This window comes from Saccopteryx bilineata, chromosome 2 (assembly GCF_036850765.1).
Source record: "Saccopteryx bilineata isolate mSacBil1 chromosome 2, mSacBil1_pri_phased_curated, whole genome shotgun sequence".
Taxonomy (NCBI): domain Eukaryota; kingdom Metazoa; phylum Chordata; class Mammalia; order Chiroptera; family Emballonuridae; genus Saccopteryx; species Saccopteryx bilineata.
Window position 1 is genome coordinate 357,844,651 of NC_089491.1, and position 143,732 is coordinate 357,988,382.

The 143,732-nt window shown below is 45.5% G+C and overlaps 4 protein-coding genes across 8 annotated transcripts; 2 read left to right on the top strand and 2 right to left on the bottom strand.

The window, feature by feature from the left end:
• Window positions 1–9,342: 9,342 nt before the first annotated feature.
• Window positions 9,343–23,872, top strand: XAF1 (XIAP associated factor 1). The gene is made up of 8 exons (XM_066262963.1): window positions 9,343–9,560; window positions 11,795–11,930; window positions 12,579–12,635; window positions 13,028–13,223; window positions 14,085–14,170; window positions 17,649–17,990; window positions 23,584–23,656; window positions 23,808–23,872. The coding sequence occupies exons 1-7, from the start codon at window positions 9,529–9,531 to the stop codon at window positions 23,638–23,640; spliced, it is 906 nt and encodes a 301-aa protein (XP_066119060.1). The 5' UTR covers window positions 9,343–9,528; the 3' UTR covers window positions 23,641–23,656; window positions 23,808–23,872.
• A 1,335-nt stretch (window positions 23,873–25,207) lies between these two features.
• On the top strand, window positions 25,208–31,831 carry FBXO39 (F-box protein 39). Its single transcript, XM_066262957.1, has 4 exons — window positions 25,208–25,330; window positions 28,347–29,452; window positions 31,204–31,380; window positions 31,679–31,831. The coding sequence occupies exons 2-4, from the start codon at window positions 28,427–28,429 to the stop codon at window positions 31,805–31,807; spliced, it is 1,332 nt and encodes a 443-aa protein (XP_066119054.1). The 5' UTR covers window positions 25,208–25,330; window positions 28,347–28,426; the 3' UTR covers window positions 31,808–31,831.
• Window positions 31,832–36,882: 5,051 nt separating this feature from the next.
• TEKT1 (tektin 1) lies at window positions 36,883–74,411 on the bottom strand. 5 transcript variants are annotated; one of them, XM_066262961.1, is made up of 8 exons: window positions 74,289–74,411; window positions 72,886–73,092; window positions 67,722–67,887; window positions 65,519–65,647; window positions 64,624–64,767; window positions 62,020–62,242; window positions 55,177–55,373; window positions 36,883–36,979 (listed from the first exon to the last, which is right to left on the bottom strand). In XM_066262961.1, exons 2-8 carry the CDS (start codon window positions 73,073–73,075, stop codon window positions 36,970–36,972), a joined length of 1,059 nt encoding a protein of 352 aa, XP_066119058.1. In that variant the 5' UTR covers window positions 73,076–73,092; window positions 74,289–74,411; the 3' UTR covers window positions 36,883–36,969. The 5 variants fall into 5 exon arrangements, with proteins under 5 accessions (XP_066119058.1, XP_066119057.1, XP_066119055.1 ...); XM_066262960.1 differs by lacking the exon at window positions 36,883–36,979 and adding an exon at window positions 49,853–50,101 and having other exon boundaries at window positions 67,737–67,887; XM_066262958.1 differs by lacking the exon at window positions 36,883–36,979 and adding an exon at window positions 49,853–50,101.
• Window positions 74,412–106,725: 32,314 nt separating this feature from the next.
• SMTNL2 (smoothelin like 2) lies at window positions 106,726–128,839 on the bottom strand. Its single transcript, XM_066262965.1, has 8 exons — window positions 128,362–128,839; window positions 120,742–120,832; window positions 119,984–120,226; window positions 119,248–119,323; window positions 117,696–117,875; window positions 116,619–116,736; window positions 115,992–116,143; window positions 106,726–107,257 (listed from the first exon to the last, which is right to left on the bottom strand). The coding sequence occupies exons 1-8, from the start codon at window positions 128,758–128,760 to the stop codon at window positions 107,131–107,133; spliced, it is 1,386 nt and encodes a 461-aa protein (XP_066119062.1). The 5' UTR covers window positions 128,761–128,839; the 3' UTR covers window positions 106,726–107,130.
• Window positions 128,840–143,732: the final 14,893 nt, after the last annotated feature.

The window sequence follows — 143,732 nt, forward strand, 5'->3', positions numbered from 1 at the left end:
TAGGGAAACCTGCTGTATTTTTTTTCCTCTTGGGAAATTCACAGGATCTCCTGTTCCCAATGTTCTGAAATTTCATATCAAGTGCCTTTTTATAAAGATCTGGAATTTTCTCATGCTAAGAACTTGGAAGGCTCAGCAAACAGATATTCTTTAGTTCTGGAAACTTTTATTACATTATTTATTTGACCATTTCTTCCTTTCCATTTTCTCTATTCCTTTTCTGCAACTCCTATTATTTGGATATTGGGTCTCCTGAATTGGCAGCCTAATTTCCTTACTATTTCCCACCTATATTTCCTTTCTGTTTGTCTTTCGCTTTATTTGGGGGATGTTTTTCTCACCTCTACCTTTCAAGATTTCTATTGCGTTTTTTTAAATTTCTTCTAAGAGTACCTTTTTGTTATTAAAGAGTCTTTTTATAGCATTTTCTTGTTTCAGAAAGTATCTTTTAAAAATCTTTCTGAGTATATTAATGTCAGTTATTTTGAAGACTTTTTTCATTATAATATTGTTTCCAATGACAAAAAATAGAAAATCATAAATCTTAATTTACGGGTGAGTGACTTGACAACTTGGAGCATAGTCATACAATTAGACACCATTCAGCAATTCAAATAAATAAACTAGAGCTACATGTTGAATGTGAATAAATTTCAAAAACATAAGGCTGTGTGGGGTAAGTAAGCTGTAGAAATACATACATACCATACATACATAGACACATTTCACTACATTTATACAAAGTTTAACAATATGCAAAACCAATGTTATATATTGTTTATGGGTTCATACATATATAGTAAATTTTAAAAGCCATGCCAGGGAATAATAAACTCCAAATTTAGGAGAATAATTATATATGGGGAGACAGAAAAACAGAATTTGGGTTTACATGACATTTCAACTGTTATTTCTAATATTTTCTTTTTTAAGCTGAATAGTGAGTGAACAGATATTCTTTGGTGATATTTTAAAATATTCATAATAATGTTTTTATTTATATAAAATAAATGACAGTATTAGTTTAAAATATGAACTTCAAGTTTATAGAAAGATTAAATTTTATTTAAAATAAAAAAGAAAACCTGGAAAGTCAGGTCTAAGCTTTAAAATATTACCCCCCCAAAAAAATAAAAAATAAATACCAGGACAGCAGAGAAGCTATAAACAAAGCCCCAGCCATCATTTACAAGATGTGAGTAAGTAATAATTTAGTTTCGTTTAATTTCCACCAAAAAGGGACAGTGCCCAGAACATGAATGTACAATAATCAAGAAAGAATTGCAACAGAATGAACATTGTGCAAGCAGACAGGAAGAGAAAGAGCTCTTCACATGCTAAAATGACTTTCCTTATTATAATTCTAAAAGAGTGAATACACAAATTTACTTTGGAATTGATATGTGCAGTACTTTTCATCTGCCCTGGGAATGGTTCAGACGACCCGGTAAGTCTGGATGAAGGAAGGAGATAAAGAGATGGAGCTTTAGATTATATATAAATGACTGAAATTTCCCCCAAATTTGGCAAAGGACATAAATTTAAAAATATAAGAAACTCAGTAAACTCCAAGCAGAACAAATATAAAGAAAATCAAACCTAGGAAAGTCATTATCAAATTTCTGAAAATTGCTTGACCAGGTGGTGGTGCAGTGGATAGAACATCAGACTGAAACACAGAGGACTCAGGTTTGAAGCCCCAGGGTTGCTGGCTTGAATGTGGGCTCATCAGCTTGAGCGCAGGGTTGCTGGCTTGAGCATGGGATCATAGACATGACTCCATGGTCACTGGCTTAAGCCCAAAGGTTTCTGGCTTGAAACCCAAGGTTGCTGGCTTGAGCCCAAGGTCACTGGCTTGAGTAAGGGGTCACTCGCTCTACTGTAGCCCCCCAGTCAAAGCACAGATGAAAAAGTAATCAATGAACAACTAAGATGCCGTGACAAAAAATTGATGCTTCTCATCTCTCTCCCTTCCTGTTTGCATGTCCCTATCTGTCCCTCTCTCTCTCTCTCCGTCTTTGTCACCAAAAAACAAACAAACCAAATTTCTGAAAAAAAAAAAAATTTAAATTGCTGAACACCAAAGAGAAAACCTTAACAACAGCCAGAGAAAAATGACAAATTACACACAGGGGAACCATAAACTTCCCATCAGATAATTTGGAGAGCAGGTGACATTTTCAGTGTTCTGAAAGAAAAAAATCTGGCAACGTAGAATTCCGTGTTCAATGAAAAGAGTCCTCAAGAATTGAGACAAAATAATGACACTTTCAGATTTAGAACAGAAACAAACTAAAATATTTCATTGCCAGACGACCTACACTATAAAATAAATAATGTGCTTTGGGCTGAAGGGAAATGATAACAGATAGAAACTTGGATATTCAATTAAAAACTCTAGGCACCTAGCCTGACCAGGCGGTAGCACAGTGGATAGAGCGTCGGACTGGGATGTGGAGGACCCAGGTTTGAGACCCCGAGGTCACCAGCTTGAGCATGGGCTCATCTGGTTTGAGCAAAAAGCTCACCAGCTTGGACTCAAGGTCGCTGGCTCGAGCAAGGGTTTACTTGGTCTGCTGAAGGCCTGCAGTCAAGGCACATATGAGAGAGCAATCTATGAACAACTAAGGTGTCACACAAAAAACTGATGATTGATGCTTCTCGTCTCTCTCTGTTCTGTGTGTCCGTTTCTATCTATCCCTCTCTCTGACTTTTTGTAAAAAAAAAAAAAAAAAAGACAAAAAAAACCCCCCAAAACAAAACAAAACAAAACCTCTAGACATCGAGTCTCCGGTGCACTTTCTGGCTGGTGAGCATCCATGTATGTGGTGGGAGAGTGGCACATCTCTGAGGATGCGGAAGCTTCACATTCGGGAACCTGCCAGACCTCACTTGGTGCATTTCTGCTTGGCTGGGCCTGGTTTATATCCTTTATGATAAATTGTAATCCTAAGTATAACACTTTTCTGAGTTCTGTGAGTCATTCTAGTAAATTTGTTCCTGAGGGGGTTATGGGATCTACCACATTTTTTTCAGGCTAATCAGAAGGAAGGATAACCTGGGTGTCCCCAAGCTTGTGACTGGTATTTTAAGGGGTAGTGAGAACCCCCATTAAATTTTTAACCAGTCAGAACTGTGGTGGTTTGGGAGTCCCTGAACTTGTAGCTGGTGAATGAAGTGAGGTCAGTAAATACATTTTTTTTCTTGATTTCTTTAGAATTCATATGGCTATTTAAAGCAAAATTTACAACATTGTCAGGTGGAGCTATGGACTGAGTTGTGTCCTCCCAAGTGCACGTTTTGAAACCTTAACTGTTTCTGTATTTGTGACTGTATTTGGAGATAAGCCTTTTAGGAGATAAAATGAAGTTGTAAGGGTGGGGTCCTAATCCAATAAATTGGTGGCCTTATAAGAAGAAGATCTCTCTCTCTCTCTCTCTCTCTCTCTCTCTCTCTCTCTCTCGGTACTCCCTCAGGTCTCACCTTTCCATGCAGGTAATCTGACCTGACCATTCCCACTATGCCAGGTGAAATAGATCAAATCCCTCCACTCAACTCCATCGGTGAGATTATATCTTGGTGTTTATCATGTTCAATTACATTCACTTCTTTGTAGGCCAGTTTCACTTCTACAGACTACAAATTTGGTAGTCTGAATTCTCTAAGAGCAGAGAGTTAATTTTATTTGTAATTGTGGTCCTTGAGACAAGTGTATCCAGGCCATTTAGTTGTTAAATAAATTAATTAATATACAAAATAAAGTGGAACATAAGGTGAGCTATACCTTACCTACTATATCTTGTAATAACAAACATGGATAGAGAATAAGTCAACCCAGCTCATGGCCTCTACATTGTAAAAAACCAAAACAAAACAAAACAGAAACCTGCCAACTTGGCATAGTACCTTATTTTTTTCCTAACCATATTGGCTCAAACATATTACTATTCCTTCTTTGATTCATTTTTTGGAAGAAATAAGTTAACATGTCAATGAAAAGGTTGATGACTGTACCTCTCCTCCAAATGAATTTTTACATTTTCATGATACACGTCAAGGATTAATAAACTTTTATTTAACTTCATCTTTTTTTGTTTTCAATGGTCTATCCTGTTCTTCTGTATGGAGCCCATTTCACATCGCTGAGATAGAAAGTGGTTGATGAGCAACTAAAGGTTTAACAACCAGCTCTCTGGGGTTTGGGGAAGAATTCTCCGATTTGTAGTGTTTGCCAATCTCTGTGGTGTAAATACTCCCACAGTGGCCAATTTCAAGCTACCCACATGACCTCATGAATGGAAAACTTGGAGGAAAGCTCCAGCATACCATTGTAAGAAAGACCGCATGATGTCAAGAAAAAGGTTAAAAGAAACATTCACAGACTCAAAAAGGATGCTTTCATTTAAGGCATGAATATGTTTCCATTTTTTAAAATTAAAAGGTACTTAATTATTCCCTAAAATGAAGTCTGAGTGGCTGCTCATCACCATGACCAAATCATGCAAGTTAAGCTCACCTCCATTTCTAATAATGAACAGATGCTCAGAATCTGAATTTTTTCCTCTTTTACTCCTCCCCGCCCCCCCAGTAACAACAAAAGACTGGATGTTGTGTTCCAGGATGTATGTATAATTTGTCCTGTGTCCCAGGAGACTTGGCAGCAACGAAGGTGGCTGTTCCATGACTGAAGTCTAAAAAATCACCTGAGAGAGAGAGAAGGCCCCCTGAACACTGTCCCTGAAATGTCCCTTTTGAGGACAAAGATCGCTGATTGGATGGGAATGGGTTGGGAAAGTGGGTGAGGTGGGTTTTTAACGGGAAAAAGAAGACCTGAGAATGTGTGGAAACCGGCCTCTGACAGAAGAAAGGGAAGGGAAGAGTACTTGGGACCACAAACACAGACAGAAAGCCATGGAGCTGCGGCTTCTTGCCCAGGAGTTTAATGACAAGGTTCCTCCCCTTTGCATGCCAACTAAGCAGGAGCCAGCAGGGCATCCCCTGACTTTGCCACCCAGCCAGGCCTGGAGTCCGCCGCAAACGCAAGCACAGATATCCCCCGGCTTGAATTCCATCCGGAGACTAGTCATTTGATGCAAGTGCCTGTGGTCTGAAAAACAAACTCCCACCCAAACATGTTGTACTTGGGAGACTGCAAACTCAATGATCATGTCTCCCAGGGCTCAGACCCACTCTGACCACAGGATCCTTCTAAAGGCACAGCCAACCAACCGACAGAAGTGGGCACAAATCCACCATGTAATTTTTGTCTGGGAAGTGCAATTCCTCTGTCATTACATCATTTTTCTTAGCACAGCAACCCCTTGAAAGAATAAGCCTAAGATCACTTTTTAAAAGTCAACCATTGAAATAACCTTCTTTTAATATTCTCTCCTACCTTCCATGACCTTGCATAGCTGTCGAACACACTGTCTCGTTTCGTCTTCAAAACAATGTGTGGAGGTGTGTGTTATTATTCCTTCTTCCTTGTCTAGCCCAGAGTTTCTGCTACCTTGCAGTGAAAGGTAGCATTGGGCAGCCCTGTCAAATCAGTCTGGGGGACTTGTTCCCTCACCCCACTCCCCGACCCACAGGCATGACACAAAGAGACTGCCAGAAACTCCGGACAGCTGCCAAGCGGGTAGCCGCGGCATTCTGGAGAAGAACTATAAGCTCATAACAGAGCATTTCTTGTCAAGTTTTTTATGGGGTTGGGGTTGGGGAAGGTTTGGCAACTGGCCATAAAACGGGCAGCAGAATGATGAAATCATGTAAGCCTACAGCATGGATTCATACGGTAGTGGGAATGGGGACAGGCTTTTGTGCCCACTAGAATGGGCCTGATTACACACTCCAGTCAGAAGTAGTGAGGACTCAGAAATTTTACTTTATCTTTAATATTCTAATTTTTTTTAAAGAAAGCATATTCATGCTTTAGTTGTAAAATTATGTTATCTTTAAAATGCAAAAGAAAATGGTTATCGTTGCTGCTCTGACAGTCCCCGGGTTCTGGGATGGGTGGGGTGCAGGAAGATTGCTAACTTCTGCTCTAATTTTCTCAGACAGGCATCCCTCATATTCATTCAGGCCAGCCAACGTTCGATGGCCCATTTCTGCACAGCACAGCGCCTCACGGCCTGTTGGCACAGAGCCTGTGGGCCCCTGTGGCAGAAGGTGATGAATCTCAAACCACCTACACCTGTGGTTGGCTGGGGGTCAGCTGGGCCAACAGACAGACAAGCAACTCATCCTAACCAGAGACAGAGGCGGTAGGTCCTATGTCAGTGATAACAGTGATCCCTAACCCCTGGGCCATGGACCGGTAACCGGTCCGTGGGATATTTGGTACCAGTGCGCAGAGAAAGAATAAATAACTTACATTATTTCCATTTTATTTATATTTAAGTCTAAACGATGTTTTATTTTTAAAAAATAACCAGATTCCTTCTGTTACATCCGTCTAAGACTCACTCTTGACACTTGTCTCGGTCACATGATACATTTATCTGTCCCACCCTAAAGGCCGGTCCGTGAAAATATTTTCTAACATTAAACCAGTCCGTGGCCCAAAAAAGGTTGGGGACCACTGAGTGATAACATCAGAGTTGACCCTAAGAAAACAGTGAAACTTATGTAAGAGAAAGGGTGGGACAGTCTAGAAAGAGGAAGCATCTTGTAAAAAAAAAATTAAGATGTAGGTGAAAAAATTCATGGTCATTTTCAATCCCACCCTCATGGTCTCCATCACTGGTTTCTGTCCTCCAGGATGTCTCCCCTTTGCACCTCTCTTTACATCTCTGCCCACCCACTCCACTCTGGGGGATCTCAGCTGCAGACAAAGTATGTGAAAGCTCAGGTTTCTTTCATTATTGCTGATATTCTCAAGACTGCCCAGAGGTAGACAAGAGTGGGAGGCAAAGGTCAAGAGATTAAGGAATTTGTCCCACTAAGTAGCAGGGGTCAGGATGCTAACCCAGTCTCCCCACCACCACCACCACCAGCAGCTGTCAAATAAGGTGGATGGTGTCTTGCTTAGGTACATAGGTCCCCATGAGTCAGATCACCCTGGTCTGAATCCCAGCTCTGACATTCACTATGTGACCTTCATTTCTATTGGAGTGGAAAGGGGTTAATAACTCTTATACCAGAATTGTTGGACAGATTTAAAAAGATAATGCTTGTAAAATGCTTAGTATAATGCCTGGAACATAGAAAATGTTTAAGCATTCATTCACTATTATCCACTATCACTTTGATCATTATTATTACTGCACACTGTCTGTCATTCAGTACCTGAATGAATTTTAGAATCCGGTTGGAGGCTGGAGTCCATGTCTGAGCCTTCTCCTTAATCTCATTATTCTCCTCAGAAAAGCTGCTCCCACCCCATTTGCAGACTTCACAGGAATTCTCTCAGCCTGCTTATACTACTGTTCAACATATGGTTTGAGCTCCTTCTGTTAGCACAGCTGTGTCCGGGCTCTGGGAGAGTTCTGAGGTCTCCAGGGGGCGTGGATACACACCAGAGTGGGTCTGTTGAGCAGGTGAAGTTGTGTGTGTGTGGGGATACGTAAGCAGCTTCTGCATCCTGTTTCCACATCCCCAAAACATCTCACCTGGCAGTCACCACCGCTTCTCTTCCTGGGTGCTACCCTGAGCTGGCCTAGATGAAAAACTTATCTGCACCTTGGCTTGGATGGGCTTTCTATGGCGCTCACCCACAGGAGTATAGGAGAGTTGGGAGCTCAGTGACTCCTAGACCCTCGCAGCCTCACTCTTGGGGCCAGGTCCCCTTTGTCCCTTCCCTCCACTTCTGGAATCTTCAGTGAAGCTCCTCTGTCCCTTTCTTAGTGCTTTAACTAAGTATCACCTATCCTTGCTTTATTGATCTCTTTTTGATTTCTGACATTCTGAGCATCAGGAAGAACTTCTTCATGTACTAGACTAGTGAAAATCTGCTGTGTAGTTCTCAGCTATTGTAAAGTTATGCGGACAGTGTGCTTGCTGAAGTTGAAATAAATCCAAATGCATAGACAAATGTGCAAAACCGCAGAGTTCTCTAACTACACATTAATATCTTCACTGTGTTTATAAACAATAAAAAAATGCATGTTCAAACTAATTATAAATGGGCTTGATTTTTTTATGAATAAAATTCTGAGGGACAGAAATATACATTAAACCCCCTCTAAAAATTTCAACATAAAGTATATAATGTCCAAATGTTTCTAATGGAGTTGCAATTATTTGTAAATTGTTCAATTCCCTGAGCAATTAGATATCCTGTTTTGTCACTGTCAGTTATTTAACTAGTTGCGCCCTGCTTCTCCCTGTGAAAAGAACCCAAGTAGACAAAACAAAAGTTCTCTATTCACTAGGGTCAATGATGCATACATAATTTGGACATATGTTGCTTTGAACAGAACTTGATTTCTTTGACTCTCAGATCTCTGAGTCAATGACTCCAGTCATTTATAATTGTCTAGGTCGGGACTCCTTTTGAGTGTCTGCTCTGAATGTCGACTGTTTCTGGGGAACAGGCACATGCTCACATGTGAAGGCAATTTTGCATACAAGTTTTAGGAGCACCTTGTGTCTTGAAGTCCTCCAGGTCCCCAGTTGAGTCCAAAACATAAAGAAACAAAAGTCCCAAAGGCTACGGTGACTCAAGCTGACAGGTAATCACACTATCAGGATTCAAACTCAGATCTCCCAACCCTATGAATGTTCCAGGAGAGACAAACCTCGGATCATTTGCCCAAGTTCAATCCTGATTCTGCCGCCTATTGGCTGTGCAAAGTGTCAGTTACATCACCCCTCAGAGCTTTGGCTTCTTAATCTGAAGACGGGGATGATAAAAATAGAAACTTCCTCACTGCCTGTCACCCTGTTGGAGTTATAGTCATGTTTTCTATAATTGTATACAAGTAAAGAAAGAGACACTCAGGGAACCAGCCTGTCGTCCTAAGTCACCAAGCTGCTGCGTCTTGGTGCACACCACCTTGCATCGCCGATTCTCCCCAGACTCTGTCTTCAAAGTCGTCGCCCACCAGGACCAGAGTAGGATCCCAGAGCTGCTCTCAGGGAACAGCCTTTAAGTTCAATATAGCAGACCATCTCCATCCTGCAGAGGAAAGACCAGCAACAAGAGCAGAGAAAGGGGGGAAGTCAGTGTTTGTGGAAGGGCATCGAGGGACGCTGATAAAGAGAAGTCGACCTGGGAGAGGGAAGGGGCTGCTGCCCGAGGGGGAGGCCTGGCCTCTGGTCTCCACCCTCAGGACTGCAGAAACAGCCTGTGACAGCAGCAGGGGTGACAACACAGGCTGAGGGAGGCAACAGGGGCAGCCTGGACTGGCCGCGCCACCGAGGAGCTTGCTGGGAGCACCCAGCTACGGGAACCTGGAGCAGCCCTTGGCTGAGAATTCTGAAAATCCCCTCCCTCCCTGGAACTGTGGGCCGGGCTGTTGGAACACTTTCAGTTTTGTTTCTGCAAGAAACGAAACTCAACAGGAAGACTCCGGAGACCAGAACATGGAGGGAGCCTGCCAGGTGTGCAGGAACTGGTAAGGAATTGCTCCTCCAGCGGCGACCTGAGGCTGTCTAGTGAGAGGGCAGACAGAATAGTCTGTTTCTGAACTGAGGAGGAAAAGGTTTGAGCATAAAATACCAGAGAGGGGCAGGCTGGGTCTGGTGGCCCCCTAGGGAAGGAAGGCTTTTAAGCTCCGTAGGTCTCTGAGATAATGGGATGGTGAAAAGTGGTCAGCATTACCTTATGTCACTCAACCGCACTGCCTCTCCACCCCTTAAGATAGTCTAGACTTTCCAGGACAATCCTAAAGCCAAATAGCCAGGCTAATTCTCCCTGCTGAGCTACTCATAGTCCTAATTTGGGGTTCTGATCACATGGTCTGCACACCAGCCCGGGACCAAGCCCTGCTCACCTTGAGAAGGAGCTATGGAGCAGGTAAAGAAGACTGAGCAGAGGTCCAGGACCTCCCCCCAGCTCGGGGGACCTGGTGCATTGAAGGGCCTCACTCTCAAAGCTGCCTACATTGGCAGGAACGAGGAGGGAACCTTCCTACAGAACTTTGCTCCAGCCAGACCCTCCTGATTCTTGGGTGTCTGAACCAGGTCAGCAGGAAGAGCTGACAGGACAGGGCAAGGAGAGCAGAGAGGGAAAGGGGCCAGGAAGGGGCAGAGGAGCAAGAATAGAGGAAGGGAGAGTGAAGCAGCCTTTGTGCCATCTGTCTGGGCAGCGCAGAACCAAAAGCTCATTCAGAAAAAGAGGAGTGAGGCTCTGGCTATGCTGGCACCTCCCACACGCCAGGGACTTGAGTGTACAACTCTCGTCAGCATTTGGGCCTCTAGGGGTAACACAGGCACAGACTTTCCTTCCGCCCAAGCTACCACAAGCAATTGATTGAGGTGAAGGAGGCATTTCTTGGTGATGAGGAGTGTTAAGAAACACCCTGCCCAGGCACTGGGTGGCTCAGAAGCTTGTGCTCTTTGGAATCTCCAGGAAAGGACTCAGGGTCTCTCTGGGGATTTGCATAGGTGAGCCTGGAGGTAAGGGACAGGTGGATGGCCTCCCAGTCATGGAGGGGTATTTTTTGTTTTGTTTTGTGCGTTTTTTTGTTGTTTCGTTTTTTTTCTGAAGTTGGAAATGGGGAGGCAGTCAGACAGACTCCCGCATGCGCCCCAGCAGATCCACCCGGCATGCCCACCCGGGGGCGATGCTCTGCCCATCTGGGGTGTTGCTCTGTTGCAACCAGGGCCATTCTAGCGCCTGAGGCAGAGGCCACAGAGCCATCCTCAGCGCCCGGGCCAACTTTGTTCCAATGGAGCCTTGGCTGCGGGAGGGGAAGAGAGAGACAGAGAGGAAGGCGAGGGGGAGGGGTGGAGAAGCAGATTGGGCGCTTCTCCTGTGTGCCCTGGCCGGGAATCGAACCTGGGACTCCTGCACGCCAGGCTGATGCTCTACCTCTGAGCCAACCGGCCAGGGCCGACATGGAGGTTTTGAAAGTGACATTGCTCCTGCAGCAAGTATGGGGGTGCCAGAGTTGGATTCTCAGTCGGCTGCGGGCCAGGCAGGGGAACAGTTGAAAACAAGACAAAATCTTTGAAGGAATTTGATATTAGTTATTTCATTTTTTAAAGCAGCTTTATCGAGATATAAGTGATATACACTGCACTTATGGTACATTTTTAAAGTGCACATTTGATGCATTTGACATATGCATGTGCCCCTGAAACCATCTCCACAGTCCTGATAATGAGCTTCCGTCATCCCCAAAGCTTTTCTGGGCCTTTATAACCACCCCTTCTAGCTCCTTTTCACTCAGCAGCACTAGCCTCAGGCAATATGAGAAATTTATAGAGTATTCTTACACTTATTTCATGATTTTGCATTGTTCTGATTTGGGACCAACATGGGAAAGGGGGACAAATGGCATCATAATCATATTTTCTGTGCTTGCGGCCCTGACATTTCTTAACCCAGCAGCCCTGGGAGTACAATATGGCTCCATAGGCTTTTTGTTTGTTTGTTTGTTTTTAGATTTTATTTATTGATTTTTGGAGAGAGCGGGGAGAGAAAGAAAGAAAAGGGAGAAGCAAGAAGCATCTACTTATAGTAGTTGCTTCCTGTATGTACCTTCATCAGGCAAGCCTGGGGATTTGAAGCAGCAACCTCAGCGTTCCAGGTCGATGCTTTATCCACTGTGTCGCCACAGGTCAGGCTGGCTCCATGTTTTATACCACGAGATAAGCCCGATTTTCTTTCCCCTTGATCTTGCAGCAAAAGAAGCGTGGCCACTGCCCACCTGGCCCTCCATGAGGCGCACTGCCTGCTGTTCCTAGCCCTCTGCCCAGAGTGCAATGAGCCTGTCTGTCAGGAGAAGATGGATGAGCACCGTAAGAACGGTCACCAGGAGGTGAGTCGGCCGAAGCCAGGAGAGAGGTGGCAGAGCTGGGTGGCGAGGCAGAGTGTGGTCCTTGCAGCAGCAAGTGGCTTAGCTGCCGTGGGTAAGACATTTTGCCCTGCGTCCCTTTGCTCCCATCTGCAAAGTGGACACGGTTGTTCTGTCTTCCTGATCCTAATCTGTACTTACTCCTGGCTTTTCCATTCCCAGCCTTTTCCCTTCAGGCTTATGGGTTTGGCCGAGACAAGGGTGGTCCCTGTTTTAAGAAAGCCTGCACATTCTCTTGAAATTTGTGAAGAGGGGAAGTGGGGAAGGAAAGCTGTAAAAAGCAGTCACAGCAAAGGTCAGTCCAAGGCTGACTTTTCTTTCCTGCTCATTCATGTCAATTCTTCCTGGGGCCCCTCATCTGTATTTCTGGAGATCTTCAAGTTCAGACATCCCTTTCAAGTCAACAGGTCCCCCCAACACTTCCTGATTACAAGGCTGGTGCCACAGGGAGACTGAGGTAACCACACCTGATTCTGCCCCTAAGAACTCACAGACCCAAAGCTGCAGCACGTGAAGCACAGGTAGATGTGGAGGAAGTTCCACAGATGCCAATGGGGCCAGCGTCTCTCTCTCTCTCTCTCTCTCTCTCTCTCTCTCTCTCTCTCTGTTCAGGTCGGGTGTGCAATGTGCCAGCAGACCGTGCAGAAGCACTTGCTGGAGTTCCATGAGGTGAGAATCAAGTGTGACTCATCTTTTACAGCCAAGCAGGCAATCTGGGAGGAGCAGGCAATCTGGGAGGAGGGGGATGGGAAGCAGGGGCCAAGGATAAAGACTTCCTTCCACATGACCTTTCTCCTCACCCAGGCAGGCTTGAGGAACTGGGGAGCACTGATTCAACACAGGAACACAGAGACTCCTGTTCCCCAGTTGCTGGTCAGAGGGGCTTTCCATGGTCCATGAGCCCAGGAGAGCTCAGATTCCCTGAAGAGAGTCCCCCCACTCTGGCCCTTCCCATTTGCTTTCTTACTGGCTTCAATTTTCTAGGGAAATAAGCTCATATCCCCAACTGGGCTGCAGTCACTGCAGCCAGTGACTGTGCCCACACTGCCTGCCTCCCGCAGACCACGGAATGCCAGGAGCGCCCCAGTGAGTGTAAGTTCTGTGAGGCCGCCGTGCGCCTCAGCAAACTGGAGATCCACGAGCACCACTGCGGCAGCCGGACAGAGCTCTGCCTGCACTGCGGCCAGCTCATCGTGCGGCACACACTGGCCCAGCACAGAGACGTGTGTCAGAGTGAGCAGGCCCAGCTCCACAGAGGTGAGCAGTGCAGGCTGGGGTGGGGTCGGGGGGAGCTTCAAGGAAAGGGAGCCTCTCCTGGATGGGACGCAAGCAATGCAGGCATCAATAGGACCGATGACACGTGTGTATGACAAATGTGTAGGTCTCAAAATCATCTGGCTATTCAAGTTCTCTAGACCATATCCTAGAGTGGACTCCTCATGTGTCTGCTGTGTTCTTCAAATGACTGTCACAGGAAGACCAAGAGGCAGATGCTGGGGTCTGGGAGTCACACTGATGGATGCTGAGGCAATGGGGACCCTGTAAGAAGGGAGGCCTTCCAGGGAACCCCTCTAGCACAACCCTAACCTGGCAGAGACCCACCTGCTTCCTCTTACCAGTGACAAACTCACGATCAGAATAAAGTAGGAACTTGCTAGAGGCAGAAATAAAATGGCTGGACTTTAACGCAACCCATACTGCTTCGATACAACTTCAGCAACTCCACACACCTTCAACAAGAGAACAACATGATCAAGGAAATGTACAATCACAGTCTGATGTCAGAGCTCAGAAACTGCCGAAATGAAAGAGAGGCCAGATTGGACAGGACTGGCATCTGGGGTGACAGCTCCTTCCGTCTCCTTAGAAACCAGTCAGCTTCAGGAAAATGGCTCTTCATCAGGGTCCTGTGCTTTGCTGAGTGAACCTCTGTGGCCATAAAGGAAATGATGTGGGGGATTTGGCCCAGAGTTGCCTGTGTGTCCGACGACATTGGTCATGCAGGACAGGCAGGCAGGCCCGGGACAGTGACTACAGCCCATGTCCGAAGGTGTAGGACAGCTGGGCTAACTGTTGTCAAGGGCAATCATTTGTGGTGTTGTTTCTGTGTTTATTCAGGGAAGAGAATTCCAGCTCCTGAAAGCAATATCTGCTGTCATTATTGCAACCAGATGATCCCAAGAAATAAGTTTTTACACCATATGGTGAGTAGCAATTAGTCATTTTCTAAGGCACCCATAGCTTGTCTATATTCCAAAAAGTAGAGTGGGAAAGGTAGAATCTGGGTCCGATGTTACATAGGATACTAGAGGGTCTCATTTTTCTTTTTGTTTTGCTCAAAAAGGGGTGCTGTGTGTATGGTATTTTTCCCCACCGAGAAGGAAGGAAGGGGCAGGAGCCACAAAGTGTGGAATAATAAAAGACTTTACTGAGTACAGAGCGCTCCCGTCCCACGAGGTTCCCTAGCCCCGGGGACAAAGGCTAGGGAAGTCGCAAGGGGTGACCCGCCTGAAAGATATTTAAAGGGTCCTAGGGTGGTCGAGCTAATATGACGTGGTGAAATCTCACTGGCTGACGGAGGTGTTGCTCTTTTCCAAAGGGCTTCTGGAAAGTTTCTTTTGGTGCGCTTGGTTGTGGGTGGTCCTGGCCAAAATGCCCAGGTCTGGGTTCCCCACGTGACCATCCCCCATTATCCACCGACCTTACACTGTGAATTGCTTTAGGCTAACTTACCATACATAACTGATCTTTTGTGCCAGCTCTCAAGGAGCCTCCCTGACCAGTCTAGCAATCCGTGATCACCTCTGTTGTTTGTTTTATTTTGTTTTTTAATTGAGAGGAGGGGAAATAGAAGACAGACTCCCCCATGTGCCCTGACCAGGATCAACCAGGCAACCCCTGTCTGGGGCTGATGCTCAATCAACTGAGCTATCCTAAGCTCCTGAGGCTGACACAGCACAACTGAGCCATTCTCAGCGCTCGGGCCAAAGCTTGAACCAATCAAGTCACTGGTTGCAAAAGGGGAAGGGAGAGAGAAGGAGAAAGGGAAGAAAAGCAGATGGTAGCGTCTCATGTGTGCCCTGACCGGGTATTGAACCCAGGATTCCACACACCAGGCCAGTGCTCTACCTACTGAGCCACTAGCCAGGGCCACACCCATCATTTTTAATATACATCTTAAAAATAGTCATTTTCTTACTTAAAACAATGTCTTTATCATTCTCAAAATATTAACAATAATTCTTTGCTACCATCATTTCTGGGCTTCCACTGACTGTGCTTGTTCACCATTGCTGCTGTTGCTTTTTCTTCTCTGTCCTCCTTTAGACTGAGCAAATTGTCTGTCATTTCCTTCCTCCCTCCCTCCCTCCCTCCCTCCCTTCCTTTCCTTCTTTCTTTCCTTTTCATTCTTTCTATTTTCTCTCTTTCTACTATTTTAGCAATTTTGCATGCTATTTTTATCATTTTTGTAGTTATCTGTAACATTTTAACATGAGTACTTGACTTAAAGTCTAAAATTAATCATATTCTCTAGCCTCCTAACAAGCAATATATGGACTGGAGAATGTATTAACTCTGATGCTCTACTCTCACCCTTTACACAAACGCTGCTAGAATAATTGAGTTCTACCTTGTTTTCATACTATCCGTCTTTAGTCATCATTGCTGTTGTGTTATACAATTCGTGCCTATTTGGATATACTCACACATTCCCTTTTTTCTTTGCTCACATTCTTTTTTGAATTCCAAGCTTTCTTACTGGGGAAGAATTCCAAGCTTTCTTACTCTCTACCTGAAATACACTTCTCAGTAGTTCTTCCAGCAAGAAACTCTTAGTAGGAAATCTTTAGTTGCCTGAAAATATTTCTTTTTTTCCTGAATTCTTTAATGGTAGTTTAGCTGGATATCAAATAGTAAGTTAACAGTTCTCTTTTAGCATTTTGAAGATTATTCCACCATCTTTCATTTCAACCTCTTTTGATTGCCATTGATAATCTTTGTGTGTCATCTGTTTTCCATGTAATTGTCTCCTCTGTAGATAATCTTTTTCTTTGGTTGATTTCAAGACCCCTTTGCCTTTTGATCTTCTGTGATTTTACAGCAAGGTATCTAAGAGAGGATTTCTTTTTACATATACTGCTCAGAACAGTGTGCTCAAATGTATTTTTTTCTCTCTTACTCAATGTTTCTTCTGCCTGAATCTAAATATATGTCTTTAATCAGTTAAGGAAAGTCTCAGCTCTAATCTCTTTGGGTCCCCAATATTCCTTAACTCTCCCATGTTCTCCCCACTCTTACTGTGGAACATAACAGATGTATATCAGGCCTTCTTATTCTAGCTTCATGTCTCTTAACCTTTCACATTTTCTATTTCTCCCTCCTATATTCTGGAAAATTTACTCAAAGCTATCTTCAAATCTAATCTGCTGTTTTAGCCCATCCAGTGAAGTTCAATGTCTATATTTTTTACTTCTAGTTCTATTTATCTCTCATGCAAATTTGCCTACTTTTTTTTTTTTTTTTTTTTTTTTGCTTTTTTGAGAGAGAGACAGGAAGGGAGAGAGACGAGAAGCATCAATTTGTAGTTCTGTCACTTTAGTTGTTCATTGATTGCTTCTCATACATGCCTTGAGCAGGGAGCTCACGCCAAGCCAGTGACCCCTTGTTCAAGCTAGTGATCTTGGGATCTTGTTGATGATCCCATACTCAAGCTTGCGACCACATACTCAAGCTGGTGAACCTGCTCAAGCTGTTTTAACCCCACACTCATGCTGGCAATCTTGGGGTTTTGAACCTGGGACCTCAGCATCCTGGGTTGATGATCCACACTGCACCACCAATAGTCAGGCTTGCCTACTTTTTTTTTTTTATAGGTTCTTATTCTTTTTTCTTGTTCTATTCATTTTTATTAATTTATTTTATAGTTTCTATCCAAGAGTTCTATTATCTGAATTTCTTGGAAACTAATACTGCTATTACTCGTGTCAATGACTCTTGCTCAAGTAGATTTCTTCCTTGTGTGTTTGTAAATTTGAACTGTGAGTTTCTATTTGGTGAGACTCCAGCTGTGAGGATCCTGTATGACCTACTTTGAATTTATATACCTTGCAGTGGAATGTTTTGCTTGCTCCTGCCATACATTCCAACTTTTAGGTTAATTCTTCTGCTTGGGTATTCCCACACCATGACACTAATGTAAATCTGAGCCCCCAAACACAAGAATGCCATGGACCTGTGACTCTGACTTTTCAGGAGCATCAGTTTTTCTTCCCCAGATTCCAACTCAAGGTAGACACGCTTCCTTGCCACTTTTGTTTTCCAAATAACCAATTTCTTTCCTCTTCCCCTTCAATCTTCCCAGCTTTATGCCGGAATGGGGGAGTCTTACTCTCAATTCCCTCACCTTGTGCAGATGGAACTTATCTCTCATCTAAGCTCATTGTTACGAGATTGACCCCACATCTCCCTGTGCTTTAACAGGTCAGGTCTTCATTCCTGGAACATGGGACAGACTTTCTTTCTTACAAAGACAGCGATCAACTTTAATGAGTGTTTGTCATATTTTATTTAGCCTTTTTAACTGTTCATGGTGGAAAGTTTTCAGGTTATCTAGTCTATTGTATTGTCCAACCATTAAAGCTAAAGTCATTCTTAAATTTGATATATTGCTCACAATTGCAGGATAAATGCCATACAACCCCAGAGTCTGAAAAATATTCTCCAATTGTGGAGCCAAGAATTTCTCCTCCATCCCTTCCAAGTCAGGCTGCTGAAGACCAAACTTCCACAAAAGAAAAAGATGTTCGTCCAAAGACAAAAAATATCAACAGCCTTCCTCTTCTTTATAAAAAGTCAACAAGGCAAGCACCAAGTAGCACAAATGGAACCATGGATCTGCCTTTGAAGTCTGAGCACAAGCCCTGGGTCACCTCCCCTGTCACAGACGAGGCAGCCTATGACATTCTGAGGAGGTGTCCTCAGTGCGATATCCTACTTCCCCTGCCGACCCTAAACCAGCATCAGGTACCCGGGCTCTGCTCTCTCCTTACCTGGCTGTAGCCCATCTGGACATGGTTTAGAGCAGGGGTAGTCAACCTTTTTATACCTACCGCCCACTTTTGTATCTCTGTTAGTAGTAAAAATTTCTAACCGCCCACCGGTTCCACAGTAATGGTGATTTATAAAGTAGGGAAGTAACTTTACTTTATAAAATTTATAAAACAGAGTTACAGCAAGTTAAAGCATATAATAATAATTACTTACCAAGGACTTTATGTCGGATTTTCGCTAAGTTTGGCAGAATAAATCTTTATAGAACAACTTACTATAGTTAAAGTTATCTTTTTATTTATACTTTGGTTGCTCCACTACCGCCCACCATGAAAGCTGGAACGCCCACTAATGGTCAGTAGGGACCAGGTTGACTACCGCTGGTTTAGAGAAACCAGAACCTGCAGATGTATGCAGACGTTGCCACTGGAAAGGCCCTTCCCTATCTCCTTCTCTGTGTGCCCAAATCCGCTCTCTCCTAGCACTTACCCCCTGGCTTATTTGTATAATCCCTCAGAGACTTGGCCACCTTGGAAGGTAGAGCCAGCTCTATCATCTCTGTGGCTCCAGTTCCTGGCCAGAGGCTGCCCGCAGCAAATGCTTTAAACAGTTGAGTAAATAAATGAAGTGGAGGGAATCCACTCTACCTCCATCCTGGTGTAAAAGGCACTGAAGGCCCCGGGGATTGGAGCTTTGGTCAGGATCCTAAGTCAGTTGGTATCTTGCCTCCAGTAGTTTAAGGTTTACCCCCAACAGATCAGGATTTGCAGCTTCAATATCCTGAGTTTTACCTCCTAGATTATTTTCTAGTAATAATTAGAATTAACATTAGAGGTAATTAACCATTATGTGCCAGTTACAACGCAAAGTTCTTTACAGATGATTAATCTTCATTATACATAATAGGCAGGTATTTTATCTCTATTTTACAAATAAGGAAACTAGACAGAAAGGTCGAGTAGCTTCCCTAGGATCATATGATTAGAGACTGGGCGAAGCAAGCCTGGGATTCATGTGTATATAATTCCAAAGCTTATGCTCTTAAGCTCCAGACTGGATGCTTCACTTAAAAACAAAACAAAACAGAGCCTTTATTATTATTATTTATGACATAATACCACACAAAGAAATATGCAGACAAAGCTAATCCTCCCCATTCCCACCACACCTCCCAGCCCCATGCCCTGAGATACCAATTTTCACAGCCTGGTGTACATCCTTTCCAAGCTTTACCTTTGCTTACACAAACCTGAACAAACCGATACGGGGTTTGAATTCTTTCTTTCCCTCGTGTATTATCTTTCTATACTTATTACATCATTTGCCTTTTTCACTTAATATGATGCACACTCCTTACAAAAAGGCAGACCTAAATCTTTGTTTTCTAACTTCTTTAAACATCTATATATATTTATGCACATAATCATATGATTTTTACAAAGATGGGTAAGTTTTATACTTGCTGGAGGTGTTGTTAGGGCCATATTCTCTTTTTAAAAAAATTTGTAGTTACCGTGAACATTCAATGTTATTTTGTATTAGTCTCAGATGTACTGCATAGTGGTTAGACAATTATATACTTTACTAAGTGATCCCTCAATATTTCAAATACCCACCTGGCACCATACAGTTATCAACTATATTCCTTGTGCTCTATTTTATATCCCTGTAACTATTTTCTGACTACCAATTTGTGCTTCTTAATCCCTTCACCTTTTCCGCCCGATTCCCAAATGCTTTCCCTCTGGCACCCATCAGTCTGTTGTCTCTCTGTAGATATGAGTCAGCTTCTATTTTATCTTTTCACTTGTTCTGTTCTTTAGAGTCCACATGTAAGTGAAATCACACAGTATTTTTCTTTATCTGTCTCACTTATTTCACTTAACATAATATTCTCTAGATCCATCCATGCTGTCACAAGTGGTAAAATTTTATTCTTTTTATGTCTGAGTAATATTCTGTTGCATATATGCACCACCTCTTTTTATCCACTCGTCTGTTGATGGGCACTTGGATCGCTTCCATATCTTGGCTATTGTAAATAACAATGCAATGAACATAGCAGTGCATATAGTCTTTCAAATTAATGTTTGGGTATCCTCAAATGTATACTCAGAAGCAGAATCACTGGGCCATTAAGGCATTTCCATTTTTTTAAAATTTATTCATTATAGAGAGGGAAGAGAGAGAGAGAGAGAGAGAGAGAGAGAGAGAGAAAAGGGGGGAGGAGCAGGAAGCATCAATTCCCATATGTGCCTTGACCAGGCAAGCCCAGGGTTTTGAACTGGCAACCTCAGCGTTTCTGGGTTGACGCTTTATCCACTGCGCCACCACAGGTCAGGCAAGGCATTTCCATTTTTTTTTTCTTCATTTTTCTGAAGCTGGAAACAGGGAGAGACAGTCAGACAGACTCCCGCATGCGCCCCACCAGGATCCACCCGGCACGCCCACCATGGGGCGAGGCTCTGCCCACCAGGGGGCGATGCTCTGCCCATCCTGGGCGTCGCCATGTTGCGACCAGAGCCACTCTAGCGCCTGAGGCAGAGGCCACAGAGCCCTCCCCAGCGCCCGGGCCATCTTTGCTCCAATGGAGCCTTGGCTGTGGGAGGGGAAGAGAGAGACAGAGAGGAAAGCCTGGTGAAGGGGTGGAGAAGCAAATGGGCGCTTCTCCTGTGTGCCCTGGCCGGAATCGAACCCGGGTCCTCCGCACGCTAGGCCAACGCTCTACCGCTGAGCCAACCGGCCAGGGCAAGGCATTTCCATTTTTAACTTTTATTTAGGAACCTCCATTTTGTTTTCCACAGTGGCTGCACCAATCTGCATTCCCACCAATAGTGCATGAGTGTTCCCTTTTCTCCACATCCTCACCAATGCATTGTTTGCTAATTTATTGATGAAAGCCATTCTAACAAGTATAAAGTAGTAACTCACTGTGGTTTTAACTCACATTTTGCTGATGATTAGTGACATTGAACATCTTTTCATATGTCTATTGGTCATCTGTATGTCCTCTTTGGAGAAGTGTTTATTCAGGTCCTCTGCCCATTTTTTAATTGGACTGGGTTTGGTTTGGTTTGGATTTTTTGATGTTGAATTGTACGAGTTATTTATGAATTTTGGATATTAACCCCTTATCAGGTGTATCATTGACAAATATCTTCACCCATTCTGTAGGTTGTCTTTTAGTTTTATTGATGGTTTCATTGCTGTGCAAAAACACTTTAATATGATGTAGTCACATTTGTTTACTTTTCTCTTTAGTTTCCTTGCCTGAAGAGCTGTATCAGAAAAAATATTGCTAAGAGAAATGCCAGAGATTTTACTGCATATGTTTTCTTCCAAGAGTTTTACGGTTTTGAGTCTTACATTTAAATCTTCAATCCATTTGGAGTTTATTTTTTCATATGGCATAAGAAGGTGACTTATTTTGGGAATTTTTTGCATTTATCTTTCTAATTTTCTCAGCACCATTTATTCAATAGACTGTCTTTACCCCATTGTATGTTCTTGCTTCCTTTGTCATAAACTAATTGACCATATAAATGTAGACTTATATCTGGGCTCTCTATTCTGATCCATTGATCGATGTGTCTGTTTTAATGCCAGAACCATGTTGTTTTGATTACCATAGTTTTATGGTCTAGTTTAGTATCAGGTAGCATGAAACCTCTGACTTTATTCTTTTTTCTCTAGATGGCTGAGGCTATTTGGTATCTTTCATGGTTCCACATAAATTTTTGGATTATTTATTCTAGTTCTGTGAAAACTGCCATTGGCATTTTGATAGGAATTGTATTGAATCTATAGAATGGTGTTAATTCTTCCTATCTATAAGCATGGTATATGCTTTCATATATTTGTATCTTCAATTTCTTTCTTCAGTTTCTTTTTTTTTTTCCAGAGACACAGAGAGAGTCAGAGAGAGGGAGAGACAGATAGAACGGAGAGAGATGAGAAGCATCAATCATTAGTTTTCGTTGCAACACCTTAGTTTATTGATTGCTTTCTCATATGTGCCTTGACCATGGGCCTTCAGCAGACTGAGTAACCCCTTGCTCAAGCCAGCGACCTTGGGTCCAAGCTAGTGAGCTTTTGCTCAAACCAGGTGAGCCCGCACTCAAGCTGGCAACCTTGGAGTCTAGAACCTGGGTCTTCTGCATCCCAGTCCAACGCTCTATCCACTGTGCCACCACCTGGTCAGGCTCTTTCCTCAGTTTCTTATAATTTTTTTAGTACAAGTCTTTTACCTACTTGGTTAAATTTATTCTTAGGTATTTTTTTATGCAATTGTAAATGGGATTGTTTTCTTAGATTCCTTTTCTGATAGTTTATTATTGGTGTATAAAAATTCAACAAATTTCTGAATATTAATTTTGTATCTTGCTACTTTACTGAATTCACTAATCAGTTCTAATAGTTTTGTGGTGAAATCCTTACAGTTCTCTATGTATATTGAAATGTCATCTGCAAATAATGACAGTTTTACTTCTTTCTTTTCAATTTGTTCTTCTTGTCTGACTGCTGTGGCTAGGACTTCCACTATTATGTTGAATACAAGCAGTGAAAGTAGACATCCCTGTTTTGTTCTTGGTCTTAAAGGAAACACTTTTACTATTTCCTGGTTGAGTATGATGTTAGCTATATGTTAGACATATATGGCCTTTACTATGTATGTTGCAGTAATATCATATTCTCTTACCTCCCACAATTTGTTGTTTCCTTCCATGCTTTCCTTCATCATTCTATAATAAGGTTGCCAAATTTAGCAAATAAAATTATATTACTTGGGACAAAAGTAATTATAGTCATACCATGGGTCACATTTATACTAAAAATATTATTTGTTTCTCTGAAATTAACATTTAAATAGACATTCTATATTTTATCTGGTAACATAGATATAGATATATACCTGGCAATATAGATATTTAATCTATATTTTATTGTAGGTATATAACCACATACAAACATATACTTTGGGAGTCTGATTATATATATAATATTTCCTTGCATCTTAATGTTACAGTTTAGCCATATCCAAGGACACCCCTCCAACTCAATAATGAACAATGTGGCTATTTTTTAAATTGATTTTAGAGGGAAAGGAAGGTAAAGAGAGAGAAAGAGAGAAACATTGATTTGCTGTTTTACTTATTGATGCATTCATTGGTTGATTCTTGTATGTTCCTGGATCAGGGATCAAACCACAATTTGGGGAATATCAGGACAATGCTCTGACCAACTGAGCTACTTGGCCAGGGCTGGCATTGTTTTTTTTTCTTTTGGTTTTTTTGTTTGTTTGTTTTTGAAGAGCTGCATAAAAGTCCCTGGTGTGATGTTCTCTAATCTGTCCATCCACCCCACTAATGATGACAGGCTTCTAGTAAACACTGCCCCAAGCCACCCACAGGCTGCTCCTGGCTCACCGGGCACCATGCCTTTTCTTTGCCATCTGTAGTTCTGGGTCTGTGCTCTAGGAACTAAAGATAGCAATATCCAGAGATAGCCCAGGAAGTAGCATTTCCCACTTGAAACACTTCAAACTTTTTTATATTCTTTTCTTTAGGAGAAATGCTGGTGGTTAGCTTCATCAAAAGGAAAACAAGTGAGAAACTCCAGCTAGACTTGGAAAAGAAAAGGTACTACAGATATAGAAGATTTTCTGGTCTCCCCACTTACTTTCTGTGGTAGCCTTTACTTGTGAAAGGAGGTGGGTTTTTTTCCTTGCGAGGGTTTTCTGCCTATGGAAGAAAAGGTTTAGATTTTAACTATTTTCTTTCTTTTGAACAGAGATGTTGGTTTGCCCATGAGCTACAGATAAACCAGAAGAAAAAAGCCTCCAACCCTTCTGCCTGAGAATTCTGACCAAGCATCTGAACCCCATAGCCTAGATTCTGTGGGACCCAAACTGTCCATTTCACATTCCCACCAGCAATGTACGAGAGATCAGATTTCCCCACACTTTCTGGCCAGTGTTTGGAATGTCATTATCATTTTTCCTAATTTTAGCTCTTCTTATAAGTCACATCTTACCGTGGTTTCAAATTGCATTTTCCTAATGTTTAGTGATGTTGAACATCTTTTCATTTGCTTATTTGCCATCTGAAATGTCTATTCATGTCTCTGGCCCATTTTCTAAATGGACTTTTTGGGTTTTTACTATTCAGTATATAGATAGATATAGATATAGACAGATATAGATATAGATATAATATATATTCGATATATACTCTAAAGAATAAAAACACTCTCCCTGAAAGCTTCTCGTTCACCTTTCCTTAAATTCCTCACTGGTTCTGGGATAAGGGATGGCAGCAGCTTGGGCAGCAGGGCAAGGCAGTACACAAGGAGAGGAGAGGGCCAGAAAGCAAGAAAGGGAGGGAGAGAGAGAAGTGAGGCTGGGTGGTAGGCAAAGGCTGCCTAAGAGACCCGGATGTGGGTGTTCTCTGATTTGTCTATCCACACCCTAATGCTGACTAGCCTCTATTAAACAATGTTTCAGTCCTCCATGTACCTTTGAAGGCTGTTGGGAGGGAAAGTGGTTGCGAGAAGCCTAGCAATGCAACAGGGCAAAGAGTGTACCTCTGCCTTTCTTCCTGGCCTTTGGGGTGACTCATTAGGACACCAGCCCCTGCCTGAAGGGGAAGGGCCAAGGAAAGAAAGTGGGTGGGTTAGGTTCTCATCCTCCCCCACCTGGAAAGATGGGGCGGTTCTCTTCTCAAGCTTTGTCAGCGGCGTGGGTCAGGTTTGCTTCAGGCTCTCCTTTGGGGCTCTATCTAAGGAGCGGAAAGTGGAACCCCTGGCAGAGCATGTGGTAATGGATTCTGAAGAAGTGCCTAAGCTGTGTCTTTCCAGACCTGAAGGACCCTGGGGCTGGGTCAGGACAGGAAAGGAGGTAGACTGAGCCCCAAGTTCGGGGCAGAACCTATTCCTTGCCGGAAGAGGGAAGGCAGGGGACATGCCCATTCTCACCAGTGAACCGGCTGAGTCTCCTGCTTCCCAGCCCCTCCCCCCACCCGGAACCTTCCTGGACAGTTTGCTCAAGGACATGGCTTTCCTTCTATGCGCATGCTCTACTGACCATGCTCTACTGAAGCTGTAACTCCAGTTTTGGGTGCACAGCAGGGATGAACAAAGCTCCGCAGAGGCCGCACGTCACAATGGCGTCCCGCAGCTAGAGTTTTAGCCAGGTCAGGAGGTGGCCAAAAAGGTTGTGGAGTTGGCATCAGACGGCATCAGACGAAGCAGGCAGATGCGCTCAAGGTCCCTGCAGCCCTAGCAGGGCGGGACACAGCCCGGAGAGCCAGTAAGAGGTGGGCATGGACGCGGAGAGGGCGGAGGTGGGGACGACCTGGAGGTGGGGACAACCTGCGGACGCTTCTGGAGCACGCAGAGAGGGGTGGGCTGCCCTCTTCACCCGCCTCCTCCTGGAAGCTTCCCTGTCACCTCCCCTAGCTGGGGTGATCGGACACACTAATGTTTTCTTCCTGGATGGACAGCCCGGTGATAAGGTAGACTGAAGCTAAATTTGAGAGTCCTTAGGGTGGGTTCGAATCCCACCTCTCCACTTACTACTGCATCTCACTGAGAGACTTCTTAACCTTTTCACACCTCTGTTTTCCCATTGGAAAAATAGGCGTGTGCACCCCTTCCATACAGAGATGTTGTAAAATTACCTTGACACCAGCATTTACTTCCCACCAGACACTGTTCTGGCGCTTTCCATGTATCAACTTATTTAATCCTTTCAACACTGAGAGAAAAGTACTGCTATTACTGCTGTTTACATATGTGGAGACAGAGGCACAAAGAAATGAATTAGGCGAAGGTCACACGTAGCAACAGACAGAACCAGGATCCAACCCCAGAAGCTACCTTGCCTCTCATTGGTGAAGAGGTCTTGGGTCAATGGAGGGTGGTTCCAGTAATTATACTAGACATTTGGACCACTTGCAACTGCTTTCCTAGCCCACTACACATGTCCTTCCAAACTCACCCTCTGGCCTAAAGTGTCTGCAATTCTTCTGACAAGTGACACTTACTAGGGCAAGGGTTTCATATTAGCCTTCTAATTGGTTTAGCTTTCTTGAAGCACCTTTTAGGTGCCTTACTCCAGGCTAAGTGCTGTGGAGGCCCCTCGCCTTGGGCAGTCTATACATGATTGAAGGGACAATCCCATTTCTTCATTTGTTAAATGTTGATGTACCTACTCAAAAACAGAATGAGGCTGCCCCTAGTATCCTGAACTGTGTGGGTTCTGTGGAACAAAAAGGCTTGGATGCAGATCACACTAAGGGATGGACAGGAATGGGAGGGGAAAGAGAGAGGGCAGGATGAAAACAGAGGCAGACACTCTGGGAACCCACTGGAGCCTTTTGTCCTGGGTGGGGGCAGACTGCTGACAAATCCCGTGTGGAAGTTTGTCTGAATCTGGAGATGGGAGGGCCAGGTGGAGGCAGGATCCCACTTGTCCCATAGGCAGTGATGGAGTAATGAGGACAAGGGCATGGGAGAAGATCCCAAATAAAGTCCTCCATAGGAGCTCACTTGACAACATTCATGGTCACTGTGGTGTTGGTGGGTGCTGGAGGAGGCTGGCATTCATCTAAGGAGAATGGATAGGAAACAGGGCCATGGGTCATTTCTGTTCAGATGATGTATGTATTGGGTGAGATGTACATAGAGTGACATGAATAATTCTTACAAACATTAAATATACATTTGGAAACCACACACACACAAAGATGCACATCAAACTCATTGGAAAAGTTGCCTACAGGGGGCAATGGAGTGGGACACAGTTAAAAAGGAATGGATGAATAAATAAAACCGAAGTGATATCTTGGGCAGACGAATGTCTGTCCTGAATTGAAATATATGATTAACTTGTCTTTCAGCACCTGAGGGCTACCACTTGTGGAGGTAAAAAAAAAAAAAAAAAAAAAAAAGTAGAGAAGAAAGACTCAGAAAGCCCAGGTTCCAGTCTGGGCCCTGTTACTAACTAGCTGTATGACCGCAGGCAAGGCCTTTCACCTCTCTGGGTCTCAGTTTCTGTCTGTAAGTAAATCAGTTATCGATCTCTTCAGCTCTCAGTTTTTATGGCCATTATCAATAATCTTGGGCCACTTCGTAGAGTAACCAATAAAAGCCTTATGGAGTAATGAGGCTTGAAGCTTGAAGCATAGTGGGTTAGGGAGAGTTAAAGAAAGTGAGGGGAGTTTTTCAGGCAGGAGAAACACTGAAAGCAAAAAGTCATGAAGATATCAACATACGGCTATAAAAAGTCTGCGGACTCTGTTTCAGGCAGGCCTTAGCCCAGCTGTTCCCTGGGCCTCTCTGGCTTGGCTGCGGGTGATACCTGCAACCCAACAGCCAAGGCAGAGACTGCTGGTCCTACCCACTTCTGCATTCCCCAGTTATCAAATCATGTCCTCCAAAGAACTCACGACCCACCCCATTCCCACTGTGATGCTGCCCGAGGTTTGAGTTCAGGTTTGAGCCTGAACTCTGATCTAGGCCATCCTTCCTCATTCCCCAAGTGTCCTTCCAATACCTCAACACTGACCACTTCTGATATATGACCCTTTGACCTTCCCTGGCCCCCTGTGACCTCAGCAGAAGTTCTCCACCCTTGTTCTGCTGCTAAACCTTTTGAATGTCAACAGAGCCATCAGCAATATAGCTCAACACAGTGATTCTCATCCAGAGGAGGCGGCCAGCCATGTCTGGATTCCAAAGTCTTGGGGAGAGGGGAAAGTGGGAACCCTCCATCTCTGGAACACAGTCTTTATCACATCATTCAGGGCCCCTTAATCCAGCACTTCCCACTGCTTCAGCTCCAGTGCCATATAATCCATAGTTCCCTGAATGTGAACACATCCTGTACATTCAGTTCTGTGGCTTTGCACATTCTGTTCCCTGTGCCTGGAAAACTTCAGTTCTTCCAACACTACCACTAGGTCAACCTGGTTTGCCTTGCAAATCCCACTTCCCCTACAAAACCCAGCTCAGACACACCTCCTCTGAGCAGCCTTCTTTTATTTCCTCCTTATCCAGACAGAATTAACCACCCCGTTTGTGCTACCCTGCAACATGACTATGCCTAAACCTAGACACTTCTCTGACCCTGTTGTAATCAAGTGCTGGCCTGTGTCCTTGATAGAACCTAATGGACTTTGAGTCTTTGCAGGTGTGGACTGTGGTAAATTTCTTATTGTACCACCTGCACCAGCACAGTGCCTACTACGCATGGGGCCACAGCGCAAACTTGTTCAATTATGTTTAATTTCTGTTTGACAGGCAATGGCTCTTCCTTTTTACTCCCCACAGGAAACAAGTAATTGCTTTCCTTTCCTCGTTTTTGGAAGCCGTGCCTACCACAGAGCTATCCTGGATATCCTGAGTGTCCGATGGATGAAGAAAGCCAACTGAATCAACCCCAGGACCAGAGTTGCTGGGCCACTCTCCCCGATGTGTGCCTACAACGTGTTTTCTGGTGGCTGGGAGACAGGGACAGGTCCAGGGCAGCCCTTGTCTGCAGAAAGTGGAACCAGATGATGTATTCGGCTGACCTCTGGCGATACAGGGCCATCTCATTCAGTGGGAGACCTTCCAGGTTACACGCATCTGAATTTGTGTCAGCTCTTTGGTATGTTAAGAAATTTGGTCGTTATCTTGAGCACCTGGAGATCAAATTCCTGAATCCTTACAATGCTGTCTTGACTAAGAAGTTCCAGGTCACCATGCGAGGCCTTCTTTCGAGCCTGGGCAAGAGTAACAACCGTCTAAAATCTCTCTCCATTCAGCACCTGGAGCTGGACCGCCTGGTCTGGAAGAACAGCATCAGGAGCTCATTCATCAAAAGCTTAAGCTTCTTCTTAAAAAAAATGGGCAAGCACTTGGATTATCTCAACCTGAAAGGGGCCAGGCTGACCGTGGAGCAAGGCTGCCATGTTCTCAACTCCCTGAGCTACCTAAGGAATGAGAGTATGGCATCGGAGCTCAACATTGAGGACTTCTTCAGCCACCACCTCGCTGTTTACAGCAGCCCACAGTTCAACAAGACCATGGCCACATTCCACAACCTGGCGTCCCTGACCCTGAACTACAACTGCATCTCCGACGAGCTGCTCGAGAACCTGTGTGAGAACAACGCCAGTACCCTCTGGAACATAAACATCAAATGCCACATTCATGACCCTCATGGGCAGGTCATCTGGGGCATGTCCTGGTCCAAGCTGGCTAGGCACACCACCAACCTGAAGGTGAACTTCTTCTTTGAGCGGATCATGAAGTACGAACGCTTGGCCCGGATCCTCTTACAGGAGATCCCGGTCAGGAGCGTCAGTCTGAGGAGCTGCTATTTCAGTGACCCAGACTGGTCCATGCGGCCCACTCTGCTGGATCTCCTGCCTACCTTCCGGCACACTCTGCAGGTAGGTCTAACCTGAGGGTGGGGCAGCTTTCAAGGAGTGACTGCACCCAGGTTCCTGGATTTCCCAGAGGAAAGGCTACTGCTGCCTGCTCTTGACTGGGCTCACTCAATCAATCTTAAAGTGAGATTCTGGGAACTGTGAGCAAACTAAAGCCTCATAAAACCATGGCAGTCAACATAAGGGGCTGCTCACTTCCTACACATGGAACACAGGAATTTTCTGGTTGAGTGTTAACCAAAGAAAACCCCTGTATCCCTGGCTCAGAGATGCAAGCCCTGATCGAGAAGGTGCGGGTACAGGTGAGTAGCAGGTCTGCAGTCCTTTCCTACCTTCCCACAAGGTCACAACAGGCAGGAAACAGTGTGTCTTCAAACCAAACAAAAAGCCAAATTTGACCCCAGGTCCCTGAAAGGCTCAGGGGTGTGGGCTGTTCTGTACTCTGACAGCTCCCCATCTATAAAATCAAGATTATTTTGTCCTACCTAAGGACCTCACTTACAGAAGGTTGTGATGATTGACATTAATAAGTATAAATATCACTACTAACAGTGAGGGACTACGGCAGGCATGGCCAACATACGGTTCGCAGGCCAGATCCAGCCCGTGTAATGATTTTATGCGGCCCGCAATTAAATTTTTGATATTCTCCGCTACTTTAAAATCGCAGCTACTCAGAAGCGGAAGCGTCTTTGATTATTGGAAATTGAGATATTTAAGAAGATAGTGATACACGGAAAAGAATTCCGCGTGTGACTAATCTAAGGTTAACTTCCAATAATTGTCAAATGGATTCGCAATTCTTCTTTATTTTTTAAAAAAATTCCATTATAAAGATTTACAACTGTTGTACTCTTCTGTACTTGATATGAACTGTTTGCCGTTTAGCGGTGATGTGAAACCCACATTCTTTTAGGTGAAGTTTGCCAGTGCGCACCCAAGGTCAAACAATTCATTATTTTTGTGGTCAAGTGTGCTGAATCAAGTGGCATTGTAGCATAGACAATAGCTGCAGTTGATAACTGAAAATATGTCCAGGCTGTTTGTAAATTGAAATAATTGTTTTATTTGTGATAGATATAACCACTTCAAGCTCATTCTATTAATTAAATGTTTTAATTGATTGTGATACAGTTTGGATATTTATACGGTATATAATTATATTTTTATTAAAATAATATTGTATATTAAAATTTTTTTCACTCACATTTATTCATAAACAAATTACATAATAAAATTTTGTTTACATAAATGAATCCTTTTTGTATTTAACATTTTTTCATTTTAATATTTCGTCCAGCCCGTGAAAAAAAGTTTTCTTTCTAATCCGGCCGGGGGGCAAAAACTGTTGGCCACTCCTGGACTATGGAGTGCTAATAGCTCATCTGATACTCACATAGCGCTCCAGTGGGCAGGCAGGCAGCATTATTATTCTTTACGCTACAGAAGAACTTGAGGTTTGGTGGCCCGTACACAGTCACCTGGCCAGTCCATCAAAGGGCAGGGACCAGGACCTTGGTCTCTGGACTCCAAAAAAAGTTGCTTCCAAACTCCAAGTTTTATAAATTTGGATGAGATCAACTTCATCTCCAAATCTCTTCCTCTGTAACCTATGGGTCCAGGGCATCTTATCTAAAGCCCTCGAACCACCATGGCTATCGGGCCCAATGTTGGGTCATGGAAATGTAACAGAATGATCCAGCCAGTCCCTGCCACTTTGCCCACGTATGTCCTCCCATTTGATGCTTTTCCAGAAGTTAACTTTTGAGTTCAACAACAACCACGAGTCACTTGACGAGGAGCTGTACCTCCTCATCTTAGCCTGCAGAAAGTTGTTTTACTTCAAAATCTGGGCTTTCCTTGATGTGCAGTTTGTGGAGCGAATCCTCAAGAGTCAAAGGGAAGGGCAGTGTGCCCTGTGCACACTCAAGGTAAGAACCCCTGGGGCGGTCACAGGGGACAGAAAGGGGCGTCCAGGCCCCATGGCCCGGGCACTCAGTCCTGATGTTTCTGCCCTGCCACGAAAGTCAGAGATGGGGCAGTCTTATCACCTGAGTCTGCCCATTAGAAATTAACAATCACCAAAGGGAACCTAGATTCTGCCGAGTGGCTAGGTTTGGGCTTTTCCCGATTCTGCCAACAAGCGTATGTGTACATTCAGCTTGTTTTTAATGCCTGAATGATGCAGTCATGGTGTGTGTGCATGGCTGTGTTTCTCTGTTGGCACAGGTGAGAATTTACACAAACAGATACGAGACAAATGAAGAGGACAGGATGCTACGGGAAATTTACCGGAAGTACAGAAAGCTGATCGATTCAGAGCTGAACTATTTTGTCATCGCCTACCCCATGATGTAATGAGCGCTCTCCAGAGGAAGAAAGCTAGGAGCACTTTGAAGTTGAAAACCTGGTTCTCATAGGAGGACACTTGGGGCATCCCTTCCCCTACCTCTTTTTCTTCTCTTTTTTTTTGCCAGTTTCACACCAACATGAAGACACCAGCAAAGGTTTGCACTGCTGGTGATATAGAGGTCTCAAGTGACTTTAAAGTGCTATATTTACCAGCTCTCCAGGGGTGATTTCTTGTTTTGTCATTTGATCTTGATTTCTGACACCCTCACTCAACCACAGAAGTAAGAGCTCAAAGCCACTCCAAGTAGTTTCTTACCCTGACTCCTGCTAACCTGTGTACTTGAAAACCATGTGATTAGCCATGGTGCACATAGAATCGTGTTTTCACTGACATTTTCAGTTCAGAAACGCTCTGTGTCCTGACTGGACTTCTTGTCAGAGCCTCCTCACACTGACCTTGGCCGGGTCTGGTCTAATGTCAGATGAATGGAAATCCACCAGCATGTCCTCCAACAAAGCAGGGAAATTCCCACTGTTAGAAGAAGCCTGCTCAGAGCAGGAGCTCCCTGGTACAGAAGGAACTCAGCCCTGATTTGTCAGTGTTGTAGACTCATAGGTCCAGCATCTCCTTTTCTCATGTCTCCTCCTTCTCCCATCTAGGCAGCAAGGTGCCCAGTCAGCCCTCAGGTTTAGGCAGAACCAGAGGGTGGCCATAACATGCATATTTACAAAGAATCTGTCATATCATGGGGACATGTTACAAAAGTGATGTTGAGTGGAAGAAAAGGCAGGACCTAAAAATGTATATTTATATCAATCATATAAAGCACATAGTGGGGTTTGTTTGTTTGTTTTTTAAAGCATAGCAGAAATACACTAAAAATGTTAATAGTTGTATCTGGTTGGTAGAATTACAGGTGGTTTTAATTTTCTTTTTTATGCTTTCCCATAGTTCTCAAATCTTCTACAATAGCCATGTTATTTTTTATAATCAGGAGACAATCTAGTGTGTTTTAAACAGGGAGTAGTTATAAATTCCTGAGCCCATGGTATAGGATATATTGTTTCTGGTTTTCTTGTGATTTTTGTGCAGATAGTTGCGTATAGGGTTTTTTTAAAAAAATAGATGTAAATTAATAAAATCTCAGAATAATTTTGACAAGTGTCTCAACTCAAATTTTGTCTCCTCTTTTGTATGTTGTATTCATATTTGTGCTCAGCTTTTTAGGCCTTTGTTAAAGTTCATATAGATACAGTGTGGATAAGTTTCAACTTCCACATTTACTGTCTCATCTGAAAGTCCCTGCAGTGCTTCTGGGTAGGTATGGTTCCAGTAAGGCCAGTGCCCACGGTCAGGCAGGTCCACATCGGATTAGCGCAGACTGCAGAGAAACTGTGGAGCCAGAAAGCGTTGGGCCATTCCCATTTAATAGAGTCTCACAACAGCGGACAAGCAAACAGGCAGGGGAAACCACTTCTCAAACAAAATGGCCCTTCACCATGGCCGGCAGGCAATCCGCAAGCCGCCGTCTGCACTGAGTGCAAGCATCTATCACCTTACATACACTATACACACATGGTGCTGCCACGTGCTCATGCACTAATCAGGCAAAGTACAAGCCAGCAAGCCTACCACAGCTGTTTTCCCAACATTCTACCCCTTTAGGTTGCTCACTTCATAATCTACATGAGAGTATTTTCTGCGATGGTCCCTGTGCAAGGAATGAGGTACATTACATAAACAGAGACTACAGCAACAGCATAAGTTATACAATAATTACAAAGGTGCCCTTTATCATGTCTCCCTGAACACTCTGCCCAGGGAGTTAACTGGAGGCCCACCTCTATCCCCCTACCCCACTGCAGATGGGAGGGCCTGTACAGTCCAGGGCTATGTCCATTGAAACCATAAAGTGTCCTTGGTGCATCCCTGAAACAGATGGGAGCAGCTTCCCAGTGTAAGAGGGCCTCCACAGGTGCTGCGCCCCCCCCCCATCAAAGCCTCTTATAGTACTGTTTATCGAGCAAGGGACCAGTGGCCCCCTATGGTTGCAGTCCAAGAGTCCATTATACCACTCGATGATCAGTCCACGATAGCCCAGCTATCTGTGCAAATCGCTAAGGTAATTGTTTATTACAGGCAACTAGCCATATAGCTCTTTATTAATAGGTCTCAGCGCCTTTCCATAAGCGCTCTGTCCATTGCCACAAGCCCCATCCAAACCCCTCAGAGGTCCAAGCTCACAGGGCCTGGCGGAGTCAAATGCATTGAAGGCCTGTGCCACCCTGACAGTTCTTTAGCTGCTGCTGCTGCTGCTGCTGCACTTATTATCTTCTAAGGCCAACACCTGCTGCACATTAAATCAATTTCACATGGGGCCTCCACCCCCACCCCACCCCCACCTTCCATCCTTGTTAGGCGGGCCCCTCAGCCTTCCTCCTATTCAAATTGGGACAAGGGTCTTGGGGATCCTCCTCTCCCTCAGCTGTCTCCATCATATAATCGTGTAACCTGAACGCCAGCCATTTTCTTGGCAGCTGCCGGGGCTGCCTCGCTTCCCTCACTTTTTCAGCAGCTGGAACTTCCGCTGCGGCTCAAGCAGCCACCAAAGCTCTAACAGGACTTTATTAGACCTGCCATCTAATTTCTCCCTATCTGCCCCAGCTGCAATCAGATCTACCCACATCTGTGTTTGGGTAACCTTTACAGGACTTTTTCTCTTGTTAGTTGGGGGGGTCAGCACAGGCAGCAGCCCTTACAGCTTTATGATTCCGTGCTGCCTCCTCCTCACCCAAATCTTCTACCATCTGTGTAACTACATTGATGGGCTGCCCCATATGGGGGCCCAAGATAGCCATTAGTGACCCAAAAAGGGCTGACAGGGGGCGCTACAGAGAATGAGGTACCTCATCCCTGCTAAAACACTTCATCTGATCCATGGGACCTTGGGTTGAAAGCAGCATTCTTCATACCGAGTTCCCAGAGGACATGCTGCAGCTCTGAATATGACTGCCACCAACTCACTGCCCCCGGCAAGTCTCCAGCATTCTGCCAGACAGTATGAATGGCAGCCATCACCCATTCTAATAAGGCATGGTTCCTGGGTTGTCATGACAGTTCTGAAGATGCTGCCTCAAGGAGGAGTACATAGCACTGGCAGCCAATTTCTCCATCTCTGTTCAGGAGAGCATGATGCCATCTACCCCCCTATGTCCCACAACCACAGCAACCAGGCTGCCAGGGGCTAGGTGGGTTTCTGCCTGAATTGCACCCCCAACTTCATCAGCTCTGCCTGGGTGTAGGGCCAGACCACAGAGTGCTCCACAACCTGTGGAGGGAGGTGAAGCTGCCCCTCAGTCATTCATGGCTGCCAGGTTTTTACCTTTTGGGTGACCACTGGCCAGGCTCTCAGTCTGTGGATGGCAGTTTCAGCCCAAATCTCCTCAGAAGAGTCAGAAATGACTACAACTGCCAACTCAGAGCCACTCCACCAGCATGGATGCAGTTCTGTCTTCAGCACCCACTTCAGCTCCTGCGGCTGCCAGCTCTCAGCCTGAAGCTGAGACTCAAGCTCTTGAACCCACAGTTATTTTTCTAACAACTGCCACTACCAACGTTCAGCTTCCAGGGCAAATTACAGCTCATGAACCCATAATTCCTTCTCCAGAGACCATCCAGTTCCAGGTGCTGTTGGTGCTGTGCCTTCATCTCACACTGCAGCTCTTATAGCAGTCAGCCTCCTTCTCCAGCACTCATTCCAGTTCAAGCCATCACTGGTTCTCAGCCTATAGCCTGACCTGAAGGTCTTGAATCTACAGCTCTTTCTTCAGTGACCATTCCAGCTCATACTGTTGTTGGTGCTGAGTCTTCACCTCATCCCGGAGCTTTTGATCTTGGCCAGCCTCTCGCACAGAGCTATCAATTTTTTCTCACAGGGCTTTAGAAAACACCCAGCACACAGCACCCAAAAGGACAGCCATGGGGAACCATATGCTAGAGAACAACAACCACTCCTCTACCCCATCCTTCAATGGTGTTGGCAGCTCCGTACCAATCTGACCCAAATCCTGCCCACTCCCCCAGATGTAATGCTGGTGGCCAAGGCCAGGCAGATCTACACTGGATTCGGGCAGACAGTAGAGAAACCGAGGAACCAGAAAGCACTGGAATATTCACATTTAATAGAGTCTTGCAATGATAGATGAGCAAACAGGCAGGAGAAAATTGCTTTTCAAGCTACCAAACCGCAAAATGGACCCTCACAGTGGTGGGCAGGCAATCCGCAAACTGCCATCCACCCTGAGTGCAAGCATCTGTAGCCTTACATAGACTATACACATGTGGGCACTGCCACATGCTCATGCACTAATCAGGCAAAGTACAAACGAGCAAGCCGAACACAACTGTTTTAGAAATAGTTTCTGTTCCACAAATGTTCAGAAAAGATGGGTACTGGTGAGGGAAATAGGGTCCCCCTGTGAGGAACTCCCAGGTATCATGGGAGAAGACACTTTAAAGTGTCAGCTGACACCAGAGGGGCGCTTGGGAACCATCTGGTTCATGTGGACCAGAGAGGAGGGAGCTCACTCGATATGAGAGGGAACTGCTGCTGGCATCCAGACCACCTGGGAGATGGAGTGATTGATTGGTATAATGATTTATTCATAATGTGGGCCAGTTCTGGTGAGTTTCTTTTCATCCTCAAGCATAGAATCTACAGGTAGAGGATCTTTTATGAAAAACGTGTTCATTAAAATGTTACTTATGTTAATACGTTCTCATAAGAGAGTCGATTTGTTTCACAATTTGCAAATCTCTTTCATGTCTGGCTTAACAGTAGATAGCTGAGCTCTCATCACTGCCTCTGCAGTCTGTAGCAATATCACAAACCATGTAGCCTCTGGAAAACTCTGGAATGTGAGGAGAAAAGGCACATAATGTCTTGGTATTAGTGTTAAAATAGTTTTGACCTAATGTAAGTTGGAGCCCCGGAAAGCACCCCACAGGGGCGATGGCTTCAGCGGTGCCCACAGTTCAGGTTTGAGCATCATCTGCAGCAGGTTGCACTCTTGCCTCGTAGCCCATGAATCAGCCTCTTGGCCCAGGCCACTTGCAGCAGCTGCCCATCCAGGGGATTCTGGAAAAATTCCTCCACCTTCCTCTGTCATTAAATGTTGCTATGGAGAAACAGGAGGTCAGACTAAACCCATGCTTTATTTCTCAGCCTTAGAAGATGACTCTATTTTTCTGCCTTAAAATTACCTGCCCAATGAGGTGGGTTTTTTTTTTTTATTATCCTACTCCAGGAGACAACTTTCTGTTGATTATTCTACATAATTATTTTTCTGGAAAATATTATACAGATTTAATCAGCAAATTCAAATTTTCATTTATTAAATGAGAAACCTGCTGAGAGTAATGGTGGCATGAGAGATACTCCTGATCTCTCCCCTTGAAATTGCAACAAATTGAACAACTATAATGCAGTGAAGGAACTCCAGCTGGGCTTGCAGGGGCATGCCTGAAAGATCCACATGCCAAATAGACTAAAGGTGGGATGGGGTGAAAAAGAGGGTGGAAGATAAAATACAGTCATGGTAGGTTTTGGTGAGGAGAGGAGACAAACCTGGACTGACTTTTTTTTTCTCTGCTGGACTATGGGGAGGAGGGAAGCTTGAGCTCTCTAGATTTTGTCTTAAGGGTACAGAGAGGGAAACTCAGAGTGACTGGTTCTCCTTCTGCTGAGAGGAGCAGTGAGACAGAGGGGCAGAGGGAGGAGATAAACCAAAGTGGCCAGAGCGTGGGTTCACAGCCAGTGTTCCTGTGGTCTACCTGCAGCTCGCACTTGGCAGAGACAGAGAAAGCTAAAGTGCTGCTCCCTAGCCTCCCAAATCCCGCCTCCCTCATCTCACAGTACCAAGAGTGGCAGACACAAATCCCAGAGCTAGCTCTCCAGAGCCAATCTCCCCTGAAGAACAGAGGTGCTCTACATCCAGTCCCCACATCTGTTGAGATGTGGAATGGAGTGCCCAGAAGCCTGAGATCATCATTGTTAGAGCTGTAAAACCAGAAAACTGAAGCCATAAAGCTAAAGCTGTAAAACCCTCACAACACACACCACCCGACAATGTGACTGCAGCTCAACCTACATCATCGATTGCCCCATTAACATCTCAGCAGAGGACAGCCCAGGAACTTCCCTGAGCTAAAACTTGTAATACAGTGACACTTACTGGAAGAAACCTATCAAAGCCAAAATTTATTTTTCCTTTCTTTTTCTTATTCTTTTTATCTTCTGAATTTCATTTTTTAAAAATTTTTGTATTTTTTATTCTTATTTTTTGTAGGTGTTTTGTTTTTGATTTTTTGTCTGCTTTTGATCATTTTTTTCTGTGGTTTTTCTTCTGTCATAATTTTTTTAATTTTTATACTTTTATTGTATGTTTTAATTTTAATTTATCTTTTTTAATTGTTTTTTCTTAGGATTCTTAACAATACCACTCAAATGTCATCAAGGAAGAAGAGAGCAAATGCCATGGCTTCACAAAACAGAGATGTGGTTTAGAAAGATAATGAAAAATCTCCAGAAAACTATCTCAATCACATGAAAATCTTGGAGTTAAATGATAAAGAATTCAAAATTGAAGCTCTGGAAATACTCAACGAGATAAGAAAAGACACCAACAGTCAACTTAATGAGCTCAGAAAACAAATTAATGAACAAAAAGAACACCTCATCAAGGAGATTGAACTTTTTTTTTTTAATTTTTTTTAAGAGAATATTTTTTTCTTTTTTTCTTTTTTTTTCTTTATTCATTTTTAGAGAGGAGAGAGAGAGACAGAGAGAGAGAAGGGGGAGGAGCTGGAAGCATCAACTCCCATATGTGCCTTGACCAGGCAAACCCAGGGTTTCGAACCGGCGACCTCAGCATTTCCAGGTCGACGCTTTATCCACTGCGCCACCACAGGTCAGGCGAGATTGAACTTTTAAAAACAGAGATGAAGAACTCAATACTTGAATTGAAGACTGAGATAGCAAGTTTAGCTAATAGAACAAGCCAGATAGAGGAGAGAATCAGTATCATCGAAGACAGGCAACTAGAGATGCTACAGAGAGACAAGTTAAAAAAAAAACTAAGAGAGCTCTACAAGAATTCTCTGACTCCATCAGAAAGAGCAATATAAGAATAATGGGTATATCAGAAGAAAAAGAGAGAGAGAAGGGAATGGAAAGATTATTCGAACAAATAATTGATGAGAGTTTCCCAAGCCTATGAAAAGAGTTAGAACCTCGAATCCAAGAAGCAAACAGAACATTGAATTACCACAACCCAAACAGACCTACTACAAAGCACATCATAATGAAATTGTCACAAATCAGTGACAAAGAAAGAATCCTTGGCCCTGGCCGGTTGGCTCAGTGGTAGAGTGTCGGCCTGGCGTGCGGGGGACCCGGGTTTGATTCCCGGCCAGGGCACATAGGAGAAGCACCCATTTGCTTCTCCGCCCCCTCCTCCTTCCTCTCTGTCTCTCTCTTCCCCTCCCGCAGCCAAGGCTCCATTGGAGCAAAGATGGCCCGGGCGCTGGGGATGGCTCCTTGGCCTCTGCCCCAGGCGCTAGAGTGGCTCTGGTGGCGGCATAGTGACGCCCCGGAGAGGCAGAGCATCGCCCCCTGGTGGGCAGAGCATTGCCCCTGGTGGGCATGCCGGGTGGATCCCGGTCAGGCGCATGTGGGAGTCTGTCTGACTGTCTCTCCCCGTTTCTGGCTTCAGAGAAATACAAAAAAAAAAAAAAAAAAAAGAAAGAATCCTCAAGGCAACTAGGGAAAAGAAGAACATTAACATATAAAGGAAAGCCCATTAGGTTATCATCAGACTTCTCAGCAGAAACTCTACAAGCTGGAAGAGAGTGGACCCAAACATTCAAAGTACTGAAAGAGAAGAATTACCAGCCAAGAATACTATATCCATCAAAGTTATCCTTCAAATATGAAGGAGAAATAAAAACTTTTACAGACATACAGAAGCTAAGGGAATTTTATCACCAAAAAACTCCCACTGCAGGTAATACTCGGGGCAGGGGGGTATTCAACCAGATACAAAGAACAAAACAAATCAAAACTGTAAGTAAAAGCTCCAATAAGGTCACAATAAAAACAACGATACTCTGTGACAACAATAACATAAAAGGGAAGAGGATAAAGATCTGCAGTAGCAAAAAAGGATGGAAGCACTCATAAGACAAAGGACTCTTGTACATATGAAACACCCACCAAGAAAGGCACTACTGAAACACACAGCTTAAAAAAAGAAGAAACAGGGGAAAAAGTGTGGAATACCATCCAACAAAAACAACTGACAGAAACAAAAAAGAGAAGAACCAAACAAGACACAGAGCTACCAGAAAACAAAACATAAAATGGCTGTAGGAAATCTTCAAAAGTGTCAATAATTACCCTAAATGTAAATATACTAAACTCACCAATAAAGAGGCACAGAATAGCAGATTGGATCAAAAAACAAAATCCAACTGCATGCTGCCTTCCAGAGATACATCTAAGCTGCAAGGACAAAAGCAGATTCAAAGTGAAAGGTTGGAAAATGATTCTCCAAGCAAATACTATCCAAAGAAAAGCAGGTGTTGCCATCCTCATATCTGACAATGCTGACTTCAAGACAACAAAGGTAACCAGAGACAAAGATGGACATTTCATAATGATAAAGGGGACACTGTATCAAGAAGATATAACACCTCTTAATATATATATATATGCACCGAACCAGGGAGCACCAAAATATATAAGACATCTATTAACAGATCTAAAAATAGAACCAAACAAAATACACAATCATACTTGGAGATTTCAACACACCATTGTTGGCTGTAGATAGATCATCCAAACAGAAAATAAATAAAGAAATATGGGCCTTAAACGACACTCTGGACCAATTAGACATAATAAACACTTACAGGACATTTCATCCCAAAACATCAGACTATACATTCTTCTCCAGTGTGCATGGAACATTCTCAAGGATAAACCATCTATTGGACCACAAAACTAACATCAACAAATTCAGGAATATTTAAATCATACCAAGCATTTTTCTGATCATAAGGCTTTGAAATTAGAATTCAACTGTAAAAGGAAGTAAAGAAACTCACAAAAACATGGAAATTAAACAACATACTTCTAAAAAATGACTGGGTCAAAGAATAAATAAAAGCAGAGCCACCAAATTCAACAATCTAGAGAAAATGAATAAATTCCTAGAACTATACAATCTTCCTAGACTGAGTCACAAAAAAGTGGAAAACCTAAATAGACCTATAATCAGGGAGGAAGTAGAAACAACTATCAAAAACCTCCCCCCCAAAAAAGACCAGGACCAGATGGCTGAGCTGGTGAATTCTACCAAAGATTTAAAGAAAATTTGGTACCTATCCTTCTCAAAGCCTTTCAAAAAATAGAAGAGGCCCTGGCCAGTTAGCTCAATAGTAGAGCATTGGCCCGGCATGTGGATGGCCCAGGTTTGACGCACCCATCTGCTTCTCCACCCTTCTCCCTCTCCTTTCTCTTTATCTCTCTCTTCCCCCTCCCACATTCAAGGCTCCATTGAAGCTAAGTTGGCCCAAGTGCTGAGGATGGCTCCATGGCCTCTGCCTCAGGCACTAGAATGGCTCCAGCTGCAATGAAGCAATGCCCCAGATGGGCAGAGCATCACCCCCTAGTTGGCATGCCGAGTGGATCCTGGTCAGGCACATGCCGGAGTCTGTCTCTTTGCCTCCCCACTTCTCACTTCAGAAAAATACAAAAAAAAATAATAATAGAAGAAGAAGAAGCAATAATCCCCAACACATTTTATGAGGCCAACATAACCTTCATACCAAAACCTGGCAAGGACAACACAAAAACAGAAAACTACAGACCAATCTCTCATGAATACAGATGCAAAAATCCTAAACAAATTACTAGCAAATCGAATACAACACATTAAAGAAATAATACATCACGATCAAGTGAGATTCAGTCCAGGAGCACAAGAATAGTTCAACATACAGAAATCAATCAACATAATATACCACATCAACAAAACAAAGAACAAAAATCATATGATTTTATCAATAGATGCAGAAAAGGCATTCAATAAGATATAACATTCCCTTATGTTTAAAACCCTCAATAAAATCGGAATAGAAGGAAAGTACCATATTTCCCCAGGTATAAGACCATGATGGTGAACCTTTTTATAAAAACCGCCCACTTTTGCAGTGCTGGTCAACCTGGTCCCTCCCGCCCACTAGTGGGCCCACCATGAAAGCTGGAATGCCCAGTAGTGGGTGGGAGGGATCAGGTTGACCAGCACTGCAAAAGTGGGAGGTTTTTATAAAAAGGTTCGCCATCACGGATATAAGATGAACATTAATTTTAGGGCCTGAATTTTTTTTTAAATGTATTACATAAAGTTATTGAACTCAAGTTTTATTCATCATAAAATTCATGCAACTCCTCCTCACTGTCAAAACTCTCTTTCATTAGCTTGTCCCCATCTGTGTCTGATGACAAATCACTGTCTTCATATATTGCCTCGTCCTCAGTTCCATCTATGGCATTTGAAATGCCACAACCACTGTATAAGATGCACCCAGTTTTTAGACCCCAAATTTTTTGAAAAAGGGTGGCTCTAATACATGGGGAAATACAGTACCTCAACATAATAAAAGCCATATATGATAAACCATCAGCTAATAACACACTAAAAGGTGAAAAATGAAGGCTTTTTTCCTTTAAAATCAGGAACAAGACAAGGTTGCCCGCTCTCTCCACTCTTATTCAACATAGTTCTATAAGTTTTAGCCAAAGCAATCAGGCAAGAGAAAGAAATAAAAGGCATTCATATGAGAAAAGAAGAAGTAAAGGTATCACTTTTTGCAGATAACATGATCCTGTATACAGAAAACCCCAAAGACTCCACCAAAAAACTACTAGAACACAATAAACCAATACAGTAAGGTCACAGGACACAAAATCAATATACAAAAGTCTATTGCTTTTATATACTCCACCAATGAAACATCGGAAAATAAACTAAAAAAAAAATTCTTTTACAATTGCAACAAAAAAAGTGAAATATCTAGGAATAAACTTAACAAAGGATGTGGAGAACCTATGTACTGAAAACTATAAAACATTATTGAAAGAAATCGAAAAGAGGATGACGTCAGAGTAATGGCACTGTAGGAAGCGATACTGATAAATCTCCCCCAAAACTCAACAAGATCTTCAACCAGAAACAGAAAAACCTATCCTTGGAGCCTCCAGATGTTTCGCAATACACCCGAAGGTATGGTCGAGCGAAAAATTGGCTAAATATATAACCAAACCCCAAAGGAAATAGGGAGTAAGAAATGCTCCACCTTCCTCACTAACCTAAACAGGGCGGCTTTCACGGGGAACTGAGAATATAGAAACTGAGGCAGGCAAAGGGGGTGAATAGATCCAGGCCGCGGCACAAACAGCTGAACCAGGCTGTGGCACAGAGATCCAGGCCGAGGAAAAACTGTTCCTGTGGCAACCCCAGGCAATACAAGCTAACACTCGCGCCAAACCCAGACAAAGAAAGAAATTGAAAAAGACACAATGAAATGGAAAAATATTCCATGTTCATTGATTGGAAGAATCAACATAGTTAAAATGGCCATATTACCCAAAGCAATATATAAATTTAATGAAATCCTCATCAAAATCCCAATGTCATTTTTTAATAGAAATAGAACAAAAAATTACCAGGTTTGTATGGAACCATAAAAAAACCAGAATAACCTGACCAGGCAGTGGCACAGTGGATAGAGTGTCGGACTGGGATGCGGAAGACCCAAGTTCGAGACCCCAACATGAGTGCAGGCTCATGTGGTTTGAGCAAAGCTCACCAGCTCGAACCCAAGGTCGCTGGCTCGAGCAAGGGGTTACTCGGTCTGCTGAAGGCCCATGGTCAAGGCACATATGAGAAAGCAATCAATGAACTAAGGTGTCGCAACAAAAAACTGATGATTGATGCTTCTCATCTCTCTCCATTCCTGTCTGTCTGTCTCTGTCTCTGTTAAAAAAAACCAAACAAACAAACAAAAAAAACAGAATAGCCAAAGCAATCCTGAGGATAAAGAATAAAGCTGAAAAAAAAAAAGAAAGAATAAAGCTGGAGGTATCACACTACCTGATTTAAAACGATCTATAGAGCCACAATAATCAAGACAGCATGGTATTGGCAGAACAGACATACAAGCCAATGTAATAGAATTGAGAGCCCAGAAATAAAACCACATATACTGTATATGGCAAATCACCTTCAATAGAGGAGCCAAAAACATACAATGGAGAAAAGAAAGCCTCTTTAATAAATGGTGCTGGGAAAACTGGGAAGCCACATGCAAAAGAACAAAACTTGATGACAGTTTGTTTCTCTGCACAAAAGTTAATTCAAAATGGATCAAAAACCTAAATATAAGATCCAAAACAACAAATTATATAGAAGAAAACATAGGTGCTAAGCTCATGGACCTTGACCATAGAGGAACAATTTATGAATTTGACCAAAAGGAAAGGGAAGTAAAGGCAAGAATAAATGAATGAGACTATATCAAACTAAAAAGCTTCTGCACAGCAAAAGAAACTGACAACAAAACAAATAGGCAGCCAACTAAATGAGAGATGAAATTTGCAAACAACAGCTCCAATAAGAGGTTAATATATAAAATATATAAAGAACTCACAAAGCTCAACAACAAGAAAACAATCCAATAAAAACAGGGAGTGGACCTGAACAGACACTTCTCCCAAGAGGACATACAAATGGCCAACAGATATATAAAAAGATGTTCATCTTCACTAGCTATTCGAGAAATGCAAGTCAAAACTATAATGAGATACCATTTCACCCCTGTTAGATTGGCTATTATCAATAAGACAGGTAATAACAAGTGTTAGAGGAGCTGTGGAGAAAAAGGAACCCTTGTTCACTGCTGGTAGGAATGCAGATTAATACAACCATTATGGAAGAAAGTATAGTGGTTTCTCAAAAAATTAAGACTAGAATTACCATATGAGCCAGCAATCTCTCTACTGGGTATTTACCCCCCAAAATTGAAAAACATTGGCATGTAAAGACACATGCACCATCATGTTCATCACAGCATTATTTACAGTGGCCAAGACATGAAAACAACCAAAGTGTTCCTAGATAGAGGATTGGATAAAGATGTGGTACATTTATACAATGGAATACTATTTAGCCATAAGAAATGATGACATAGTGACATTTACAGCAACACAGATGGACCTTGAGAACATTCTACTGAGTGAAATAAGTAAATCAGAAAAAGCTAAGAAGTGCATGATTTTACAGATAGATGGGATATAAAACTGAGACTCATGGACATAGATAAAAGTAAAGTGGATACCAGGGGGAAGGGATGAGGAAGAGGGGATGGGGGAGTGAGTGGGGGAAAGGGTGTTAAGAGGGACAAATATAAGGTGACAAAAAAGGCTTTGACTTCACATGATGTGTATACAACATAACCAACAGTTCAAATGCTATAGAAATGTTTACCTAAAACCTATGTACTCTTATTGATCAATATCACCTTGTTAGAGTTAATTTTTAAATAAAATTAAAAAATTAAAAAATAATAATAATTTTGACCCTGTGAACTCCTTGAAAACAATATCAAGTATCCTCAGCAATTGCCCAAACTACACAGAGAACTAGTGGAACACTCAGGTCCCAGAGGAACTGAAACAGGTTCAAGACCCAAAGACTACTTGTGGGAAAACACAGAGGACACGAGTTTTCCAAACCCACAGATTTTTAAATGTGTCCATTTTTTTCAATTACCACATTAAGAGGCCCAGTGGTAGATGGAGACAGCCAGACTTGTGACCACTTCTTTTCCTTGCCTGTCCTCCTTCTCCAGCACAGAGCAGGATGATGGGGCCGCTGTCTCCCACATGCCCGCTGAGGGTCTGCAAAGAGCACCTGATTCTTGGGAGAAACACAGCATGGGAGAACTGCAGCATGTCAATATCAATATGAGCTGGAAATGCAATCTGGCTCCCTGGTGCCTCCTCTCAGATCTTGATTGAATTGATGAATCCCTGGCAACAGTGAATTTCCAAGTGTGTAAGGAAAGCAGGGCTGTGATCAAACTAAGGTATAAGCCAGGGGTCGGGAACCTATGGCCTGCGAGCCAGATGTGGCTCTTTTGATGACTGCATCTGGCTCACAGACAAATCTTTGATAAAAAAAAAATACATTAAAAATATAAAACATTCTCATGTATTACAATCCATTCATTTCCTACCTCTCATGTTCATGATTGCAGGTGGCTGGAGCCAATCACAGCTGTCCTTCAGGACAACACCAAATTTTTATTGGATAATGTGTAACGTACACAGGTCATTGTATGGCTCTCACAGAATTACATTTTAAAATATGTGGCATTCATGGCTCTCTTAGCCAAAAAGGTTCCTGACTCCTGGTATAAGCCATTAAACACAGGTGGATAATTACTCCTTTATACACATTACCCAAACAGCTGTTCCGGGAAGGGACCTACAAAAATTCTTATTTCCAATTTGAAGCCACAGAAACTTATTTTCATGGCTTCCCTGGGTGGTGTTTAGAAAATTAACCTAACTCCTATTCCTCTACATTTGCTAAATGGCAGATTTAAAAAAAACACACACAATCTAGTCACATGCACACCCACACAAAAAATCTGAAGTGCTCAAGGGGGATGTAAGTCCGTTGACAGCATACATTTTTGCTGTTTTTCTGTATCCCCAGTGCCTAGAACCATGCCAAGCACAGAAGAGGCACTCAATCATTGTTAAATGACTTAAAGTAAGATCTTGTTGAGGTGTGATTCTATATTTGTTTACAGTGAACAATTAAAAATAATATTTTATTTGTTCTGACCCATTTTACTGTCGTAAGACAAATAACGTCTTTTTTTTTTAAGCAGTCAGTAAGAATGTCTCTATGACACTAGTGAGTGAATTTAGTCAACTCTAAGATCACATATTTTTAGATCACGGCTAGTAATATAAAAACTTTTTCAGCAGGAAGAAAACTTAGAAATCTCCTCACCACCCTCCTTACCACCACCCCAATGCCCTTTCTTCACAGATAAAATAAAGCCCAGGGAAGGAAGGGGACTCTCCTACCATTCCTAGGTTAGTAGCAAAACTGGGGCCAAAAGCATATCTAACCCCAAAGCCTTCATGCTTTGTCAAAGCCTTTCTTAGAGAATTTATTCAATCCCCTTCCCTCCAATCTGTCCCCAGTGGAAGCCTTCTGTCCCTGCCTAACCTTGTCACTCACCTATGTAGTCGATGACCTCACGACTGAAGATTAAGACCGCTCTAATATAGGGAGTAGTAGGTGAACTGGAGAGGTCGCTGACCTGCTGCCGGGCCCTTGCCCCGCCCCCAGTCTATGACTGGCTAAAGCAAAAGCCACGGGCCACGCCCCTTACCAGTAGTGTATTTCAAGGAATGGGCTCTAGTACCAGCTCTCTCGCTGTTTCCTGGAAATGCCCCTATATTGCCGTTCTTCAAAAACTTGTTTGAACGTGACCGTGGTCTACAAGGTTTTACATGATTTGATCCCTGTCCACCTCACTGAGTTCAGCTTGTATCACCTTCCCCTTTCCTCCCGCCACCTGGCCTTTTCACTGTTCATTAAAAAAGGACAAGTGAGAGTGTTTCCCCAGATGCTCACACATGACCGCTGCCTTCTTGTTCACCGTTATCTCATCAGAAAGGCCTCCCACCACTCAACTTAAAGTGGCGCCAGTCCTGTCATCCATCTCAGGTCACCCTGTGTGTTTCCATCACAACACTTTCCGCTATCTGAAATGACTTTGTTGTTCACGTGGACTGCCTGCCCCTGGATTGAGCTCCAAGAGGACAAGGAGCTCTAATTCACCTCTACTCTCAGTGGTTAGCAGTTCCTGGTACTGTAAATTGGATCATAGCAAGTATTTGTCATATGAATGAATGAATGACCACACACACACACACACACACACACACACAGGTTTCAATGCCACAGCCCTGATGTGCAGTAGATGTGATTATACCCTTGCTGACTGCCTGAAGAAGCAAGTGGGTTCTCTGTGCAGGGGGCATTGCTGGAGGCAGTGCGATCTGAATTAACTTCCCCATAAAAAAACGTAATCCAGCTTCAGAACAAACAAATCCTGCCCATTTCAAGAGAGTAGCTGATTTTTTACATTTTTAAAAAGGCTTCCCAAAATCCATGGATGAATTTTCAGGTAAAAATACTTTGAGGCAACAGATCCTGACTTCAGGAGCTGAGATCCAATTAAGCATCAGCAACTCATTAGCCATGTGTCCTCTGGTAAGTCAGTCTGAATCCTAGCCGTGTGACCCTTCTGAGCCTCAATTTCCCCACCTGTAAAATGAGGATCACTGTTTGCATAAATAACTCATTAGAAGCACTTAACATGTTAACAGTTATCATAATTGTTGGGATTATCCATGCTATACATGTCTTACAAGGCTATATAACAAGTTCTTCTTGGTTTTGATTTGAGATTGTAACATCCTTTATAGGGAAGCACAGCCAATTCCCCTGGAAACAGATCTGACTGTTCGAGACCACTTGCCTTGTGTACGCCACACCACTCCCCGGAATGTCCCCCTGTCTATGCAGCAAGCGTCGAGACCCCTTGCCTTGTGTACGCCACACCACTCCCCAGAATGTCCCCCTGTCTATGCAGCGAGTGTCTATTTTTCTACCAAGATCCCTCTCAGGGATCACCCCTACTCCCACTTCCCTCTCAGCCCACTCATCCGGTCAAGTGACATGGCCTATGAGTTACAACTCTCTTGAGTGGCAGCCACAGAAAACCCACTGGGAGTCAGTAAGCATGAGGATGTTTGAGTGTCTCACAGAACCCAGGGGCCTCAGAAACCAACCAAAGCCAAGAAAGGGAGATCTGTGGGAAGTTCTTTCTTTTTTCTTTTGCTGCCTCAGCCTTTACTTTCTCTCTTGCTGCAAAATGGCTTTCTGTTTCCCTTCCACATGACAGACAGCAGCTGTCATCCACACTCCAAAGCCCACATTAGTTCTATTCAAGAGAGCAGCCAGGTGGAACTAAAATCTCCTAGTCCCAAGTCCAAATGCTTGTCTTCTTCGTCCAATATTCTACTGAAATTGCTTTTGGCCTCCCATCCAAGTACTAACCAGGCCCAAACATGCTTAGCTTCTGAAATCAGATGAGATCGGGCATGTTCAGAGTGGAGAGGTGTTAGGAGGAACACTTTGCAAAGTATATGGTTGTCAGACCACTATGCTGATACAAAATAATGTTGAAGGTAGACTGTGCTGGAAAATAAATAAATAAAATAAAAATAACAATAAAGAAATTGCATTTGGCAAAGTGTCACTGGTGATGGTCAAACTGTCAAATCTAAAGGATGTATTTCCTTTCTTAGCTGATGCTCTGGAGCATTTGACTCACTGACCTACCCCACCCCCCACCAGTGCCTTGTAACATTCTTCCTCTTTGTCATCCGTGACACCAGGCTCTCCTGATTCCTCCAGCCCCTTGGATGTTCCTTCTTAGTCTGTTTGTGCGACTCTTCCTCACTCAGCCTGGAAGTAGTGATGTTTCCCAGGGCTCGAGCCTCACCCCTTCTTCATGCACTTTAAAGTCTCATACATGCCTTGGCTCTACCACAGCCTCTCTGCATTTCTCCCAGCTTTCTGGATACCAACAGACCTTTCTCCCACCACAGGGCCCTCACCCTCAATGAGACTGCTGGGCCCCAAGTCTTATGATATTATCAGAATGGCCTGTGCTAACACATGGAATTTAACTGTTAAACCACCACCACACCAACAGCACCAGCAGCAGAGACCCTTGTACCCAAACCTTAGCCTCCGAGCAGTTAGAATCCTGGCCAAGAGGTCGTGCTGCACTGAAAGTACTGCCTACCTGAAATGAGAGCTCAGTACTACTGTTTCATTATATAGTTTAATGAGCAGCTGAACTGTCCCTAACTTTAGCAGACAGCGTCTGGGGGTTGGACCCTGGCCCACTCCCCATGGTCATCCCCTTCCCACAGGGGGATGGACTTCCTCATGTGCACGCACAACACTTCATCGATGTAGATGGTGTTCTCTTTGACCTGGATTTCCTCCTGCAGGGCGAGTTGTCTGCGATTCAGCCCCTTCAGCTCCATGTGGGCTTGGGCTAATGTCTCCTTTAATCTAGAAGAGGACACAAAAAAATAAAATCAGAAATGAAAGAGGAGAATAACAACTGACACCACAGAAATATGAAGAACTGTAAGAAAATATTACGAACAACTTTATGCCAATAAATTGAACAATTTGGAAGAAAAGAATAAATTCTTAGAAACATCAGTCTCCCAAACTGAATGAGGAAGAATCAGATAATCTGAATAGACAGATTACAATTAGTAAAATTGAAGTAGTAATCAAAAACTCCCAACAAACAAAAGTCCTGGACTGGATGGCTTCACAACTGAATTTTACCAAACATGTGAAAAACTAACACCTATCCTCCTCAAAATATTCTAAAAATTTCAAGAGGAGGGAAGACACCCAAGTTCATTTTAAGAGGCCAGCATTATTCTAATTCTAAAACCAAATAGAGACACTATAAAGAAAGAAAATTACAGGCCAATATTTCTGATGAATATAGATGCTAAAATCCTCAAAGAAATATCAGCAAACTGGATCCAGCAATATATTAAAAAGATCATATATCATGATCAAGTGGGATTTATTCCAGGATGCAAGGCTGATACAATACCTGCAAATCAATAAACGTGATACACTATACATATAAACAAAATGAAGGGGAAAGTGATCATGTCAAAAGATGCGGAAAAAGCATTTGATAAAATCCAGCACCCACATATGATAAAAACTTTCAGCAAAGTGGGGATAGAGGAGCACCCACATATGATAAAAACTTTCAGCAAAGTGGGGATAGAGGGAACATACCACAACATAATAAAAGCCATACATGACAAACCCACAGCCAACATCATATTTAATGGGCAAAAACTACAAATGTTTTCCTTAAGATCAGAAACAAGACAGGGGTGCTGCTTTCACCACTATTATCAACATAGTACTGGAAGTCCTAGCCACAGCAGTCAGACAAGATGGGGTAAAAAAGCATCCAAATTGGAAAGGAGGTAGTAAAACTGTCATTTTTTTGCAGATGACATGATATGGTATCTAGAGAACCCTAAAGATTCCACTCAAAACTACTAGAACTGACCAATGAATTGCTTGAAAAAGAATAAAATATCTAGAAATAAATTTAACCAAGGATGTTAAATACTTGTACTGAGAAAATTATAACACACTGAAGAAAAAAATTGAACAAGATACAAATAAGTAGAAGCATTTACCATGTTCATATATAGAAGGAATTACCTTCATTAAAATATCCATACTTCCGGCCCTGGCCGGTTGGCTCAGCGGTAGAGCGTCAGCCTGGCGTCTGGGGGACCCGGGTTCGATTCCCGGCCAGGGCACATAGGAGAAGCACCCATTTGCTTCTCCACCCCCACCCCCTCCTTCCTCTCTGTCTCTCTCTTCCCCGCCCGCAGCCAAGGCTCCATTGGAGCAAAGATGGCCTGGGCGCTGGGGATGGCTCCTTGGCCTCTGCCCCAGGCGCTAGAGTGGCTCTGGTCGCAGCAGAGCGATGCCCCGGAAGGGCAGAGCGTCGCCCCTGGTGGGCGTGCCGGGTGGATCCCGGTCGGGCGCATGCGGGAGTCTGTCTGACTGTCTCTCCCCATTTCCTGCTTCAGAAAAATACAAAAAAAAAAAAAAATATATATATATATATATATCCATACTTCCCTAAAGCAATCTATTGAGTCAAGACAATCTCTATCAAGATACCAACGGCATAGTTCACAGAAGTACAACAAATATTCCAAAAATCTACATGGAACTACAAAGGAACTACAAAAGCCTTGAAGAGCCATAGCTGTGGGAACATGCTGTGAAAACAGGCAGAGTTAGGACAACAATCAGAGGTGGCAAGGTGCCCTAGGGCAGTGGTCAGCAAACCGCAGCTCGTGAGCCACATGAGGTTCTTTGGCCCCTTGAGTGCAGCTCTTTGGCCAGCTTAGGAGTACCCTAATTAACAATGTACCTGCCTATATAGTTTAAGTTTTAAAAATTTGGCTCTCAAAAGAAATTTCAATCATTGTACTGTTGATATTTGACTCTGTTTGTCTAATGAGTTTGCTGACCACAGCCCTAGGGTGAAAGCCCTAAGCAGACAAAGGTCCAGGGACCTCTCTGACCCTGTACTGGAGACAGTGCATGATGGAAACAGCAAAACAGCAGGATAAGATTTAGCAACAAAAAATGTTTAGGCTCTCAGAACAGAGATTAGGAGTACACATGTTCCCTGTCCTTTACTTCACCCCCTGAAAACTTGTTCTTTCTGCTCCCTTGAGTTATTTGTACTTGATAATAAATATCTGAGTAAGGCTGGGGACGGGGCTTCAGTTCCTTCAATCTGCTGACCGGGACTATTGCCTCCCCTCAGCTCCTCGGTGCATTTCATCTGGTCTCTGAGTAGTTTTTGTTGTCATGACACATAGCAATCTTAAGAAATAACAATGTTGGAAGAATCATATTATCTGATATAAAAGTATATTACAAGCCTATAGTAATCAAAATAGCATGGTACTGGCATATTATGTATGTATATATAGATCAATGGAGTGAACAGAGAGCCCAGAAACAACCCCAACACCTTTATAGTCAATTAATATTTGACAAAGGAGGCAAAACATACAATGAGGTAAAGACAGTCTATTAATAAAATGATGTTGAGTCCTGGTGGATAGCTCAGATGTTCAGAGCATTGTCCCAATACACCAACATGTTGGGTTTGATCCAGGTCAAGGCACATATAAGAATCAATCAATGAATGCATAAATAAGTGGAACAACAGGTTGATGTCTCTCTCTCTCTCCACCCCTTCCTCTCTGTCTCAAAAATCAATAACTTAAAAAATTGTTTTAAAATAAATAGTGTTAGGAAAATTGGACAGCTATGTAAAACAAACAAACAAACAAACAAACCAGCCTCTCTTATACCATACACAAGAATAAACTCAAAATGGATTAAAGACTTAAATATTAAACTCAAAACCATAAAAATCCTAGAGGAAAAGGTAGGAAGTAAAATCTCTGACATTTCTTATAGCAATATATTTTTCTGATATATCTCCTCAGGCAAGGGAAACAAAAGAAAAACAAATGGGACTACATCAAACTAAAAAAGTTTTTGCACAGCAAAGGAAACCATAACAAAATGAAAAGACAACCCACTGAATGGGAGAACATATTCACCAATGATATATCTGATAAGGGGTTAATATTTAAAATTTATAAAGAACTTATAAAACTCAACACCAAAACAAACAAACAAATAAACAATCCAATTTAAAAATGGGCAAAGGACCTGAATAGACACTTCTCCAAAGAGGACATACAGATGACCAAAAGACATGAAAAAAAATGTTCAATGTTGCTAATCATCAGAGAAATGCAAATTATAACCACAATGAAACACTACCTCATACCTGTCAGAATGGCTATCTTCAATAAATCAACAAACAAGTGTTGGCAAGGGTGTGGAGAAAAGGGAACCCTCATGCATTCTTGATAGGAATGCAGACTGGTGCAGCCACTGTGCAAAGCAGTATGGAGTTATCTAAAAAAAAAAAAAAAAAAAAGAACTGCCTTACGACCCAGTGATTCCACTTCTAGGATTTATCCAAAGAAACCCAAAACACTGATTCAAAAGAATATATGCACTCCTATGTTCACTGCAGCATTATTTAAAATAGCCAAGCTTTAGAAGGATCTCAAATGTCCATTAGTAGATAAGTGGGTAAAAAGCTGTGGTACTTATATACAATGAAATACTACTTGGCCATAAAAAAAGAAGAAAATCAGTACTTATATACAATGAAATACTACTTGGCCATAAAAAAAGAAGGAAATCTTCCCCTTTGCAACAGCATGGATAACCAGGAGATTATTATGCTAAGTGAAATAAACCAGTAGAGAAAGATAAGTACCATATAATTTCACTCATGTGGAATCTAATGAACAAAATGAACCAGCAAGCAAAATAGAGACTCATATAGAGCAGGCTGACAGTTGTTGGGGGGTAGGGGGTTTGGGGGCTTGATGGGGGGGAGGATTGAGCAAAAAAATAAAAAAGAGAGACACGAACAATTTGGTGATTGCTGGGGGAGGTAGAGTAAGAGGCTTGGTGAGGGGTGTAGTGGAATTGAGCAGAGGGGAACAATAGTGTGGTGACTGTAGGTAGAAGAGGGTATAGATGGGATACATGGTGATGGAAGGAGATTTGACTTGGGGTGGTGAACAATTATCCACTTGGGGTGGATAATTTTGTTATAATATTGTCACCACAATAAATTCAATAAGTAGGGGGGGAAACTTTACTTCTCTTTCTCTCTCTCTCTCTCTCTCTCTCTCTCTCTCTCTGTATTTTTCTGAAGTGAGAGGCAGGGAGGCAGAGAGACAGACTCTAGCATGCACCCAACCAGGATCCACCCGGCAAGCCCACTAGGGGGTGATACTCTGCCCATCTGGGGCATTGCTCTGTTGCAACCGGAACCATAATAGCACCAGAGGTGGAGGCCATGGAGCCATTCTCAGCACCCAGGCCAACTTTGCTCCAGTGGAGCCCTGGCTGCAGGAGGGGAAGAGAGAGATAGAGTGAAAGGGGAGGAGGAAGGGTAGAGAAGCAGATGCGCACTTCTCCTGTGTGCCCTGGCCGGGAATCAAACCCGGCACTTCCACATGCCAGGCAAACGCTCTACCGCTGAGCCAACTGGCCAGGGCCAAAACTGTACATTTTATCTAGACATCTGGATTTGAACGTCTTTAAAAAAAATTAATCACCGGTATCCATTTCCTACAGCAACTGGCTGGAGTTAGCAAGGAACCCCTCAATCATTATAGATGCAAAAGTGCTCGTGCCAGGCAGGCTTTACCCATCATGGCATTCTCTAGCCCAGGGGTCTCAAACTCGTGGCCCGCGGGCCGCATGCGGCCCGCCCACCAATTTTGTGCGGCCCGCAGACTGGCCCGCAGATTAATCCACGAAGTTTGATTAGTCTGCGGGCCGCACAAAATTGGTGGGCAGGCCGCACGGCTGCGAGTTTGAGACCCCTGCTCTAGCCCCTTTTCACAATCCGAATTTAAATGGATCCCCAGTGGTCCTCCACCTCCCAGCTGCCAGCCTACCTTGCATTGTTGTAGGTGATCTCATCAACCTCCTTGATCAGCCTATACTGGGCCACATCGCGACACAGCTCCACATTAGGCCGATGTGTCCTGGTCTCCAGGCGTGTATGAGCCAACTTGGCAGGTCCTTCTTGGTCAAGGATGGCTTTTTCAAGAACTGTAATATTTTTCTCCTGGGAAGCAATCTCTTCCATGACCTTACAAAAACCATTAGAGTAAATCAGGCCAGATTGTTCACAAAACAACAGCTAATACTTCTAGTTGGTCTCTTCAGATCATGTAAGCTAGGAAGTGGGACCTCAGATTTCTACCCACACAGGGCTCCAGAATAAGGCTGATCTCTTTTCCCTGCAGCAGTGATTGCTGGTGGGCAAGGCAACTCACCCAACCTTAGAACCTCACAGATGGACCCAAAATGGACATGACCAGCCATTGTTTCTTTAAAAAGGGAATTCCCTTAATAAGAGGAATTCCCAAAAAGGGGAATTCCTGGAGAATGTGCTCAGCAAAGTCTGGAAGCTGCCCAGTTACTTTGGTACTAAGTACCTTTGTAGCATGCGCAGAAATCTGCCTATTTCCTTATGAATCCACTCACTAGCACCCAGTCTTCTACCTAGAAGCCCGAAGAAAGAGTGTGAGCAGTTCGATCTGAGTTTTGTTGGTTTCTTTAAAAGTGGCTTTGTGCACAGAAAAGATTACTTAGAAGTTACTTCATTTTTAGATTAATATTTAACTAGTTTAAATTTTTATTTCTTCCTTAAGCTTTTAAAAAAACAAACCCTTTACATCATGGTAATTTCTAAACATACACAAAATTAGCTAGTACATTGACCCTCAGGTACTCATCATGAATTTAAGTAATAATCAATACATGGCCAATCTTTTTTTTTTTTTTTCTGAAGCTGGAAACAGGGAGAGACAGTCAGACAGACTCCCGCATGCGCCCGACCGCGATCCACCCGGCACACCCACCAGGGGGCGACGCTCTGCCCACCAGGGGGCGATGCTCTGCCCATCGGGGCGTCGCTCTGTTGCGACCAGAGCCACTCTAGCGCCTGGGGCAGAGGACAAGGAGCCATCCCCAGCGCCCGGGCCATCTTTGCTCCAATGGAGCCTCGGCTGCGGGAGGGGAAGAGAGAGACAGAGAGGAAGGAGAGGGGGAGGGGTGGAGAAGCAGATGGGCGCTTCTCCTATGTGCCCTGGCCGAGAATCGAACCCGGGACTTCTGCACACCAGGACGACGCTCTACCACTGAGCCAATCGGCCAGGGCCTACATGGCCAATCTTGTTTCATTTATATCACCCTCTCTCACTCCTGCCTGTCAGCTTATTTTAAAGCAAATCCCAGCTATTATATCATTTCAGTCTTAAATACTTGAGTATGTATTTGTAAGATATAAGGACTCTTTGTCTTTTAACATAACTATAATAACTTTGTCTCTCTTTCTCTCTCTCTCTCTCACACACACACAAATGACTCTAATATTATCTAATATCTCGTGTTCAAATTTCCCTGATTGTACAATATTTCTTTGGTAAGAGTTAGTTTATTCAAATTAGAATACAAATGAGGTCCACACATTGCATTGGTTTTCTTAAGCCTTTTCTTAACATTTCTCAAGCATTTCTTAAGTTCAATTAAAAGATATTATACTGTTTTTAAATTTAGCAAATGTTAATAATCACTTTAAACTGATTTTGATTAATAGTTGCTCCCACCCCAAGCTTAGTTAAAATCCTTTGAACATTTATTTAAAGCAGCATTTATAAATCTGATGTATAACAGATAGTACTTATAAATTTGATATCAAACTTTTAAAAACTATCTGAGTTGTCTTACAAACAAGTTTTTCTGAAGTTCTTAAAAGATCTCTTCAATCTAGTAAACTTGTAAAAATGATTAATCTCAAATTCTCAAATATTTTAAGTCTTTAAATTTAAATTTTCAACTAAAATCACAAAGCTAAATCATTTAATTCCCTATTTTGTTATACTTTGTTTAAAAAAAAAGCCAAGTTCTCTTAAATTTTACAAATACTTAAAATATTCTAAATGCAGAGATTGCTTAAAACAAAACTACTAATACTATGGGTGAGGTCATGAATCAGCAAGCTATGCCCTATGGGCCAAATCCAGTGTGTTTTTGTACAGACTGTTTTTGTATGAACTGTAATAATTTTTTTAATTAATGGACTTTAGTTTTTAGAGTCGTTTTATATTTACAGCAGAATTGAACAGGAACTATAGAGTTCCCATATATCCTCTCTCCCCCAACAGTTTCCCCTATTATGAACATCTTCCATTAATGTGGTACCTTTGATACAACTGATGAACCAATATTGAATACATTATTGTTAACTAAAGTTCATAGTTTACATCAGGGTTCACTCTTTGTGTTGTACTTTCTATGGATTTTGACAAATGTATGACATGTATCCATTATTACATATCATACAGAATAGGTTTCATTGCCCTAAAAAACCCATGTTTTTCTCCTCATCCCTCCTCTCACCTTCCCCCACCATCTAAAGCCCTAAAAATCACTGACCTTTTTACTATTTTTAGAATGTCATATAGTTAGAATCATGAAGTATGATTCATAAAGAATGAATTTCAGATTAGCTTCTTTCATTTAGTGATACGTACGTAGGATTTCTCCAGGTCTTTTTGTGGCTTGATAGCTACTTCTTCATCACTGAATAATATTTCGTCGTATGAATGTAGCAGCTTGTTTATCCACTCATCTGTCAAAGGACATCTTGGTTGCTCCCAAGCTTTGGCAATTATGAATAAAGCTGCTAAACATTCATACGTAGATTTTTGTGGGACATAAGTTTTCAACACATTTGAGTAAATACCAAGGAGTAAGTTATTTGTATATGTTTAGTTTTGTAAGAAATTGCCAAACTGTCTTCCAACATGGCTGTACCATTTTGCATTCCCACCAACAATGAATGAGAACTCTTGTTGCTCCACATCGTTGCCAGCGTTTGGCATTGTCAATAGTTTGGATTTTCTATAAGTGTGTAGTGGTATCTTGCTGTCTTCATTTGCAATCCCTAATGACATATGATGTTATGCATCTTCTCATATGCTTAATAACCATCTGTAAATCTTCTTTGGTGAGGTGTCTGTTTAGATCTTTTGTCTATCATTTCATTGGGCTATTTGTTACCTTAAGGTTAAATTTTGAGAGTTCTTTGTATATTTTGTATAACAGTGCTTTATCTGTGGCTTGTCTTTATATTCTCATTTAAAAGAAATGGTTTTACATTTTTAAATACTTGAAAAAGTCAAAAGAAGAATAATACTGTGGATCCCGGTCGGGCACATGCGGGAGTCTGTCTGACTGTCTCTCCCTGTTTCCAGCTTCAGAAAAATGAAAAAAAAAAAAAAAAAGAATACTGTATGTCATCTTAAAATTATATAAAATTGAAATAGTAGTGTCCATAACACAGTTTCATTGTAATACAGCCACGCTCATTCATTTAAATATGGCTCCTTTTTCTTCATTGGAGAGGGGAGGGAGAGAAGGAGAGAGAGAGAGAGAGAGATGGAGAGAGAAGCATCAACTCATTGTTCCATTTAGTTGCGCGTTCACCAATTGCTTCTGATAGGTGCCCTCACCAGGGACCGAACTCACAACCTCGGTGTCCCAGGATAACACTATCCACTGAGCTACCAGGCCAGGGCCTATATATATATATATATATATATATATATATATATATATATATATGGCTGCTTTTAAACTACAACATCAAGATTAAGAAGTTGCAACAGACTGTGTAACAAAATGTTACACTCTCACTACTTTGCATTGCTGTCTGGAGTACTACAAGTCCCAATTACACAGTTCTAAGTTGACAGCTTTCCCAAGTGTCCCATGTATCACTAAGCAGTGACATCTTATTTTATTTTTTACTACCAGTATATACCCATCATGCTAAAACAAGAAAAGTGGGCTTCGTGTGTTGCACTTTTAAGGCACAGTGAAGTGTAGATTGTGGTAAAATTAGGTAGCGAAGCACTGTGTTTATTCTGCTCTGACACCATAGCTGTGCTGAAAGAACAGGACATACGCCGTAACCAGACTGTGTATCATCGTGACAGTCTCAACTCCCAGGGGAGCAAGGATCAGAAAAATTAGAAATTTTAAACAGAATATCTCACCACTACAGAATTTCTTCACAGAATTGAAAACAAGGCTGCAATCAAAGTAAGGTTCCAAGTGTCTCATTTGTTAGCCAAGCGATCAAAAAGCCATTTACCAATAGTGAGTTAGTTAAAACATGTTTGATGTGGCAGCTGAGGAAGGGTGTCCAGAGAACAAAATTGTTCGACTCCTCATCTTCCTTCAAGAATAGCTGCTTGAAGAGTTAAGGGCACTGGGAACAACATCAATAGTCAATTAAAAACACAAGGCACATGATTGTGGATGGTTTTCCTTTGCTCTTCGTGAGTTGGCAGGTGGTGTGATGCTGCTCAGCTGTTCATTCAAGAAATCAGGGCTGGGTTTGAAGTGACTAAAGAATCAGTCTCTAGGACTGGTCACGTGACATAACCACAGGCAAGGATGTTTTCAAAAAGTTGAGAAAACACTAATTCAATACAACTTAAAGTGGAAAACGCCAGGAAGTGTTACAGCTGATGACGGTGCATATATGTATAGAGCAGAAAACAGCTTAGTTGAACATATTTACAGAAGTTGAGGAAATGTAAGCTATTTAAAGCCTCTGGTTATTCACTGTATTAGTCATCAGAAAGTACTTCACAGAAAATAACTGAATCCATCGTGTGTCATTGAACCAGTATCGTCAACAGTGAACTTCATTAGTTCTCATGAATTTGATCATCATCAGTTCTGTGAATTTTTGTCGGAAATAAAAGCTGAATATCCTGACTTGCACTACTACTTAGCAGTTCAATGGTTTATCAGTGGTAAAATTTTCTTGTTTTTTTTAATTGATTTTAATTTACTGTGTTTACATAGATTCTAGTGTTGCCCCGAATGCATCCCCCTCCCCCATATTCCCCTCAACATCTCCCTTGCCCCCCGTCCCATAGTGCCCTTGTGACTTATTATATTTTTAGCTCAGGGCCAAGGCTGAATTTTTCTGAACAAGAACCACCACCCCCAACACCTGCTATCAAATACTCAATAGCTTTGCAAATTAATTTTTTGCTGCTGACTTAATATGTAATAATATATCTTAATGAATCCAACCTCAAATCACAAGGGAAGAGAGCACTTATATGCAAAGCTTAAACTGCAGTAAAGTCATTTCGACAACTAATGTGGTTAGAATCACAAGTCATATCAAGCTGCTTTGTGTACTTCCTGTGCTGTCAAAAGTTAAAACAAAAAGCAAGACCTCCACTCTCACACAGATGTGCAGCAGATAAATTTTCCAAGTCCCAGCAGTGGTTCTTTCTTTCTTTCTTTTTTTTTTTTTTGGAGTGGGGAAGAGACCTCAAAGTGAGTGCAAAGGAGTTTTCCATATTTCAAAATTCACTTAATTGTGCAATTGAAGAGCCTCTACCTAACCTTCAACAGCAAGTGATTAATGTGAAATATAAAGGCATGCTAAAAGGCCAGTATCAGGAGAAGGATCTACACAGGATTCTATAAATGCCTTCCAAGTGATGAATATGTTCAGTGAAAATCATGTGCTCGCAGACTGTTATCAGTACTTGGCAGTACCTATTTGAATGAAAGACATTTTCAAAGATGAAATATATATAATCTCATTACAGATCAGCATTCACAGATGAACATTTGCCACAGTATAACTTTGATTACATTCTGACTTGCCCTGCTCATTACTTAAATGAATCTTGTCTGACGATTACACTCTGGGTTCCAGGAGGGCGAGATAAGAATGCAGAGGAGGATAAGGCTTCGGGAGTCAAGCAGCCCTGGGCTCTAGCTCCAGGCTGCCAGCACGCACCTTGCCACCTGGGGTCTCTTCCGCTCTCTGTGCCTCACTTCCACCATCAGGAAAATGCAAGCGTTGGGTTACTGTTGCCATGTTCAAGATGAGACACAGGCTCAGAGAGCTCGAGGGGTCTGCATGAGTCACTCAGTCTGTCACTGGACTGGACTTGGGCCCACATATCTTCAGTCCAAATCCAACTTCTTGGATCTAAGTTCCATTAGACTCAACTTCTCAGTGTCCCTGAGTTTAGCCTGTGGGATGTTCAGATATGCTCAGGACCCGGGGTCCTTGCAGGTAAGGGAGGTATACTGGAGCAGGCTCACGTGGGCTCTGATGGTTAACTATTCAGGAACTTTGCCAGACCATTGTTAAATGGGTAGCTTGAAGTCAATTGTAATCAAAGTATTGACATCATGGAAACCTGCAAATTCTACAAATCAGGGACTTTTACTTATTTATGTATTTATTTACTTTTCCGAGAGCCAGCTTACCAGCACACCACTGGATAACTGAGCAGAACAACCAGCCAGCATCCCGAAGTTGCAGCTGGGTTTGGAGAAATAGGTTACATTCAACTCACAGAACTTCAGTCATAAACAATATTTGAGACCATATAGTCCATCTCCATATTTCACATCGGAGAAGGTGAGGCCCAGAGTAAGCAGATAGCCTGTTCTTTACAGCCAGGAGTGACAAAGGAGGCCCAGAGTGGAGCCTAGTCCCACTCCAGTCCCCCAAAACTCTAAGCCTGCTGCTAAGAAGGAGAGATGGGAATGAGGCCTACTTCTCAGTTAACCCAAAATGACAGGCGCAGAAGGCCAGCAGGCTGGCCCAGAGGACACTCCAGGTTTCCAGGATGAAACATTCTTAGCACACTCTCCCATGTTCCCCGCAGGGGCCTTACCTTGGCCAAATGAACAGCCAGCTTGTCCCTGGCATCCTTGGTCTCCTTCAGCCCGTTCTTGAACGCTGTGTCCACCACGTCGCATTGCTTGCGCAGGTCGTTGGCCGTCTGGGCCAGAACTCGGTCTACCAGGGTCTTCAGCATCAGGGAGTTGTTCCTCTGCTTGTCAGCCCTCTCCACGTTGGTGTTGGAGAAGTCCAACCAGTCTTCCAGACTCACAGAACTGAAACAGAGTCAGAGTCTGTGCATGTGTCCACAGAACATCTGGACTGGGAAGGAGGAGAAAGGGCGGGGACGAGCTCCCGGAAATGCACTGGAAGCTACCTTTCCCACCAGAAGCACCTAGAACATTTCCTATCTCCGGGCAGAGCGAGCAGTGGTCTGTCAGCGGCAAAAGCCATCGCTGTGAGGAAACCTACCTGCTCTGTGCCAAGCGCTGGGCTGGCACTTTACAGACATTATCTCACTTAAGCCTCATGATGGTCTAGTAAGCTAACTTTCATAACCCCCATTTTACAGATGAGGAAAACAGAGATTCAGAAAGCAGGAGTACCTTGGTCAAGATCACACACACAGGTAGAGTCAATTTGAGAATCCAAATAAATGATAATAGTAACAGATTATAACACACTGAATAAAATAGGAAACCACAAGTTCATACTGATATAAACTGCTAGTTTGATAAGGAACTGCTTTTATGTAACAGCACTCATGAATCTCAAAATAATGTTGACTGGAAGAAAACTGACACATAAAAATAGAGGGTATATGATGCTATTTCATACTCGTAAAAGCAGACACACCTCTGGGAAGTCAGGAATGTAGTGACCTCTGGGTGGAAAAGAGGGAGTAACGATTGAGAGGAAGCAGGCTGGGGTTTATATGGTGGTGGTAATACGTCATCTCTCTTGACCTGCTTGGCGGTTTCTGGGGACTGTTCACTGTGAGTAGCAGCCGCCTCTGAGATGGTCCAAGGACCCCCACCTCCTGACATTCACACCCTTGTGCAAATCCCTCTCCTTCAGTTGTGGGATGACCTCATCGACTCGTTTCTCACAAATAGAAATGATAAGATCCCTTTCTGGGATTAGGTTAAAAGGAGACTGTAGCCTGACCTGTGGTGGCGCAGTGGATAAAGCATCGACCTGGAAACGCTGAGGTCGCCGGTTCAAAACCCTGGGCTTGCCTGGTCAAGGCACATATGGGAGTTGATGCTTCCAGCTCCTCCCCTCCTTCTTTCTCTCTCTCTCTCTCTCCCTTTCTCTCTCCTCTCTAAAATGAATAATAAAAAAATTTAAAAACAAAAGGAGACTGTGGTTGTGTCTTGGTGCACTCTCTTCCTTGCTTCCCCTTAGATCATTCACTGTGGGGGAAGCCAGCCAACATGTCCCTAGAGAGCCAGTGGGGGGTAGGGGGAAAGGCTCACGTGGCATCGTCTGCCATAATCACAGCAGTCAGCCTGGAAGTGGGCCCCACTCCCAACTACTTAAGACCTCCTATAAGACCACAGCTCAGCAGATGGTGTGACTACAGCCTCATGTGACAGAAGCCCAAGGCATCAACTAAGCAACACGCCTGGGTTCCTGACCCACAGAAACTGGGAGATATTACAGGTTTCTCATTTTAAGCTGCTAAGTTTTGGGGTAACTGGTTATACAGCAAAAGATACACAAGATAATTAAATTGTGTTTATTATTTGTGTATTTTTCTATATGTATGGTTCACCTCAAAAAGGTTTAAAAAAATTTTTTTTTGTTTTTTTAGCACTTTAATTTTATTTATTTATTTATTTATTTATTTTGTGACAGAGAGAGGGACAGACAGGAAGGGAGAGAGATGAGAAGCATCAATTCTTCATTGTGACACCTTAGTTGTTCGTTGTTTTCTCATATGTGCCTTGACTGGGGGGCTACAGCAGACCAAGTGACCCTTTGCTCAAGCCAGCGACCTTGGGCCCTAGCTGGTGAGCCTTGCTCAAACCAGATAAGCCCGCGCTCAAGCTGGCGACTTCGGGGTCTCGTACCTGGGTCCTCCACATCCCAATCCGACGCTTTATCCACTGCGCCACCGCCTGGTCAGGTAGTTTAAAAATTTTGAGGTGAGTCTGTGCTACAATATTAACTGGAAAACGTAAGTCAGATATTATAGAAAAGGTACATAGTATTATCCCATTTTTTGTAAACAAAGCAAAATTTGTGTGTGTGAGTGTGTATATATGTTTGTATGAAAAGACAGATAACAGTGATTATCCCTGGGGTAAGAATATAAGGGGATAAAGGAAGATTATTAACATGCTCTTTGTACAGTTTTAGATTCTTTTACTTGTTGAAAACACAAATAGGTAAAAGAACACATTTTAAATGTTTAAAAATTTTATATCAGACTTTCTTAAAGTGGGGCCCAACCTGGAGGACGAAGGAGCCCCTGGCCCTGCTCTCAGGGTAGTCACCGCTCAGCATCCCCCTCTGCCCCAGGATCGCCCGCCCAGCTCCCGGCCTGCTGCCAGGACAGCGTGCGGTCCGGCCTGCCTGTGGGGGGCACTGGGCGCTACACCGCAGGGAGGAAGACAGCAGGGCCAGGCCGGCAGTCAGGGACCCCACTCACTTTGGTTCAACCCTCACGACGTTCTCAGAATATCTGATGTTTGGCGAGTTGTTGTTGAGTGAGAAGCAGGTATCATCAATGGTCAGGGCCACAAACTTGTCTTTCAAATCCTTTTCAAGATTGTACTTTGCAGAGCGGTTCAGCCTGAAGGGAGAAGGTAAAGATTTCTCCCTCTGGAATGCCCAGGTGCCACTTACAGTTTCTTGGGAGACCCTGGAAAATGAAGCTACAGCCAGGACTAGTACAGGACGGCAGCACTGCCTCCCTACCTCCCATCATCAAACCACCCTCCCCCACACACATATCAATTAAATGCTTAGTGACCAATTAATGTAACCAAGCCTCCCTCCAAGTGTGACATTTTCTGTTGTCGCCATTGTGGCACACACTATGAGAGAGGTCAGTTCTGGCAAAAAACAGCTCCAGTGCCCCTCCAGTTTATAATCAGAGCTGAAATCCCACCCCGTCCCCACCTGCCACCAGAGGATGACTGTCAGGTACGAGAGGTTGTCAAGCCCAGTGGTTTACAGCTTTTTCTACTTTAGGGACCAGTGAAAACAGGAGAATGATTTCAGGGACCACTGAGGCAGAAATCACCCTGAGCATAAGCAAATTCCACCAAGATCATTCAGTCTGTAATCTTCCTACAATATCACGGTGGTTCAACTCTTTCACGGACTGGCATGAAATTTCTGGTGGACCAGCACTGCCCTACAGACTGGCAGTTGAAAAACAGGCCTCATTCTCAATGTTCCCAAGCCACCTCAGGTCATGGAAAGTGCTTGTAGGAATATTAAACTCCATTCTTTCTATGCCCTGGAGCCCAGACTTTGTGGGTATTGTCTTTTCTAGATACGCCCAGTGAAGATGTGAAGGTGGCCCCAAACGGTCACACCTGATCTGCTCTGTCGTCTCCTCCAGGCTGCGAGTCAACAGGGCCATCACCCCCCGGATGATCTCAGCCTCCTTTAGTAGCTCCTGCTCCACTTCATCATGCACCAGGTCAATGCCGACTCGCTTCTCCCTGACCAGAGAAAGGCAGCACGTCATCCAACTTGTGGAGGTAGGCAACTCGGTATTTGCTAACATCTGGACATTTAATCTGGACATCTGATTTGAGAAGCACCCAAACTGTCTAGATGACATGGTTGGGGATGTACACTAGTTGGTGTCTTTGAGCCTTGAAAAAAAAATCTAAAGTGCAATGAAGAAAAATTGATCAATGACTGGCCACTTAGTCTGAAAAATGCCCCCTCAATTTAAACATCAGTTCTTACCCATTTAGTGAAAACATTTATTTTGGCTTAGAGTTTCAAACAATTATGTTTCCTTCCTTCCTTGATCCTAGTTCCGTTTCTTGACAAGGATTTGGATCTAGAAAGATGCTTCATAATAATAATAATAATTCCAACAGTAATATTACCCCCACCACTGAGCACTAGCTATGTGACAGGCCTTATGCTGAGCTTCTCATATGAATGTTCTCCATCAGCCCTTTCAAGTACAGGTGAGGAAATTGCGTGTCAGGGAGGTTAAGTCACAGAATTGGGTGTTCCAGATGTTTTTAACCACTATGCTGTTACTCCCAAAACTGACCAGCACTGCCTGATGTTTTGTTCTTTTCTCCCCTGCATGATAGTGCTTGGGAGAAAGGCCCCACCACTCACCAGCTGTGTGGCCTTAGGCACGCTGTATTATTTGTCTGTGCCTTGGTTTCCTCTCCTGTGAAATGTGTATAAAATTAGTACTTCATAAGGTGTGGTAAGGAACCGATGAGATATAAAAGCAGAAAGCAGTACTAGGCACATGATAGCACGTACTCAATCAATTCAGCAACATCGCCTTCTAATTGCCCTGAGGTGCAGACTTGAACTGACTGGATGTTGGCCTCTTCAATGACGATCTTGTCTTTGCTTCACAAATGCTCTAAATCTGGCTGGGGAGATTGCTGCCTAGCTGCTGCAGAGGGAACGAGGCTTTCCAGGAAGAGGGCACAGTGTGGACAGAGCCATGGTGTGTTTGGAAAACTGCAAGTAGCTCAGCGCACCTAAGCACATCCCACCGCTGAGGCTGAGGAACGGGCCTGGAGAGGTCAGGGTGGGCCCAGTCACGCTGAACCTTGTTTGCCAGGCTAAGAACTTTGAACTTTATCTTGAATATTTTAGGGTATGTATGGGGTTACAATTTTTAAGAAAGTTTTTAATGCATGAGGGTGACCTATAAAAATGCACATTCAGAAAGGTTCACTCAACAGCCAATGTGGAGGATGCACTGGATTGGAGGGGGCTAAGCTGGTAGGGAGGAGACCTGTTCAGATGCGTCATCTAGGACTGTGACAGGGAACAGGTCTGGAAATCACCATTAGCCCACAGTAGAGATAATCATCCTACTCACAGGACTCATGGAAAAGAAATTATAATAAAAAGTTATGTTTGTTTGCACAGTGCTCTCTGGACTAAGTGCTTCTTTGTGACTCTTTGTATAGGAGCAATTTTTTGTCTTCTAGTAACTGTAGTATCTGCTGTGCCTGCCTAAACTAAAGACTACCATCCCCTAGTTTCTAGTGTTGTGGCATGTGACTAAGTTCTGGTCAACAGGACGCAAGCAGACATGGTGAATGCCAGACCCTAATTATTCCTTCTCGCTGGAATGTAGACATAAAGGCTGACATCTTGAATCACCAGGTAACCTTAGGAGTGAAAGCCATGCACCGTGGAGCAACAAGATAGAAAAAACCCGGAGCCCTGACACTGTGGCACACCATGCCAACCCTGAACTATCTCCAGACTTCTTAAATATGAGAGAGAAAGAAACCATCTTATTTCAGTTCCGTGTTATTTTGCGGTTTTCTGATTACCCACAGCCAAACCTAGTCCTAACTTATACTTAAATTAGTCAAGAGCAGAGTTTAGACATGAAGCCAGTCTAGTGCTCCTTCCACTTCCCAGCACCACGGGCATGCCGAGATAATTTCAGGCTCTAAAACAACACATGCTCGTTTGCCTCCTCCTAAGCCGCCACCTAGCACAGTCAGCTTTCACCACCCAGCATTTCACTCCTCACAACAGATGATTCACAGAAGGAGCCTTCCCTTCTACCTGTATTCCAGGCACCTCTGAGTGATGTGCAAGGGCTCCTTCAAACTCTCCAGGGCTCTCTCCAGTCTGGTCTGATATGTGAGTAGATCTTCGGTCAAATACACAAGCTGCTCGAGTTTGTCGTCTAACTCTTTCTTCCAGAATCTGACTTCCTCAAGCCTCTGTTCTGAGCACACAGAGAAGTTATGGCAGGGTTAATCTAATCCCAATGCAACCAACTTCTGGATTAGAAACTTGAAGACTATTGCAAAAACTACATGAGATATGTTATTTTCTTCTTAGAGCTTCTTAGGGAGGGAAGGAGGGAGGGTGGGAAGGAAAATCTTTCTTCTTACATTCAATATCAAATTAACCCAAAGATCATTCTATACTCATTGACTCTTAATTCTTCAATGTCCACCGTTCTTAATAACTTGTTTTTTTTTTATCAAAGATATAAATGTATATTGCTTGAAAAGTCAATTCGTATTACAAGTATTACAATTCTCTGACAGATCCCTACTCACAACCACTTTCTGGAAGAAAACAGTAATCACTTTGAGTATTTCTTCTGACATTTGCTTACACTGCTGTATATTCATTATCAGTTTGAATATTATCTATCGATTTCCTATGATGAAAGGTATGGATTTATTTGCTCTTACACAACTTTCACAACATACTTCTACTCTTTCCATCTCCCCAATATAGTTGTATCATCATTTTGTTAAGTAATAAGCTAATGCTTGTTGGTATTATTGTAAACATGCAAATGTTATATATACCTGAACCATATAGTATGCTGTGATAAATTTCTTTCCTTGTACAACTTTTTGTTTTGAGGGAATTAATAACTGTATTTTTGCTTTACTTTCTATATATTTATTACTAATTTTTCTTCAAACTTTCTAACAGAACTAGCAGTTCTCCTTATCTGCAGTTATGCTTTCTATGGTGTTAGTTACCTGTGGTCCACTGAGGTCTGAAAATAAATGGAAAATTCCAGAAAAAAATAATTCATAAGTTTGAAATTGTGCACTGTTCTGAAATCTCGTACCTTCTCACTCTGTCCCACCTGGAACATGAATCATACCTTTTTCCAGCATATCCAAACCATATACACTACAGCCTGACCAGGCGGTGGCACAGTGGATAGAGCATTGGACTAGGATGTGAAGGACCCAGGTTCGAAACCCCGAGGTCACTGGCTTGAGCACGGGCTCATCGGTCTGGGCAAGGCTCATTAGCTTGAGCCCAAGGTCGCTGGCTTGAGCAAGGGGTCACTCGCTCTGCTTTAGCCCCCCAGTCAAGGCACATATGAGAAAGCAATCAATAAACAACTAAGGTGCCACGATTAAGAATTGATGCTTCTCATCTCTCTCCCTTCCTGTCTGTCGTCCCTCTCTGTCCCTCTCTCTGTCAAAAAAAACAACAACAACAACAAAAAAAAAAACCAAACAAACTTGTATATACTACACTACAGTTAGTTACTGAGGAGCCATCTTCGTTATCAGATTGACTGTTGCAGTATCACAGTGCTATGTTCAAGTTACTCTTATTTGACTTAATAATGGCCCAATACACAAGAGTAGTGATACTGGCCATTTGGATATGCCAAGAAAAAGTCTTAAAGTGCTTCCTTTTGGTGAAAAGGTATGTATGGCCCTGGCTGGATGGCTCAGTTGGTTAAAGCATCCTCTAACCAGAAGTTGCCAGTTCGATCCCCAGTCAGGGCACATACAGGAATTAATTGATGTTCCTGTTTTTCTCTCTCTCTCCCTTCCTCTGTCACTAAAATCAATAAATAAAAGTTTTTAAAAAAAGGTATGTATGTATGGGATAAACAAAGCATATGTGTAGTGTTAAGTACCATTCACAGTTTTAAGCATCCACTGGGAGTGTAGGGACATATAACTATCCTCTCAATATTCAAACCCATCAAGTACATATTAATTTTGTCTCCGTAATAGAGACCTCTCTCCAATAGTGTTCTCTCCTCCTGCTCCAATCTCTAGTTGGATGTACAGCTATCATCACCATCATTTCAGGAATTCCATTCACTTTCTCATGTGTTGGAGCCCACTGTCCCAGATTTCATTTCTTCCTTTTTCTTGGTTTCCTTCTTCAATATGCTGAAACACATCCTTTAGAAACTTCCTAAGAAGTGGATAATGTGAAGTAAAATTATTGAAACCTTGGAAGTCCAAAATGCCTTTATTCTACCTTCATTTGATTATATTTGTCCATGTATAGATTTATAAGTTGTAAATAATAATCATGTAGAATTTTGATGGCATTACTTCATTTCCTTCTAGTTTCCAAAGTTTCTGTTGAGGAGTCTGATTCCAGATTCTTTATATGTGACCTGAAAAGCTTTCAGAAATTTCTTCTCTATGTTCCTAGTGCCCTAAAATTTCACACTGGTATCAACCTTATTCATTTATTATGCCAGATACGAGGCATGGCCTTTTCATCTGTAAACCTAGATCCTTTGGTTTTAGAAATGTTTTTGTATTCTCTCATGAATGATTTCTTTTTCATTTTCTCTGTGTTCTTTCTTGAACTCCTATTAGATATGTAGCCTCCCAGATGGATCCTCTCATTTTCTTACCATCTCTATCCTGTTACCTATCTGTCTTTTTTATTCTATTGATACTTCCTAGAGATTCTTCAACTTTATCTTTCGAACATTCCTTTGATTTTTAAAAATGGTCTGCTCTCTGCTTGACTGGTGGTGGCACAGTGAATAGAGCATAGACCTGGGACACTAAGGTTCCAGGTTTGAAACCCCAAGGTCACGAGCTTGAGTACAGGCTCACCAGCTTGAGCACGGGGTCATGGACACGCTCAAAGGTCGCTAGCTTGAGCCCAAGATTGCTAGCTTGAGAAGAGGTCACTGGCTTGGCTGGAGCCCCCAGCAAGGCACATAAGAGAAGCAATCAATAACAACTATAGTGAAGCAGCTATAAGTCCATACTTATCTCTCTCTCTCTCTCTCTCGCCTCCCTTCCCCCCTCAAAATCAATTTTAAAAATGGGTCTTTTGGCCCTGGCCGGTTGGCTCAGCGGTAGAGCGTTGGCCTAGCGTCCGGAGGACCCGGTTCGATTCCCGGCCAGGGCACACAGGAGAAGCGCCCATTTGCTTCTCCACCCCTCCTCCGCGCCTTCCTCTCTGTCTCTCTCTTCCCCTCCCGCAGCCAAGGCTCCATTGGAGCAAAGATGGCCCGGGCGCTGGGGATGGCTCTGTGGCCTCTGCCTCAGGCGCTAAAGTGGCTCTGGTCGCAACATGGCGAAGCCCAGGATGGGCAGAGCATCGCCCCCTGGTGGGCAGAGCGTCGCCCCCTGGTGGGCGTGCCGGGTGGATCCCGGTCGGGCGCATGTGGGAGTCTGTCTGACTGTCTCTGCCTGTTTCCAGCTTCAGAAAAATGCAAAAAAAAAAAAAAAAAAAAAGTCTTTTAATCTACAGTAAATGTCTTCCAGCTTTGTTCTTCAAGATAGCCACGTCTATAGATAGCATTTCTATATGAATTTTAGAAGCAGTTTGCCAATTTATTAAAAAAAAATAAAAACTCTGCTGATATTTTCATTGGCATTGCATTGAATCTACATAATTTCTTCAACTTCTTCCAATAAGTTTGTATTTTTTCAGTGTAGAACTCTTGCACATCTTTTATTAGGTTAATTCCTAGATGGCTAATGTTTTATAATGTCATGCTAAGTGGCTGATTTTTAAAATCAGTTAATGAATCGATGAAGTTTCAGACCTCGAAAATTTTGTTCTCATGCCTACTGAAACACAATTATTGTGAAAAATGAATGATATATCCTCATTTTTTTTAAGTGAGAGGAGGGGAGATAGAGAGACAGACTCCTGCATGTGCCCCAACTGAAATCCACCCGGCAACCCGGTCTAGGCTGATTTTGGAATCAACCAAGCTATTTTTAGCACCTGAGACTGATGTGCTGGGCCCAACTGGAGCTATCCTCAGCACCCAGGCCGATACTTGAACCAATCCAGCCACTAGCTGTGGGAGGTGGGGAGGGGGAGAAGCAGATTGTCATCACTTCCCAGTATGCTCTGACTCAGATTGAACCCAGGACATCTGCATACCAGACTCATGCTCTATCCACTGAGCCAACCAGCCAGGGCAGATGGATCCTCATTTTTAACACCTATTTCTTTGTACAATTATTTAGAACAGGCCTGCCTATAGGCTGGTAGGGGTAAGGATCAATGCATCAGGAGAAGCCTAATATCTAACATTACTGAACTGAAGAAGCTTTGGCTTATTGAAACACTAGCTACCCTTAGACCAGGTTTTATTCACAGGTGTTTTTATATCCTGCCCAATGTTAGAAATATATTAAATTAGTTGCCAACATTTTTAAAGTGGGTAAATTTTCAGCTTTCCAGATTTTTGTTTTTAAAAAGTCAGAGAATTTGGCAACACTGGGCCAATAACCTCCTGGGGAAAAAATGGTTGAAATTGAGTAGCAGCTACCTCCTTAGTTGGAGCACATGTTCTCCACGTCACCATCCCCGCCATTTCCTATTATCTCAAGGGGTCTTATTCAACTCCCTATGCTACCTGCCCAATCCTTATAGACACTTGAGTATGTAAATTCTGGTACGTATATCATTTTTTGGCATGTGGGAAGTTTTATGTTTATATTTGTTTATTTATTTAAGGGCATTGCCCTTTAAATAGTGTCTTTTAAGAATGGAATTGCCAAAAGAAAATTACCCTTCTTTTAAGAATCAGCTCAAATATTTCTCTAGAAAGTCTTTCCCATTCTTCTACATTTTTACCCCTCAACCCAGCACCTACCTGGTTATAGTCTCATTATTAATGTTTGTATCTTTTGCCTTCTTGAACCAGGGACCCCTAAAAGTAGACTCTGATCATACCATATGATATTCCCAGTACTTAGTTCATAGATGCTCTTAGATGCTTAATGTATATCAAATCAATAAGTGAATAAATCAAAGATGACGGATGGGTTAAAATCATCTATCTTGGGGCTGTGAACTTAGACATAGAACCTAGAGAATATACATGTTTTTCCCCAATAGTTCAAGGTAATATATTGCTACTCCTGCAGATGCATAATGCAAATGACAGTATAGCTAAACCTTAACAGTTCATCAGAACATGTTCACACGTACACTAAGTACATTGTCTTACCTAGTTTCTTGTTCACATCACTCTGGGATTTCCTGGTGCTCTTTTCAATTTCATCCACAAGCCTCTGGCTTTCTGCCACCAGGCATTCAGACCGGGACCTTTGGGCCTCCGCTCTGTGGTACTGGTTCTTGTTAGCAATGTGCCACTCCGAGGGCAGGAATTTGGGTGGAGGTTGTAGTAGTTTGGCCATTTGAGGTTTCCAAAGTCCTGATTAAAGGCAGACTTCCTTTAGATGAACTGAAAGCAATTTGTCCTTTCTTTAAATGTCAATTTTTATTATGTGATGTCCATACCAAAATAGTGCATAACCAGTACTCTGTACACAGAGTGAACATATCTGTGTAGCCAGCATGCAGATCAAGAAATAGCATTACCAGCACCTCAAACCTCTTTCCAGTCATATTCTGCATTCCCACCCCCACAGGGTAACCACTATCCTGATTTTTTAACACTATAAATTAGTTCCGTTGTTTTTGAACTTTATATAAATGGAATCATACAGTATGTACTCTTCTGTCTCTGACTTCTTTCACTCAGCATTACGTTGGTAAAATTCATCCACACTGTGTAGTTTGTTCGTTCTCATTACTGTGTAGTATATCATTGTATAAATACACCAAAATTTATCCCTCTTTTCTACTGTTTATGGATATTTGGATTGTTTCCAGTTTGGGGCCTATCAGGAGAATGCTATGAAGATTCTCATGCATGTCTTTTGGTGAATACATTCATGCATTTTTATGACTTTTTAGAATTGCTGTGTCATAAAGGCAGTGGTTCACTGGACACTGACAGATGGCTCCAGACATGTTTTCTTTCAAAAATAAACGGATTATTTGTAAACTGGCTACTGGGTATTAGGCCTATTTAGGAGATAAAAGAATCTAAAAACTTACCGTGACAAAGGAGAACCAGGAGGGGGACGCATGAGAAGGCAGCAGGCAAGAAGCCAGCAGCAACAGCAAAACTAAAATTTCCCCACCTCATCTGCACACAGCTCTGGTTGGCAGTGAGAACAGTCTTCCTCAGACAGGCAGAAAATCTGCCCCACCGCATCCCTTCCCAAACATCTGAGCTGCTGACCTTAGGGATCTCTGAAGCCCTTCATACACGCAAGGATGGAACCTGGCCAGATCTTGACCAGGCTGAGCACCCCAGGGGACTCAGCCCCAGTAGACAACATGGAGACTCCCCATTTCTTCCTAGTCCAAGCCCTCCTACAGCCTCTCCCAAGTCTGAGTATGGCATTCAAATTTAACACAAGATTCCTGAATAAAGCTGAGTAGCCTCCAGAGAAATCAAAATTAGATCTAAATTAGGGCTGAATACCACGGGAACAAAGCTTTGAGTAGGGCTGAGGGCTGCAGTTAGAGTTTGATGGAGTGGGGCTGAGATGTACTTACCTCAGCGCCACAAAGAACAACTAAACCAGCTCAAGATGGGAGCCTCCTAATCCCACTGGAACTGCCGGCTCTTGCAGAACAGGAATGTAAACAATGCAGTCTCCATGGCAACCAGTGACGCGTCACCAGAGAGAACGGGGCGGGGTCCGCCACGAAGCCGCGCCTCTGGAAGGCTCTGCGCAGGCGTGAATTCTACAGGCCCCAGTGCTGGAGATACAGGGGTGTGGCCTGGGAGCCGCAGCGCCAGGTGCTTGGCCATCTCAATTTATTACGAAGACTCGGGACACCAAGCAGGAGACAGCGGCCAAAAGTTCAAGCAGGGAGTCAGGAGGCCTAACTAGCCACCGCCCGGCCGCGGGCTGGGTTACCTCGGGCAGCGCTGCTCCCGTGGGTCTCGGACTCCCCAAGTGCACAATGGGGTTGGGCTGGATGATGCCTCAAGTGTCCTCTCAAGGGCGTGCAGACACGAGACCACTAAGCCCCAGAGCTGGAGCTGCAGGGAGTAGACGAGGGAGATTTCTAGAGTTGCCACGACGGGGAGGGGAAAAGGAGAAGGTGGGAGGAGGTGCTGGGTCCCAGGGCCCCAGCCTGGCCCCTCGGAGAACGGCTGTGTCCCACTCGGGTTGATGATCAGACCCAGAGCTAGGAGTTAGAAGTAGATTCTCCATCTATAAAATTAGGGATGTGCACGTAAAGCAACGTCCAATCTTATAAATATGAGTTTATTTGAGCCAAACTTTTGACAATTGCCGGGAAGCAAAGTGTCAACGAATTGAGAAAGTGCCCTGGAAAATGGCGGTTTCACCATTTATTTTATACATCAGAGTCAAAGGGGAAGACACAAGGGAGTTACATGAAATTGGTGATAGATTAGATCAGGAGTCGAGAACCTCTGGCTTGCGAGCCAGATGTGGCTTTTTTGATGGCTGCATCTGGCTTGCAGACAACTCTTTAATAAATAAAAATAAAAATAAAATAAAAAAAGTTAAAAATGTAAAACATTCTCAAGTATTACAATCCATTCATTTCCTACTGCTCATGTTCATGGTTGCGGGTGGCTGGAGCCAATCACAGCTGTCCTCTGGGACAACACCAAATTTTTATTGGATAATGCGGAGGTACACGGGTCGTTGTATGGCTCTCACGGAATTACATTTTAAAATATGTGGCGTTCATGGCTATCTCAGCCAAAAAGGTTCCCGACCCCTGAATTAGGGAGGCAGGAGAAGGCCTCTGGGATTGGATAAAAGTGAAAACGTAAATGTTGTTGAAATGTTTACATAGGAACAGGACAGTTAACAGTTAATGGTTCACATAACAATAACAATGAGGGGTCTGTGACTTCTGCTCTGGTAGGATGTCTGGCCTGAAGGAGAAGGAAGATGATCTTTACATTCCAAAGGCATGTTATCAGGTGCATTATCGTAGATGCAAAAGACAGCAGACAGGCTTGAGTAAAAGCAAACATTGACCTTTGTTTAGAGAAAGTTCTTCCCTAGGACAGGGCTACCTACCATAAACCGCTTTTAGTTAAAAAGGTTTGATTTAGACTATCCTGTGTTTACCTTAGTTCCCTGAGTTCACAAGGCCATTGACTGAGCTTGTCAGGTTCAGTTTGGGCCACATCTTGATTTATTTAAAAAAAATTTTTTTTCATCCACAGCGAACAGAAGCTCCCACAATAACAGCATCATGCTCGAATATGTTCTTTATGGTTGTAGTACTGGTAAAGTACTAATGTGTAAAAACTAAAGGAAATACCCAGTGAGAAGGAGGGGGATTGGGAACGCTTACCTGGGTCCCCGTCCACACAAAAAGCGTGTATTCAAACTTCCCGCGCATATAGTGGCTACGTCACCAGACACCAGCCAGTGGAAAGCAAGTTTGCTCCGAAGTCGACCAATTGGAGGAGGGTTTGCTCCTAAAGGCCCGCCCCCTGCGTCTGGCAGGCAGTTAAAAGCGTCTTGGAGCATCGCCGTGCTTCGTGAATATTAAACACTACGGCCGTCCAATAGCGTTAGGAGGAGCTTGTATTGTATAATCATATACCCCGCCCCTGAGAGGAGTAGCTACTTAAGGAGCGCGGTTAGGCTGACTCCCACCGCGCGGAGTAGTACCCAGTCCTGGCTCTCTAGTCGGGCTTTAGCTGTCCCTGCCGGGATTTCCCGTCTTGGGCGTCTTGCCTCAGTAATGATTTAGCACGGACGCCTAAAGAAAGTGATCCAGCTCCCGTGTGTGCGGAGCCAGCGGGCTCAGTCAATGGTCAGTGCCTGCGAGCCGGCCGGCGGGGGACGTCCTGTTCTACTTAGGAGATTAGGGGTGGCAGGCTGCTGGCGCGAGCCAACCCAAAATGACCTCGGTAGTTTCCTGAGCAGGACCTGCCTTGGAAGCCAGACCAAGGGTTCGCCTCCCAGTTTAAAGAAGGGGAAATTTCTTGGAACTGTTGGAAGCATGATGGGATTAGCAAAAGTACATTAAATTAGCTATGTGATAGTCATAGGTCACCACTGTATTTTGTATCAGTATGCGAATTTAATCTTCCCTCACCGCTATAGGGGGGGGGGGGTAAGAAGAGGATAGAAAACCTTGAGACCCTCCACTCAAGAGCTAAGGCTGACAGCTGAGTCAAACCACTTCTCCTAGGCCAGAGTGCTGCCCTCTGAAAGCTCTAAACTTGGATGGTGTTGCTTCTCTTTCTTGGTATGCTTTAAAAATAAACCAACAAACAAAAACAACTCTTCCTTCAGCTATTTATTCTGGAGTTTAGGTGTTGTTGAAAGTATTTTCAAAAGAAAAACCTTATTTTGCACATAAACACACACAGGTCCGCAAAGGAATGTGTCCAATAGAGGAAATGTAGAACAACCTATCAATACTCAGTGGCTATCTGGCACCAGTATAGGGGTGAGTGGAATGTAAAGCAGTTATTCAACACAAGAGTTTAGAATTTGCTGTATTAGGAAGTAAAACCAAAGCTTATATTCAAAGTAGAAATACTCAAGCAAGGCACACTGAAGTTTGTGTGTGACTTTGAGATTTTTTTTGTTTGTTTAGAATGAAGCTTTATTTTCCAAACTTCAGTCATTCTACCAATTCTTAATTTTTGAAATATCCATGCACTACCTGTAAAATTATTTTGGTGTTTTTCTTCAGATACACTCATTTATACATGTAAACGTAATTATTTTAAAAGGAGACTTTACATCACTATCAATGGAAAACTAGCATCACTTGCATGATTAATAGTAACCATAAAAATAAAATGAAACAAAACAAAATTTAATACTGTAAAAACAAAGAAATAAAAGTAATGATAAATTGAACCTTTTGTTTTTTAAAAATCACATCTAAAAGCAAGGTTCTCAATAAGAAAAATGAGCCTAGAGATGTTTGACTTAAGAGGATGTACTTGTTTATTATTTTTGGTGTTTATCAGAGTAGGAATCTCAACTCAGTAGTAAACATTAAAGTAGAAAGATTAAAAGATGCAATTACCCCTCAAAATTGCTTACTTTTGTCCAGCAGGGAGCTAGGAAGTATAATCGTCCTGTGGGCCAGGAAGGAGAGGAGACCCAGATATTGTGAAGCCCAGAAGCCTCCCTTCATTATCTGACCTCACCTCCGGACACTTTCTCCCTGGAATTGAAGGATTTTAATCAGGAAACCAAGTTGATTTTAAATAGCTACAATGAAAATAGGTCTTTTTCTACAATTGGCTTCTTCCTGTGTGAGAGGCCTGACTAGGCAGGCAACCCTGTGTGCAGGTGTGGGGAGGAGGCTTTCCGGCAAACACCCCAAGTCACTCTGTGTCCCCTGAGAGATGGAACATACCAGATGGAACATAGTCAGAAGGATAGATCCAGGAGATTTAATATTTATCAAGTGGAACTTCCAGAATGGGGAGAAAATAAGAATGGCAAACAAAGATGGAGAGAGAATGTCCTTGAGCTGAAGCCTCAAGTCTTTGGATTGAAACACCCACTTGAAATAATCGTTTTACACACACATAGTCTGGTGAAATCTCTTAATTCAAAGAATAAGGAGGAAAGAAATGAGTAGGTGTCTTTTCACCTCTAACACGGTTGCTAAAATAATGTCTTCAAAATTCTAGAGAAAATAATTTAAAATCTAGAATTCTATAACCATTTTTTAAAAATCACCTCATGAGCCCTGGCCGGTTGGCTCAGCGGTAGAGCATCGGCCTGGCGTGGGGGGGACCCAGGTTCGATTCCCGGCCAGGGCACATAGGAGAAGCGCCCATCTGCTTCTCCACCGCCCCCCTCCTTCCTCTCTGTCTCTCTCTTCCCCTCCCACAGCCAAGGCTCTATTGGAGCAAAGATGGCCCGGGTGCTGGGGATGGCTCCTTGGCCTCTGCCCCAGGCACTAGAGTGGCTCTGGTCGCAACAGAGCGATGCCCCGGAGGGGCAGAGCATCGCCCCCTGGTGGGCAGAGCGTCGCCCCTGGTGGGCGTGCCGGGTGGATCCCGATCGGGCGCATGCGGGAGTCTGTCTGACTGTCTCTCCCTGTTTCCAGCTTCAGAAAAATACAAAAAAAAAAAAGAAAGAAAGAAAGAATCACAGAAACTACCTGACCAGGTGGTGGAGCAGTGGATAGAGCATCAGCCTGGGAATTCAAAACCCTGAGGGCGCTGACTTGAGCGCAGGCTCACCAGCTTGAGCACAGAGTCGCTGGCTTTCGCGTGGGAACATAGACATGGCCCCATACTCACTGGCTTGAAGCCAAGGGTCACTGGCTTGAGTCCAAGGTCTCTGACTTGAGCAAGTGGTCACTGGCTCCACTGGAGCCCCCTGGTCAATGCAAATATGAGAAAGCGATCAGTGAACTACTAAGGTGCCACAACTATGAGTTGATGCTTCTCATCTCTTTCCCTTCCTGTCTGTCCCTGTCTCTTTCTCACAAAAAAGAGAGAGAGAGAGAGAGAGAGAGAGAGAGAGAGAGAGGGAAAGAAAGAAAGGAAAGAAAGAAAGAAAGAAAGAAAGAAAGAAAGAAAGAAAGAAAGAAAGAAAACTATATGATTCATAACCCAGAATTATAACCACATATTCCTGGGGAGGTGAAATTATATCCCTCCTGATCAATAAAAAGAAAGACAAATAGAAATTCTGAGAAAATTAAAAAGCTGTATAAGAAATTATAACTATGAAGAGACTTAAAATTTGATGTGATTTTTTTAAGGATATTATATGAAACGTAAAAAGGGTTTGGTGCCAAGTGTTACCACCCCTTTCATGAAGGCATTACTCATCACCTCAGCTGAACTAATTCGCTCTCTCAATCATTCACTGATTCATTCAACAGAGACTTCATCACTCTCTGAACTCATTCTCTGAATCTACCAACACATTCATTAATTTGTCTGAATATTTATTGAACATTTACTAAGTTCTGGGACCTGTGCTTGTCACTGAGGATAAAAAAATCACAAGACACAGTCCCTGCCTTTTTATGAAATTTATAATCTAGCTCTATTTTGCTCTGACTCAAATGACACCATCTATCTTGTAAATTAGTTATTTTTACATCTCAGCTTTTCCTGGATAGAAGAGTTGAAGTCTTACTTATCTTTGTATTAACCTAAAAGTAACCTGTACAAAACTGTTTCATAGTGACAGCTCCATAAATAGTTTATTGTTATTATTAAGTCCTATATCTATCAAATTTATAAGTGTGCATACTATGTGACATGGCAATTCAATCCCACATCTAGGCCTGTATCCCGTAGATACATTGCACCTGTGAAAAATGATGTTTGTAAAAGGTTATTCAAATGCAACATTGTAATAGAAAAGGAATGTTTTTAACCTAACTGTCCACAGAGAGAAGACTGATTAAGTAATTATGGAATAGAGAGTGGGATACCTTTCACCTGTAAAATGTATAATTAGGAATCCTTTTTTATATTTCAATACAGAATAACACCAAGATATGTAAAATGAAAAAAAAGGATGTTCAGATGAGTATATATAATATTCTATTATTATGATGATAGAAAAAAGTAAATTGTAATTCTTTGTATATACACAGAGTTTTTCTAGAAATATACACAAGAACCTGGTAACATTGGCTGCCTCTGCTAAGGGCTCTAAGGCTGAGGGTCTAGAGGGGCAAGATTTCACTGAATACTTTTCTACCATTTCAGAAGTGTACAATATATTACCTCTTTTTAAAAATCTAAAAGTTCCTTATAATTATAAAATATTTAAGTCAACAGATAACACAAACAGGGCATCCAAGAGAAGAGCAGGCATGAAAGAGTTGGAGCAGGGATACACTGTTGTTTTGAAACTGGAAGACTTCTGAGGGAAAGTAACGGAGCCAGTCTGGTGTACTGGAGAACGCAACTGGCCAGAGCCCGGACGCCTGGCTTCCAGCCTGGATCTTACTACTTACAGCCTCAGTTTTCTTATCTGTATTAATACCTATCCTTCCCAGCTATGACAATGGTAGGAGAGTATGTTATGGGTTCAAAAATGCTACCAAAGCATCAGATATTATTAAATTCTTGTAACTCACACAGTGCTACCATGATCCTTGAACTCTGTTTTGGTAGCATTGCCAGTGGTATTAGGATCTGCATCAGCTTCCCTAACCAAATGCACCTGGATAAGAGGAAAAAATCTTCCTCCACATAAAGGTATTGGTAGGCCCTTGCCAGTTGGTCAGTGGTAGAGTGTAGGCCCAGCATGTGGATATCCTGGTTTGATTCCCAGTCAGAGCACACAGGAGAAGCAAGCACCCATTTGCTTCTCTCTCTCTCTCTCTCTCTCTCTCTCTCTCTCTCTCTCTCTCTCTCTCTTCTCCTCTCCTCCTGCAGCCATTACTCAATTGGAGCAAGTTAGCCCGGGGCGCTGAGGATGGCTCCATGGCCTCCCCCTCAGGTGCTAAAAAATAGCTGTGGCTGCTGAGCAACAGAGCAAGGGCCCCAGATGGGCAGAGCATCGCCTCCTAGTGGGCCTGCCAGTGGATCCTGGTCAGGGCTCATGCAGAAGTCTGTCTCTGCCTCCCTCCTCTCACTAAAATAAATAAATAGATAAATAATGGTATTGGTAAGATGTGAATTGTTTTCTATCTTGGGTTTCACTGTAGAACAGCAATTCATTGATAAGAAACCAGCAACATTTATTCTCCACATTTTTTATATTAAGTCTCAATAGCATAGACCAGTGGTTTTCAACCTTTTTCATTACATAGTAACATAAACTAATAATAAAATTCTGCAAAAAAAAAGAATAACCCCAAAAAAGGTATAATTTTGATTCATTCACACCAGATGGCTATTGCTATGTTGGCTGTTGTCATTTTTTTATTTGACAATCTAAGGGAAAAGAGGTCAGTGCCCCTGACTAAATAGTGAGGCATTGCATGTTTTTAAAGTTCTTGCGGCACACTGGTTGAAAATCATTGTCACAGGCCACTGTGTGCAGCTGACTATTCAAGACCCCAGTGCTCTGGGTCTTTACCAGGAATTTACTCCTCTGCTGCAGAGCTCCATCTTTTTAAATGTACTACCATCAAGAACTACTAGTCTCACAAATTTGTTTAGATTTGAAATTTGGATTACAAATTCTCCAAATTGTTAAAAAGTGGCAAAAATTAAAGCTGCATACAACACTATAATTTTTGTGCTGGAGGGAATATTCTTATAACCTTTCACCATGGGTTTCCAAGAACTTCTGCTTCCAAACACTCTTCTGCATATAGGAATACTTATTTCTTAAAGTTTATCTTAAATATGATCAGAGAAGTCTAATTACTTTTTTCAATGTTAAATGGATTCTTTAATTACTAAAGATTCAAAATGGCAAATACTGTGCTTCTAAAAACATACAAATGAGAAATCATCCTTAACAAATACATTTTTTTAAAAAGGAGAAAAAAAAACAAGAAACACGATAACTTAAGAGCTCTCAATGGAATTTTCAACTTCCACTGACTCACCAAATAAGAGAAGTAAGAGTGGTGTGCTTTTAAGAGGTCCTTAGAAAATGAAGAGGCTGTAAAGCATATGTTTCTCTTATGAAATAGCATGTTCCCACTGCCAGTAAGGGCTAAGAGATACTCTCAGCCATCTTCCTTTCATGTGGTCACAGCAAACCAACAAGTCCAGCAGTATTTTCTCAATGTCCACTATACAGCGTGAACTCCACCAGTTCTCCTCACTATTCATAGCATGCATGTGTCTGCAAGATGGCTCATTATGAAGCTAACTGGCCTTCACAGGGAGTGAAGCCAAGATCTGGCACTTCTCTTCACTGGAGAGTGAATTCCGTGAGAGCTAGGACTAAGTCTTATGCCCACAGTATCTAAACTCACCACATGTAATGTGTGCCTATTAATGCATATTGAATAAATGTGCTCTAATCAATTGAGTTCTCTAGACATAATGAAAATAAGCAGCATTGACATACTACCCAATTCTTCTAAGTGGCAGTGAGATGTCGGAAAATGTCCTATTGCCTAAATTAACATTAATATCAGGAAACAAACTCCTCAGTAGAAGAAATCAATGTGACAGCGCTTTTTAACTTTCACCCAATCACTGTTAACTCACTTTTTGCTGAGCACAATTTTATTCCACATAATAAAGGCTGTGAGAAACAAATTCTCTTTTTAAGTTTGCTTTTGCTGTCCTACCAAGAGTCAATTTAATTGTGAAGGTTTTTTAAAAAGAATATGATATGTCTATGAATTCCAATTATAAAAAAGCTAAAATACTTCAAGATCTCAGAAAGCACACAATTTGAGTATAATTTTTAAATTTCTTTATTTAGAGATTAAATTTAATGGGGTGACATTGATCAATAAGAATACATAGGTTTCAGATAAAATCTCCATAGCATTTGAACAGTTGATTGTGTTGTGTGCCCATCACCCCAAGTCAAATTATTTTGTCACCATATATTTGTCCCTCTCTACTCCTCTTTCCCCACCCCTATCCCTCTCATAACCACTTCACTTTTATTTATGTTCATGACTCTCAGTTTATATCCCACCTATGTGTGAAATCATACAGTTCTTAGCTTTTTCTGATTTACTTATTTCACTTGGTATAATGTTCTCAATTTTTTTTATTGCTTTTCCTGATTGCCATTTTAGGATTGTGAAAAAATAAGTAAAGGATGCTATTACTGCATTATTTTTCATCCTAATACACTTTTTATTCTGATGTACATTTCTGATAGCCTAGGTGTATTTTATAGTTCTATTCCTTAACAACCTTGTAAGGTCCTGGCTGGGTGGCTAAGTGGACAGAGCATCTGGGTGTGCTGAGGTCAGGGGTTCATTGTCCAGTCAGGGCACGTGTGAGAGGCAGACAAGAGGATACAACTGAATGGAGTTACTAAGTGGAACCATGAGTTGATACTTCTCTCTTTCTTCTTTCCTCTCTCTCTCAAATCAATGGAAAAAACTTTTTAAGCATTTGGTGTATATGGTACTGGAATACTCACCTACCGTTCTGCTCATCTTTATTTCATTTTGCATGAAAGAACATTTGGTAGATTTTAAACCTATACTTACTTTGGGAATTTTGAGATATCTTTTTAGAGAATCTGGTTCTTGGAATTGCAAAAAACTTGTTGAAAGCTTATCTCATCCAATCTGAGATTGAAATACCCTCTATAACAGTCCTGCCAAATAGTTGTCCAATGTTTGAGCACTCCCAATGATGGGAAACTCATCATCTTCCAAAGCAGTCCTTCTTTGGGCTGCTGAGCTGGAAAACACCTTTCTTTAATTTCCATCCATAGATATTGGTTTACATCTTGGGCCATATAGAATAAATCTGCCTTTTCCTATATATGAGCCACCTTAAGTTATTTTAAAACATCTGCCCTTTCACTTCTAAAAATTCACTTTTAGGATCCTTCAACTCTTCTTCATATGACTGTTGTAGAACCAAACTAAAATGGAGTCACTTCTGTTGGGACAAAATGGAGACAGTCAACACAGGCACATAAAAGAAACTTAACCTAGGCTCTGGCCGGTTGGCTCAGCGGTAGAGCGTCGGCCTGGCGTCCGGGGGACCCGGGTTCGATTCTCGGCCCAGGCACACCGGAGAAGCGCCCATTTGCTTCTCCACACCCGCACCCTCTTTCCTCTCTGTCTCTCTCTTCCCCTCCCGCAGCCAAGGCTCCATTGGAGCAAAGATGGCCCGGGCGCTGGGGATGGCTCCTTGGCCTCTGCCCCAGGCACTAGAGTGGCTCTGGTCTCTGCAGAGCGACGCCACGGAGGGGCAGAGCATCGCCCCCTGGTGGGCAGAGCGTTGCCCCTGGTGGGCGTGCCGGGTGGATCCCCGTTGGGCGCATGCGGGAGTCTGTCTGACTGTCTCTCCCCGTTTCCAGCTTCAGAAAAATACAAAAATAATAATAATAATAAATAAATAAATAATTAACAAAAGAAACTTAACCTAACCTTACAGGAATCTACTCTTTTCAGAAATCGTCACAGGACTCCAGCCAGTCCTCAATTGCCATGTCTGTTCATGTCATATCTGGACTTCCTTGTTCCCCTGATTCAGATACCCTGTACAAATAAGGAAGAAGACCACTAAGCAACCAATTAGCTGAAAAAGTCAAACAACTTTGTATTTATCCCATAAAGACCCTTTAGTCTGTGAACAACTCAGAACTCATTACTCCTGTAGCCCTGAATTCCCCAGCTTGCAGGTCAAAAGCCTTACAGCTTTGTTTTATTCAGTGTGCAGAGTTTGTTTGTTTGGTTTTTTGTTGTTGTTGTTATTTTATTCATTTGAGAGAGAGAGAGAGAGAGAGAGAGAGAGAGAGAGAAAGAGAAGGTGGGTAGGAGCAGGAAGTATCAACTCCAATATGTGCCCTGACCAGGCAAACCCAGGGTTTTGAATGGGTGACCTCAGCGTTCCAGGTCGATGCTTTATCCACTGTGCCATCACAAGTCAGGCCAGAGTATTTTTTGACATAATATCCCTAACCTTCCATCATATCCTGTCTCCTTTCAATTTGTTTCACTTTACTTCTAGTCAAAAACTATATATAATACTCCTGTACCAGAAGGGGGCAATTATTTTAATGGAGTACATTTTATAGGATGACTTTTCGGCATCAAAGTACCTTGAACGAGCTTTTGATTGTAGCAGCACAATTAACTATGGCCCTTAGCAGAGCCTGAAATGAACGGCCTCGGAGGGGTGGAGCGGCAGGAGCCCTGGGTCAGCGGTGTGGAGGCGGGGCTTCTAATTCCCACTGTGCTCTGACTCCCTGAGCAAGTCACTTCCCCGCTCTGGACCTCATTTCCTCCTTTGCAAAATGAGAAGCGCGCCGTGTAACCCAGAATTCCAAGGCTCTGCAGAGATGTCTCAGTGGTGTCATAGATGTTAGACTTTTATTTTAAACTCTTTATTTTTAAAACTGTAATAATAAATATGTACAGTCAAGTGTCTCATGTATTTAAAATGTTATGTACCTATTTAGCTCAATGGAGACAACCAACATTTTGTCGACCTCAGACTAAAACTAGTTTTGTCATCTTTTTATATTTTTCAACTACATCTAAAAGTGTCTTTGGTTAGAAAGAGTTTATTCAGTAGAGCTTTTTTTTTTTTTTTTTTAGAGCTTATTTTAAATTCAGGCCTGTGTGTGTTTATTCATATAAAATTGTCCTAGTGAGGACATTTATGCCACTTTTAACCAATGCCAAACAAGGCTCAGGCCACCTGTGGGGATACATTCTCTTGTCATAATACAATAGTGAGGCGTACAATCACAAGAGAGCCAGTACTAGCTTCAGTGCTCATGAAGTTTAGGATTTTATTTGGCTGACATTTATAATTATGACAACAGATGAGAGATATCAATTGTCTACTTTGACACCAAAATGTCCCACTAATTCTTATGAGCTTTAGAATCAGCTTTTGGCTGGAGAATATATTGAGTTTGCAAGTCTGGAAAGTGTCATTTGCTACTACTTATCTGCAGGATTTTCTCATTATTATGCAGATAACTTTCTAAAATAAAGAAAAATAATAGATAATTGGAGCTGATACTGTACTATACATGGAATCCCAGCTCCACTTCTTATTAGTTGAGTCGTTTTGGGCAAAATACTGGGATTTTAAGGACCTGGACTGTAGAACCTGTAATCTAGGCTCTGTGCCCATTATCTGAGCACTACAAAGCGCTCACAAGAGACAGGCTGGTCATTTTCAAAGTAGTCCAAAGAGACCTTTTCAATGTAGAATGTCAGAGGCTTGACTGAGACTTTCTCTGAATCTGACAAGACATCTAACCCATATTTGCCTTCCAAAGTCTAGCTCAGACTATATTATGGCCATAGCATGTCCTGCACCATGTTCTGTATCAGGAAAAGCGGCTACCTGGGTGATCCTACCTCTGGGGGCTCTCCTGTAAGCTGCTTCACCCAGCCCACCTCTTGGGCAGGAGCCTCGCTTCCAGGCTGTCTCGCCTCCAGCAGTATGGACTCCTGGACCACAACAGAACCCTGATGCTGCTTTGGCAATTTGACTTGAGGACGATAAACAGTCTCTCTCCTTCAAGATTGCTTCACAGGGCACTCTATGGGTTACAGGACATAATATGTGCAAAGTGCTGTCACATGGTAGATGCTCATACATATTTTTATGTCTTTTTTTTTAATTGATTTCAATGAGAAAGAAAGTGGTTGGGGGACAGGAGCATCGAGCTGTTCCTGTGTGTGCCCGGACCAGGGATTGAACCAAGCAACCTCTGCACTACGGGATGATGCTCTTAACTAACCAACTGAGCTATCCGGCCAGGACACGTTTTGTTTTTTTTCTTTTTGGCGTTTTGACATGCTCAGAGGAACATTCATTTACAAGGCAGTATACTGTACTAAAATAGTGACATAAACAGTGTATTTCATAGGACAGTAGTCCCTAACAAACAATTCATATCAACACCAGCTGAAAACCTTTTTAAAAATTTCTTAAGACTGGCCTTGGCTGTGTAGCTCAGTTGGTTCAAGTGTCATCCCGATATGGCAAGGTTGTAGGTTTGATCCCTCGTCAGGACACATAAGGAGCAACCAATGTGTGCATAAATAAGTGGAATAACAAACTAAAAAAAATTTTTTTAATCACATTTTTTTTTTAAATTTCTTAGACCTACTCAGTCAGAATCACCAGGGAAGGACTGGGGCATATGAATATAGTATGTACTTATTTTATATTTAAATAGTATGTGCTGATAATTAAAAATGTAAAAGTATAAAAGGGTATGCAATGCGAATTAAATCTCCATCCCACTCCCCTTTCTCCAGCCCCTCCCTGTCCTTCTCCCATGGGCCATTCAGTTTTTCCAAAGATAGGCCTTATATTTTTACAATATCATTTCTCTGTGCAATTCAGATTGGATCGTTTCTATTCTATCTTTTCTTTTCTGACTTTTCTTTATCATTTCCATTCTGCTGTAAGCCCATCCAGTGATTTTACATTTCTAATGTGTTTTTTTGTTTTTGTTTGTTTTGTGTGTTTTTTTAGTTCTAGAATTCAACCATTTGGTTATTTTCAATAATTTCTTGCCCTGGCTGGGTAGCTCAGTTGGTTAAAACATTGTCCCGAAATACCACCACTGTGGGTTTGATCCCCAGTCAGGGCACGTACAAGAATCAACCAGTGAATGCATAAATAAATAGAACAACAAATCGATGTTTCTCTGTCTTTCTCTTTCCTCTCTCTCTGAAACTCAATCAATCAATAAAATTTAGAAAAAAATCATTTGCTTCCCTGATGAAATTTCCTATTTGTTCATTCATTATGAACAACCAGTTCTTATCCTATAATATTTTCCCCCTTAATGACAAAAACTTTTTTCCACTTATATTTAATTTGCAGATGGAGTCCCTATTTATCTAAAGAATGAAGAATTAGACCCATGGTATTCAAAGAAAAAGGATTATTATGATATCTTAAAATCCTTTTATTTACCTTGCAAGCAATTTTGAATGTCTTCACTAAAAGAAATTTAATGTTTCATTTGAACTGTATCATGCATCTAATGGAATTGAAAACAGCATCTTCTGGTAAGTGAGTAAGAACACACCAAACCCACTGCCTTTTACATAGTTTTTAATTGGAGGTATTTTCACTCCCTCCCCATGGCCTCATTGTATAAGGGGGACAGCTCTCAAGGTATGATCTCAGGGAACTCCTGACCTTTCAGTGGCAGCAATGAGGACACAAAAACATTTCTGCCACCTGCCCTACCTACTCTTGCTAGAATAATATCCCCCCCTAACTCCACTTGGTAAGAGAAAGCAGTTCTGTCCAGGCCACTCACTGAATTCAGGGAAAACACATTTCTGCTGCAAGAGGGAAAAGGAAGCAGAACTTCTGCTAACATGATGCCCAAGGAAACAATTTCTTTAAACACGAACTATTCCATCTTAGATTAGTCATAAGAAAGTGCATGACGTATAATTAGTAGAGTATATTATAGTCTCTGAAAATTGCCTTAGAGATGACGTTAGGCCAATAACCTGAAACAAAATAACCATTCAGTAATCTTTGTTTTTTTAAGTAAACAAATGCCAAAAATATTTAGAAATATGATTAAACTGAATTGTATTTCCTAGTGAAAATATCAGAATCTTGAAAGAAAGAGAGAGAGAGAGAGAGAGAGAGAGAGAAGAGCTTTTTTTCTTAAAGGGCATTTTTTTCTCATATGAATTTTGTATTTAACAGAGTTTATATATGGCAGAGTATGTCTGAATACAGCAGTTGCCTTTGTTCCTTTTTTATTTATTATTTAAGTGAGAGGAGAGGGGATGGACTCCTGCATGCATCCCGACCGGGATCCACCTGGTGACCCCCGTCTAGGGGGTAGATGGCTGATGCTCTACCCATCTGGGGCTGATGCTTGCAACTAGTTGTTTTTAGCGCCTGAGACGGAGGCTCTGTGGAGCCATCCTTAGCACCCAGGGCCAACACACTGAAGCAATTGAGCCATGACTGCTAAAGAAAGAGAGAGAGAGAGAAAGAGAGAGAGAGAAGGGGGGGAGGGGGAAGGGGAGAAGCAGATGGTCGCTTCTCCTGTGTGCTCTGACTGGGAATCAAACCCAAGACTTCCAACTGCCTGGTTGATGCTCTATCACTGAGCCAACTGGCCAGGGCTTCCTTTGTTCTTCATGATGAAACACATCATCAACAAGACCTGAAGATCCAGTTTCCAAGAAAAGGGGTTGGTAATGGATCAGGTACAAGTCAGGCTTCTGCAGAAGTCTGAACAACCACCTGATCCTGTGAGTTGTGAAAGACTTTGTGAAATTACTACTGCATAATAAAAATTATGTTAATTATTAATTGTTAATTGCATTAAATGTTAATTGCAAACTTACTAATTGCATACATAATGACTATTTCCTAATGTTCCATTTTGAAATACAGTCTAGGATGCTCAACATATGTTTCTAGCTTATAAATACCTATCTGCTGGCATTTATGTGGGCCAAGGAAGATCAGATTAGGGCAAACCCTGGAAAATGTCAACATACTTATTCTCCTTTTACTATATTGTCATGGCCTTGTGCTCCTAACAGTGTGAACAGCATCTGCTATTAAACCTTGGTAGACACCATCATGTGCTTCTCAGAATGTGAGTAGGCCTCCACTAACCTGCATCAGAACCCCCAGGGAGTTAAAAGTATGGGTTCCGAGGCCCCATCACAAACCTGCTGAATCAGAACTTTAGGAAACACTGTGCCTCCAGAGGTGCCCGCTCTGTCTTTCCAGCATTCCTCCTTAGGTTTCACTCTTCCACAGGAAACAGAACATAAATCTCAAATTGTCTTAGCACTTGGACCAGTTCCCTTTGTTGATCTGATACAAGAATAGCTTTTTGTGCTGCGACAGTGAGTTTGTTGAATAGATCCCTTGTATTTTAGGAGAACTTTAGTGCCTCCTTGCTCACCATCACTACTGGCCCTGGTAGCTCTGAGGATAAACCAGCTTGGATTTCACCCTGGAGGATTAACATTTCATAGAGTACATAAAGCCACTTGAAAGTCAAGATGAGGCAGAGCGAAGTGTGCACTGGGCTTTTTTGTGGTTGGTTTCTTGTCTTTGGCCATTTGTCAGGCCCAGCAGCTGAGGCTGCTGAATTGGATGAGGTAGGAACAATCCAGAGTCAAACCCGCTGTAAGATGTTTTCCTAGAGGGAGGAGCAAAGGCTGCTGCCCCGCCTCCTGCCCCTATCATGATTAACTCCACACCTGGGATTGTAGGAGAGAGAAAATGGATCTTCTATTCCCTCACGTTCAGTACCTGGAGACCTACAAATTAAACCTGACACAAGAGTAGCTGGAGTAAAGGCATACAATTTTCTGGATGTTAATTTTTTTATGCATGGGAGCTTCACCAAAAAGAAGTGGAAATTCAAAGAAGCAACTAGACTTGGGGGCTTAAATACCATTTTAAGAAAGGGCAATACATAGTGGGAAAGGACAAAGGAAAGGGGATTTGAGCTACCAGGGTGGTGTACTGTGGGGACGTAACTAAGATATAAATATATGGGTAAATGAATGGGAGATGAGGGTTATTTTAGTAAGGTCTGTTTCTACAGGCTCATCATGGTGTGACCCTCATCCCCCTGCCAACCTCTAGTGATAAGAGTCAATTTCCTCCTCCTGGTGCAGCCGGGCACCTTCCTCAAAGGAGAAATTGTGCGCTGCTTTTAGGCAGGTAAGGGGAAGGTAGAGAAATTTTCCTGCATCTGTTTATTCTCAATTACCAGTTCAAAATAATCCTTATGTCAAAGTGGCATATTTTGGCACGGCATATTCTGATCGTCTTGGGATCATTAGTATTATATATGCAGCTGGGGAGAAGCTATACAGCAGCTGGCATGGAAAGGTGAGTTCAAGCAGTTTCTTTGAGTTCTGACTGCAACCCCTGGGCAGAACACATGGCCTGTGCCCCGGTCAGGTCTGCTTTCCCCACCGCACGACGGCTGCTGTGGACAAATCGAGAATAAGCCCTTTGACCCTGGAGGAACTTATAGGAGCAGGATTAATGTGCCCACCAGACAGAACAGCTCTGCAGGAAGACAGAATCTTAGATGGTGAAAACCAAGCTTCATTGTTCAAAGGGTTGAAAATGAAATAAGTGATTTTTTAAAAAGAGTTTTGCAAAATACGCAGCTATGCCATATCTGCAAATGATCGTAGTAGCATGAATAAATAGTAAATAACAAATGGGGTCCTATTTAAAATCTAAGCAAGGACCTAAATTCAAGGAAATTATGTTCCACTAGAGGGCACTGTCGTAGCAATCTAGCAACTAGTTTATAAAATATACTAGCAAGAAGGGAATTCGTGATTCATTTATAAATTTGAGATGACAATTATTGGAACAAAAATAAAAATCAAATACCACTTTTAATAAGGGGTTTGTCTATATGACATAAAAACTACTCAGGCAGAGATTTTTAAGTCAGAATGACATTTTAAAAAATGCAAGTTGACTGACTTGATCAAAATGGAATGGCTTTCAATTAGTTGCTATGTTGTTCTGTTGCTATGTGGTCTAGTAGAGGCTACCAACAAAATCAAGGAGATCACATTTCCACTGCCTCAGCCATTTGAAAAGTCTCATACCCCTAAGAGTCCTCATCTGCAGAGTGACAACGCTTGTGTGTGTCTTTAACCTGGGAAAGACAATAATGTTATAGCTTGTTGCTTCTTGTTGTTTTTTAAATTCTGAGTGCCAGATTAGGTGCTTCACATGTGTGATATCTTTAATCCCCATGGCAACCCTATGAGTTAGGTCCTATTACTATTGATTATCCTGATGGGACAGGTGAGGAAACTAGAACCCATAAAGGATTACATGCTTGCCCATGAAATGGACATGGCTAATCGGTGGCAGAGTTTGGATTCATACTCAGGCAGATCGAATCTAGATCACAAGTTTGAGTTATTTCTAGGCAATTAGTAGCAAAGACAGAACCAGAACCCAGGTCTCTTTGTTACAAATTAAAATGTGACTTTAGCCTGACCAGGCGGTGGCGCAGTGGATAGAGCGTCCGACTGGGATGCGGAGGACCCAGGTTCGAGACCCCAAGGTCGCCAGCTTGAGCGTGGGCTCATCTGGTTTGAGCAAAAAAAAGAAAAAAAAAGCTCACCAGCTTGGACCCAAAGTCGCTTGCTTGAGCAAGGGGTTTCTTGGTCTGCTGAAAGCCCACAGTCAAGGCACATATGAGAAAGCAATCAATGAACAACTAAGGTTTCACAATGAAAAACTGATGATTGATGCTTCTCATCTCTCTCCGTTCCTGTCTGTCTGTCCCTGTCTATCTCTCTAACTCTCTCTGTGTCTCTGTAAAAAAATAAAAATAAAATAAAATTAAAAAAAAAAAAGATTAAAATGTGACTTTAATGTTGAAAAAGATGTGTATGAGCAGGAATGGGTACAAGAAAACTTTAGAAGAAGGCTGAAGGGAAAGACACAAAATGACTGTGTTTGCAAGGAGACAGATTCATGCCAAGAAATAAGAACATTCCAGGCTGAGCTGGGGTGTCCCATCTATGCCAATTATGCACAGTGCCAGGGCAGCCAAGACCAGGGGGGCTTCCCCGCTGCCTCCTCAAATCCTGAGCGCTGAGGCGCATGTGGGGGACTTCTCAGGAGAAGCTTCAGAAGACTGCTTCTTGCTTCATGGCACAGAACAGGGTAGTTAGAAGTCCAGCTTAATCCCCAGAGCCCTTGGTCAAGTGCATTCCAAAAGTATAAGAGTAATTATAATTGCTACCACGTGAGCAATCAAATGCCAGGCACTGCACTAAGCATTTTCCTTTTCTTAGCTCATGGGCTCTTCATCTCAACTCTGTGAGGTGACTACCATGTCCCCCGCCCGGGAATCCGGTGTGCCGGCACCTCATGGAAGGCATGTGTGGGTTATGAATGAAAATGTATGTCCTGCACACAGACAGGATATTTTATCCAACCTCTCTTTCTTTGAGCAATATGGCCAATTCTGTTACTAAAATACAACCCACTTCTGAGGAAAGAGAACAGATTGCTTACTTCCCCCCTCCAAAATCCCACTCAAATGTCAGGAAAATGGGAAGAGAGACAACATGGATAAGAAAGTTCCAGAAATATTTAGATGATAGAAAGAATGCTAACTGATTTGGACCACCACCTAGGTCCTGCAGACAAGAAGACCAACAAGCAGATAGGGACTAACAAGTTCTGAGCACTCAGAGGCACAAAACCTATAGAAGTGGAAATGAGGCGTGGCACTAAAATGGGGGGGGGAGAGGTGGCTGGCCCCCCCTTCCTTCTGCTTTTGAGAGGCAGCAGGCATCACAGGCAGCTTACCCCAGCCCTCTCCATATACTCATCATGCTCCACCCACCCCCACTGCCATCAGATCTGAGTTCTCCATGGATAACTGAATGGCTCCAAAGAACCTTGTAGTCTGACATTTTAGAGCCCCGCCCTAATTAAAAAGTCAAATTGCTGTCCAGTCATCCTACAGTAAGTCCTTCCCATTGACAAGCCTCACCTACTCCCTCACAGCTTCCATTCATCTTTTTAGTGAATCAGGCTGAGACAAGAATGAACAGCCCCAGGGCCTGGCCTGTGGGGGTGCAGTGCGTAAGAACGCTGAGGTCGCCAGTTCAAAACCCTGGGCTTGCCTGGTCAAGGCACGTGTGGGAGTTGATGCTTCCTGTCCCTTTCTCTCTCTCTGTCTCTTTCTCTCTAAAATGAATAAATAAAAATCTAAATATATATATATATATATATATATATATATATTCCTAATCTAGTAAAAAAAAAAAAAAAAGAATGAGCAGCCTAGTATCACCAAATATTTAAAGAAAGCCTTCAACTTGAAAACCAGCGACCCAAACACACAGGGGAAAAAGAATCTAGAGGAAACAGATGATTCAGGGAGCAGGGAAAAAAAATGTGAAAAGAAAAATCCTTGAAGTAATTCCTTCACAGAAGTAAAAAAAAATATTATGTTCATTAAATAAGAGTTGGATGTTATTTTTAAAGGGGTTAACTCTTTGAGAGTACGAACATTCATGTACGTCCTCGTGCCTTCTGACTATCCAGAGTCCAATTGTAACAAAAAGTTTTATTTTAAAAATGTGTAATCGATTCCCGGCCAGGGCACACAGGAGAAGCGCTCATTTGCTTCTCCACCCCTCCGGCGCGCCTTCCTCTCTGTCTCTCTCTTCCCCTCCCGCAGCTGAGGCTCCATTGGAGCAAAGATGGCCCAGGCGCTGGGGATGGCTCTGTGGCCTCTGCCCCAGGCGCTAGAGTGGCTCTGGTCGCAACATGGCGACGCCCAGGATGGGCCGAGCATCGCCCCCTGGTGGGCAGAGCTTCGCCCCCTGGTGGGCGTGCCGGGTGGATCCCGGTCGGGCGCATGCGGGAGTCTGTCTGACTGTCTCTCCCTGTTTCCAGCTTCAGAAAAGAAAAAAAAAAATGGAAAAAAAAAAAAAAATGTGTAAAAGCAACATTTAAAAAAAGGCAAATGTATGTTCTTCTTGTTTCCATAAATTGGTTATCAAACGTGATTTTAAGTTAATAAAACTGGAACTGGAACTAATTTCATTTTTTGGAAAAAAAAAAAAAACTCACTCCCAGGGGTCAGCGAGCATTAAAAAAAACTCACTATTCCGCCTGACCAGGCGGTGGCGCAGTGGATAGAGCGTCGGACTGGGACACAGAGGACCCAGGTTCGAGACCCCGAGTTTGCCAGCTTGAGCACGGGCTCATCTGGTTTGAGCAAAGCTCACCAACTTGAGTGCTAGGTCTCTGGCTTGAGCAAGGGGTCACTCAGTCTGCTGTAGCTCCCCAGCCAAGGCACATATGAGAAAGCAATCAATGAACAACTGAAGTGCCACAACAAAAAACCGATGATTGATGCTTCTCATTTCTTTTCGTTCCTGTCTGTCTGTCCCTATCTATCCCTCTCTCTGACTCTCTGTCTCTGTAAAAAAAAAACAAAAAACAAAAAAAACACCTCACTATTCCAAGGGTTAATGAGAAAACAAGAATGAGATTTTGGAAATATTTTTAAAAGGAAAGTATAAATAAAATACTTAAAAGACAGTTTGGAAGATAAAGTCGAATGAACAAAGAAATTTAAAAGTAATAATAATTGAGGAAAAATGAGAATGAGGCCTAGTCCAGGGAATCCAATTTCCAGATAATAGGAAATATAAAGAGAAAACAGGGGAAAAGAGAAATGGAAGAAAGAAAATTCTAATAAAAAAAAAAAAAACTGTTTCCCAGAACTGAAGGACAAGAGTCTCCAGATTGAAAGGTCCTGCTAAATATCCAACACAATGAATAGACTCCCACCAAGATTTGTCATCATAAATTTCAGAATAACCTAAATAAAGAAAAGATTTTCAAAGCCTCAAGAGAGAAAAAAGACAAAAAATATCAGAACAGCATTAGAAATCTAAATAGCCACATACAGAAGTTAGAAAATAATAGAGAATGCCTTTAAACTTCTGAGGATGATGTCCAGCCTAGAATATGTGTAACCAGATGAACTCAGATGATTAACAATGTATGAAAATGTAGTAAAACATTTCACACAGGAAAGCACTTATCATCCAGCTTGAGTGCAGGCTCACCAGTTTGAGCGCAGGGTCGCCAGCTTGAGCATCGGATCCTAGACATGACCCCAAGTTACTGGCTTGAGATCAAGGTTACTGACTTGAGCAAGGGGTCACTGGCTCTGCTGGAGCCCCCAGGTCAAGGTACATATGAGAAAGCAATCAATGAACAACTAAAGTGCCACAACTACAAATTGATGCTTCTCATCTCTCTCCTGTCCTCTCTTTCTCTCTCTCTCTCTTTAAAAATAAATAAATAAATAAACACTGACCACTACTTTAACCAAAAATTGTGAGGTGACCACATTAGGGGGAGTTGTGGAAAATGAAGTGATGGGGTCACCGTGTGAAAGAGTCAAGTTCTCATCCCTCATGGTGAGAAACAAATGAATATAAACAGGAAAAATCAGGAAAGAAGAGTAAAACAATGTTAATTAGAGAGACAGGAAAATACATAGGAGGACTCATAACGATAGTTCCTTCTAGGGAGCAAGATGGGGGGAGGGGGGGAGAGGGCTAGTGATTTCAACATGTCTTCCAGTACCAGTCAACTGTTTGACCTACATCCATGTATTACTTTGATTAAAGAGCAAGTTTTAAAAGGATGTTAATTTTGTTTCAATAAAACTGATGTTTTAAATGTGTAGAATACTGGATCCATACGGCAAGGGCAATTTTAGAAAATACCCCGACCCAGACCCCCTTCCATTTTGCACCTTCTCTTTCAGATCTCTGCCCAGAGAGGGCTGAGACCTGCAGGGTGCTCCACACAGCCCGGGGCACCAAACACACTGCTGCTGCTGCACGGACCACTGCATACTTCCAAGTCTCCGATCGGCTCCCTAATCCTCCTCCCCCAGCCTTGGAGGCTGGTGGGGCAGGGCTGATGCCCAATTGAGGAAAAAACTATGGCTTCGTGAGTTCACGTACTCATTAAAAGATAGAGTAGAGACTAGAGTCAGGTCTCCTGGTTCATGGTTTAACGATCTCTCCACATTGAACTTGGGGGCAGACATCGCTGTAGAGCAGGGGTCCCCAAACTATGGCCTGCGGGCTGCATGCGGCCCCCTGAGGCCATTTATCCGGCCCCTGCCACATTTCTGGAAGGGGCACCTCTTTCATTGGTGGTCAGTGAGAGGAGCACATTGACCATCTCATTAGCCAAAAGGAGGCCCATAGTTCCCATTGAAATACTGGTCAGTTTGTTGATTTAAATTTACTTGTTCATTTTAAATATTGTATTTGTTCCTGTTTTGTTTTGTTTTGTTTTTACTTTAAAATAAGATATGTGCAGTGTGCATAGGGATTTGTTCATAGTTTTTTTTTTATAGTCTGGCCCTCCAACGGTCTGAGGGGACAGTAAACTGGCCCCCTGTGTAAAAAGTTTGGGGACCCCTGCTGTAGAGTATGCTGCAGGATGGAATAGGGCGAGGGGAGAGAGAAAAGGGATGTTCTTGGAAGGAAAGTCCATCCCTCTAAGTTAAGTGCATTATTTTTCTGGAATAAAAACACACCTGTTATGAAATCCACTGTCCTAAAAGATACCTGATACAGCAACTGCAGTGGCCCCTGGCTGAAAATACTCCATTTCCCCTTAGTCACCACCTCAGGTCAGTGTGAGCCTGGTGGATAAAGTAACAGAAAGAAACAAGCAGATCTCCTTTGGGATGAAATTCCCTGGCCCAGAGGAAAACTGCAGCAGGGGCAAAGGGCACCATTCTGGGCAAAACCTTGGGGTTTTTCTTCAAAATAAGCCCTGATCAGGGGTGGGCTGGCCTACCCAGAGTTGGGGAGCCGAGGAAAATCCAGCAGTGTGAGGCAGGACCATTGTAAATCAGACCGTGACCCACCAGCAGAGCTAATGGAGCCACCGGTTTGTAGTTAGTTATGCCAATAACCCTGCTCCAATGATGTCGAAGCCCTTATTAGAGTGATAAAGTGGCCTGGCAAAACGTATCCCCCAAATTTGCCAACGCACAAGGCAGTAGCAACCACGATGGTGGAGCAGTGTCAACAAGTGGGCAGATGACCTTTGTCATGGTCAGGTCAACAGAACCTACTCTGTGCAAACTCTGTCTGAAACCTGAAATGGCAGCAGAAATTGACAGGAGCAAAGCTCCATGTCTGTCCCTGGGTCACTCACAGTGGACAAACGCTAAGTGGCTCGGGAAGCCGTCCCTTTTCTGGGCAGCAGTTTGTGCTGTGGTTCTACAGTGCGGGGAAGGCAGCTTGCTGACCTCCTCTAGGACCGGTGGTTATCTCCTCTGCCTGCCGCAGGCAGGGTTTCAGTCTTTGGGAAAGTGCTGCCCTGTTGATCACTGGGTCTCTGAGCCACACTGGCACGGTTTCCACATTGAGTGCAGATTCCCCGCAGGGTCTCTGGCTGGGTTCTCGGCACTTCTCTGCTCTAATCCAACTAACTTGATTTCTTTTTTTTTGCAATCTCATGATAATGACTAGGAGAAGGAGACCAGTGGTCTCCCTGTGACACTAATTACTGCCCTTCATCCGGGGCAGTGACAGTGACACTGCATTCTGGAGGCTGAAATCTGAGCCTTTCAGCCAAGGGTGGTTCCAGTCAAACGCGGAGACGCTGAGCCACAGCTTGTTACCTCCAGCCTCATTTATCAGCCTCTGCTGAACAAGCAAGTGCCGGCTGGAGCATGACTGCAATGCCAGAGCTGCCTCCCATTGCTGCCCAAACGTGCCTGGCAGTTGGAATTGAAGCAATCCTACCTAAGAATGTCCCACTGAATAGAAACACAGTGGCACCTGATTAATTCTGAAAGTAAGCACTTAACCTTCAGAAACTTGGTCTGGGTCCATGAAGCCCAGAACAACGGATTCATTCAGCCAGTTCTTCTTGTATTCACCTGGCACTGGTGACTTGGCCATACAGGCCATCTATTCAAAAAACACTAATGGAGAACCTACTACGCGTCAGGCATGTGTTAAGCCCAAGGGACCAAGGAGGGAGCCAGGTCCCCTCTCGGCCTTTCTACAGCATATGGTTTAGTGATAAAATAAGAGAGGTGAGTGACAGGACAAAGTGAGTTCATGAGGCTCTGGGAACTGAGATGAAGGAGGGCTGTCAATAAAGGCTTCTCTGAGGAAGTGCTGTTTAGAGTGAACTGTGAGCACAAAGTAGGAGAGATGCAGGTCAGCAGAGTGGAGGGAACAAGGGAAGGATAAGGGTAAAGGTGAGATGAGAGGTGGGACTGGAGACACAAAGCTAGGTTAAGAGGTCTCCAAAGCCCCTGGAGGACCTGCTAATCTTAAAGACAATGGGAATCCATTCAATGGAGGTGGTGACGTGATGAGATTTAAAATTTAAGATCATTCTGGTTGCAGTATAGAGAATGGATGAGAGAATGCCAGGAGTAAAGGCCCAGAAACTAGTTTTGGGGGTTAATTGTTCTAATCCAAATGAGAAGTAATATGAGCTAGATTGGGTGATAAGGCAGAGCAGATAGAGGAAACTAGAATCAAGAGATACAGAAATCTTACTCCTAAATAAAGAGCTCTTAAAAATCAAGAGGAGCCTGACCAGGCGGTGGCTCAGTGGATAGAGCGTCGGACTGGGATACGGAAGACCCAGGTTCGAGACCCCGAGGTTGCCAGCTTGAGCGTGGGCTCATCTGGTTTAAGCAAGGCTCACCAGCTTGGACCCAAGGTCGCTGGCTCGAGCAAGGGGTTAATAGGTCTGCTGAAGGCCCACGGTCAAGGCACATATGAGAAAGCAATCAATGAACAACTAAGGTCTCGCAACGAAAAACTAATGATTGATGCTTCTCATCTCTCTCCGTTCCTGTCTGTCTGTCCCTGTCTATCCCTCTCTCTGACTCTGTCTCTGAAAAAAAAAAAAAATCAAGAGGAATCAAAGATAGAAAAATGCCCTGACCTGTGGTGGCACAATGAATAAAGCATCGACCTAGAACACTGAGGTCGCCAATTCGAAACCCCGGGCTTACCTGGTCAAGGCACATACAAGAAGCGACTATGAGCTGATGCTTCTCACTCCTCCCCCACTCTTTCTCTCCCTCTCCTTTCTTAAAAGTCAAAAGAGAGAGAGAGAGAGAGAGAGAGGAAGGAAGGAAGGAAGGAGGGAGGGAGGGAGGGAGGGAGGGAGGGAGGGAGGAAGGAAGGAAGGAAGGAAGGAAGGAAGGAAGGAAGGAAGGAAGGAAGGAAGGAAGGGAGAAAGAGAAAGAAGGGCAAAAGAAATGGCCCATACATATGAAAATATGTTCATTTTCACCTATAAGGGAAAAATACAAATTGAACCTACACTGGTACCATCTGTCACCTATGAAACTAACAGAAGTTCAAATGTCTGACAGTTCTCAGAGGGAAAAGGTTGCATTGGAGAAAAAACGTATTCTCATACGTCACTGGTGAGAGTGTAAAATGATGCAACCCTGTAGAGGAGAATTTGAACATCTAACAAAATAGGTGTCTAACCTTTAACCTAGCAACCCTATTTCTGGGATGTAACCCTGATAATAGGCCTCGCAAATGTGAAATAGTATATGACCAAGGCTGTCCACCGCAGCATGGTTTGCCACAGCAAAATATTAGAAACAATCTATATGCCCTTATATAGGAAACTGGTTGAAAAAACTGAACTATCCACACAGTGGTGGATCATGCAGCCATTTTTGAAAGATGAGGAAGATCTCTTTACAGTGACTTCACTTGTCAATGAAAATAAAAGTCAAGGTATATAGAAATGTATGCTCTGCTCTCTTTTATGTAAGGGAGGAAGGAAAATGAAAACATAAGTATGCATTCCTTAATGTTGTGGAAGAAAGGAAAGGAGAAAGGGAAGGAGAGAAAGAGAGTAAAAAAGAAGGAAAGAAAGGCAGGCACAGAGGGAGGGTGACCCGAAGACTAAATAGATGGAGGACTAGGAATGGGAGTACTCCTTTTATATATAGTAGTTTTGACTTATGAACTAGGTAAAGAATTTACAGTTCAGGCCTGACCAGGCAGTGGTGCAGTGGATAGAGGATCAGCCTGGGACGCTGAGGACCCAGGTTCGAAACCCTGAGGTCGATGGCTTGAGCACAGGCTCCTCAACTTGAGCACAGGGTTGCCGGCTTGAGTATGGGATCATAGACATGACCCCATGCTTGCTTGCTTGAACCCAGAGGTCACTGGCTTGAGCTCAAGGTTGTTGGCTTGAGCCTAAGGTCACTGGCTTGAGCAAGGGGTCACTGGCTTGACCGTAGCCCCCATCAAGGCACGTATGAAAAAGCAATCAATGAACAACTAAGGTGCCACAACTATGAGTTGATACTTCTCATCTCTCTCCCTTCCTGTCTCTCTCTCTCTCTCTAAGGAAAAAAATTAATTTACATATTCAAAAATAAAATAAACCCTTAATCAAATATAAATATAAGGTCTACCGGAAAGTTCTGTCCGTTTCTATCACAACAAGTTTCAACATGTAAGCACGTTTATTTGGCGCATGTGTGCCTCTCTATTTTGATTCACGTTAGTCTTATGTGTGAAGCGATAGTGTACCCATGGCTACTGATAAAGTTCATTTACACCACTGTAATTTTTACGAATTTCAACAAGGAAGAAATGCTACAGAAGCATGTCTGTTATATCCACCATATTCCCCAGACTTAGCACCCTCCGACTATCACTTGTTTTTGTCTTACAAAATTTTTTGAAGGGTAAAAAATTCAAAAATGAAGAAGATATCAAACAAGCACTGGTTCAATTTTTCGCATCAAAGATAAAACATTTTTCAAAAATGGGATATACAAATTGCCCTCACGCTGGCAAGAAATCATTAATAATAATGGCAATTATATTATTTCATAAACTTTATTGACGGTAAGAAAAATTTGTATTTTGTTTTATTCCAAAAACGGACAGAACTTTCCAGTAGACCTTAAGAAACAAATTCACAGAGTGACTTCAAAGAGAAAAAAACAAGGCAAGAAACTTTTGAAACCAGTACTCTGTGTACCCTAAAAGGGTGTGTTCCTACGGGAGGGGCTGCAAAGAAACCTGAACTTTACTTAGTGAGTTTGTTATTAGCAGTGGCATCCATTTGAAAATGATAACACTGTTGTCCATGTACTTACTGTAGCAGAGAAGGAACATGTAAATACAGAATAGCAAAAGTAGGTTTACTATGTCTTTTGTGGCATTGAGTTAATAAAGCTATTGTAATGATCATAACCGGCATGTCTTCTTCCACACGAACAACCGTAAACCTACTTCTGCCCACCCCGGTATACTGAAATAGTTGGAAACCAGGAAATGTTAGAGAAACAGATATATAAATAGGAGATAAAGGAAAAGTACAAATGCATTCTGCAGTCTCGGATTCATGTTGACAGTATTGGTATTCTTGGAGACATCTATGAATAAAGGTTCTTAGTTCTGTCCATTGAAAGGGGCTCTAAGCATGATACCCAGTAGCAATGAACACACCTACTTACTGGCTCTTGCTTGATAAATACAGTTCCCTACTGAAAGAGGCAAGAACTCCTTGAAGAAATGGCTGATTCCAGGGTTAGGGCAAACCTGGAACATTTTATGCCAGAAAGCAAGAGTGCTCAGTGGACAGTGGAGATTTTTCAGAAGGACACAGAGCAGTCTTCTCCCACTGGACAGACTTTGCACAATTTGAGTAACAAAAAGAATAATGACAGTAAGGAATTATAACACATTGAATTATAAATAAAAAGAATCTATGAGTCCATAGTAATACTCAAAAAATAACGTAGAAAGAAAGATCTTCTTTGCAAAGGAATGCCAGCCAATAAATACAGAAAAACATGACAGAATATGAACAATCACCATTTTCAGTTCCCAATATAATTACAGATTCAGGCAGCAATCATCAATTGATACCCCTAAAGGTGTTACGGAACAGAATACTCACATGGTCTCAAGACTTCCTCACCCACACTAGTTACATGGGAAGAGAGAGCCATAAAGAGCTGGGGTGGACAGCCCCTCCCACCCAGCCAAACCTCCATGTCCAACAGTGGGCTAACCCGCATCACGTACTCCGTGTGGTGCCATGGAGACATCTCTCGCTTGGGTTGTACTCCTGCCAAACATGCTTCCCTCAAATCTAACTGGGGGGAAACGAACCAAAGCAGAGCAGGGGGAAGTCTTTGAGGAAACTAGCCCAGGTTCCTCAAAAGAGTCAAATAAAAAAGAGACGGTCAACAAGAAGTTGGGGGTATTGTTCTAGATTCAAAAAGATTAAAGAGATGCCTGACCGGGTGGTGGCGCAGTGGATAGAACGTCGGACTGGGATGCAGAGGACCCAGATTCGAGACCCCCAAGGTCACCAGCTTGAGCACGGGCTCATCTGGTTTGAGCAAAGCTCACTGGCTTGGACCCAAGGTCGCTGGCTCGAGCAAGGGGTTACTCGGTCTGCTGTAGCCCCATGGTCAAGGCACATATGAGAAAGCAATCAATGAACAACTAAGGTGTCGCAATGAAAAACTTATGATTGATGCTTCTCATCTCTCTCCGTTCCTATCTGTCTATCCCTCTCTCTGACTCTCTCTCTGTCCCTGTAAAGAACAAAACAAAAACAAAACAAACAAAGATTAAAGAGATACAACAACCAACTGTAATGTGTATAAACTCTGACTGGATACTGGACTTCTAAAAATTTTTAGTAACCTTAAAAGACAGGTGGAAACAATCAGGGGAAACTTAAATAAAGACTGTACATTAGATGAGTAAATGTTCCATTTCTTAGGTATGCTAACATATCGTGCTTATGTAGGAGAATGTCCTTACAGTTGGGAGACAACTGCTGAAGTATTCAGGGTGAGTGTCATGAGATCTGTACCTTAATCCAAATTGCTCAGGAAAATGGAGACAGAACACAAATATGGCAGGATGGTTAACAACCAAAGCAAAAGAATTATACATGTTTACTGGACTCTTCTCCCAACTTTCTGTAAATTTGTGAATTTTCCAAAAATAAAACCTTGGGGAAAACTAAAAGCTCTGATGCTTCAGAACTTAACAGAAGAAATGTTTTGAAAGTCCTCCATTGGCAAGGATTTTGCAAATGCCTAGTTCACCATGCATGAAAGGAAGCGAGTGGCTTTGGCAGTAGGTCCACAGTGTCCAGGTGCAGGGTGACTTCCAGGTCTCCAGCATGGGTAACAGGTAGTGACCGTACTGCCATGTGCCGAGGTAGCAAACACAGGAGAAGGAGCCAGTGTTAGAGGGGAAAGGGAGTAAAACATTCAATTCGGGCATCCACAGACTCCCGAAGCCCACACCAGCCCTGGGTTATGAACCCCTGATGCAGAAGATAAACTAGAGACTGTAAGACACAGCTAACACAGAGGAGCGATGGACAGAGGAAAAGAAGGCCATAAAAGAGACAGGAAAGAAACAGCTAGAGAGCGTAGGTGGAGTCATGGACACCAGTAAGAGGGGTCTAACAATGCAAATGCCACCAAGACAGCAAACATACCAAGGACACTTGCAATGGATAAGAATCATATCAAGTACATGTACCATTCAGCAGAAGCCCCAGTGATCAACGACGATCAATGATCATGTAGACATGAAAGCAGGGCTAGGAGAAGGAAAAAAAAAATCCAGTTGGCCATCTCACCAGGCACAATCAAGTCATTGGAATGAGTGAGTCGCCTGTCACCAGTTTGAGAAACTGACCAACTTAATCAACATTTTCAGTCTGCCATCCAATTGCCTGGAGTTGGACAGACCTGGTATGGCAGAAAATAAAATAGTTGTTCATGCGTCTCCTCCAATTACAGAGTACTGACCACTCAACCTGGCAAAGCTGAGAACTTTCTCATCATCTAACACATTTGTGAAATTCATTGGCTTTAACAAATTCTTCCCCAAACACCTGGCCTGTGCGTTCTCCTCTAACCAGCATGTGCTGTGTCATATTCAGCAAGTGCTTATAAGCTCTCACTTGCCCTGAGAAATCCATCAGCTGTCAGAAAAGCTAAAGCCCATCTTGGCTCTGGTGAAACATTCATTTCAGGGAAACACACAAGCCAACATGGTCAGACTTAACAGGTTTTAACACAATCCAGGTGAAGAAATCTATCTGGAAAAAGCAGAAGACTCTTACAAGCAGCCCTGAGAAATGATTCTCTCAGGGGGGGGGGGGCAGGGGGGAAGACGTGAAAGCATTTATATCATGGCAGAAGGCAACCTGAAATTGAATTTCACAAATGGGAACTTTAGTGTAACCCTGATCTAACACAGTGGTTTCCAGATGTCCTGAGATTGTGTGGCCTTCTTGAATGTTTCCTCCATGTCTTAGAACCCTCAGGCTCTGTCCTAAAGGTAATCAAGTTTAAAACCCATCAAATCTGAGCCTTCCCCAAAGACCACAGACAACATCATAGAACCTACTTTAAACATTTCTAGTCTGTATCATTCTGATTGGGAGACATGAGGAACACTATCCCTCAAGTGTAAGAGAAATTGTTGCTTATTCTGGCAGGACCTGCTCTGTTTTATGTGCAGAGTGTACAGCCGTACAGCCACATCTGCTGTTCAGAGAGCTCCACTGAGCACCTGGCAGTACTTAGGGACATACAGTCGTGCTTCTTGGAGCCCTCGTGTTTCCACATTGGCTTTAGGTTTGAAACCCTAAGCTTCAGTATGACAAAAGAACAGGCGCTAGATATTTGCTAATAGGAACCACTTTCTTGAGGTTAGAGCTAGAGAGGGAGTGGTTTCTACTGCGCAAGTATCCAAAGAATGGAACAGGCCTGCAGCCTGATCAAACCTGCTGACCCGCTGCTTACCCATCCAGAAAGTCCTGCCACGCTCTTCCTGCTACCCTAAAAGAGCTTCATCCCAACACACAACACAGCAGACACACATATGACTCTGAGAAGGCACTCAGGTGCTGCTGTTTAGAGCCCACTGCATGAGCTGAAGACACATATTAGTTCCTAAAAGGCAAATTCTAGAAGTTCAGTGCTAAAAATCCAACCTAATTGGAAAACAGTCCTCGAATAAGAGTAAGCTAATGGCTGCAGCTTTAAAGAATCTAAAGATGTTCTATTAAAAGCCTACCACCCAACAGCTGTGAAAATAACCAGCATTCCTGGATGGGTTTCCTCAGCGTGTGGGACCACCCCGTGGGGGCCCTGGGTGGACCGGCACTTATCCCAGACTCATCAGTCAACCTCCAGGGGCAGATCCACCAGTGGGGCCTTCTGCTCCCGCTCCTCCCACCACTGAGATGAACAAATGTGACTTTTAACCTTCTGGGCAAGTGATGTAGGTACAGAAACAGGAAAGGGGGCATTTAAGTAGATCTGCATTTGGACTGCGTGCAGAATCTCTTAGTTACCAGCCTCACGTCTCCCAAACAGAAATAACAAACCCCAAGAGAAGTTCGACACATCTTTTTTATGTACAAATGGTCAGTGGTACAGATGGAGTTACTTTTTATAAATATCTGCAGCAAATCCCCTAAAAAAGCTATGAATAAAAACTATCTCTCTACACAAAGGGCCTGTCCATCCTCAAAAGTGTGAACTGCAGGAGAGCCTATTCTTAGCCAAACACTTGTGGGGCCTCCTGGGAAGGACAGGAGCACTTTGGGACCAGGCAAGAGCCTTCCCACCTCCCCAGAGAGCTGAGGTGACTTGCAGGTCATCTGTTGCCCAGGACCTGGGAGTGATTAAACTCTTTCTTCCCAAGACTTCGGTCTTCTTTGTCAAGCTGCTGCTGATTAAGCGGTCTCTGTTTCCTGGCAGTGGCCCAGTGGGAAGGAGGAAACTACAATAGTGTGAGGAAGTAAAAAACTCTGCATGTTTTGATAAAAAAAAAAACCAAAAAAAAAAAACTGGTAATCAATGTAACCCTGTGAAACCTATGGATCAGATTCGCCAGAGGGAAAATTGCAATTTAGCATTCTGAGATCTACAGACAAGCTTTTTTTTTTTTTTTTTTAAAGGAAGATAATTACTTAGCACCAATTTCTCGCTCGCTCTCTGGTAATTTTTCCTTTTCCTTCAAGCCCCTGGCTGTGATCAACGCTGTCGGAGCACAGCTCAGCGGTGCTTTAAACAGTAACACAGCCGGTGGGACAGGAGTGCGGCCACACACCACAGAACAAACAGCGCTACACCAGAACACAACGCTCCTTGGGGCCATCTGATTCGGGAAGCACAAGCGGCCCGCAGTCTCCTCCTGGGGTTGTTACGTGGCTCTCCAGGCCCAAGGGCCTTCACTCAAAGCGACGCAGGTGGTTGTACAGCGACTGGACGTAAGTGAAGACACACATAGGGTCCGGCTTGCGGCCCATCACCATCATGTCCTCCACCTCGATGAGGCGCTCGCAGTTGGCCAGGTTCCTGAAACACAGAAGCGATGGTCCTCGCAATCAGCCAGTCCCACGGCCATCATCACCACGCCAAGAACAGAAGTTAGCCGGGAGCTGGAGGCTCCCAAGTGCCCCCCAAACAGAGAATTTGGATTACCCCAGGAGAACCTTTGGAGTCTCATAGTCTAACCCAGTGTTTCCCAAGCTCCAATACCCAGGAAGCACCTATGCAACTCATAGTTTGATTTAAATAGACTTACATTAATTTTTAGTCAAATTAAATTTCACTTTGAAATGTCACTAAATTAAATTCCACTATAAGGTAAATTTTATTGGTCTGGCCTGTGGTGGCACAGAGGATAAAGTGTCAACGTGGAACACTGAGGTCACCAGTTTGAAACCCTGGGCTTGCCTGCTCAAGGCACATATGGGAGTTGATGCTTCCTGCTCCTCTCTTTCCTCTCTAAAAACAAATAAATAAAGTTTAAAAAAAAAGAAAAAGGTAAATTTTATTAATTTAGTCTAATTTTCTTGTAGCAATATTTTTTCTGATACATCTCCTTAAGCAAGGGAAATAAAAGAAAAAATAAACAGAGGCTACTACATCAAACTAAAAAGTTTTTGCACAGCAAAGGAAACCATAAACAAAATGAAAAGACATCCCACTGAATAGGAGAACATATTTGCCAATACATCTGATAAGCGGTTAATATCCAATATTTATAAAGAACTTATAAAACTCAACATCATAAAAACAATCTAATTAAAAAACGGGCCAAGGACCTGATAGACACTTATCCAAAAAGGACATACAGGTGGCCAACAGACATATGAAAAGATGCTCAACGTCACTAATCACTGGAGAAATGCAAGTTACAACCACAACGAGATACCTCCTCACAATGACTATCATCAATAAATCAACAACAACTGTTGGCAAGGGTGTGGAGAAAAGAGAACCCTGTGCACTGTGGGTGGGAATGCAGATCGGTGCCGCCACCATGCAAAGCAGTATGGAGTTAACTCAAAAAATTAAAAAATGGAACTGCCTCATGACCTAGAGATTCCACTTCAGGGAATATATCCTAAGAAACCTGAAACACTAATTCAAAAGCACATATGCACCCCTATGTTCACTGCAGCGTTATTTACAATAGCCAAGATTTAGAAGCAGCCCAAGTGCCCATCAGTAGATGAGTGGCTAAAAAAGCTGTGATACATTTACACAATGGAATATTACTTGGCTCTAAAAAAGGAGGAAATCTTACCATTTGCAACAGCATGGATGGACCCGGAGAGAATTATGCTAAGTCAAATAAGTCAGTTAGAGAAAGACAAGTACCATATGATTTCACTCATATGTGAAACATAATGAATAAAATGAAGTAACTAGCAAAATAGAGACAGACTCATAGAGAGCAGGCTGCCCAGCTGTGGGGGTGGGGGGAGCTGAGGGTGGTGTGGAGGGACTGAGCAAAAAAGAAAAAACTCGTGGACATAGACAACAGTGTGGTGCTTGCCGGGTGAGGGAGGAGGGTGGAGAAAGGTATAGGGGGGTAAATGGAGATGGATGGGGACTTGACTTGGGGTGGTAAACGCGCAGTATAGTGTACAGATGATGTGTTGTAGAATTGTGACTTTAAACCTGCATAATTTTGTTAACCAATATGACCCCAATAAATTCAATTAAAAGGGGTGGGGGATAAAATAAATTTTAGTAATTTAGTCCAATTTTATTAAACATTTAAAAATTAAAATTTAACTAAAAAGATCCAATATACAGAAAATCAGTATAAACTATAAAAATAAATGTATGGGAAGTCCTTATTTAACATCATAAATAGGTTCTGTGACTTTAGCAAAATGATGTATAACAAAACCAATTTTACCACAGGCTAATTGATATAAGCAAGAGTGAAGTCCCAGCTCTGGCTGGTTGGCTCAGTGGTAGAGCATTGGCCCAGTGTGTGGAAGTTCTGGGTTCAATTCCTGGTCAGGGCACACAGTAAAAGTGACCATCTCCTTCTCCACTCCTCCCCTCCTCTCTATGTCTCTCTCTCTCTCTTCTCCTCCCACAGCCATGGCTCGAATGGTTCAAGCAAAGTTGGCCCTGGGCACTGAGGATGGCTCCATGGCCTCGCCACAGGCACTAAAATAGCTTGGTGGCTGAGCAACAGAGCAGCGGCCCAGACACACAGAGCATCACTACATAGAGGGCTTGCCTCATAGATCCCAGTCAGGGCACCTATGGGAGTCTGTCTCTGCCTCCCCGCCTCTCACTTAAAAAAAGGGGGGGGGGGGTGAAGTCCCTACAGCATCTCATCAACATTAGAATGCAACAACATTGAATGAAACGTTATTCAAGGACCTGCTTGCTGTAAAAAGTATAAAGTAAAAATAAATTCACCCACATGTCTCCTAAAACGGTGTTTCTAAACCTTTTTTTTACCATGACCTATGATTAGATTTTTCATCATGATTCAGCAAACACACACACACACACACAGAGATTCACAAAAATACCAACTGATATTTTCTCTATAATATTTCATCTTTCTCTCCCCACCTCTCCTTTTTTTAAATGCTGGTTATGAGCCATTAAATTAAATTTACTATCTATTGATGGGTTACAAGTCAATGTTTAAAACATTGCCTAAAATCATGTCGTCTCTCCCCACTAACCCCCAGGGCCCCCATGCAATGGGAAATATTGGTTAACTTTGGGCCAGTGGTATGGGTGCATGTGGGAACTGGGGCCTTTCAATGGGCTGCAGAGAAAGCTGTCCCCTCTGCCATCCCAGCTCAGAGGCGACCAAGGGCCCTGGCTTCATGGAAGCAGGATGAGAGGTTTCCAGAGTTAAGGAATATCTCACTGTGCATCTCAGCACTGGTTTTGAAGGAACATCCAACGTCCCCTGGAATACCGAGCCATGCTTCCCTGGGTACCAGATGTGACTAGCTGACGTTGCCAGGAGGAACCAAAAGGGCAAAAACAATTGCTCTTGGTCCAGTCATCAGTGTCCTTCCTTTGCCAGCTGTGTGTACTTCTGTAGTTTCAGGGGTCCCAGGACTTTTTACCCCACACCACCCCTGACAGTGCAGGGCTATCCAGGTTCCCATCTCCCCTCCATCCTTACTAGCTATATGACTTTGGGCAAGAGACTTAACTTCTCCGGACCCTAGTTTCCCTGTCTGGAATAAGAGCGACTTCCCAGGAGGTTGTGAGGATTAATGAGCTAATCCACGCAGACAAGCTGGAAGAGCGTCTGGCACATGGAAGGAACTCCATAAACACCAGAGACCACCACAGTTGCTGTCATTACCATGCCTCACGTGAAGAAGCAGAGGGGACCACTGGGGAAAAGAGGCCCAAATTTGAAATCGAGATAGCCGAGTTCAGATCCTGGCTCTACCTAGTTGCTTCACCTATCTGCACCATTTCCTCGGCAGATCATCAGCCTCTTGCCTCTGCTCCCCCTCTCAGCAGCCCCCCTCCACCCGTCCTGCTCCTTTCTGGAAGGTGGTGTGTCTTCGGGTGCCTGTACCGCAGAGGCTGTGAACCAGTCCACATGGTTCATGCAGTACTTTCTACCAGTCCCCTCTGACTCCTGGGCTTGTGTGCCCCAAAGACAAGGACCATGACATTAGACAGGGCCTTGCTTTGTGGTACTGGCCTAACGCCAGGCGTCCTATCAGAAACCAAATGTCAAGGCGAAATGGAGACATCTGTCCCAGATCCCATCGCCGCCTCCCCCTCGGTTTGGAGCGGGCGGCCTGTAAGAGAATCCAACCACTTTGTGGGGTGGCGAGTGGTTTGGCCCAATGAGCGGGCACCCTTGCTGCTCAGGTCGGGCCAAAGCAGGGCTCGGTGTCAGAAAAGTCAGCGCTCTGACAAGCAAACAGGGAAAGGTGCTTTCTCAATGGTCAAGGTCTGAAAATCTGAGAGTCCTCTGGGGACCTGAGTTCACCTTCCTGAGCTATCACCACTTAGCATCTGGTGCCCTCCTCCTCACCTGCTGAGCAGAGATACCTCCCTCCCTCCCCCCACCGCCTCTCCCTTCCAGGGCTACTGTCAGAGACCTCAGGGGTGTGTGACCAGGCTATGCCTATGTGCTAGGGCAGTGGTCTCCAACCTTTTTTAGGCCATGGACCGGTTTAATGTCAGAAAATATTTTCACGGACTGGCCTTTAGGGTGGGATGGATAAATGTATCACGTGACCGAGACAAGCGTCAAGAGTGAGTCATAGACAGATGTAACAGAGGGAATCTGGTCATTTTTTAAAAATAAAACATCGTTCAGACTTAAATATAAATAAAACGGAAATAATGTAAGTTATTTATTCTTTCTCTGCAGACTGGTACCAAATGGCCCTCGGACCGGTACTGGTCCACGGCCGGGGGTTGGGGACCACTGTGCTAGGGTATCCCCACTGGTATCACGATCTCAGCAGTCCCCCTATTAAATGTGGGCAGCATTAGAACCTTGAACCTCAGCCTTAGAAAAGAAGTGAAATATCCTCCTCCCAACACCCCCATCAGAAGCACCAACCTCTCTGTGAAGGCCCCCCCTGGCTTGCTCACCTCCATATACTGGGGAGGGGCCCTTACTTCCTCCGAGAACAATCCAGATCCCTCTGCAGGTGGCACCGACCATGACAGTTTCCCTTAGTTTCTCATATCCTTTCCCTCTTGATACTTGACACCTATTGGTCTTATAAGATTATTTTCAGGTTAATATCTTTCCCCACACAAGAGTCCTGTTGGGAGAGAATCTTCATATCCATTTCTTTCCCTGAATCTAAATATTCTAGTTCCTCCACTGGCCCCAAAGGATACCTGGGACCCTGTCCACTGAGCTTGTTCTAATTCCTTTCTTGCCCCTCAGGGAGAGCATCCAGAACTGCTGGCATGTCCAGGGGGCTGTCCAAGCTGTGCAGGAAGAGCGAGCTGACCCCTTCTTCACTGTAGAGGTCCATTTCCCCTCCGAGTAGTGGCCTCCCTGCCCAGGCAGCAAGTCTTTGAGATCAGCATGGCAGGCAGCACTGGCGCTAGGGCCTCACCCTGGTGTCACCCTCTACTGCCCAGATAGGAAGCAGTGGGCAAGGTGCTGTCTTCCCCAGCAAACAACCAGGGGACCGGCCCACATCCATCTAGTCCCCACCCAGCCAACCCACCACAACAGCAATGACAAGATCACCAGAAGCAGCAGACAGCTGTGAGACAGGATATAAGGAAAACAATGATCAGCGACTTCTGCATAGAATTCAAGTCTCAAATATTACAGGCTTCAATTGCTTTTTAAATTTAAAAAAAACAAAACCACCCGATTTTGTATAAATAATATAAGCTTGTTTTAAATAATTCAAACAACATGGAATAGTTTAAAGGAGAAAATACAAATCACTTCAAATGTCACCGCACAGCAAGAACCAGAGTTAACACCTGAGTATGAGCCATTTTAAATGGATGGCCTTAGCCCCACCTTGTTTGGGGTTTAAAAAGGGTTGGCGGGCTTTCCTCCTATTCCAGTCTATTGTGATCTTCAGGTACGATGGGGCCGGCCTGTAAGGGAGATGGGGGTGGGGGTGGAGGGGTTATTTTTATTTATTTAAGCCTTCTCTAAGACCAGGATGCCAGGACCCGGACTGCCGCCTCCTATCTGGTTTTAGGCAGAGACACATGGACACTACAAATAGCCTGGAAGCCCCTTCTGCTCAGAGTAACCCGAGAGCAGAACACATTCCCCACAGGGCAAGTGGGAGCCTCAGGCCACATGTCTGGCTCCACGGGAGAGGAGGGGAAACGGGTGCAGAGGGTCAAGTACCATAAAAGGGGCTGGACCTCCTGCTTTCCAAGTCCTGAACACCTGTCCAACAGAGGAGCTCATTTTGCTGTCAACACCACATCTGCTTACAGAGAAGGACACGGGGAATCTTTGGGACCGTAAATTATTGGAGGAAAGGGAAGCACAAACCCCTTCTTTTACTCCACGATTCCTGATGCATCTCTCTGTGCTTTTAAGGCACTTGCTCACAGAAGGAGCTGGAAACTTTTCCTTCCTGATGTAACGTGGACCCAATGTTTGGAGGCTCCATCCATGTCCTTCTTCCTTCTAAAGGTTGTGCCTTCAGCAGAGCCCAGGTTCCTCTCCCTCCCACAATGTCTGCTCCCAAATTGCCCCTCTTGGCTCCATCCTGCTGCCCACATGGCTCTAGATGGCTTCCAACAGCCCCGGGTGTCTGCTTGGCTCTGGCTGGCAAACCTAAGGAATATCCGTTAAGACACTGGCAGACAGTATCCTCAAGCAGGTGTCCCTGTGCCTTCTTTCCAGCTTCTCTAACCAGACTACTGTCCAGGTAACTGGGGGATTCTAAGCTGCGGATCAAGCTGCGGTCCTCCCAAGAGGCCCAAACAGGCGGGCCCACCTTCCCAGCCCTCTCCCCTAGTACCTTAGAGATAATCTCCCGGATGACTCATGAGGGGAGGCACCTTCCCAGACTCTGAGTGAGCCCCCTACACAGACACGCTGTGGGCGCCCCTCCTGGCCCCCTCAAGTCAGCAGAAAAACAAGATTCCATTTCAAGGGCCTGGCAGACCATCTTCCCCTCCCCAGCTGGGAGCAGGCTCAGGCCACAGGGAGTCAGGGCCAAGTTTTTTACCCCCACTGTTTGCTCTGGGGAGGAGGCAGGCGAAACCTGGAGCCGCCTCCACCACCGCTCTCCCAGGCTGGGAACAGAAGAAACATCTGTTTGGCGTCTGGAGGCTCCAACGAGCTCAAAGCTCACGCTGGGAAAGCACAGCCGAGACCGGCTCTGGCTCCGGCTGCCAGGGGAAGCTGTGCTCCCCGTGAGCTGGGGTGCAGGGCTGCCACCGTGGTCCAGGACCTCCCTCTCCTGGCCACAGGTCCAGGGCTGAGGGTGACCAAGGCAACCAGGGCAGGAGCTAGCACCCACTGGATCTGACGAAGACCTCTGTAAGCCAAGTGTGGCCGCACCCAGCTGGGCTGGGTCTTGGGGTGCCCATGTCAGAGACCTGGCCCTGCAGACTCTGACAGTCTGATTTTTGACTGTCCCCATTTCTAGGCCTCGGGCAGCTGGGCCTCATCCTGGGGAGGTGCCCCTCCCCAACATCATGCACTTGGCTCTACCTCACCATCGTCTGGATCCAGTTGCATAACACACTCAATCCAAAGCTGTTTCTGCAATTAGGATGACAGCTAATCCCAAGCAGCCAAGAAAGAGAAGACTTTTAAAGTATACAAGGAGTTCTTATGACCCCAAGGGGGCCGAGAGTCCAAGCGCGTCATCCGAGACAACACAACAGGGGCAATGCTCATGTTCCAACAACTTGGGCCAAGGAGCAGGGAGCCAGGTCTCCATTCTGCCCCCAGAGCAAGAGTTTGCTACTCTGAGACGGGCGGCTGCCTCGGCTCAAGGCGAGCCCTTCGATCTCAAGTACAGGTCTCATCACCTGCTGGCTCTGACTCCTTCCCTGGCCAGGCCAGTGGGGGTAGGAGCTGGGAGGCTGGGCAGGGAACAGTGAGGAGGCTAGGCAAGGCTTGGGGTGAGGGCTCCTCCCCTCACAGGACAGCACCTTCTAGAGACCAGAAACAAAGGTTGGCTGCAGACCTAATACTAAGGCTTAAGTCACCTGCACAAAGGCAGGTGGGTGGGCAGGAGGGAATGAGGAATGTTCCCCCAGGAAAGTCTGCCTTGGAGAGGCCTTCTTCCCCCTAATTCCACAAGGCTTAGCATCGGGTGACCTGAACACTGTCACCTGTGCCCCATGATAATGCCCTGGTACTTCAGTGGACTGCAGTGTGGGGCCCCTGCCCTCTGCCAGAATTCTGCCTGTGTTCAGCCAACAAGAGGCCCTGGCGTGATGGCGTAGGAAGATGAGAAGAGAGTATGAATCTCCCCAGGTCCTCCCCACCAGGTCACTAGGAGCTGGTTACCTCCACTGCCCAAAATCACAGCCCCAACAGCCAGACCTCTGCACACAGCTATGCTCCCAGTTCCCAGAATTTCAGGCTGATGAGCCCGAGGGTACTGCATCGCACCTGGCTCCACTCCCTCACTCCTGCCAGCACCTCCGTAAGGAGTCTCAAGTTGACTCAGTGTGAATGCACCTCCGCCAAATACCGTGCTCCTGATGCTCGGGGGGGGGGGGGGGTGCCCCCAAACAGTAAATAAATCCCCACTGGCTTCCCAAGCGCCTCCCGACCCCAGAATCGCCCATACCCAATCACCTCCCTATGAGCAGGTCTAAGAAGTTAGGCGATTTCATATGAAACACTAGCACAATGTTTAGGGAAGCAAAACCTACTTATTGGAAAAGTTTTTTTCAATGTCCCCCAGGCAGATATTACTCAATTTCCTGCTGATCAGCAGCTGTGGCTCCCCCAGGCAACTGCATCTTTCTACCAGCCCAAGGAGGACTGACTGTGCGCTGGGGACCTTATCCCCTGCCCATCAGGCCCTGTCTGTCCCAGACCGTCCACCAGAGGCCAACCACCCAGCAAAAAGGGCAGGTGCACCAAGAAGAAAGCCCAGCTCCACCACCAAGTGCTGGGGCCCAGGCAGATGCCCCCCTCAAGGACTCAGCCTCCCCTCTACAGAGGAGACAGACAGACTAGATGGCCTCAAGGTCCTTGGCTCTGCAGATGGCCGCCCCATATTCCGCCCACCCCTGTGCTCCACTAGGCAGGAGTCAGGCTCGGGAACTGGGCCACAGCTAGTAGCCAGTGGGACTGCTGTATACTCACTCGGCCATGGTGAAGGCCAGCTCGAAGTTCTTCTGCCGCTGCGTGGGGCTCAGGGAGCTGTAGTCGAAGGCGTCCGGGAAGAACGAATGCACCAGGGCGCAGAAGGCCATCCCGTCACTCCAGCTGGAGGAGAAGTTCTGCAGGTCCACGTGCTGCAAGCAATGCAAGGGCCATGCAGGCAGGTGAGGGGGTGTGGCCCCACCTCAGCTCCCTACCCAGTTCTAACCCACAGGCAGATGAGGGGGTGTGGCCCCACCTCAGCTCCCCTACCCAGTTCTAACCCACAGGCAGGTGAGGGGGTATGGCCCCACCTCAGCTCCCCTACCCAGTTCTAACCCACAGGCAGATTCTCCCAGCCCTTCTCCGAGGTCCACCATCCGCCCAGCTCAGCCACAGCCGCAGTTGCCAGACCTCATTCCATAAGGAGCACTAGCCCAGCCCACGTGGGTCTAGGCACAGGATTCCTGGCATCTGCTAGGGACTAACTGGGGAGGCACAATATCTCTAGTCCCTGCCCTCTACCCCTGCCTAGAGTTCTTGCCCTGGCCAGGGGAACGAAAGCAGGGGGTGATGCTTAGTCAAGCCTCTGGCTGGGATCTTAGAGCCCGGGAGGGACCCTCGGCTCACCTGGTAGCCGAGAGTCTTGTTGCGACACCACTCGAGCAGGATCTGCTTGATGCTGCTGGCACTGGCCACCCCAAAGCTCTGGGACCGCTTCAGCTTGGCTCTGGCCTCACCTCTGCCCCTGCGGAGAGAGTGCAGACCTGCGTGGGGGCCGCTGCTTGGCTGCCATCTCCTCTGAGAAGCAGGGGAGTCCCTAGCCATTCCAACTACGCCCCCCACCCCCGGGGCAGATGGGGCCACCAGCTCTCCACACCCAGGGGAGACACCCTGCCGGTATACAACCACCCCTCCTCCCCCACATCCACGTTCAGGTATGAGCCCCACATACCAGCTACACAGCTGCCCTTGATGGTATCCACAGGACCATCCCCCATTCCAGCCTCCAGGTGCCCCTGGGAACCCCCTAACCCCTGTCACATCCTTCTTTCTAAACCTCCTTCTGAAGCCACCTGTACTAATGGCCTTTTCCTAGCCTAAAAGAATGGTTTCCCCTCTAGGCCCCAAGGACACTCCTTAACAACCAAGATGTGGTTGTCTGGATCACTGGGGACAGTCCCTGGGTCTGTCTCCTTCACTAGAGCTGGAGCCCCAGGAGGTAGCCCTGGGGCCCTTTCCTCATCACAAGCCTGGGCTGTACCCTGTGACAGCAGCTGTCACTACCATGCACAGACAGGAGGAGGACCAGATAATTGTGCAATGCAGATCTCATCCCCAATGGGCAGGTTAGCATGACGGTGGGTCCCAAGGGTCACCTTAGAGCTCCTGGTCTTTCAGTCATGCCCAGAAACCAAGCATGTTACAACTCACAATGAACTTGGATATGAGGGCAGTCAGGGGGCCCTTCTAAAACCTGGGGAAAGAGGGGCGCTCTCATCAGGCCTTGCCTGGCTCCCTGTCCCCCAGCACACCCTGCTGCCCAGCCCTGACCTGTGTCTTGCTCAAGAGGTCACTTTAGGGAAGAACCCCTGGGGCATAGCACAGGGCCAGCATGCCTGTGCTGTGCCTTCTGGACCCCAGTCTGGGTCTGGGCCTGGGCCTACTCTGCAGGCCAGGGCCTGGTCTGAGGACTAGAGTCCATACTTGCCCACTGTATCCTGCTCCCACTTCTCAAACAAAGCCTTCCGGGCTTGCGCACTGGAGGTTCGGGGCAGCGTCTGCGACCTCACCAGCTCCCGACGACTCTCCCCCTGGCGATGGGCCTGAGTGGTGGCTGGCAGCTGCGGGGAGAGGGGCGACTGGGGTGGGGTCGCCAGAGGTGGGCTGAGGAGAGAACCCCTGAGTCAGGAACACAGGCCCGGCCATCACGAGCCCACACCAGCCGCGGGCCCCTCCGCCCCACTGAGTGGAGTGCGGCAGTGAAGGAGGCCATGGCAGCAGGCGGGAGGAAGAGAGCACCCTGGCTCTAGTATCTGACCGGTTAGGCAGGTTTTCTGCCCGAGCTGCTGTCTGAAGCCCGCCTGGCCAGCATGCCCAACTCAGGGAGGAGAACTGGGCCCCTCACTGGGTGAGGCAGGCAGGGGGCATGCTCTCAGGCAGGAGATAGCCCCAAACCAGTCCCACCAGAACCAGTCCCATCAGAACCAGACACCCTTCCACCAGCACCACGAGATAAGACCCCCTTTGTTTTCCCCGCTGAAACAGTTTGCCAGAAAGTCACAATTCTTTTATTATTAAAAGAAAACAGCCCTGGCCGGTTGGCTCAGCGGTAGAGCGTCGGCCTAGCGTGCGGAGGACCCGGGTTCGATTCCCGGCCAGGGCACACAGGAGAAGCGCCCATTTGCTTCTCCACCCCTCCGCCGTGCCTTCCTCTCTGTCTCTCTCTTCCCCTCCCGCAGCCAAGGCTCCATTGGAGCAGAGATGGCCCGGGCGCTGGGGATGGCTCTGTGGCCTCTGCCTCAGGCGCTAGAGTGGCTCTGGTCGCAATATGGTGATGCACAGGATGGGCAGAGCATCACCCCCTGGTGGGCAGAGCATCGCCCCTGGTGGGCGTGCCGGGTGGATCCCGGTCGGGCGCATGCGGGAGTCTGTCTGACTGTCTCTCCCCGTTTCCAGCTTCAGAAAAAAATGAAAAAATGAAAAAAAAAAAAAAGAAAACCAAGCCAGTGTCCCGTACCCATCTCCAATCACAGACCAGCTGGCCTGGAGCACAGGGACACCCACAGGTCATGAGGGGGCCTGTAGCACAGGGCAGCCCCTGTGGGCCTGTCCAGGAACCGCCCCCGTCCCTGGGCATGAAGCACCTGAGGGACACTAGCCAGGATGGACGGGTGGACGGATGGATAAGCAGAGTGGGAGGTCCTTCCTACCCTCCCTCCGCCGGGGGGCTGAGACACCCCTCCAACCTTTTGACAGACTTGCTTTGAAGGGCCCATAGAGAAACCAGCCTGCAGCCGTATTTCTCCAAATAAAACTCTGCACCAAACCCCAGTGCCTCCTTCCCCCTGCTCCGCTCCTACCCAGCAACCCTGCTGCCTCAGTTCTCCGGAAGCCACGAGCCCAGGAGAGTCCTCCTCCTGGAGCCAGCACAGGCAGCCCCCTGCAGGCAGCCCGGGCACCTTTGGGACAAGGCAGAGTGCAGATGACACCGAGGGAGTGAGGACCTCACCCACCTGCAACACCGGCCCTGACTCACCTGTCATTGTTCCTGCCTGCTGTCACTGCCCCAGAGCCAGAGCCCAACAAAGACCGTGGGAGAGAAGAATTCTTCTCTGCAGGACAAAGGGAGAGAGAAATAACAAACCCCTTTCTCAGGGAGGGCCAGCCCCTGCCTGCCTCCCTCAGCTGACCCGGCCCTGCACTGTTTACCCAGCGTCACTCCGTGGACAGGCAGGACCCCTGGGCTAAGCTGGCCCCACCTTGGCCAACAGTTAAGGAGAAAGGAGGCTGGGAAAATAGAGCAATGACACAAAAGGTCTTTTAAAGTGTCCCCACCTGCTTTTGAGAGCACAGGGCCCAGGGCCTACTGTGCTATGTATCCAGCAAACATTTTGCTCCCAAACCCTCACTTTGGAAGCCAATAAATATGACCTCACCCCAGTTCTACCACTGAGGCCTGACCAGAGACCCAAGGGCCCTCGGGGGGACCATGCCAAACTGTGCAGGGAAAAGGCCACCTTCTAACCACAGCCTCAACCTGTAATAAAAGCCATGGTTGTCACCTGCAAAGGATGATGCTATTTCATGACCTCTCTGGGAAGGGAGTGTGGCAAGGCTGGGCCGGCCCCACTGGAGGGTGCAGACGGACTAGAGAGGGGAGTCACAGGGACAAGCCCAGAGGCTGGGGCTCCGACCGAACACCCCCCGCCATGCCCACCCTCCCGGACCGGAGTTGTGATCTGCCCCCCAAGCTCCCACTCCCCTGCTCCTACCACTGGGACTGGGAGTCCAGGGTGTGGTGGCCTCGCTAGGGCTCACGCTGAGGCCCCCCAGGATGGCAGCAGATACAGGTGACAGAGCCGTGGCTGAGGCCTCCCCAGAGAACCTCTCGGAGACCCGTGTGACGGCCGTGACTGGCTGATGGGGCAGCCTCAAGGAGAGGCTCACGGGGCGAGGCCTGGAGAGCTCAGGTGCTGGGCAGGTCTGGGCGGCCGCAGGGGCGCCGTCACCTGGGCCTGGAACATATGACAGGAGGATGGCAGGAGGTGTCAGCCATGGTATCTGCAGTGACTTTGATGCCCCAGGAGGGCTCCAGCCTCCCTGAACCCTCTTCCTGCCTCCTCCAATAAGGCTTCCCTGCCCACTCCAGCCTCCCTGACCTCCCCATATTGGGGACTTCTCACTGCTACAACCGGAGCTGACATCCGCTCCAATAACAGCCAGGTCAGTGAACACTAGCTGGCCTGTCGGTCCACTCCACTCTGCTCAGGCCTGGACAGTTCCTCAGCCCCTGCTTACATTCCTCCAGAAACAGGAAAGCTCACCACCTCCCAAGATCTCCCATTTCCCTCTGTGTTGAAATCTCCTTCACACTGGAAGAGGCTGTTCTCCTGGCAACCTCTCATCGTGCTGGGGTTTAGGCTCAAGTTTCCCCACTCCAACAAGGGATGGCCTGGCACAGATGCATGGCCACCAAGGCCCTGACCCCCAAAGCTACCCCATCCACCGTTCTGCTGCTGTCGGCCCCTACCTGCCCCTGGCTGGTGCCCGTTCTCAATGATGCACAGGTTTGAGGTCCTTCTCATCTCCATCTCACTGGCTTCATCATGATGATCCACACTCTATGGAGACACAAGCACCGTAAAGGCCCAGTTGGCCGGGGCCAGCTGCCCACCCCCAACATCACTCCCCAAGGCCCCTCCTGGCTTTGGCAGGGCAAACGACATTCACGTGTGAGAGAGGCAGACCTCAGGATTTCCCATGATGGGTCAAAGATACACAGCAAGCTGAGGCAGCCCCAGCCCCAGCTCTTGAGCCCCAGGATCCTGCGAGGCAAATGCCTCCACCAGGTTCATCTCAGAACCCAAAACGCCAGGGACCAAGGTCAAGACGGAGGGCTCCAACTTTATAAGGTGGACACCCCCCCCCCCCGCCCTATCCTAGGCTAGACCAGAAGACTACGGTCAGGAAAGCCTGGCTCTGGCCCATCCCCACTGGGAGGGCTCATGTGGTAGCCTGTCTGGGAGCAGCTGAAACTCAGAGACATATATGAGCCGCTTCTGGGCCCACAGTGGGCCCCGGGGCCCTCCCGCTGAGGCCTTCTCATTGGATGCAGAGTCACAAGATCTTCCCAGATGTCCAGAGCACAGGGGCCCGACTGGCTCTACTGCAGCCCCTCCATCCACTCTGTGCTGCAGAAGTGGGGGAGGGGTGCAGAGAGAGAGAGACAAGACCAACAGCCAGAGGGGGAGCGTGACATTCTGGCTGTGCCGTCAACCACCGGGTGACCTGGGAAAGGTCACGCCCCTTCTGGGTCCCAGGTTATTTTTTGAAATATGGGAGTAGGCTATGCAAGTGCCAGCTGAGCATCTACCAATTGGCGGGTCCTTTTTCTGGGCCTGCCACTTATACCAACTTGCCTCTGTCCTCCCGGGGAGGGGCTGCCAGCCCTATTTTACAGAGGGGACCCGAGGGCTCAGAGAGGGGATGTGCACAGTACAAGATTACATAGTCAGAAACAGCCAAGATTTTTAGCCAAGAGGGACAGTCTCCTCAACTCTGGTCCTGACCTCCTCACAGTGAGCGAAGTGTGGGGGTTCAGAGCGTACGCAAGGCTGCTGGGGTCTGCTGGCAAAAGGGGGACTCAGGCAGAGCCCTAGCAGGGTTCTACTAAGAATCCACAATGGCTTGAAAGGTTGGCTGTATCTCTCCCTAGATGCCACCAGGCTGGGCCCCTTGCCTACAAGGTCCCCAGGTGACCAAAGCCCATCCCTGGGCTTCAGAAGGCTCAGCTATCCCTGCAACCAGTGCAAGAGGAGGCTACCCAGCCCCAGAGGAATCAGTCTGGTGGGGGAACCAGGACTGTGAGCAGACAGTGCCAAGGCAGCATGAGGGCATGTACGTAAGGCAGACCTCTTCCATCCCAGCAGGTCAGGGAGGGCTTCCCAGAGGTAGGGGTGCCCGAGCCAGTTCCAGAGTAAGCCAGGTGGACAAGGAAGGAGAGCCCTTCCCAGCAGAGTGACTAGTGTCTACAAAAGCAGATAGATACCAGGGCACAAAGCACTCTGACCCAGTGACTGCAGAAGCACCACTCAGCCCAAGGTGCCAGCACCAAGAACTTGGACTCGACTCCTTGAACAGGAAGGAGCTAAAGGTCATCCGCTCTGGTTTTAGGAACATCCTTTGAAGCCAGAAAAAGAGTGGCATGGAAAGGGAAAACCAGATGGCCGGCCAGCCACCTCACTAGTGGGGAGGGGAGACGGGGCAGTGGGAGAATGAGGGGCTAGAAGAACTCGGAGCTCTGGAGTGAGTGGATGTGGAGGGAGGAGGGGCCACCACTGCTCCTCCAAGCTGCCGTGGCTGGAAAGGGAGGGGGCGTCGGCAGAGAAACAAGAACTTCAGCTTTGGACACAGCTAAGGTACCCCGGGGCATCAGGGAGCTGAGCTCAGTGTAGGAGGAAGGATGGACAAAGCAAGCAGAAGTCTCAAATCCAGAGCCCAGCAGAGGAGGAGCTGGCTGGCTAGGGGCTGATGGGGCCAGGGACGAGGCACCACATCTGAGGGGCAGCAGAGGCACCTGCAGATGAGAAGGAGAAGGAGCAGCCAGGCAGACAGGAGGAAAACCAGAAGGATGCTGAGAAAGGCGGCTGGAAGTGTGTCAGGAAGTCTGGCATGTCAGCTGTGCCCAAAGGTGGCCTCAGGTCAAGGGAAAAACGGTGAAGAGGAGATCTAAAAAGAGTCCATTGGGTTAAGCAAAAAAGAGGTCACTAGTCACAGTTCAGGAACTGAACCAGGGGGCGGGGAGGGGGGGGCGCAGGAGATGGCCTGGGGGAGAAGCTAGGGAGAAATGGAGACCACACAGTAACTTTAGCCTTAAAGGGAGAGGGGCAAGGGGGCTTGAGGAAGGGACAGGACAACATTTACAGGTTGAGAAAAAGGCTCCAGCAGAGCGAGGGACTCTCTGTGGGTGGGCTCTCTGGGGGAGTGAGAGAGGACAGGACTCAGAGCCTAGACTTGAAAAGGAGGTGACCCCTCTACTTCTGATTCAAGAGGACAGAGGAGGGCAGGTCTTCAAGGAACAATGGAGAAGGTTGGGGTAGATCTCCTGCCACCCAGCACGGCAAGGGTACCCCTAGAGCCACTCTGCTGCTAACTTGAAGCCAGCTCAGCAGGAGGCAGGGAAACAAACAGTCCACCCCATCCCTAAGGTTCCACCCATCTCTGGGGTCTCCATGTCCACCCACCCAGCCTGCTCTGGTCCAACCGGTTCCACAGGTCCAGGCAGGGACCTAGAGGGACAGGCTGACGACAAAACATTTTCCCAGGAGTGTGGGTCTCTGTGTGTGGGGGGGAGGGTACCCCCACAGACTCCTGCCCCTTCCTATGTATTGCAGGCCCACCCCCCACATCCCCATGATGCCCCAGGGGGACCAGACACCATAGCCAGACAGGAAGGAGGGTCTGGACCAGCCGGATTCCTGCCAAGGGGAAGGGGACAGGGCCAGGTCATGCTGGGAGGACCCACTGCAGCTGGGTGGGGGGTCAGCCTGGACCCCCAGGTTCTTCTGCCCCTCTCGCCCCCATCCCTGTGACTGGAGCCACTCCTCACCCAAGCAAAGGACTCTGCCCACACCTCAAGCCAAGGGGCTACTCAGAGACCACCCTCCCACCCATTACCACACAAACCCAGGGCGGAGAGGGCAGCCCCACCCTCACACCGAGACTACAGGCACTAGCAGAGTCAGGGTTAGGGACTCGGCTCCGCTACCCCAAACCAGGGCTCTGCTCACGAAGTGCCCTCGTTTTCCAGAGGCCAGAGAGGACAACTCCAGACAAACTTGTCTCCCAGGATCTGGGGCAGGGTAAGCCATCTTAGATAATGGGGAAGAAAAGGCATGGGTGGAGTAACCACCCTGGCAGGACCTGAGCCCTTAAGCCAAGGAGTCGAGCTGGGCTGGAGTGAACATTTCCACTAGTCCCCAAGTCCACCCATGGAGGCCTCTGCACATTCTCCCAATGGCCTCCCTTTGATGGGGGCAGCCTCCCTCGGCCGGCCGGAGGGAAGGGAGCCGCGGAGGGACCTCTGTGTGCTGGGCAGAAATCGCTGGGCAGCATGGGGGACAGGAACTGGTCTGCTGGTTCTAGCACCCCAGGTTCCCCATCTGGGCTTTGTTTTAAGAAGGGCTGGTTCCCTGGGAGGGGACCCAGGCCTGGGAATGTCAGGGAGATAAGCAGGGATGCGATTAAGTCTGATTTCAGAGACCCTCTCACTGGGGAAATTTTTAAACACTTTTGTGAGGTCAGGAATAATATTTCAGACCCTCTCAGGGCTACCTGATCCCACGCAGGCTCGTGTGTGGACATGGGAGCCCATGAATATGGCCAGCACAGACTACATACAGCCAGAAGCCCCATTCTAAGCCAGTTAACACAACTGCCCCACCCTCCTCCTTGCTTACACCCTGGTTCTAAAGACTCAATTTCAAACCTCTCCCCAAAGTATTTAACTCCCTTATCACACAGTGTGTCTGGGAAAGGAAGGCAGATAAGGCGAGTCTGGTTTCTTTCATGGTCGGGCTTGACACCTCACTCCTGGCAGTGGTTCCTAAGGGACTCCAGTACCTCGACCATGGGGACTTCGCGCTCCGGCTCAGCCGAGAGGATACTTCCAGGAAACAACCATGGCCCAGCCTCCAGAGCCTGGCCTGGCCTCAGGCTGCTGCCATCCACCACAGACCCCCAGCCATCTCCCTCCACCTACCAGCTGTGGTTCAATAGACATTTCTGTGAACAGTTTGGGCTGATGTCACTGTTGTAACTACCCACCCAGCTCAGTGCAAGAGGCCCAACTGGGCTGGGCCAATCCTCCTTGGTTGAGACACAAGGAAACTGAGGTCTAGCTGGGAGGAGATGCCTCCAAGGCCTTACAGCAAATGCCCCCCAAAGCAGCTCTGTCTGCTCCGGGGACTCGGACCTCCTACAGGCAGTCCTCCCGGGTTACTCACACCCCACTGCCCTGCCCTCTCCCTCCTCTCAGAACCTCCCTGGCTGCTCTTCTGTCTCTTTACTACCTGGCTCCCATCAGACCTATCTAAGCCAGATGAGCAAGGTCCTTAGCAAGGTCAAGGTTTGTGTACTCAGAAGTGGATTACTTGATCAACCCTTTCTGCATTGAGTTCAGGGCACATTTGCATGCTGAATATGACCTACCTCCAACATCTATAGCCCCCACTTTAATGCAGCAGGATGCAAAAGGGTCTCCCAATCTCATTGCTTGTTATACAGGGTGGTGTAACACCAGCCTCCACAATGCCTAACTACAGCCACCACTGGCTAGAGTGTGCAAATGAGATTCTCACACCCAGAATCCCCCTGCAATGCAGACGGAGTAGGGGTATGAAAGGTCAGAAAAGCAGCAGCCCCTGCACCAGCCATGACCCTGTCCAGTCTTGCTCTGAAGCCCTGATTCCCTGTTCATGACCAACCACCCAATAACACACTGTTGGTCACAGCATATGAGCAGAAACATGTGGCTGGCTCCACACAGCCGCCCTCACTGCCAGAAAGCAGCTGGGAGCCTGTGTTTGGGCTTCTGAGAGGTGGGCTGCAGGAGAAGTGGGAACCAGTGCTGCTAGTCCGGTGAGGGAAGCTGCCTCAGGCCTAGGGAGCTGTGCTCAGGGGGCTGCGGAGTCTCTGACGACACTGGAGACCCCGACTATCCTCCACCCACAGTACTAAGCTGTGCACACTGTCCCTTACCTCAGGCCATTCTGAAGTCCGTAACCTACTCCCCAACCATGTATCCATCCATCCTCTTCCCCTAGCTGCTGCAGCATCCCTGCTGACCCCCAACCTCTTCTTCTAGAAGGTTTCCCTCTCTCCATTTCTAAGGGTGCGCTCTCCAGAGCCTCCTAGCTCCCTGGCAGCTCCATGCACAAGGACAGGCGGGGGCTACATAGAGATTGCAGCATGAGCAGCGGCATGGCCAAGCTGCAGCACAGCAAGCAGGGTGCATGCTGCAGGCACAGCGCTCCAGCTGAAGCCTCTGCCCAGGGCTCCTGCCCACCTTCTCCTTCTGCACCTCACCCACTCTAGTGCTTCAACCACCAGCGCTGCCCTAACCTCTGTCCCTAATCACTCTCAGTACACAAGATCTGTGACTCCACCTGCTCTGGGACAACTTCACTGCAGATATCCCACAGCCCCTCACATTCAGCGCAACCCAAACAGAACCCAGCACTTCCACCAAATCTGTGATCCAGCAGTCCCCCAGCCGGTCTCCTCCCTCTGCCCCACTGCTCACATCCAAAGGCGAGCTCACCCTGCTGATTCTCCCTCTGAGCCCCTCTCCATGCAGCCTGGCTCTCCATTCACCCACCACAGCCCCAGCTCTGGATGGCCGCCCTGCTTGGACCATAACAATTAAGTTAACCTGTTCTCCAAACCTCCATCCATTCTTGAGGGAGTCTCCCAGATATAAGGACCCTGTCCCTCCCCTGCCCCATGCCCCTCCCCCACCACTCCCATATGGAGAGGACTAGTTCACCTCAGGTGATCATGGTCAGCTCCCTCTGAAAAAACTACATGACTGGAGAGAGATATACATATCCTCTCACATGTGCATGTGTATACATGCACATACACATATTCATACATATATGGTTCTGGCAGGATTTTTGTTAAAACTTGGGCAGCTTACTTTCACAAACAGACAAGTAGCAAATGCATGTTAAAAATAAAACCTCAGAAACAGCCGATAACACAGTTTATAGGTACCTATGTGCCCACAATGGTGACTTTTTACCGCGGACATGTAATGTGTCATGTTCATATGACAGAATTAAGTGTATATTTACAGACACTTCACATGGAGCACTGGGACACTCAGGGGCTCTGCCATCAGCACAAGTACCTCTCACGCTCCACGGACGAAGCCCAGCTCTCTCATCCAGCATCCAGGAGGCCTTCACAACTTACTCCTCCACTCCCATACCCACCAGGCTCCCGTCTGGCCAGGAAGTCCTTTTAGTCATTTGGAGGATGCATGCACAGTCCCCCAAGCATCCCCATCTACACCAGCAGCAAGCCCTGGGCTTCAGCACAAAGCCGTCCTGGGAAACCCACTGTGAAGGGATGACTGTGTTTGGAGCAGAACATCTGTGCTGGCCACCTGTACTGTTGGTACTGCTCTCTCTGGGGCCATCTCCCACCCAGGCTGGGCCCTCCAGGGACAAAGACTAATCTGATCCTCTTCCCCCCCCCCCCCCACCCGACCTTTGAGGTGCAGCCCCGCCCACACAGGAGACCTGAGTGCATGGTGGATTGAACGCCGGAGGGGCAGCAGGTGCAAACTACTCATATCCAGATCCCGGAAACCCAACCCCAGGGCACGTGCCTGAGCAGGGTGGAAATCTCACCTAAGGGACGCTGCACACACCATGGAAACATTCTAACCTGCCACTCCAAGAGGCCCAGTGCTCAGCGTAGTGACTGGTCCACAGCGGCCTCCGCCCCATCTCTACGCGGTGTGGGGCCCTGGCCACTCACTGAGCGCAGGAATCCAGACACTGCTCAAGGCTAGTTCTCCACGTCTCCCTTCACCGTAAGGGATTTGCCCCCTGCAGTGCGAGTTCCCAAACACGGCTGCTTGGCTGCACCCGACCAGACTGTAATCCTCCCCTCCCCCCAACGGGGCTTGGGTTCTTAATCTGGGTTAATCGATAACCAGAACCGTCAGGCCTCAGTGAAGTGGCAACGCGGGGGGCGCGGGAACGGAGGCGGGGGGAGTAGGGTATGCTGACCATTCCAACACGGTGCGAGGCCCCGGGCGATGTAGAATGGTCAGGGTCCGGACCTGAGCGCCCAGGCCCTTAGTGTCACGGGACAGCGGAGGAGACAGAACTCGGGGCAAACAAGGCTCAGCTCCACAGAAGGGAGGGGGCCCCAGACAGATGCAGCAGGCCGGCTAAGATAGTGCTGCTTGGCCTTCTTCAATTCCAGAGTGGCGGCCAGACTCCCACCACTGAGTCCTCGCGGCCGGGGTAGGCACAGCCCCGAGCCCAGCTGCTGCACGCACTCGCGCGGCTGAGCGGCACCTGCGGAGCCCACTCCCCAGGCGCACGCGCACGCGCCCGCGCTTCTCGAGGCTCACCTGGCTGCGGCCCGATAGCGAGAGGGTGGCGTGGCTGGCGAAGCGTGCGGTGCCCAGGCGGGGCGCGTGGTCCGGGACGCCAGGCGCCGGCGGAGGGCTGGGCGTGCCTGGTGTGCCAGGCGCGGGGGACAGCCCGGTCGCCAAGCCCAGTGCCTCCACCTGGCGCGTCAAGCGCTCGAGCTGCGCCTGCAGCCGCTGGTTGTCGCGCTGCAGCTCGGCTACTGTGCGCGCCAGCGGACCGGCCAGGCGCAGTGCATCCGCCACGCGCCGCTCCACGCCGCGCTGCAGCCCCTGCATGTCTTCGTGCAGCGCGCGCACCGCGCCCTGCAGCGCCGCCTCGTAGCGGCCCAGCGCCTCCGGGACCGCGCGCGCCTCCGCGGCGTCGGGGGCCGGCTCCATGGCCAAGCGGGATGAGAGCGAACCTAGCAGCGAATGAAGCCGAGCTCCGCAGCTGCCAGCTGCGACTGGTTGCCCGAGGCTGGGCTCGCCGGAGGAGCGGTGGGAAGGGCGGACGGAGGGCGGGGCGGGCCCCGGGAGTCCCGGGACTGGGCGCCGAGCGGGGGCGGGGCCTCGGGGGCGGGGCGGGATCCGTTCCCGTAGCCCCTCGCCCCGGGTTCCCGCGGGATGGGATGGGATGGGGGTCCCCGCTGACGCTTCAAAGGGGAAGAGATCGTTTTGCTTTTCTGCTCCCTCGGCACGAGTCGCGGGAGAAGTGTTGAGTCCGAGCCCCCCGACCCTGGAGGAGCGGAGTGAGGCCGGGAGAGTAGCTGCGTAGTTCCCGGAAGGAGACCTTGCCCTCCCCCGACCCCAGCAATTGGACTTTACTTCTGAGACCACAGGAAGGGGCTATGCTTTCCCTGGTGTTCTCAATCTGAGGTCCCGGGTCCTACGGGGGACGGGGGGTCCCCACTGCTCACAGAGACGTAAGAGCAGCAGCAGCAGTCCCCAGAACTGCCCCTGACCCTCAGCCTGGGCCCGGCCCTGCGCTCTCTACTACATGAGCACGGCTCTCACGAACACATACCCACCTGTGGGACTTTTGCCTGGATTTTTTTGCACCGGTTATAAAACCTAAGAGAAAAAGAGAGATGGTGAGGTTCTCTCACTCTCTCTCCCGTCCCAGCCCCACTCTGTGTAGCAGAATCTTTGTGCCCTTCCCAGCAGTGGTAAGAAGGGGCTCAGGCTCACCAAAGGGGCTCTTGGTAGGAGAGCAGGAAAGGCTATAAGTAAGGTCAGAGAGGAAAGGGTGTGCTTAAGGCCTAATCTCCAATTCCTGGATGGGTGATTTTGGAACTAATCACTGCCTCCCTCCATCAGAGTTGCAGTCACTGACCTCTCTATCCACAGGCCAAGGCCCCTACCTCTATTCCTTCTCAAGGTTCCTTTTATGCCTGAACCCATTTATTCCTCACTTCAAACACCCCTGCCCCATTCCAACCATCACAAGAAAGGGAGGAATAGAAACAGTTATTCCTTAGGGTGATAGGATGGTGGACACAGATACTGTAAAATGCCATGCATACTGTACTATAAAACTAATTTTAAATAAAAATGGGTGCTCTGCCTGGCCTGTGGTGGCACAGTGGATAAAGCATCAACCTGGAATGCTGAGGTCGCCTGTTCAAAACCCTGGGCTTGCTGGGTCAAGGCACATATGAGAAGCAACTACTATGAGTTGATGCTTCCTGCTTCTCTCTCTCCTTCTGTCTCTCCCTCTCTTTCCTCTCTCTCTAAAAAGAAAAAAAAATCAATAAATTTTCAAAACAATGAGTACCCTGCCAGTTGGCTCAGTAGTAGAGTGTCAGACTGACGAGTGGATGTCCTGGGTTTGATCCCTGGTCAGGGCACACAGGAGAAGCGACCATCTGCTTCACCCCTCCCTCTCTCCCTTCTCTCTATCTCTCTCTTCCCCTCCCACAGTCATGGCTTGGTTGGAGCAAGTTGGCCCAGGATGCTGAGGATGTCTCCATAGCCTCACTTCAGGTGCTAAAATAGCTCAGTTGCAGAGCAACAGCCCCAGATGGGCAGAGCATTGCCCTGTAAAAGGACTGCTGGGTGGATCCCGGTCAGGGAACATGCGGAAGTCTGTCTCTCTGCCTCCCCACTTCTCACTTAAGAAAAAATAAAAATAAAAATGGGCATGTCCCATCCTATCTATGCAAAACCTTTTCCTGATTAGCCTTCTCCTTCTCAGGCCTGGCCCACCTAAAGGAGGCCGGGTGGCTGGACAGGCACAACCAGATGGTCACAAAAATGAGAGATCTGAAAGGCTTGTTCTTATTGCGTTAAGTTTCCAAAGATGTTTGGAGCCACAGACCTCCCGGACTGGCCTGCATGGCCCCAAAGGAGCTGGATCAACCTAACAGATGCTGAGTGCTGATCCCCTTTCCCCTCCACTGTGGGGACAGGAAGGAATGTTGGGTTACCTAATCCAAGCAGCCTTCCAGCAATTATTTCATGAGAAAGTCAAGTGCCAAAAGGCGTGCATGTTGCATGTGTGTGTGCATGTGTGTGTGTTCCAGAAAACTGTCTGGACACGGTAAGCCAAACTGCTCCCTGTATTCTTCCTCTGGGCAGAATCTTTGATCGAGACTGTGAGAGACGCTGCTGCTGCAGCTTCTGCCCCAGATAGCCCTTGTAGCTGCTACCGGTCTGAGCTCCGGAGCCTGGTCTAAGCCAGAAAAGCCCAGTCCCTTCTTTTGCAGGACTCAAGGAAGGACTGTCCAGTTTGACCCCTGGCCCCACAGCCGATGCACACCTGGGCAGGGGCCTGGGCCAGCAGCATAGGTGGGGCTGGACATGTCAGGGGTCTGGCCTTTTCTCTTATTCTCCAGGGGAAGGAAGGCTGACTGGGTCTCTGGAGTAGGAACCCTAAAAGTGCAGAAGAGGTGAGAGATTGTGGAGACTGGCTGCCCAGGATCTATCCACACTTCCTGATCCACCATGAGAACATCTGGGAGGAGCTGCTTGGAGGCAGGGCAAGGCTCCATCTGCAGCTTAAGTAGGGACTCTGTCAAGGGCAGAAAAGGGGCTGCCTGTGGGTTCTAGGGAGGCAGACAGTGTGAGAGTCCAGCCATCCCCCTTGGTTCCCCTCCCTCGGTAGTCAAACCATTGAGTCAGCTGGAGATGAGCCTAGGAGATAAGGAAAGATGAACCAGGAACATGAGGAAGAGGTGCAAAGGGGCAGGGAGGGGGAGAGGGGATGATTCTGGGTGGAGTTAGGGCATGAAGACCAGTGTCACCCAAGAGCTGGCTACATGCCAGGTGGGAAGAGGCTGCTGCTCTGCCCCAGGCCCCCTCCTCCAACCCTCCTCCAGCTCAGCTTCAGCCCAGTACCAGGCTGTGCGGGAGGTGAGGGCTGATGAACCTGGGTGAACTCCCTCCACCCTCCACATTCACCAGCCCTGATGTCAGCGGGCCTGCAAGGCTGACCTCCCACTGAGTCCTGTGGGCTCTGATGCCTGCCCTTCCAGCTCCCCCTCACCTGGCTCTGACCCCCTCAGCTGCCTGCTGGTCCCTCATCTGCTCTGGTTCTAGGCTGAAAGCAGGATGTGGGACAAGCCTTCCTGAGTTCCTCCGCCAGCCCTCTCATGAAATCAACTCCTTGCCAGGCCAAAACTATGAAGTCAGGTTAGCTAAAGTCATGGACCTGAGATGGGGAAACTGGGGCCCTGAGAGGGGCAGGGACTGGCCTCAGGCCACACAGCAAGTCATACAAAGACAGAACTGGAACCAGGCCCTGGCCCCAGATTTGAGACACTTCTTCCTGTGTGCTGGTCCCAGAGCGCCTCCCATGGTAATAGTCAGATTCAGCCAAGTCTAGGCAGCTCCCCCCTGCTCTCTGATTGGTAGGAGGCTCTCCACGCCCCTGGAAGTGCTTCCCAGAAGTCTCAGGTCCCCTACCCCATGGCCCTGGGCAGTAGCCTCTCAGAACCACTCCTTTCTCCTCCTCTCTCTCCAGACTCTCCTCCTGCTCTTTCCTCCCTAGGAGCCTTCCTGAGGGACTGCTCTTCCACTCATCCTCTAACCGTGGTGGTCCCCGGGACTGACCTGAGCCTGTCCCCTTTCACCTGCAGACCCTTTCCGGGGGGTGTCACCATGTTGACTCTGACTTCTCTACCTCTCACCTGGCCTCTCTCCCAATCCCCACTCAATCCCCAGACTCCTTGGGTCCTAAGAATGCACATAGGGCTTACAGGGTGAGGAAAGGACATAAGAAGTGAGACGGTTCAGTCCTCCGCAGTTCTCGGCCCATCTGGGTCCATGTGCATGGGTGCGGTACATATACACTCTTGCATGCATGTGTCAGACCCCATTCTTGGAGAGCAGGAACTATCTGCCTCAGCTGTTCATCTATCCCCACACCCAGAGCAGCAATTGGCTTTAGAAAGTGCTCAGTAAACATTGGATGATTGAATACCTGGAAGAAGGAGACCATTGGAGGGCCAGTGGAACCAACAGGACCGCTGGATGGATGGACAATAAGGAGAAAGATAAAAATGGCTCCAAAATGCTGGCTTAGGTATCCAGGGGCTATGGAGGTACCACTCACTAAGACAATCACAGAGAGGGTGCATTAGAGGGCATGGGGAGCCATCAGGGGTTCACAGAACCTGTCTTCAAGGTCACATCAGCCTTTGCATCGGGTCAAAGACAGCTGCCAACCTCACTGGTCACCTCACCCCTCCAAGCCCCTCTGCCAGGAAGGGCTCAGGTTGGAACATTATAGGCCAGGTCAGACCCATTATCTATCAGGCCCTGAGTGGCCCTACCACACGCTCCACACCCTCAGCTTGCTGAGGAAAGCAGCCATAGCTCACTCCTTGTGGTCCGCAGCGGCAGGCACCCAAACAAAGCCAGCTAACAAGGACTCAGCAGAGAAGTACTCTTCAGGACTGAGCACTCTAGCAAACATACCACCCCCCACTTCTCCCCCCAAATCCTGAAATCCAACTTCTGCCTTGGAAACCGTTGCCTTGTTATGAGATCCACAGGGTGGGACGCAGGGCTGGTATTTATCTTTTCCTGCCAGGTTGCTGGGTTCAGGAGCCAAGAAGAGTGCTAATCACGGAGGTAGGAGCTGTGGTGGAGGCCGTGCAGGAGCAGAAGTCCCAGGGTGGGCAAGTCTTAGAGCCCCTAGGCCTCATGTCCAGCCAGGACCCAGAGGCGGGGCTCATAGGGCTCTGCCTCCTGCCTCCTAGCTCTAGAGGCAGAGCCACTGGGGCTGAGCCTGACACGCGAGGCCCCTGGGCAGTGGGGAAAGGTTTCTGCTCCCAGGTCACTCCAGCTCCTCTCTACCAAAGCCTTCTTTCAACTCCTTTCCTTCACCCCAGGAACTCTGTGCCAAACACACATGGAAACCTTGTGACATTCATCTTTATTCCATGTACCTGAGGGGGTGTCTGTGCATGAATCATGCTTGCACATACATATGTGGGCTGTCTGTGTAGAGAAAAGATGTGGAAGTTACCGAGTTCTGAGGCCTGCACACATATGGCGTGAGAGGAGTGTGCACATTTGCAAGTACCATGTTTTAGAAAGGATTTTTATGCACTTTCTAGTAGGTGGTGAATGTGTTTATAAATACACGATTGTATGCATGTCTGCAGTACACATGTCAGCTGTGTCCTATGCTGCTGACTCTACATGTGTATCATGTGTCTACATAAATTTACATATGTCTAGTGCATGTGTAGGTATCATTGTGTGAGCGTGAGTTTGACCATTCATGTCATACTTCTTTCTCTTTTTTCATGTGTGTGTGTGTGTGTGTGTGTGTGTGTGTGACAGAGACAAAGAGAGGGACAGATAGGGACAGACAGACAGGAAGGGAGATCAGAAGCATCAATTCCTCAGTTGTTCATTGATTGCTTTCTCACATGTGCCTTGACCAGGGAGGGGGGCTGCAGCAGAGCAAGTGACCCCTTGCTCAAGCCAGCGACCTTGGACTTCAAGCCAGTGACCTTTGGGCTCAAGCCAGCAACCATGGAGTCATGTTCTATGATCCCACGCTCAAGCCAGCAACCCCACGCTCAAGCCCGTGCTCAATCCTGTGCTCAATCCAGCAACCTTGGGGTTTCAAACCTGGGTCCTCTGCGTTCCAGTCCAACACTCTATCCACTGCACCACTGCACCACCGCCTGGTCAGGCTCTTCCTGACTCTTTAACCAGAAGCAGAAGTCTGTTTCTAGAAGGTACAGCTTCTGGATGCTCTGCCAAGACTCTTGCCTATAGAATTCTAAGGGTGGGCTTGATCTGGGGAGGTGGTAATGCAGAGCAGAGCTTCCTGACCTCCTGGACCAACATTGGGCCCTGGTGGCCCCAGTGGAGGAGAAATTTCCCACAGGCCTCTGCTGAAGTCCAGGCTACCCAGAGAGCAAACAGCATGCATCCCTGCGTGAAAGGGCCTGTGGTCCTCCTCCCAGAGGCGGGGGCTGCAGAGGGTGTGGAGTGGAGACAGCTGCTTCCAGCCCAGATAAGGCTGTTGGGCTCACATTTTCCATTTCCAGGATCCTCTGCCTCTGGTCACAGCCCCTAAGCGCTGGCCCATGACCTCTAGAGATCTCCACTGGCTCACCCCAGTTCCCCCACCTTCACCCTGGGAACTGAGGTGCCAAGAGGGGAGACTAAAGTCTAGGAAGAGCATGCGCCCCACCAAGGCCACTGTGAACTGGAGAAGTTGACTCTGGGGTAGGACAGGCCCAGCCTGGGACCCTTACAGCTAATATCCTGACCCTGGGGCCTCCGGAAACCCGCCCAGAGATAGGAGGAAGGAGAATGGGCCCCTCCTCTTGTAACAACAGTCCCTGCGTGTATGCTCTGCCCTGCCCAGCCCAGCCTGGCTGCCCCAGCACAGAGGACAGGGACTCAGAGGGCTAAGCCCTCGTCTGAGGCAGAACTGGGCTCACACTCTGGGCTTCTTCTCCCTTCTCCCCACCCCCTCTGCCACTGCCCACCCAAAGGCCTGGCCCCTCCAGCCCTCCCTGCCTGCCTCCCTTCCCCCTTCCTGGGCTATTTTTAGGGCCTGGCTCAGTGGCCTCCAGGACAAGGGAAGCCAGAGCTCCAGGACTCACTGGGCCTTCCCCAGGGGCCCCGCAGGCTGGGCAGTGTCTGCTTTCAATCCAGCAAAAGGCCTCGTCACTCAGAGTGATCAGTGGGGGCGGGGAGGCCAGGCTGAGGTGGGGGCTGGGCTGGGGCCTGACCCAGGGCCCACTGGAGCCTTCTGCAATCTATAAACAAGCTGTGTTGGCCCAGAAGCATTTTGAAGATTCATTGGGACTGGGACCTTGTACAGATGGTCTTGGGGCACCAGCCCCTCCTTGGGAAGGCTGGGAGGACAAAGACCAACATCAGGCTGCCACCTCCCCTGCAAGCCCCCAGAGTCACCTTTCTCTAACAAAATGGTCCCTTTGACCCATGGATTCCCTTCACCAACTGGGGAATGTCTGCAGGTGCCATTCAAGGTCCTTCCACCAAAATACACAAAACTAACACTTGTGCAGTTATGCCTGTGCTGGCCTCTCTGCCTGAAGTGTCTCTTCCACTTGCCATTCTGTCTGACAAACTCCTGCTCATTCTCCAGCTCTTCAGAGCCCATCTTTAGTGTCACCTCCTCTGGGAAGCCGTCCCTGATGAAGCCCCCACCACTCCTCACCTTCACTCCCTGCCCCACCACGACCTTTGGAATATACCCCTCCTGTCCTTCGCTGGTCAACTTGGTCTCCCTCTTCCAATGTGGGGCTTGTGTGCTCTCGAGTAGTGATCTCTGTCTGGGTGTAACTGCGAGACTCCCTGTGCCCCTCAGAAATGCAGGGCCCCGTCTCTTGTCCCTCTGTCCCGTGGCCCAGTTCCCGACTCCCTCAGGCAATGCTGTGAATGTATGAGTGAATGAGGGGGAGGCGTGCTGAATGAATGAGTGCAGGAACTAGTGATTGAACAGTGAATGAAGGTGCAGAGAACAAGGAAGGGAAGGAAAGCAGAAAAGAGCCCTCCTGTGTCTCCTGAGTACGGAGTAATTGCCTGGTGTCCCAGTGGGCAGGAAGGCAGCGGGGCAGCCCAGGCCAGGGCTCAGTGACATGGCTTGGCCCTGGGAAGTACCCAGATCAGTCACTCTATTCTTTCCAGATCAAAGTTCCCCCAGGGAACAGCCTGGAAACTGACACTGGTTGGAAAGAGGGGGGTAGCTGGCCCCATTCAGGAGAAGGGCATGGAGAGGTAAGGCACCTGCCCCAGCTCCAGGGACACCAGGCCTGCAGCCCAGGGAGGAGGCTGAACACGCATGTGCACACTTACTCTAGCCCCAGCCCGGCCCCTCCCTCAGATAAAGGGCCTTACCAGTAGGGAGCGAACCCCTGGCTCCAGGCCCTTCTCTTCCAGACTCCCCAGGCACCCCATGCCCCCCAGGACCCCAGGGGCTCAGCCCCTTGCATTTCACCCTCCATGTCAGCTTTGACTCACTCTGGCTCCATCTCTCAGCACCTTCCATCACAGTCACCCTCCAGGTCTCTCTCTCTGTCTCCTCTTTGCTGTGTCTGTTTCTGTCTTCACAGCTTTCTGTCTCAATTCTCTGTATTTCTTGCATTTTTTTGATTCCCTTGTATCCCTCTCTTTCTATTTCTCTGTGTTTCCCTAGACACGAAGAATAACAATGGAGTGGTATGTAAGCCTCTAAGGAAGAGCTGTCCCACACTGCTCCCCCACCCCAGCCCTGGTCCCTACCGTTGCGGTGAAAAGATTTTTCCTGATGGTGAGACAGTGGTGGGAAAGGATGGGAGATGTGAGAGGACAGACCCATTCCCCTGCCGCAGCTGGGCTTTCTTGGTACCCTTGGTCTGCTCTTTCTGAGCCAGACCTAGGCCAGCCGCTCAGCCACTTGGGCAGGCAGAGAGGAAGTGGGCAGAGCTGGTCTGAGGCAGGCAGCCGTGTCAATGGGCCAGATCTCTGGGTCTGACATTCCTTTGTCCTTCCGCATCCCGTGACGAGCTGTGGAAAATCACACCACAGCCAGAATTTGACTTTATACCCCCACCCTCATGTGCAAGCTACATACAAGTACACACACACACACACACACACACACACACACACAGCATAGGGCAGTAGCTAAGTGCACAGGACTCCGAATCTCAAATCATGGTTCACTACTTTTTGTACCTCAGTTGTCTTACCTGTAAAATGGGGATTATAATATAATATCTAGATAGATAGATAGATACCATTATATGTGTGTGTGTGTGTGTGTGTGTGTATATAAATGCATATGTGCTTCAAACTTGACTCTCAAAAACTACAGGTTGTTTCACCTTTATTCTGAGGTTGAGCCAGACCGTGGTCACCAGCAGGTCCAAACAGGCCTGCTACGAGTAGCTGAAATTCAAGTTAAGGAATAACGCACAGCTCTGGGTGTGTATGTTTCTACAGACCTGCTTGTGAAACAACAGGTAGTTAACAGGGCCATAGCACATGTGGAGAAGTCACATTGCTTCTGGTTAAAGATGGCTGAAACCATTCCATGTCATCTCACATAGACATGAGATTTTTAAAAACTAATCATCATACAAATGAATCAATAACACAAGAGGGACAGGCTTATGGACACTTCTTCTTTTAAAAAAGGCAGTCCCTGAGGGCCAGGAAGTAGGCCTTGTCGAATATGTGAGTTGTGGGCCACAGTAGAAATGCTAAGCCAGGCTGGGTCGGGACCTGTGCTGCCAGTTGATAAACATAACCCAGAGCAGCTCCAGCCTCCCTTCAAGGTCATGGCAAAACCCAAAGCCACAAGCCCTCAGCAGAGCCACCAAGCCCAAAGAGGCAGCCCCAAAAACGCCTCACTCACGTGAAGTAGAGCCCACAGTGGACAGTTCTGAGAAAACCCTGGTCTGGAGCCCAGACGCATACAGAGCAGCAAATGGCCTTGGGTTACCAGACACTCCAGCTTCCTCCCAACCAGGAATGACAGCGCTCTGAGGAGGCAAGAAAACCTCAGCAAATGGAAGAACTAATAGCTGAAAAAATAAAGTTTTAGAGCAACTTGGAAAACACTTTAGAGTAGGTATCTTCAACGTCTTCAAAGAAATCAAAGGGATAGCAACTATGAAACGAGGAGGACAATGACAAAGATGTCATTAGAAATATGGGAAATTTGGCCCTGACCAGTTGGCTCAGTGGTAGAGTGTCGGCCTGGCGTGCAGGAGTCCCAGGTTCGATTCCCAGCCAGGGCACACAGGAGAAGCGCCCATCTGCTTCTCCACCCCTCCCCCTCTCCTTCCTCTCTCTCTCTTCCCCTCCCACAGCCAAGGCTCCAGTGGAGCAAAGTTGGCCCAGTGCCGAGGATGGCTCTGTGGCCTCTGCCTCATGCGCTAGAATGGCTCTGGATGCAACAGAGCGACTCCCCAGAGGGGCGGAGCATCGCCCCCTGGTGGGCATGCCGGGCGGATCCCGGTGGGGTTGCATGCGGGAGTCTGTCTGACTGCCTCCCCGTTTCCAGCTTCGGAAAAATGAAAAAAAAAAAAAAAAAGAAATATGGGAAATTAAAATTACAGAAATGCCTGACCAGCAGGTAGCACGTCGACTCGGGAGGCTGATGTTCCAGGTTCGACACCCTGAGGTTGCTGGCTGGAGTGCAGGCTCATCCGGCATGAGTTCAGGGTTGCTGGCTTGCGTATATGATCATAGACATGACCCCATGGCCGCCGGCACGAGCCCAAAGGTCACTGGCTTGAAACACAAGGTCACTGTCTTGAGCAAGGGGTCACTGGCTCAGTTGAGCCCCCCTATCATGGCACATATAAGAAGCAATCAATGAACAGCTAAAGTGCCGCAACTACAAATTAATGTTTCTCATCTCTCTCCCTCCCTGTCTCTCTCCTGCAGATAAATAAATTAATTAAATTACAGAAAAAAACAAACAATCAAAAGGTAAGCTGAATACCTGACTGATGATAGCTGGAGAGAGACAAAATGAACTAGAAGACTGAATTGAGGAAATCCCCGAGAACAGATCACTAATAGATTAGACATGGAAAATATGAAAGAAAAAAAAATTAGACACAAAGAAAATATAAATAGATGTATCCAGAACAGATGGGTAGAACAAGTAATGGAGAGAAATTGCTAAAGAGGTGATGGCTGAGGATTTCCCAGAAATTAAAAACAAAACAAAAACACATAAATCCTTATATTGGGAAAAAATTTCACCAAATGCTAAGCATGATAAACAAAGAAAAACTTCAGAACATCAAGTCTCAAAGAGGCCTGACCTGTGGTGGCACAGTGGATAAAGCGTCAACCTGGAACGCTGAGGTCACCGGTTTGAGACCCTGGGCTTGCCTGGTCAGGGCACATGTGGGAGTTGATGCTTCCTGCTCCTCCCCCCTTCTCTCTCCCTTTCACTCTCTCTCTGCTCTCTCTCTAAAAATTAATAAATAAATAAATAAATAAACAAATACACACTACTTCTTAAAAAAAAAAAAAAAGACTCGAAAGAAAAAAAAAAACTCTTAGTACCAGAAAAAAAGATTACCAAGGAACAAGGCTCTAACATCAGAGTCCTCATCAGCAACAGTAGAAGCCAGAAGACAATAAAATCATATTTTCAAAGGAATAAAGGAAAATAAATGTGAATCCAGAGTTGTGGACACAGCAATATTATCCTTTAAGAGCAATGGCAAATTAAACACATTTTTCAACATCATTTAAAAGAAAAAAATGAACCTTAAAAGAAACTGTGGTTTGCCATAAGCACTAATGAGCAAATGAGTCAGCTAAGCATGTTGGCAAATCTAACTAACCATCATTCACTCTATTACGTTTAGCTGCTGGTACTAACATTTTTGGATCCCGAGAGCATGGGAGTTGGAAGGACAGAGTATGAAGAACTGTGAACAGCACCACATATCAAATCCTGCTGGTGTGCTCATCACATCCTCTCAGACACGTCTGATTTTAGCCAAAGCTGTGGCCAGCTGTTCCTGGGGGCTCAGAATGACAAGCTGTCACCTCAAGTGTGTGTCACTTTCTGCTCCAAGACTTTCGGAGTTAACACCTTCAGAGTCAGCCCTCAACCAGGGGAATGGCAGCTGATGGATAAATACTTCTCCCGTTAATTCTTCACGTGGACAATTTTGAAAAGGCTTCTATAGGCTCCTCACATGCTTGCACAGGAACTGAGCCCAAATTGCCCACGGTAGAGACCTCTGTAACACACCCACAGTGGCTTTCTCTCCATCTCTCACTCTCCCAGTCCCTCTCTCTAGCCTCCTGCCATTACCTCCCAGATCAACTTTCTAACACACAAGACCTTTCAACAGGCTTTGCTTTCAAACAAACTCTGGACTAAGATCTTGCCTTCTTCAGAGGTTCACAGAAATACAGATTACTTATTTGTTTTCTATTGAGATATTGTTCATTACATGTGTTTTATAGATGTAAAGCCAGTGAATTTTAGTATATTCATAAGTGTGTGCAACCATCACCACCATCTAATTCCAGGACATTTTCATCACACCAAACAGAAATTCTGTACCCATTAGTAATCATACCCCAATTCCACCACTAAGCTACTTTCTGTCTCCATAGATTTGCCTATTCTGGACATTTCATATAAATGGGATCATACAGTGTGCTGTTAAGTGACAGGCTTCTTTCTCTCAGTATAATATCTCCAAGGCTCACACAGGCTGCGGTACATACTGTAGTCTTTCCTGCCTTTTTATGGCTGAATGACATTCTGTTGCCCGGCAGAGCAAAACACAGATGGGTGGGATTTAGCTGCCAGACAATGATTTAATCATTAGGAGATAGTACACAAACATGTTATTTAGAAACATGGCAGTATTATTTTTCCCATTGATTTGAGAGAGAAAGAAAGGAAGGGAGAGGAGGAGAGAGAGAGAGAGAAAAGCATCAACTCATGTTCCACTTAGTTATTCCATTTAGTCGTGCCCTTATTCGTCACTTTTTGTGTGTGCCCTGACCGGGGATTGAACCTGTGACCTCAGAGCACCAGGACGGCACACTATTCACTGAGCCACTGAGCCAGGACCACAGCAGTATTTTCTTTTTCAATCAGCTAAAAAAGAAATAAAAACAAGATTGCCTGTGGGGAAAAGAAAATGGGAAGAAACAACATACAGATACTTTTCTAAACAAACCTTGACAGAAACTAATTCTTTAAACTATGTGCATGTATAACTGATGAAAATGAAAAATAAAAAAAGAAAATAAAAATAAGAAAGAAAACATGGCAAATAGAAAATAAAATATAAGTTCAAATGTATCAATCACAATACATTTAAATGGCTTAAATTCACTTATTAAAAAAATTAAGCCTTTCAAAATGGATAAACTCCAACTATACAGTGGTCCCTCGTTATCACAGAGGGTTAGGTTCCAGAACCCCCTGCGATAGGCAAAAATCTGCAAAGTAGCAGCTTTGTATTTATTTTATTATTTATATATATTTTAAGGCTTTATAAACCCTCCCCACACTCTTATAAACCTTTCCCACACTGTTATTAACCTTTCCCACACTCTATATAAACACTTCCTATGCTCTTAAACACTTTCTACACTCTTAAACCTACGTAATTTTAACAACATATAAAATTCTATATGGGTACTCACCAGGGAATATACTACAACTTGAATAATGAAGATGGTGATGAATTAGCTGTGCAGTACTGATGACGATGAAGGTGATGATGATGAGATGAATGTACTGCACAGCCAAGAAGAGCATTATAGTTTGTTTTACTACAAAAAAATAATTAAAATAATAAATATATAAAAATAACCTATATACCGCAAAATCCCGCAATTAGCGAAAAACCCGTGATACAAAATGAGGTATATACAATTTAAAAATCTTCAATACAGTGAGACTGCGAAAAGTGAACTGCGATATGGTGAGGGATGATTATATTCTATTAACAAGAGACATGCCTAAAAAGCTACTACAATATAGGAAGATTGAAATGTAAAGGATTGGCCCTGGCAGGTTGGTTCAGTGGTAGAGCATCAGCCCAGCATGTGGATGCCATGGGTTCATTGGAGCAAGTTGGCCCCGGGTGTGGAGGATAGCTCTATGGCCTCCACCTAGAGCTCATTTGCTAAGCAACCAAGCAACACTTCAGATGGGCAGAGCATCGCCCCCTCGTGGGCTCGCCGGGTAGATCCCAGTCAGGGCACATGCAGGAGTCTGTCTCTCAGCCTTCCCTCATCTCACTGAATAAAAAAAATAAATAAATGAAAAGGTCAACAAAAATATCCTTAGGCAACTACCAAGAAAAAAAAGAACAGCCATATGGCAACAGTGATGTCAGACAAAATTGAACGCAGTACAAAAGGCATAAAGGTTAAGATGGGTATTTCATGCTAATAAAATGAACAATCCACCAATAACAGCAATATGAATGTGACCATAATGTCCTTCCTATTATAGTAAAAGACACAGAACATAAAATTTACCATCTTAATTATTTCTGAGTTCAGTAGTATAAAATACATTCACACTGTTATGCAGCCATCACTACCATCATTTCCAAAACATTTTCACCTTGCAAAACTGAAATTCCCCTTCAAACACCAACTCCCCATGTCCCCTCCCCCAGTCCAAAAACCACCATATTATTTCCTGACTCTGACTTTGACTACTCTAGGTACCTCATATAAGTGGAATCATTCAGTATTTGTCTTTTTTTGACTGGCTTATTTTATTTAACATATGTCCTCAAGGTTCATCCATGTAGTAGCAGGTGTCAGAATTTCCTTCAGCTTTAAGGCTGAACAATATTCCATTACATGGATAGACCACCTTTTGTTTACCCATTCGGCTGTCGATGGACACTTAGATTGTTTCCACCCTTGCGCTGTTGTGAAAAATGCTGCTATGAACATGAGTGTGAATGAATGAGTGAATCATTAGTCAACTAAAAGTCATTTATTGAACACTTACCAGCTTCTAGGCACTACTCTGGGTGCAGGGAACACTGCAGTGAAGAAGGCAGCACCCAGCCCTCAGGAGCTTGTATTCTAGTGGGGGCAGTCAGTATGCACGCAAATGAAGCAATCTAGCACTGAGCATAGTGACGGCAGGTGCCGGCCAGTGCCAGGGGAAACATGATCACGGGCCTGTGGGTCACAGTGACTGGCCAAGTGGGGGTGCTTTATCTAGGGTGGTCTGAGAAGACCAAATTTGAGTTAAGACCCAAAGACTAAGATTGTAGCAAAGACCTGTGTGGTAAAGAACATTCCAGGCAGAAGCAAAAACCTGAGCCAGGATCTAGTTTGGAGTGTTTATGAGCAGAGAGAACAGTGAGCCTAGAGGGTCGCACAGAGGTTGGCAGAGACTTGAGGATAGAAAAGGAAGCAGG

Coding starts and splice junctions, on each gene's coding strand:
- XAF1 (XM_066262963.1), top strand. CDS start 9,529: ATGGAGGGAGCCTGCCAGGTGTGCAGGAACTG. Junction 9,561..11,794: donor TGCCAGGTGTGCAGGAACTG/GTAAGGAATTGC, acceptor TTGATCTTGCAG/CAAAAGAAGCGTGGCCACTG. Junction 12,636..13,027: donor ACTTGCTGGAGTTCCATGAG/GTGAGAATCAAG, acceptor TGCCTCCCGCAG/ACCACGGAATGCCAGGAGCG.
- FBXO39 (XM_066262957.1), top strand. CDS start 28,427: ATGGATGAAGAAAGCCAACTGAATCAACCCCAGGACCAGAGTTGCTGG. Junction 29,453..31,203: donor CCTTCCGGCACACTCTGCAG/GTAGGTCTAACC, acceptor ATGCTTTTCCAG/AAGTTAACTTTTGAGTTCAA. Junction 31,381..31,678: donor GTGCCCTGTGCACACTCAAG/GTAAGAACCCCT, acceptor CTGTTGGCACAG/GTGAGAATTTACACAAACAG.
- TEKT1 (XM_066262958.1), bottom strand. CDS start 73,075: ATGGCCAAACTACTACAACCTCCACCCAAATTCCTGCCCTCGGAGTGG. Junction 67,888..72,885: donor TGATGTGAACAAGAAACTAG/GTAAGACAATGT, acceptor CTGTGTGCTCAG/AACAGAGGCTTGAGGAAGTC. Junction 50,102..55,176: donor ATCACCTACAACAATGCAAG/GTAGGCTGGCAG, acceptor GTCCTCTTCTAG/ATTAAAGGAGACATTAGCCC.
- SMTNL2 (XM_066262965.1), bottom strand. CDS start 128,760: ATGGAGCCGGCCCCCGACGCCGCGGAGGCGCGCGCGGTCCCGGAGGCG. Junction 120,833..128,361: donor CGCTATCGGGCCGCAGCCAG/GTGAGCCTCGAG, acceptor GTGTCTCCATAG/AGTGTGGATCATCATGATGA. Junction 107,258..115,991: donor CTGGCCTTCACCATGGCCGA/GTGAGTATACAG, acceptor TCTGTGTTTCAG/GAACCTGGCCAACTGCGAGC.